The sequence below is a fragment of the Mercurialis annua genome, linkage group LG4 (assembly GCF_937616625.2).
Source record: "Mercurialis annua linkage group LG4, ddMerAnnu1.2, whole genome shotgun sequence".
NCBI classification, from domain to species: domain Eukaryota; kingdom Viridiplantae; phylum Streptophyta; class Magnoliopsida; order Malpighiales; family Euphorbiaceae; genus Mercurialis; species Mercurialis annua.
In genome coordinates, this window is record NC_065573.1 from 23,435,423 (window position 1) to 23,578,411 (window position 142,989).

The following is a 142,989-nucleotide window of genomic DNA, read 5'->3' on the forward strand; positions in this document are numbered from 1 at the left end:
GAGTTTAAGGTTTAGAGAACTTATAAGGTGAAAGATTTGTGATTTATAAAGATTAACTGTTTTAATGATTTTGAAAGTATAATTGTGCCTAGATTCGATATAGTATTATACTAGTGCCATGACATGAATAGAAGTGCATCACTACATATACATTAAATGAAAAGAATAGAAACTGAATTCATACATTAGTAGGACACGCATCATATGCATTATGTTCAGATGAAAGGTAAGTTATGGCAACTCTTTGGGGATGAGAGACATCATCGCCCTAGTGCACAATTATACTAATGCTTAAAGAATTTAAATATGAATTTTGTAAAAGAGTCAATTTCTTTGAATTTCAAAGATTTCGAAATGGTTGCAACCATAATTGTTTTGATGTGAGTAGACCTAGACTAAAACTCTGTAACGAAGGGGAAATGTTCGAGATCTACCTACAAGCAACTCTTGAAGGTACAAAGAACGTGTACACGAACAAGAAGTTATACTTTGGGAAGATACGAAGATAGTCGTAGGTCTAAGACCTATTAGAACATAGAAAGATAAGATACGCTTGAATGGTTACGTATGATCCATTGACCAGTGAACTAAGATGTCATTATCTTTGAACGAAATGATTAGAATTATATGATAGAAGTGTGATAAGTGATAATTAGCTTAAACCCTAAAGGTGTAAAGGTAATATCTACGAATGGGAAATATGAGTTTTATACTATAGTGGAAGATTATCAAGTTTAGTAAAACTGAGATATCTTGCGATTGAACCATTGGATTGGTTTAATATCGGAGTATTATATTCCTAAGAAGGTTGACTAGGAGTTGATCGTTGCGATCGTCGAACGGAAGACTAAGCGACAGCTTCATAAGATTATTTGTAGGGGATTTATACGGCTGGAAGTAACTAACCTAGCCAACATACTACGAGAGTATAAGAAGTAAAGACAAAAGATATGTAGCAAATGAGAATGGGGTGATAAATAGGATTAATAAAGTTAAGGGATGGATTGTACATGTGATTGTGTGAACTATGTTAAGAAGTTAGAGATCCGTGTAAAAAGCTGTGCGGTTGTACATTCTGACCAACAAATTAAAGGATAAAGACAGGTACACGGAGTATAAGGTCACGAGATGAGGATAAGAAAGATGAAGCGCGAAGAGCATAGTACGATAGCTATGCAATGTTGATAATGATGACTTTCAAAGGAAGACATGAACGCTGCATGTGAAAGAAGGGCACATGTTTCATGATGAAGATGGTACTAGGAATATACGAATTAAGAGCTCCATATTTTAGGACTGGCGAATAGATCGAAGTAAGTAACACTTAGGATATGTAATATGTTACGAACAGAGATGCCTAGACAAGGATGTTATGATAAACGAAGAAAGCAAGAAAGCGATGTATACAAGGGAGTTAAGCTATGATAGGAGTAAAAGAGAAAGAAAGCTATATAGTCAGTAAAGACAAATAGATCCTAAAGTTTGATACGAGCAATGATGACGAATGAGGAATGTTACGATGGATTAAGTACACGGTTACAGGAATACCTCCCATTGGATATAAACGAGCAAATGGATAGAATGATGTATATAATGAAAAAGTTAAAAGAAGAAGAACACGAACAGTTAAGATCAGAATGTCGAGAGTGAAGTTGTAATTCGAGGATATTGATTGAATTTCAAGGTATACTAGCTAATTACAAAAGAGGACATCGTATCTAAAGATGAAATGATGAGTTTGACATCATGTAGTTTCAAGATTAAGTGTTACATTAACTGTATCTAGATTAGAATGGCTAATAATGATATAGATCATTTTGGAGTATGATCAAAAGATTATTAACGATTTATAAGTATTTAGAACGAAAAGAAACAATACGTGGAACGTTAATGATTGGTATTTCGATTTTCAAGAGGTCGATAGAGTGAGATCAAATATGGTAGTGGCAATGATGTTTGTTTAAGCATCAAAATGTCTCAAGAGATATCTATGATATATTAAGGTAATTGGATGGGAGAATGACTAGTATAAGAAAAATATTTGAAAAATGTTACGAAGGTCGAGTATAAGATTCAACATGGATTTTACTCGAAGAATCAAGAAGTCTTAATGGAATGTGAAAATAGAAGGTTGAAACTAGTCTCACTGACATAACGAATGTCAGTGGTGGATGCATCCCATGAGTTTAAGTAAATAGTAATGTATTACATCTTAAAGTAATCTAGAGGAAGTAATGACTAAGATTTTCATTAATGGTTGGAAAGGTAACAACGAAAATGGAATGTGAGAACAACGACAAAGGAGTATGTAGAAGGAATTACGAAAGTTACATGAGAGATAGTACTAATGAATGAAATTAAAAGATATGAAAAGAAGTAACAGGTTGCAATAAGAACGAATCGTAAGTAAAAGTATTTATACAGAGTGCGAGTACAAGGAAAAGTACAAGAAGTAAACGAAGGGTTATTATAAAAGTTTATAAACGTCATTTTTATGATTCCAAGCATAAGCTATCTACTAATTCATAAATCAACGTGAGGTGAATGGTTTTAATAGAGGACGTGTAATGAAGGGGAGGCAAAACATCTATCGAAATGATAGAGAGTTGGATAGTAGGATTGACTAGTTAAGTCTAGTATCCTCTTAGAACCAAAGAACTAATGAAGGATCGAACCAGGAATGTTCAAGAATTTACAAGATCAGTAACGACATAAGAGTATAGCAATGTGAAGATTAGGATTGGATTAACGTTAAGTGTCATTAGATAAGGAATGTCTAATGAAAATAATAAGTTACTAAGATAAGAAGCTATTGAAAGAATATGAAAGAACAACGATACTTCAAGAGATAGATCAAAGTAACGTGGAGAATGCTTATAGCTATTGACAAGGATAGGCCACAAGACTAATCTACAAATTTGGAAATTTGAAATAGAATCTCAAATGAAGAGAAAGTAATACTAACCAGAAAAATGAATGGAATCGAAGGATCGAGAACTAAGATACGTCAGAGAAGGCAGATGCTAAATACATCAAGTAATGCCAAAAGTGCATTCAACTTCATGAGATTAGAAAATCATGAAGTGTGAAAAGGAAATATGGATTTAGACGATACAAGTTTCGAAAACGCATACGGACAACACGATAAAAACAAACATTCAAAAGAGATTTGACTTATGATACAGGATCATGAGGTCAATAAGTTAACCAAGCAGAGTGTCGATAAGGAACAAGGATAAAGAATCTTTTCACTCTACGATCAACTAGAGTGAAATTGTGTATCATAAGAAGATAGATGGCAATAAAATAACAAACATAAGATTGAAAGTAGTAGAACTACAAGTGAAACGATTACGGTGGATAAGTAATCTGAGTAATGCAAGCAAAGAATCTTGCTACAGAAAAGTAGGTAGTAAGCCGTAAGAAATAACAAAACACATAAGTTCAAAGAACATAAGAGATTATGAGGACGATAATTTGTAATATCCATAAGAGATTAAGTGCTGGAACCTACAAGTAAAGTAGTAAGAGGATAAAGAACAAGATTTTTAGTAATTCCAGTAAAAGAACGACCGCGGTACGCCAGAAAGATTAGTGATAGTCGTATTCAAACGACGTCAAATATATGGAAAAGGACGTAGGCGTGCAAGGCAACGGATGACAATAACGTTTGAGCACAACTCCACTATCAGAAGGTTTATCAAGTTATCCTGAGAAAAATGTATCTAATCCTTCTTAAGTGATTCAACCGCAAGCAGTGGAGATGATCAAAGAACTAGCGTACGAAGGAAAACCAGTAAAGATCGTCGGTATACAAGTATAAAAGCTGCAGATAAAAGAAGGTACATTTGGTAAGAGTTCTTGAGAGAAGTTAATCCGAAAGAAGAATAAACGTGAACAACAGAAGAAGACGTGAGGTGGAAATATTCGTATTAGTTTACCTTAGATACGTGGCAAAAGTTTTAAATTCGAGGACGAATTTATTTTAAGGGGGGGTGAATGTAATACCCCAAATATTTTAGAATAATTAAGTCGTGCCACGTGTCGTGAATTTTGATAAATTAAATTAAGATGAATTTAATTTAATGATATCGGGAATTTAAAATAATTTTTATTGAGCGAATTAGCGGGATTAAAGGAAAAAGGGTTAGAAAATTTATATAAAATAAATTATAAATCCCGAGATAAGAATTATTTCGCCAAGGTCCGCGAAATATTTTATAATATTTGTGATAAAAGTTTCGGGTCAATTGGAGACCTTTTAAAATTTGGACGCGGATGCGTTTAGGACTAAGTTGTAAATTTTGAAAAGTTTAAGGGCTAAAGTGTAAATTAGCCAATTGAGCCTCGAGAATAGAAATTAGAGGATTATTGACGGGAAATAATAATTTTAGAATCGTATTATTTATTTGGATATAAATAATACGTACGTAATTGAGTTAAAATAAATAAGTAATCGTTAAGTTAAAATGGAAAGTTTAATAGAGAATTGGTTTAAATTAAAGAGTTTAAGGATCAAAAGTGACATTTAGCCGGATTGTATATAAAACCTTCATGATGAAGGATTGTCCAGAACCTTCAAACCTTTTATCAGATGCATTTCATTTCCTTCGTCATTTCCTACGGTTCCGCCGCTCGATCTCCGTTTCTCGTCCGTTTCCGACGTTCTATAGCTCGAATTGATCGTATTTCGACGGAGAATCACGGTAAGCTTGACGTTTTACTGTTTGGATGGATGAATTTAAAGTTATATCGAGTTAAAGTTTTAGGCCACGGAACGATTTATTCGTTTTAAATGGTTTTAGGATTAAATTTGGATGTTTTGAATATAGATTAAGCGTTCTGGATGCGTTAGGATCGTTTTTATACCAAGCACGTCGGAAACGGAGCCGGGGTGAAAACCCGCGACTGTGCGCCGCACGGTCCAACTGTGCGAACGCACAGCACACTGTGCGATCGCACAGTGCTGTGCGAACGCACAGCAGGACTGTGCGAACGCACAGTCTTGAGAGACTGTGCGAACGCACAGTCATGGACTGTGCGAACGCACAGTCCACTGTGCGAACGCACAGTGAGACTTGCGCTCGCACAGTGTTTGGCCGATCGACACGTTTTGGGGAATTTGGACGTTTTCGCGTAAAATTATCGGAATGGATTAGTTTATCGACTAATTGTCGATTAGTTCGAATTATTTAACCTAGCGAGGTTAAAAGAGAATTTATAAAAAAAAAAATGATATTTGATTCGTAAACGAGTTAGAAACCGTTTATCAGAATGTACGTGGGAAGCATGGCGATTAATAAAATTAGTGTGTCGTGTCCCGAGTCTAGAGTCAATCTTAGAATAAGATTCTGACGTGAGTCAATTATTTTCAAATAGTTTTAGATCCGGCGAGGCAAAAAGCCGCTGGACCAGGAGCTCGAGGAGCTAGATGTTTCTGAGCACCGGAGTATTTTTGGGATAAGCGGTCACTGTGAGTTTATACGATTTGCTTTTAAAGTATTTAAGCAATTATTTTATATTGCTTTGTATTTGAATTTCATGTTTGGTATGCGAATTCTTTTTATGAATTGCATATGTTTGATTTGAAACCAGTATTGATCCGATGGAACGTGCTACCTATTGGGCGACAATAGGACTGTGTGATCACCAGTTTTGATATGACTCAGCTGGGAGCTGATGATGAATATGAGATTTACGATTGGGTTATGATTTAGATACGCAGAGTGAACTCGGCTACGGTGTAGCCTGGAAGTCCCCGTATCTAGTGGCTGGGCCACCAGCGAGTTGGACTCGCAATTGATATTTATAATTGGGTTGATCGATTGATTATTAGTATGTTTGAGGATTAAGGTTTCATTCGGATCCTGTACTTGGCTGCACGAGGTTTGAACGCTATTGCATTGTTTTACGCTTTATATTTTATATAGATACTTATTAGTAAATGTATAAACTCACTCAGTATATTCCCATATACTGACCCCTCACAGTCTTCCTTTCAGGTTAAAGCATTTTGAAGGACGGACTTCCTCCTTCTTGTTCTGGAAGTCCACAATAGTGAAAGGTCACGTTAAAGAACGTCTTCTTCGTAGAGCTGCAGTAGTCGGTAGATGTCTGTATGAGATGTAAGATTTATATTCAAACGGTTTATTTAAATGGGCAACTCTGATTTGAGATAAAAGTATATATACATTATAATTGTTTATAAAGAACGTATTTTAACCGTTGATTTTGTAACCAATTTCCATGAGTGGAATTGGTCAAGATGTTGATTGGAGATAGGGCAGAGCTGGACATGAGGTGTCGCTCGGTAAGACCCTAGTCTATAATAATGATTCGCGATGATTTTCAGAAAGTAGTAAAGATGTTTTGGTATATATAATAATAAAGTTTAAAAAGGGTTTTCTGAAAATATTTTACATAATATATTTAATTCGCGAAAAATTCATAGTGGTTTTAGGCTTGCTACGGGTTCCGGAGCTACCACTCCCGTTCCCTAGCGCCGGTCTCGGCTCAATAAATTGGGTCGTGACAATTTAGTACTATCCTGATCTTATTTCCAGATTAGGGGTTTGTTGTTCTCATAATAATCCCAACTATTATGAATTTATGAATGACCGAGTGCACATTTTACTTTGGACTTTAATAAGGTTTTCCATCTTTGAATTCGCGCTTTTCTTCTCATCCGCCGTGTGGATCTTTCATTATACTTTTTTATATTGAGATAGTGTTTTTATAAATATTTTATATTTTTCCGATATTTGTATAAAAATTTCTAAATTTAATTAGTGTCCACAAGTTTCCTAAGCCATGGTGTTAGCTAAACTAGTTAATTAAATAGCTCAAACTCTAATTTATTAATTAATTATTACTTCAAGCATTTCTTAAAATATTTTTTTATCGTATTTCAATGAACAAGAATTATGCAAGACATAAGGTATAAAAAAATCCATTGAATTTGTTCACTTGGTACAAATAATTTTTTTCGTACTAGAAAAAGTACACATAAACACTTATATTCAAATTTTTTTGGACGAATCGTCGGAGATGTGTAACCCCGTTAATTTATTGCCACATGAGCAGCGCCATGTCATTCCCTCATACCACGTGGATAATAAAATAAGTTTTTTTACTCTAAACTCTAAAAAATCAAAAACCTAAAACTAAAAACCTACCCATCCACTTCGCTTTGCCTCTCTCCACCAGTCACCTCCCTCCACGAGCTGCTGATGAAGACGAAGACAAAAGAGCTGTTGGAATTCGGAGGGAACGGCGAAGACTAACGTGGCCGATCACCGGCACTCTCTCCTCCTTAATAATCGAGAGTTTCATCTCTTTCTCACGATAAAGTTAATCTGTGCTCTATTTTTAATGTTTGGTAAATTTGAAATTTATTAATGGTAGCTAAGAAAAAATGTATTAATCATGAAACAAATTGTATAATTAATTAATACTACTTTTTTTTTGAACCAAATTAATACTACTTAGAAATACAACAATTCAATACTCATTTGATTGCTAGAACTTGAACTGATAATAATGAAGGAAATATTTTGTACGTTGTTTCTATGAGCAGTTAGAATAATTTTAGTTCATTTGACCAAGACTCAAATTGTTGCATGAAAGTTTGCTTAGGTTGTAGAACTGATGAGTTGTGGTGTAATTAGATGGCTATCCATGTGGCAATAATGTTTATTTTTTTATTTTATTATCCATGTGGCAATGATGCGGCGTTGCTCATATGGCAATAAATTAACAGAGTTGCACACTGCTAATTCATATCACGGGAGGAAACTTTGCACCGAGTTCCGTTAGCGGAGTGGTGGTTTGTACAAAAAAATCGAATATAGGTGTTTATTCGAACTTACGATGAGTTATTTATACCAAATGAAAAAATTTGATGGGCTTTTTTGAACCTTTTACCAATTATGCAATATCTAAGTTTGACTCGGTCTAATTCAATTTGAATTTTCGTACGGAATTTATTGGAAGTGTCGACGGGGTTTTGTATTGTCAATTTGTCAGTCATGAATCCAACAAAATTCCTGCTGGCTGCTGCCACTTCATACCAAGAAATTTCTCAATTTCTTTTTTAAATAAATTACAAAAATCAGAAATCAAAATTAAATTTCTTTCCGGCTTGACTCGAAAATCAAGCCAACAGCTTTCCTTCTGTGTCCAAATTTAGTTAATTTTTTCTTGTTTTCTACAAGGAAGAAGTATATGGAAAGCATAGGATTATGGCAAAGTTTTACAATTTGTGGAATTGTGTCATGGATTGTTTTTTCTTCTTATTTTAATGTCACCCAAAAGATTAGATCTTTTTTACAACCTTGGGTCACTAATCATGTCATCACTGGCACCCATCTCATTCTTCAGATCCAGGTTTTAATTCAAGAAACAAAACCCATTTTTCATTTTATTTAATTTGTTCTGAATTGTGTTTTTTGTTGAATTTTTGCAGAAGTACCAGCATGGAGTTTTGGATGGTTTCTTTTCTGGGTTGTCCTGTGTTGTTTCTGTGCCATTTTATACTGCTTTTCTTCCTTTGCTCTTCTGGGTATTTATTTATTGATTTATCAGTTTTGTTTTCTTGTAATTGGTAGTGTGAGTTATGAGTTTGATCATCTTTTTAATGGTTAAATTCGCAGAGTGGCCATGGCAAATTAGCTAGACAAATGACCCTTTTAATGGCTTTTTGTGATTATACAGGAAATTGCATAAAGGTAATACTTTTTAGAAGTCTGTCTAGCTATGCTTAGTTGATGTTTTCTTTCATGAATTTTGGTATTAATATGTGTTTCATAGGATGTGGTGTCAGCTCCAAGACCCAATTGTCCTCCGGTTCGGAGAGTGACTGCCACCAAAGATGAGGAAGACAATGCTCTTGAATATGGGTTGCCTTCATCCCACACTCTTAACACAGTTTGCTTATCTGGGTATTCATTTATGCTCCTTGTATTTCATATTTTGCTATCTACTATTTTATTGGTTGATTTACTGCATGCTCTCTCGTCGTGTTTGGAAGTGTTTGTAGCTCGTTTTTGAGGTAATAAATGAAAGTCAAGACTTGAGAAGTGTTGATATAACTAATCAAGTTATCTATATTTCGTGCTGCTCAAAACGTCTTGTTTTTTGTTGCTGAGTTGAATTGCATTTTTTTTAAAAGAAGATTCTAGCAGTGACCACTAGCATATTGTATATTGGCTAGTATATTGGCTTCTTTTTTATCACTTTAAATTTGCAACTTAGAGCTAAATGGCTTTCTAGAGTTTAAAGAATGTCTGTGGTAATAACTGTATCTTTGAATGACTCTCACCAGGTACCTAGTGCACTATGTCCTATCATACATCCAAAATGACGATGCCTATGTGCAGTTCTCCGGATTTGCTATTGTTTTCTTATTTGTAACCCTGATTGGTTTAGGTAAGTTCATTTCTGTTTAACTAGTTGTCATCACCTTTCCTTGGGGGTTTCTAAACTGAAATATGATTTTGGTTGGTAGGAAGGGTTTATCTTGGCATGCACAGTTTGATTGACATCGTAGGTGGTCTAGCCTTTGGGCTGGCCATCCTTGCACTTTGGCTTAACGTTCATGATCATATCGATGAATTCGTTGTCTCTGGGCAAAACGGTATGTAATAACTTATTATCCACTTTACAAATGCGTAAATTCTATTGCTATAGTTATCTCTGTTTTGTTTTGTTTTGTTTTTACCATTTTGGCGGGGAATTTTTACTCAAGCCAATGAGTTAGATATGTTTGCACATGAAAGCCTTCTGCCGATACAATTAAAAATTGTTTTTAGGAAAAATCAATGCAAAATGAAAAAAAGAGGAATTATATCATCGTAATTTGAGAGTTAAAAGGACAAATTTGAAGGAAATGTCAGGTGCTGAGACAAAGAAAATTACATGTCAGGTCAAATATGATCAAGAACTAATGCTAACTCGACAGTCTGAGAATGAATTTATTGATGTGTACTTCAGAACCAAATCCAGGAACCTTCAAAAGATTGCATTTAATTGTTCCCATGGATTGCAAGCAATTCCGTCTCTCAAGCAAGAATGTCAGGCATCTAAAGGACCATTTGACCCCAAATGAAAGACTACCAATTACTCAAAATGGGGTCGTAAACAAAAAATTTGGAAACTGTTAAGTTTCATATTCTTCTCCCGTGCTTGAAATTGGATATACAAAACCTTGTCTTTCTCCAATATATACCTATTGAATACGCCAGACTTCAATTTCAGGTGTTCTGTTTGAGTATATCCTATGTAACATAACCAGTTGTGTAATTTCGGATATATAAACATCAACAGTCCTATTTGATTGTTTAAGAATTCAAATTATGGTGGATTTGTTCTATTTCTTATGCATGCACTATTTCTCTTGCAGTTACAACCTTCTGGGCTGCCCTTAGCTTCCTGTTACTTTTTGCTTATCCAACTCCTGAATTTCCTACTCCAAGCTTTGAGTACCATACAGCCTTCAATGGTGTGGCATTGGGAATAGTAAGCAATGACTTGTTCATTTTACCCTATGAGCTTTACTTCTCTTTTTAGTTTTTAACTCTATAGCACGGAATCGGAAACTCTTAAACTGTAAATGCGGAGACGGAGAACATCAAACCACATTTTTTTACAGGAGTAGGTTATAAATATAGTATTTTGGAGTTTCAGAATCATTTTCGGAAATGTAAATGAAATGGCGATATGTGGGACTCGAGAAATTTATGTGCAACATAGGGTTTCACTTGATGTTAGCATATGTAATGCAACTGGAGTGTGGAGTCGGAAAGGCGTAAACTTAGCTGTTGTCATATCTCCTTAAGAATGTGGGAGTCGGATAGTAATAAAATAAGAAGTGTGCCCATAAGGAGTGTGGTGAGAGCATAGTAGCATGAGCATCATTGTGAATATCAGTAAAAGATAAGTAGAGATTGTCTACTCTCTACCGAGTTGTTTTAGATATGCTGAAAATTTTCCGAGAAAACCTTTTTCTTTTAGCACCACAATGTAGTTACAGTTAACTTAGAGGATATTTTGTATAAAACTAATTTCATACTTTTTATTAGAATGATTATCATGTATTTTTGAAAAAATGTTTGAAATTCTTTTATTGCAATTAACACAAACTATTTTGCAATTTTATTCAGGTGGCCGGAGTTCAGCAAACGTACCACCAGTTCCACCATGAAGATGTGCCGCGAATATTTACACAACTGACAGTCCCCGCTTTCATCGGAAGAATGCTGGTAGGAATACCGACAATACTTCTTGTGAAATTTTGTAGCAAGGCGCTGGCTAAATGGATTCTTCCTGTGATATCGAATACTTTGAGCATCCCCATAAAATCGACTAGCTACATCCCCATGTTGCAAGGTTCGGGGGATAGTAAAAAGTCCGATGAGATTAAGCAATCAAGTTATGTACGAAAGCTATTATTTTTCTCCAACCAGGACTGGTTTGATGTCGATACAGGTATTCGATTTGTTCAATACGCAGGCCTTGCTTGGTCGGTAGTAGATCTCGTTCCTTCAATTTTCTCACATATGAGATTGTAGTATATTAGGAGTTGTATTTGTATCATTTTTTTTATGACTAGGAGTTTAGGGAATTCCACTGAGAAATGTATTACATGCTATCCTGATTTTGTAAATCAAGTAATATTGTACATGGTCAAATCCTATCAATTCTTGCTTTACAATATTGAACAACATTTATATAGTAATAGTTCTGTATATTTTGTTTCTATTTTAAACTTTGCTTATGGAGTTTCAAGTATGGCCATCGGTTCGATCATTTAATTAAAAAATAAATACCTTTTTTTGGTAAGCTCCGGTTTTCAGGGCTTCGCCCTGACTGATCCGGATCTGACCTGCGTTGCGCACATGGCACGGTGGATGAGTCTGCTACATTCACAAAACTCGAACTCGAAACCTTATTTAACCGATATCAAACTGCTTACCACTTGGACCAACCTCCACTGGTAATATATTTGTATAACATGCATATATATATATATATATATATATATATATATATATATATATATATATATATATATATATATATATATATATATATATATATATATATATATATATGTTTAGAATAAATTTACATATAAAATTCAAATTAGATAGAAAATTTAAGAAATGAGTCATAATTGAACTTTATGGTTAAATCAGTGTCTTAAAAACCAAATCGATAGCGAACCGATATGGCCACCGATTTTCGTTTCAACCGCTAGTTGAGTGAAAGAGTAGAAATAAAAAGACCAGCTTTATAGGGGTTTCTTTTGAGAAATTTAGTACTCCCTCCGTTCTTTTCTAATTGTCCATTTAGCCAATTTTATTTGTCTACAAATAGTTGTCCATTTAGTAATCCCATGTGATATTAGCTACTTATCTTCCAAATTTACCCATCCCTAATAAATGACCCTATGTTTTAATTTAAAAGGCATTTATTAATTAATAGGTCTATATTAGTATTTTTTTTATATAAATTAAGACAAAAGAAGCACTATCTTGGTATGTGCAATATTGGCTAAATGGACAACTAAAAAAGAACGGAGGGAGTAATAATAAGGTAAAACCCATGCAGAGACCGCAGTATCATATTAGTTTTGTTTAGGAGGTCTCTACTCCAAAATGTTTATCACGTCCGGATCCCTATATTTATCATAATCCTTATTTTAAGACCTTTTAATAGATGGAATTTGGTAAGAGTAATTCACTCTCCGTTGACTAATAAAACTAGCGTTAACTAAAAGAATATAATGCCACATCACAATGTCACGTCAGAATTCTGTTTTAAAAGATAAACAAAATTGAATTCTAGACAACCAAGAAATCAACCCTCTATAAATTTTAATTAAGCAAGAACAGAGCACAATTAATCAATTTTATATTAAAATGATTTCATTGCAATTGCAGATTAGAATTTGACATTGCTGCAAATGCATGCCAATTAAATTGATTTCATTGCAATGCAAAATTCTATGCGAATTCACCAAAAACAATTAAGAACAAATTTTGTAAGCAAAATTGAATTTTTAATAAAAGCATATTTAAGAGAAGCAATGAAATAATAAAAAAGGGACCATTATTAGGGGGAGGAGGTGGAGGGATATAATAAACAGTTTCATTGTCACGTCTTCTTCTCGTTTTCCGGCAACAAATTAGTATTATTCCACCAGCAGCTATTCCCACTACCGCTCCAGTTGATATTCCCGATGAACCTCCTCACGGTGGACTCGTCGAGGTAGGAGTGGAAGGGGGAGGAGGATCTACCTATCGGAGTAGGCGTCGACGGTGTATTACCGGAACGTGAACGGTGTTATAGAAGACGGAGATGGAGGAATCGGCGTGGACGTTGGGGAAGTTGAAGGACTTGAAGGAAGTGGAGATGGCGGAGATGGCGTGGCTGGCGGCGGTTCTGATGGTGTTGCTGGAGTGGAAGCTGGAGGTGCAGCTGGTGTGAGAGGAGTGGAAGGTGGAGGCCAAGAATTGTTTATTTCTACTCACAGACAATAAATAATTGTTTTGAGAGTAATTTGATAAGAATAAGTTTAATTAATTTCTAAAAATTATAATAATAGAAAAGAAATGACAATTGACAAGGAAGAATATTATTTCAAAAAATTACCATAAATAAAAAGAAGATTAAAAAATCATCCCATTATAATTTACTCAGCATGTATATTTGTCCAGATTTTCATTTCTCACAAAATTAGAGAAAAAGCCAAATTAGAGAATAAAAATTAAGGTTAAAATAGGCCAAAAATAGAATAAAATTAAATAATATTATTGTATAAATATTAAATAAAGTAGGCCAAAAACAAAACAAAATAAAATAAAAAATTAATAAGAATAAACAATAAAGTAAATTTAAATACTAAAAAAATACCACTTTAATTAATTAGTTATTAAAATTATTCTATTATTTATTATCAAATACTAAATAAAATAAAATAAACATTACTCTATTTTAAATTTTAATTTAGCAAATGAAATTATATTAAAATTATTTTATGCAATTTCATATATAAATTAAATATGATTATAATTAATATGAAAACAAACATCATATTTGACTTAAATATTAAAAATTTACCATTTTGGGCAGTGGTTAGGTAGTTTCTCGATGACTATCGGTGTTGATTCTGTTTTTGGGGCAAAATTAAGGGGTGTGCTTCATGGTCTTCAACTTGGATGGAAGCTTGGATTCAGGAAAATCCTTTTGGAAGTCGACAATCTGACTGTGGTTGAGAAGATTAGGAGTAATACTGATGCAGGGCAATTTTCTAGCATTGTTGCTGCAATCCAGGCTATGTTGGCTAGAAGTTGGGTGGTTAAGATCTATCATATTTATCGAGAAGCTAACTTTACGGCGGACCATCTCGCTTCGGTTAGCAACGACTCTATTATTGGTTATGTTTCTCATGAAATCCCTCCTAGCAGTGTGCTTCCTTGGCTTGCCCATGATCTTCATGGTATCACTTATACCAGATGTATTCATAGAAATTAGCTTCTGTGTTTAAGGCTTTGCCTCTCTTTTTGTACCAAAAAAAAAAAATTACCACTTTTAACTCAATTAGCAATTAAAATCATTTATTATGATTTTACTACCAAATGCTAAATTAAATAAATAAATATCATATCCTTTTAAATTTTAATGAAAATAATAAAATTAAAATATGATTATATTTCCAAAATAACAATATTCCATATATGAATTAAATCTAGTTCTAATCAATATAGAATCAAATAATTTGACTTTTTCCAATTTTAATTCAATTAGTTTTGCCATCACAACAGCATAGCTCAGCATCTCAACTCTCAACATGCCACACCTATTTTTTAAAAGTGAATTTTCTGTTCAGTTGAAATTATAAATATTTCAATTTTTAAGTTTATTTTAATTCAATTTTCAAAATAAATTTTTTTGGATTGGGATCCCCTCAAGTTCAAATAAACTTGAAGGGGTCATGTTCTTAATCTACACCGTTCATTGTAAAATAAACGGTGTAAATTAATTTGATTAAAATTGTACCTTTTTAATATATGTAGATCATCAACTTGACCCCCTCAAGTTCATGAACTTGAGGAAATCCCAATCCAAAATTTTTAAATATATAAAATCAAACCAAACCAGCTAGAACAATTCGGCTCGATTTAAACAGTCAAAATTCTTATAAAATCAATTCTATTTGATTTTGAAAAAAAAAACAAATTTTTGATTTAATTTGATTTGATTCAAACCGAATGCATACCTTCACCACAACACTATATAATATATCTAGAGAGAGAGAAAAGACATTTTTTAACAGCTCTAGTTGAGAATTACAAAAATTAGTAAAGCATGACATATCCAATCCATTTATCATCCTACAGGCAAAAGCAAAATTAAGATGAAACAGGACTATCCACAACTTGGCCAGAGAAGAAGATACAATCTAAAGGATGTTCTTTATATATTAAGCTTCGCAGATACATTTCTCTTGCATCTACAAAATCCAACCCACCTCAGCATAATGTTAGGATCGGATGATACTGAAGGCTGATTTATAGGAAATAATCCGGTGTTCTACGGGTCACATCAGGCTCTCCTCTCCTCGGAGCTGGTTCAAACTGCAATGCACACAAATTCCACAATTACAACTTTTCACCACAAATATGAGCAAATTTAGGAGATTATGTCAAAATTATTATTTTATCTCTACATATTAATGTAACTTAAACTTCCCTTGTCAGGGGTTTCAGTATCTAATATCTAAATGTCAGTGTTAAACAGTAATTTTAAAAATGTGGGAATAAATGGTAATTAATAGTAATTATCCCAAAGAGAAAGAGACTGGCCTGAATGAAAGAGTGGTCCTTGCAGTCATCAACTTCCAATATAGAAGCCATGTTTCCACAGCGGTAACAGTAATTAGGTGCGCTGAATATGGTAACTACTTTTTGTTCCTGCACCAAGAAAATAATGTATAGTTTGTAAAGCCATAACTCACTTCACTGATAACTAAAAAATCTTAAGAACCACAATTACATGTGCCCAATTATATCCCTCCATAACAAGCTGGTGTGCTCTAGCGATCAACTTCAGGCTATTTGAATGATTGAATTGCTCAGATATATCCTACACCACAGCAACCAAAAATATCAAAATGATGAGGTAACCAGCAACGTAAGACAAAGCAAAAAGTACACCTTTTTTCAATAAAGAGAGGAGTTACCTGCCCAAAAGTATACCCAGCACCACGAGGTGATATACCCCAACCACAACGGTCATCTGGGTCAGACCACAAAAGATCACACATTGCTCCTTCATGAGGAACCTCCTGAACACGATCGAAATTTCTTATGTTGTCCAGGGTTTCTATCGAAGGGGACAGTCCACCATGCAGGCAAAATATTTCCGACTCAACCTACAAATGAAAAAAAATAAAAAAAACTTTCAGAGTAAATATTTAAACTTAACCATCATCCTTCCTTCCTAAATAGCATAAACTAGAAAATCCCATCTAAGAGATCCCGTAGCTATTATGAGAGGCATATGCAAATAACTTCATCAACTATTAAGATATTTCCACATAACCTCTAATAAGCATTACCAAAATGTCATCCCGTAAATTTATGCCAATATATTTTGTGTTAAGGAGAAAAAAGCTTCAGCTATAAGAAATTCTGGTTCTTATGAAAATGTGTAGTGCAAGTTCAATAGATTCTCCCCACATACAGTTAAATGTTTATGACTTGCTGAAATAGAGTCTTACTAACCAATGCAGTCAATGGAAAATAGTCAAAAAGGTCTGTGAACATCTTCCAAACATTAGCACTGCCATACCTGTAAAAGGATGACAGAAAGAGGAAAATATTCAAAACAAGCAAGCAGAAAACATACTTCTAAGTGAATTCATCTATACAATCCTACAAATTCATTAACTACATATGAATTCACTAAAATTTTGTGAAATTTATTAGTTAAGGAACACTAATTACGTTTCATTTTCTAAGGAATTCAATTGGTACTCTATTAGTAACTTTTAATAGAGTTGATCATGGCTAATATAAATGAATTCATTTGCAATTAAATCATATTCAATTTTGATTTACTTATTACCAGTATGAGATTTCCAAAAAAAATAAATTAAAAAGCGACCTTCATTAACAGGTGAAAAATAGACTTATAACCTTCAGCAAAACCTTGCTCAATTCCATCCATCGTATTCATTTGGTAAAACAAAACTTTGTTAAATTAGGAAACAAATGATAGAAAAGTCTTTCTACGGCTTACCATGTATGTACAAGGCAGCTCTAATTTTTGCATTCTGACCAGATAATCAAGCAATGAGGACACTTGGAATGGTACTTACTTACAAAGTAATCTCTTGGTAAAATATTACAAGTAAAATGTACTTTTTAAAATATGTCCAAACCAAAACGTAGAATATTATTAGTTAACACAGATTGAGATAACAAGAACATGCACATCCCAGAGACATGTATTCATCAGCATGTATAGAGAATGCATGCATGTAATCTGCTTACTCAGGTGTTTTCCCAATGCTACAGAAAAATCTCAAAAAAGCTGAGTTGAAATGCAGATAAAACAGGGTAGGGAGAACTCACTTTCGTAGGCATTCGTCATAAAACCCATAAACCTGAGTAATCTGCCAAGAGGAAAAATAAAGTGAGGCAACAATTAACTTGATATCAAGTTTGTCAAACTACATTCAAGATCAATAAACAATATTAAGTTACATTTGAACCGTATATTAAAAAGAAAAGTGGTACATTGTTTGTCACAATTTTAAAAAAAAAACAGAATAACTTGAGATAGTTGAAAACAATCTGTGTTACAAACTCTTATACAAAATTGCATGTTCTTTAGTGTGCAAAATTTATTGCAGTCGTTAATGAAAAGAGCAGCAGCTCAGTGATGAAGAAGATAAGTGAGATAGTACCTGGCGACTTTCATGATTTCCTCTAAGAATAGTTATTCTCTGTGGATAACGCACTTTCAAGGAAACCAAGAGCTGGATTAAGAAATTGAACAGTATTATTATCTGAAATGCAAAAAATTCTAGATTTTTCTTTTCAAATTGTGAAAAAGAAAGCATAAAGCATAATTATGATCAACTCAACAAATGAGGGCAAAGAGTACGAAGTAAGCTAAATGAAGCACTGAAGTGCACTTTGAAATCCAGAAGTTGCTGCTACGTTGCAATATTTTATGTACATGCTTCGCCTTCGATTATGGGTCACAAAAGACTATTAATTTATAAATTGTGATCAATTTTTGGAGTCAATAACTAGTGCAGTAATATAATATGACTTTTCTTGTGTGGATAGGAGAACCCCTTTTCTCATCTAATTAGCAGGTGGACGTAGGGAAATGACACAATAATATGTTTAATTGCCTCTCCATGATACTAAATTTAATTTCAGCCTAATTTTTGAAAATAAAATAAAATGTAACAATTGATTATGTAAAGAATACCAAAGAGCCACAATGACCCATGACCATATTACCCAAATTCATACACATCTGTATCAAGAGAATGTTGCCATTAAACTCTTTCGCCAGACCATGTCATAATCAAAAGTTTCTAAATTTGCAAAAAAAGAAACATAAATATGACTTTGTTAAGTTCAGAAATTTGGATACCATGTCCATGTCCAATTTAGTCACCCTAACCTGCTTCACATTGTGAGGAACCAACACTATCAAAAAAGCCCTTTTTGAATACAGTGATTCCCTAATTTAATAGAAAAACTAGCTCTAAATGCTAAATGTAGCATCTACTATATCATGAATGATCTGTTACAGAGGGTAATCTACACCACATCACAAGTCTCAAAGGGAAGGAGGATTACAGATAAAACATACCGTTACAGTTTCCACAGAGTAATATCCCCGATCGACATAATCTCCCATAAACAAGTAATTAGTGTCCGGACACTGTCAATAAAGTTTTGAAAAATGGTTACAAGACTTAGAGGTGGATATAATATGAAAAATACAACAGCTATTACCAAGTCTTGAGCAATAGAGGAAATAAACTACCAGGAGGAGCTAAAATAACAATTTGCTTAGCATATTCTATTGCAGATATAATAAAAATAAAAATAAAAAACAAACAACCTACACAAACACAGACAGAAAGCATTTCTTTATGAGGATGTTATTAGTGCAAACTGCCAAATGACATGAACAAAAATACCATACGGAGCTCACCTGAAACCATCAGACATTCTAGAGAACTATATTAATCATCCATGAAGAAAAAAACTAGCTGAAGCAGAATTATGCACAAAAGCCTTGATTCAGAAACTACTTTTCAGAACTTCTCTAAACACTAAAATAGCAATCAAAAGACGATGAATACAAACAACCAGTTTCCGGTCCAGGAGCAACATACTTGACTATACCTCAAGCGCACTTCAACCGTCAAAAGCATTGGCAGGTTTCATCTAATTATTTTAGACAATCCCTCAGCTGAAACGGAAGAGATAAAAATTACAAAGTGGTTCATAGTCAGAACTGATACCTTCCCTCCTATCCGAAAAAGTTCTGCAAGATCATGAAACTGCCCATGAATATCGCCACAGATTGTCACAGGGCTTTTCACAGGCTGTACAATAGAAAACAAACAGTGACTCATCTGGATAAGTAAATAAATTTTGATAACTAACAGAATGTTTACATCATCAGTTGAATTGAATTCTTGTCACCATTCAAAATGCTTTTTTTTTACTATTTCACAGATGCTTAAAATAGAAAGAACTGAATTCTACGAATCACAAACTTTCGAAGCCAGTGCTGCAATAACTCACCTGAACATTGCTTTCTTGCATGAGTATCTCCTTAGCCTTTTCACACAATCCTCTTACCTAAATTAAAAAACAATCGAAACAAAAATCGATTATATATAATAATAATAACAATAAATCAACACTTAATATTAAAAAAAACAAAAAACAAAACCTAGTAGATATCAAAAATACTAGTCAGTACAATTAGTATTATAAGCAAAAATGCTAATCAATCATCGAGCTCTTTTTTAAAGAAAATTGAACAACAGATCACGAACAAGTTAATTAAACCAAAGATTTAAGATAAAAAATAATAATAATAGCAGAACCTGTGGCTCCGAGAGAGGCTTGCACTGCATGAGTTGCGAGATCTGTTCATCGAGATCGGAGATTGAATCTGACGATGGAGAATTGGCTCCCATCTTTTCTGATTCTGATAACAGTAACTGGTAGTTAAATCCCGGATTAGGGATAACCCTAACCCTAACCCTAAATCGATGATAACGATGATAATTGCTGTGTTGAGATTTTCTTTTTCTTTTTTCTTTTTTCTTTTTTTTCGCAGCTCTCTATGCTTCTTTCCTAGTGAAAGAAAATAGGAAACTAGGGAGAGAAAGAGAGAGAGCGCGTGAAGACAGAGAGCGAGTGAGTGAGGTGGTTTTAAATGATAAATAGCATAGATTTTTATTTTCTGTTTTTTTTTTATAATCTGTTTGTGGATGCAATTGTTTCTTTTTCTATTTCATAATGATAATGGTGATATTATAATCTAAAACTTGTTATAGTTTGAGATAATTACAAAAACAATTCATGAGGTAAAGGTCCAAATTATTAGTTTTTTTTCACATTTAACAAGTAGAGTTATTGACAAAACAAATCCTAACGTTTTACCTTTATAGCGATTTAAGCCTAAAATTTAAATTACGAAAAAATCCTAATGTTTCCAATTTTTGAATTTGTAGTCTCATCTCAAATTTCAGCCATTTTGTCATGTTTTTACAAAGTGCCAAAATGTGAAAGGTTGGGAATTTATTTGCAAATTTTTTAAACGTTGAAATTTAATATGTCAATAATATGGAAATCACATATGCAAAAAATGGCAGAAAAATAATTTGAGTTACAAAATGCAAAAAAGTGAAAAGGTTAAACGTTAGTCTTAAATCGTAAAAAAAATGAAGCGTTAGATTTGTTTTGCCAATACCCCTAACAGTTTATATTTTTCGCACGGTTTTTTTTAAAGACATATATTCAGTGAGAAACATCAGTTACAAAGTAAAACAAACTTCAAACACCTCTAAGCCCTAAGAACATAACCTTGAAGCATAAAAAGTTTACAACCCTGGGAAAGTATGGACTAAAGTATTAAAAACTCTAAAAATATGTTAGAATATACAAGTCTAGAAAGCTTTTTGAAGATGCCATATATCGCTACAAATCCCCCAAGCAGCAGCCAATCGAAGATCATGAGAACAAACTGACCGGATGATTTGAAGAGCGTCACTTTCAATAACAATATTAGGCCAACGTTTAAAAACAGCCCAATTCAGAGCTTCACGAACTGCCAGAAACTTGATAAGAGTAAAACACTCCTATGTACTCAAGTCGTTTTCGTGTGCTTTAGTGTACTTTATCACGTATTTTGAGGTATTTGTGTGCTTTTATCATATGTGTGTGTGTGTTTTAAGGAACATTTGAGCATTATGGAGCGTATTTGGCGTAAAATTGGAAAGAATAGATAAAGAAACGATGTGGCAAAGTCCTAGAGACGCTGAAAAGCACATCTGCATACATGAGAATCTGACCCTCATACACTATTTGATAATTTTGGAGTGGTTAGAGACTTTTAACGAGTTTGTGTTCTTCATAAGAAATACAGTGGACATCCTGATCTTTCCAGGCGTTCAAGAACCAACTCATTTAAAGGTTTTTACATTAAATTATGAAATTTTGAAGTTAGTGGTTGTGCAGTAGAAAATTAACTCATGTCACGATCCCTAAAGCTGGGGAAAGTCAAGGATCTATACCAGACATGCAATTTGTACCGAGGCAGCCCAAGCAAAGGAGGTCACGATCTAGACCATGCAAAAGGCAATTTTCATATTTCAAATTCAGAGACTTAAAATTTAGGCCCACTTCTTAATTTGGTCAAACACTCATGTAATAGTTTGTATTTTATTCCCTTTCTATGAGTACTATGTAAACAACTTTATCTCTATTTTTGGGGTAAGTTTCATTAGTGTAGGAGACATCAATCAGTAGTTATAGTTTTAATTCCTTTTACTCTCAACTTTTATGAGAGAATATTAATAGTTTTGTGTTCTTCAAGGCAAATTTCCAGATTTGAGAGTTTGAATATTCAAGTGTTAAAGCAAGTTTTATTATTATTGGAATCTTTATTATCTTTAATCTTAAGCTATTGCTCACCATTTACTATTCAAGGTATTTATTTTTATCTCTTGCAATGTTTGATATTTGTTAGTTATGAATGTTGATTAGTCATGGTTTGTTAAACCCTTTGTTTGGGGGCTGTTAATGAATACATGTTAGTTAACTAGGGATTAGGATTGTGCTTTGACTTATGTTTTGTTGTGGTTATGTGCTCTTAATGCCTAGGTCAGTGTGATCTATTGACCTATGATTTTGGTCTAATTAATTAGGCGAGGGTCATTTAATTAGATGGATTTGACTAACCACGAACATAGGACCTAATGCACGCGAGGGCGGTTTAAAAATTATGTGGTCTTTTAAGTTTGCTTGCTTAATTGTTATCCATTGGCTTAGTTGTCATTTAATTACGCTAGGGCGTTGATTGGTTAATCTATTGCAATTTTCCTAGTTCTTGACTCGAGGGAGCGGAATTTAAGGCTTTAGAAAAGTTTAGCCCCAAATATGCGCCTTTTAACAATCCTGATTCCTTGGATTCTACCGGCCCTAGTTAGCAACCCATTAACATTTTAAATCTTGCTTTTAATCCAATTTTATTTAATCTTTGCTTGATTTGTTAATTGTTAAATTTTAGGCTATGTTTACATTAGTTGCTTTGATTAAATTGTGATCTAAAACTCATGCTACTTGCGTGCTAAACGAATTGAGTGACAACTAAACTCATGCTCACCATAACTCTTTTCATTCCTCGTGGGTTCGACAACCCAGACTTAAAGTCCATTATATTGCAAGTTGGAATCAATACGCTTGCGTATTTTTATCACAACACTCCAGGATGCCAGGATCCCAGATTGAACGGAAAGAAGCTGTAAATTGTCCAATTACCATGCCTCTACTGTTTCGAGCAATGACAGCTATAACACCAAAGTTCTGACTTTGAGCTGCAACAACATCCATATTAAGTTTAGTGAAATCATATGGAATAGAAAAGTTGAAAGCAGAGGTTAAAGGTGGAGAGTGTATAACATGAGAAAGGGAAACATCATGGTTCTGAAATAAACTCTTGGTTAAACACCTATGTATTACTTAATTTACATAAATACCATAATATAAAACACAAATAAGTAATGGATTAGATGAGTTAGGAAAATGATTTAAATTTGACAAGGATTGTCTCCATATCTAAGAAAAAGATGTAAGTTGAAAATTGGTTGATCTTAAATGTCAAACATGTGTTTTACATCAAATTTTAAATGCAAGCATCAGTGTTAACTGCAGTATATTAGTGAATTTGAGTAATATAAATATGGTCAAACAATGGCATGGGCACTTGATTATGAACAAATCACATGCAAAATTGTCTCATTGCTATTGCTCTCCAGTAGTAGATAGGCTTGATAATTATTCTGCTGAAAAAAATGGTAAGTATATATATATGTACTCCTCTATATTATGTGGGTAAAAAAGAATTGCAGTATATTTAAAATATACTATGTTTTAGATATACATTAAAAGTAATAAAAATACAAGTAGTAGAAGTAGTATCTTTAATTCTAAAAATTTGATATCTCGAGCAAGCTGCTCTGCATTTATTCCTTCATGTGCAAATAGACTGGCAAGAGGCTTCAGTTCTCAATGTTTCAGCCTTTAGTTACATTGATAATGGTGTTCTAAATTCTCCTGCTCAAAAATTATTTTAATACATTTAAAAAAAAATGCATACGGATTAGTTATTGTTAGAAACGTTAAACGTTAATTAACTAAGTAGAGCAATAAGTAAAATAAAATCAAAAGTAAAATAAGAAGAAAAAAGACATGAAGAGGAGGGAACTGAGTTGAAGGAGCAACTTCCTCGGGAAGCTTAGTTGAAGAGTGATGTAAAAGATGTGTCCACCCACTCATCTCTTCATCTATGACTTCCCCCCGCCATTTCCAATTTTCTTTTTGTTTTACTGCAATATTAGTGTTTTCTTATGGTTAATTAGAAATTTTAAAATTTGTTAAACTGATTGTATATGCATAATAGTTTAGGAGTCATGTCCTACCGCGCATGCATATCAAAACCAAAATTCATGATACAATAATTAATTTTATAGTAATCTTATTTTAACATATGAAACAGAGAGATGTTGCTAATTATTGTGTAATTATCATTTAACTGAAGTTATAGTTTCAGATGTCAAAACCTGCACAGTTTTAGACGGAATCACCAATAAAAGGTTGCATATGCACCCAAGCTAAGCAAGGATATGACTGTACTTGCAGCTTTTACCATAAATCTAGCAAAAATTGAAAAAATGTTCTTCAGAATGAATTCATCTGCATTTATTTCACTGATTGACTATATACATGAAGACATGTTTAACCATCTAGGATATGAAACAAAAAGGAAAGCAGATATAGGATAATAAAAATTTATGAATATTTCTAATTCTATTCTAAATTGATGGGTACATTAACCACAAAGAGAGACATATTAAAGAATATGTAAATACAAATAATTTAAAGATTTTACCTGTTTTTTTAAAAATTTAAGGTTGCGAACTTGGAATATGAACAATTAATGACTGTAAATAAAAAAAAACAGAAAAAACAAATAATGAGAAATTGATTACACTACAAATAAATTCAAACCAGAGGCACACATCAATATGAACATAAAACGTGATAATTATTCAGTGACATACATATACGGGTTTAATGGCTGCAAATTTGGAATATGAATGATAAATGATGGAATTTATATAGTGGAAGCTGGAGTGATGAAATTTAGAACGATGGAATTGACTTGTTTTAGTAGGAAGTTGATTTAGTTAGGAGTGATATTGTGTAAATTAAAAGTAATTATAAAAAATAATTTTAAAAATTTAATTAAAAGAAGTGTTTTTAAAAAGGTGGGAATTAATGAGAAAACTCTATTTGATAAGAATCAATGAGAGATCTCTATTTAATAAGAATTGATGGATTCCGGCATCTCGACGGCGTTAATCCTGCAAAACAGTGTAGATGGCTAATCGGATGGTTTGTCCGATTAGCTCTCCGATGCTTAAGTCAGTTTAGGCTTAAGGGAGAATAATTGTATTTGTTATAAGTTGTGTGTTTAGGCATACCTCAAGCTCCTTTTATAGTAGTCGAATGTATACCTTGTAGAGTTGTAGTAGGAAAGTGATTCCTATTTAGTAGGGTTTGATCCTGATTAGGAGTGTCCTTCCTTATTCAGACAGGAGTCCTATTTAGGAAGATATTCCTAAACAGTCCCGTCTTCCTAAGTTGGAGGCTATCTTCTTAAGTTGGAATTTGTATCCAAATAGGACAGATACTCCGAATATGCGTAGATATTAGAGATCTTATCCGAATCCCGGGGTCGACGTGCTTCGTCCGAGTCCTCAGGGATTCGGTCTTTATGATGTCGAATGATGTATTCCAGTCAAGGCGGATCCGGTGGATTCGGCCCTTTGGGCGGGAGTCTGGTGTCGTCTGAGAATAGATCTCCTGCGACTCGGCTCCATTATAAGTAGAATAGGATTCGGTATCCATCATTAGCCCCCCCGCAAGTGAGCTGAAGTCATGGTATTTTATGCCTTGGAGTATTTCAGCTCTATTTGAGGCGAGTCGTTTTGTATTTCGGCGTTCCTTTTTGCTTCTCGAGCAAGATTCCAGTTTTTCTCCTTTTTCGCCATGTGTCGTTCATCTATTCGTTATTTTTTGAAGGTAGGACATGTGTCCATTCGTTCTATCTTTCTTTGTTTTTAAACTGTTGTATTTGTTTCATTTTTCATCTTTTACTTTTGGTTGTTCGAAAGTAGCTTTGCCTTATCTTCAATCTTTAATTCTCGTGTTTGATTTCTTCTTTTGGCGAGACTCTTGGCGAATCTCGTTGATTTATTTTGATGCCTTATCTCCAGGTATTCCTTTGTTCATGTTTTGATTGTTTTTATGTTCTTTAAATTTCTTCAATTGTATTCTAATTTCCAATCAATTTTGTGATTCGATCTATCGGCCTTTTGAATTTTATTTGTTTATCCTTTTCCTCTTTGTTGAGATCCTTCTCGGCGATTCTTTATAGCGAAGCTCATTCTCTTGGCGAGACTTATTGTCTTCTTTTAAATATTTTTATAGGCAAAATTCATATGACGACTCCTCATCATTTGGCGAATCTTTTATACTATATGAATCTTCATTAGTGGGCGAAGCCCTTGTATTGAGCGAAGCCCTTGTACTGGGCGAACCATTATCTTTAGGTGTTCCCTCAGCTTGGGAGAACCTTATTTTGTGCGCGAAACCGTATTCTTTTTATTTCAAGGTTTTGAACCTTTTTTGTTTAGTACTCGTCCGATTCTTTTTCGTTTTTCCTATGTATTCTTCTTTACTGTTGCATTACTCCTTATTTTCCATTTGTTTTGCTATGTTTGATCTTCGTTGGTTGTGATTTTAAGTCGTTTATTCCTCTTTATTCTTGATGTTCATTCTTCTTTTCTTGGTTTTCGGATTTCAACATTTCTGTGTTCTTTGTGCTTCTCTTTATCTTCATTACTCGAAGTCTTTTATTCCAGCTGATGTTTACTCTTTTAATGAGTAATTGTTTCTTCGAGGTGACTCTTCTTGTTTGCGATTATTTTTCATTTTGTTCCTTTTGTTTTCTTCATTGGACAGATATGAGTCCTTCAAGCTCCTCCGCCAATACACTGATCTCATAGGGTATTTATGCCCGTTTTGAGATCAGGTCATTCAATCTATTTCGTCGATTGTCATTGATTTTAATTCTTTTCGGGTGGACTGCATTCCTTACTAAGATTTGTTCCTCTGATTTGTGCGAGTTGTTTGTGATTCGTTGATTTGGGCATGTAGCCTTATTTCTTTTAATTTGAGTGAGTCTCCTTATTTTGGCACTTGGCCTTGTTTTTACCCGAATCATTTTAGACTCGGTATTCTGTTTTGAGATCTTTCGCATTCCTTTTGATTGGCATTTTGACTTTCTTTTGCATTCCTCTTGATTGGCATTTTGCCTTTCTTTCGCATTATTTTGCTTTATTTAGTTGATTCGCCTTTCGCTTTATTTTGCTTCGAGTTGATTTTGATCTTTGATATTTCGCTTTTAGAGTTAATCTAAACTCTGTTTTTGGCGTTTTTCTTTTATTTTTAGAGTAAATCTATACTCTGGTTTTTGGGCGTTTCACCTTTATTTTAGAGTAAATCTATACTCTGTTTTTTCGGCGTTTCGCCTTTATTTATTGCGATTCATGTCTGCTTTACTGCGTTGTATGAATTAAAGATAGTTCGCACCATTGGGTATGACAAACGTCTATACTTGACAATGGGCGATTGGCACCGTCGGGTATGACAAAAGATCTATACTTGGCGACAGGCGATTGACACCATCGGGTATGACCAAAAGTCTATACTTGATGATGGGCTTTTTGACTTCTATCTTATTCATCCTTCTTTCCCTCTTGGGGTTTTCTTCAATGTTTAGACGAATTTATCTTCTTTGTCCCTCTTGGCGTTTTCCTTTGGATGAGTCTTCTTTGGATGATTCATCTTTGTCAAGCTTTATTTTCTTTTTTGTTGTTTTCTTGGTTTACTCTTTTTGACCGAACCTTATTAAGGCGAGTCTCTTCTTGTTTAAACTTTGGCTTATTCTTCTTTGGCGTAGCTTTCTTTGTTTATTCTTTTTGACCGAGCCTTATTAAGGCGAGTCTCTTCTTGTTTAAGCTTTGGCTTATTCTTCTTTGGCGGAGCCTTCTTGACTTTGCAATTTTTGCTATTTTTTCTCCTCGTTCACTCTGATCGGGACTCCCTCTTCATCAATATGTTCTATTTTCCTTCGTTTTTTTTTTCTCTTGGATCATCCCTCTATTTGCTTTTTGGGCTACTTCGCTTTTTGCTTTTTGAGAGTTGCTCGTCTGGTTTTCGCTATTTTTTCTTTTTATTTTTCTTAGCGTTCCTTTTAATTTCTTCTTTTTGACCGAACCTTATTAGGCTAAGTCTCTTCCCCTTCTTTTTTTTATATATATTTTATAACATATTTATTAAATTCCATAATATATTTGAAGTCTATAAAAGTGTGGATTAAACTAAAATAATAGTTTATTATGTATTTTTCTTTGATTTTAAAATCGAAAATAAATAAATAACCAAATTTTAATATATACCATGTGAAATTTCAGGATATATGAAAAAGTTCATCATGCATTATTCCAAGGAACATAAAAAGCATTAAACCTAATTTAATATAAGATAAAGTATATGAAAACTTATCGTGATTTTAGCTCCCGTTGATAATAAGATAATATCTCTGATTCGTCAATTCTGAATATAATTTTTGTGCGTATAGAACGAAACTGCGATGTCTCTAAATAAATAGGCTGAATAAATTCAGCTTTGTAAATTTTTTTATCAAAGTGTCTTGAACAAGGCACTGAATATTCGTGCGATTTTGACGTGATTCAGTAAAATCAAACGGCCATCTCCTTTTCTTAATAACCTGCTTCCTCTTAATAATTTGGCCAACAATTTTAATTTATCACGTGGATGCTTCCTGACCATGAATTCAAATTACCTGATGTGTAAATTTCTTTATTCTTGATTATCTCCTTTTTTTTGAATTTCGACCAATAATCACCTAATTGTTTCCCCTTCCATTAATCACCTACCTCCTCTTTTTTATCAATTAAATTTCTTTTCTTTAACTTTTTTTCTTATTCTTTTACTTTGGCCCAAATACTGCGACCTATTTATTTTTTCTTTTTCTTTTGGCTGAATATGGCCTGCTTCTCGCCGCTTCCTTTTTTCTTGAGCAATTAATTATAATCAATCAACGATAATTTTTGACGATAATTCTTGATGTGTCTGACTTGTTAGATCTGCATACTGTTATTTTTGGTTAAATCCGTCGGATGCCATCCTTCAATAAGAATTTATGTAAGTTCAGAAAAATCCCTTCGAATTAAAGTTTGTTAAGCTTTTCCCACAGACGGCGCCAATTGATGGATTCCGGCATCTCGACGGCGTTAATCCTGCAAAACAGTGTAGATGGCTAATCGGATGGTTTGTCCGATTAGCTCTCCGATGCTTAAGTCAGTTTAGGCTTAAGGGAGAATAATTGTATTTGTTATAAGTTGTGTGTTTAGGCATACCTCAAACTCCTTTTATAGTAGTCGAATGTATACCTTGTAGAGTTGTAGTAGGAAAGTGATTCCTATTTAGTAGGGTTTGATCCTGATTAGGAGTGTCCTTCCTTATTCAGACAGGAGTCCTATTTAGGAAGATATTCCTAAACAGTCCCGTCTTCCTAAGTTGGAGGCTATCTTCTTAAGTTGGAATTTGTATCCAAATAGGACAGATACTCCGAATATGCGTAGATATTAGAGATCTTATCCGAATCCCGGGGTCGACGTGCTTCGTCCGAGTCCTCAGGGATTCGGTCTTTATGATGTCGAATGATGTATTCCAGTCAAGGCGGATCCGGTGGATTCGGCCCTTTGGGCGGGAGTCTGGTGTCGTCTGAGAATAGATCTCCTGCGACTCGGCTCCATTATAAGTAGAATAGGATTCGGTATCCATCAAGAATCAATAAAAGAGCTCCGTTGGTCCTCTCAATTATATTAGTACTAATCGTAACCCCGCGCATTTGCGCGAAATTAAATAAGTATTTGCGTGAAATCTATAAATAATGGTAAAAACTAATAATTTATAATCTGTGAACAAAACAAAACAAAAAAAATAGTTTAGTAATTTCTTCAAAGTATTTAATATCTATGGTATTTTTTTTTGTGAATTTCTACTGTCATAATTTTATATTTACTTCAATGACTTTTTTTTATTTTCTCATCAATTTTACTATATTTACTTTTTATAATGAAATGTGGACCAGGTACTATAATTTTTGATACTTTATGATATTATAATCCGATTGTTTTGCAATTTCTTATAAATTAAAAATTCATTTTTATTATAAAATATGTGTTTGACAACCGTATAAGCAAAGATTGCATAAAAAATAAATATTAATTCGTTATGTAAAAAATTAATAACATCGAATTAAAATAAAATATATCAAAATAAATATGATCTATTCTAATTTAATTTAATTATAATAATCTGGTTTATAACAATATTTACGTTTATTTATTATAAATTTTAATAACACATGCCAGCTATATATAAAACTTGAAAAAAATAGAACATCATTTCATTCTTGTATTGTGAAGCACTATACTCATTTATTTGTATCTTTATACGATGATTTGTCGTTGTTTTGATATGTAATTATTCATTAAAAAAGGATATATAATTAACAATTTAAGATTTTTAATTATATATACCACCTTCAAATTATGGTTTTCATTCTTTTTCACAAACCATAATTGACATTTAGGAAGCTGCATTATATATATTGAAAAAATTGCTTTCTTGAAACAAATTTTTACCAGTTTGTGTCATTTTCAATTCTATGCGACTTTAGTTTGTCTTATTAAAAATCTTTAATCAAATCGACTTTAAACATAATTTGAATGAAAGTGCCAATAGTGATATTTATTCTTACAATACAAATACAAATAAAGCTTTTATTTAATTTTATAAATCAATGATTAATCTCATATAACAGAGAAAAATGTAAGTTAGACATAATATTTTTATCAAAAATATTACTTAAGATATGATATCTTGCTATAAAATATCTATATATATAAAAGGGTTAATTATATAAAAAAAATACGATCTTTACATGTATTTTTATTTTAAACACGACTTTTAAAAATTGGCATTTGAAGGCACGACCTTTCATCTTGTTTCAGATCTATCAAGAAAGTAAAATTCGGTGTATTTTTTCTGATTAAAAATTCTCAATGCTACATACACTAACTGAAAGATAATAAGATTTGATTTCGATTTATAATTTAGTTCTTTCATTAATGTTTGGTGAAGTACTTAGTCAAAAAATGCACCGAAATGATGATTTAAAAAAAAATGAAAGATCATACATTTGATTGTCAACTTTTAAAGGTCATGTTTAATTGTAATTTTTTTATGTAATTAACACCTAAAAAGGTACTTTAATTACTAATGAACTTTTTATTTTTCGTCCAAAAATATTATTTATGAATAGCTGGTACGTTGAAGTTCTTACCCACTTTAACTTTATTACATTGGATGGTAAAATTAAAAGTTAATTGTAAAAACAAAATTAATTTAGATTAAATAGGAATTCATAAAATTCTTTAAAAAAAATTACAAATTTAGATAAAGTGAAAAATTTATTGTGTTGGAATTTAATTTCTTTTGCTCTTCAATAATTTTTTGACGGTTACCTTGTAGAATTTGATCATTTTCTCTCCATGTTTTTTGATTTACGTTTCATAGAATTTTTAACTTATCTCATAAACTTTCACTATTTCATTTATTAATATACAAATTAATTCACATTATTTGTTTAGTTACAAATGTCGGATTAACACACATATCAAAAATAAGTTTAAAGAATTTGAAGAGAAAGCGCAAATAATTATAAATGATTAAAGTGACAATATTTTTCTCTCCGTATAAAATTTAGAGCTATTATGAAAACTGAAAAAACAAAAGTAATTTTTAAAGTAAAAAAATAAGTAGTTTATGATTATATAAATAGTAGTAGTTCAAATAGCTAAGAATTAGTAATTTAAATGAGTTGTAATTTCAACCAAAAAATTTAATTTAATTAAATAAGTGATTTAAAAAAGTGGGAATTGATGAGAATGCTCTATTTGATGAGAAGTAATGAAAAAAACTCTATTTGGTGAGAATTAATGAGAAAATTCTATTTGATGAAAATTAATGAGAAGTCTCTGTTGCTCCTCTCAATTATATAAGTATATAGATATAAATATAGATATAATTTCTCTCACATATAAATATTAATTATAATAAAATTAATAATATAACAACTATTGAACTAATCATGTAAAATATATTAAACTCATGACTTATGAGAGTGATAGTGCCTATCTATAAACATGACCAATTCTCTAATATACTTTTTTTTTTGAAAAAAATAGAATTCTTAATTCCGTTAAATAAATCAAATATAATTTCATATTTTTTATAAATAATTGTTTTAAAAATTATAGATTTAATTTGAACTAAACATACAATTAAGGGTTTTGAAATATAGATAAAATCTATTTTTAAATTGGTATCCTTGCAATTCCTTAACTTTCTTAGTAGATTTTTTTATCCAACAAAGATTAATAGGCACACAACATCACATCACTTAATATAAACAACAATCATTTAGCCAAAGAAAAGGGGGTAAAAAGTAAACACAAAGACTCAAAAAGACTTGAAAGTATTAAAGCCCAAAAAAGAAAAACGTTTCTTCAAATTTTCTCTCCTCCCTTCAAAGAAAAAAATACCCTAGTTTTCCTTCTCGAGGAGCCAAAAACCCTTAAATTTAACATCTAACCATCTAAAACCACAAAGTGAAAGAAATATAACATATAAGCCCTCCATACTAAAACAATCGGGGTCCATATTTAGAGCGTGGGGTCTACCTAAATTGAAATACAATTATAAATTGATATATCACAATAATAAAAATAGAAACTAGGTAAAATAGTAAACAAATCTTAAAACTATCCCTACAATCTAATTAAAAAAATCATTATATTGATTGGATAAAAATCCAAAGCAAATTTTTAGTGAATTGCATTTGCTATCATTAATAATTTAATGGTTGTCCATCTCTATCATCTTTTTCATAAAATTGGGAATATTGGTTAATTTTTTTAATTTTTTTTAGTAATAAAGTAATTTTAACTTTTATATTAGTAAATATTTTAAAAAACTAAAATGAAAATTTAGTTTGTGGTTTATTCGTAAAAGGGTTTAAGTGGCCTAATATTAGAATATAATGGAATTGTGGTGATGTTGGAAAAGTATAAGGCTTTGTATGGAGATTTGGTTGAAATATAGTAAAAGCGATATTTCAGGCTGGTGTCTGATCCCAAAGTAAAAAAGAAAAGAAAAGAAAAGAAGAAGAACTAGGGTTTCGCATATTCAGATTTTTACGCAACAGCTTAATCTGTAAATATCTCTCAATTCTAATTATCTCCGCATTTTTTTATTTCTTCTTCTCAAGAATGCCTTAGCTTTTTTTTTTAATTTCAATTTTGCTTGTTAGGTTTAGCATTTTTTTCTCCTTGAAGAATTAAGAAATTGTAAGCTCAGTTTTAACGAAATCGCTGCTTGCCTTTTGTTATTTGATTTTTTTAATCGTATTGTGTTGTTTTTACTTCGGTTTTCTGTATTTTTCAAGATCTTGCCCTTTTTTTTTGTTTTTATCGATGTTTATTTTGGTAACTGATTTTGAACTTTGTGTTTAGTTTGTGCATTTTTGAAATTTGAGTTTTTTTTAGAAATTAATTCAGCATGTCTTGTCCATTCGTTTGTTATTTGTGTTCTAGATTTTATTATTTGTTGGTGTAAAAATGTCAGCTACATTGCATGTATGTATTACATTTTTTTATTAGTTGTTTTCTAATAGTAATATTTTGTTGTGTTATGAACTCTATATATGCTTGTATTTGATTTTTGCTCGCGTTGTGATTGTGCAGGTTTTGTTTTTGTCAGAAATTTACATCAATTTAAGTAATAAGAGGTGATTTTGGCTTTGATAAGAGGGGACTTTGACTTAGAATAGTTCCGATTTTTTTTTATTTTTTTACTGTAACTCCTGGTGGATTGGAATAAATTACAAGCTTTCGTAATTGTGGAAGTACAAAAAACATTCTGATTTCACGAAATTATGAGATCTTCATGGGCAGATTCTGTGGCTGCATCTGAGAATTCAGCCTCTGCATCCTCTGGTAACAGTCGTCCTTCTCGTCCCGCATATGTTCCACCACACCTTCGTAATCAACCACCTTCATCGGATGTACCTCCTGCTGCTCTACCTGCTGTTGCATCACATGCCAATGATCGTGTAGGGTATGGTGCTCCCGCTGGTGTTCCCCGCTGGAGTGGTGGTCCTAGACAAGATTTTGGGCGTCCTGGTTATGGTTCTGGTGGTAGAACTGGTGGTGGTGGTGGTTGGAATAATAGAAGCGGGGGGTGGGACCGTGGAAGAGAGCATGAGGCGAATCCATTTGGTGATGATGATGGTGAGGTAGAGAGCACATTTGCTGAGCAAGAAAATTCTGGCATCAATTTTGATGCTTATGAGGATATCCCGGTGGAGACTAGTGGTGAAAATGTACCAGCACCTGTGAATACCTTCGCGGATGTAGACTTTGGTGAGGCATTGATGCATAATATTCGGAGGTGCAAATATTTGAAGCCCACTCCAGTTCAACGCAATGCAATCCCCATTATACTTGGGGGGCGGGACTTGATGGCATGTGCTCAGACAGGGTCGGGAAAGACAGCCGCTTTCTGCTTTCCAATTATTAGTGGAATTATGAAGGAGCAGTATGTGCAGAGACCACGCGGAACAAGGACTGTGTACCCGCTTGCTCTCATTCTCTCTCCTACGAGGGAGCTCTCATGTCAGGTATGGTTCAGATAAAAGTTATCCATGTACATATAGAGTTTGCTACCTCTTATTAAGAGTATACTCTGTTAATATCTGTTTCCTATTAACTTTTGACAGATTCATGATGAAGCTAAAAAATTTGCTTATCAAACTGGTGTTAAAGTGGTTGTTGCTTATGGTGGAGCACCAATTAATCAACAGGTTTAGATCATCTGACCCTTTTTTTTACCTTGCTAATCATGTCAGGTATGGTTTAAATAGTTTTTTAATGGGAAACTGGTTTTAAAGCTGACCAAGATATTAATGGTGAATCGTGAATGGAAGTTTATACATGCGAGTGATTATTGGATAAGCAAGACAACTCTATCGCTACTAGCTTGTTTTTCCTAGGACTATTGAGAAAAAGAATCCCTTGTTCAATGTTACTTTAAGCCGTATTTCCTGAGTGACCATCATCAGATTTGCAGGTTTCCTACTATTTATAATGTATCAAACAAATTATGTGTCTTCCTAATCAGATTTTCAGATTATGAATAACATCAGCCGTTATCTAATAATGAAATTGGAAGGAAATCTTGCTTCTAAACCAATTTAGAATTTGCATGCCTTTGGCCACTATCTAGTAATTAAATGAGGTTAGGATCGCTTCTACAATATATAAATATAAATATTCAAAGACGAAAGTACATCTGAACTGATCTTTATGCCACTGCTGGCTAATCTTATGGGTTCTATTCTGACGTTTAAACTATTTGGGCCAATTTTTACTAGTTGCCCATCCACTTCGCACTAGTTTCTTTCTATACTATTGCCACTACTTTAAGCATGCGCATGAATTTTGTGTTTGTGAGATGTATGTCATGTATGTGTTTGAATTTCTTAGAGTTATCCCTTTGATTTTTTAAGAAAGCCATAGGCCTCTATCGTTTTTCTTTTAAATCTTTTCCTTAAATCATGCTGAAACATTCCTCAAGAGGGATGTTGTGATCAGTTTTCACCGATGCTTGAGAATTTAGTCGAAAAGGCCATTAGAGTTCTTGTAGTTGGTCGCTATCCTGGCTATGGCATTGTGAAATGCTGGCTTAACCAACTAAATGATTGCTATTTTTCTTGTTAGACTTGTACAATTCATGAGTCAAATTGTACGAGTCGAGTCATAAGAAAAACGAGTCGAACCTATAATGTGAATCGATAATGTGCAAGAATTGGCCCCAAATCGCTTGAATCGGTCGATTTACGCGATTCTTTTAAAACTAAAAAAACAAAAAAGAGATGGAAATATGATCTGAATTGATTATCCAAGCTTCATTCTAATGAGAAATCCAACAAAAAGGAAGAACATAAAATCAACAGAAAGCGGTCCTGTAGGTTTTTTTAGCGCCCTTCCTGTGCCTTTTTCCTTCTGTCCTTTTGTTTGCGATTCCCCCCCCCCCCCCCCCCCCCCCCCCCCCTCCCTCCCTCTTTCCTAATGTGCCTGCTTGACATACTGTCATTTGTCTTCTGGCAGTCCACTAGCTATGTTTTCTTATATCATGCTAAGTGTCTTATTGACCATTTGTAGTGTATTTTAATTAATCACGTACTATTTATTACTTGGCCAGTTGCGAGAACTTGAAAGAGGGGTTGATATTCTTGTAGCAACTCCTGGGCGACTGGTGGATTTGCTTGAGAGAGCCAGAGTGTCATTGCAAATGATCAGATATTTGGCACTTGACGAGGCAGATAGAATGCTTGATATGGGGTTTGAGCCCCAGATCAGAAAGATAGTGGAACAAATGGACATGCCTCCACCTGGCAGGAGACAAACAATGCTGTTTAGTGCAACTTTTCCAAAAGAAATACAGGTTTTGTTTCTCCCCTTTTTATTTGTTTTCATTTTTTTTCTTTTCAACTTAGTCATGGGTATTTCATAGGTTCACGATTTCAGATGCTATACTACTGTTTATTAAATGTTCAAAGTATCGTATCAGAACTTATTAGGTGACAGTTTAAATTCTGATGAAAATGACTGATTAATATTTCTTGAAAGTATTATGGAATTTGGCGATTTGCTTTGGGAACCCGTTTTCTTTTGCTAGGAAAATGGTATGGTTGTTTAGGCAATGAGCGCTTTGAAATGCAAATATGGGTCTAATGCCTGTGGCAAGGTGAGAGGCATCTCTTTTGGAAGAAAGGCAGTTAAAGAAAAAAATTCATACAATTAAATTTATAAGCCATTAGATAAAATAGTAAAACATGCTTCAATTTATTCTAAATATTGAAGAAAAAAGTATGCACAAAAGATAAATTAAATATAGTTTAAAATTTTCTTAATTTAAAAAAAGCCTAAAAAATATTGTTGTCATATTTGTAAATCATTATTTTGAATGGGCCACACAATCATCACCTCCTTTTATCCTTTTCTTTTAAACAAACTCTTTATTATAACTTTTGAAATCTTTCTTCTCTCATCTTCAATCTCCATGTCTTTCTCATCTCTAAGAAACAGAATAATTGAAGAAAAGAAGAAATAAAAAGTTAAACAGGAAAAGGTAGAAAAAGATTAAAAATTTGAAAAGAAACAGAACTTATAGAAGAAAGGTTGAAACAAAAATAGAGAAATAGTGGGAGTACAGTAGGAAATGAGTAAAAAAAAATTTGAAAAAAAGAGAGGAAGATGAAGTAGAAGAAAAGAAAGGAATAAAAGAAATTATCTTGGACATATGATAATTTTACTTTACATATAATCTTTTAAAAACATTTAGGTAGAATTAAGTGTGGGTGGATGTATGATAATTGTATAATCCACAGTTTAAATATTTTATTAAAACTTTTTGTAAAAGTCAATAAAAAAAAAACTCTCAAACGCTCGTTTCAAGCGTGCCCACGCCTCATGGTTGAGGAGCACTGAGACAGGCACCCTTTTGTGGGCGAGGCGTCAGGTCTGGAGTGGCGCCTCTTCTGTGAGGTGTGCCTTGAACAATTATGGAAAATGAAAATATTTAGGATTGGTCTTCTAGCTGAGACATGATTTTTTTTTGGAATGCTTTTGAGGTTTAGGCTTTTCAACTCTGAGTAGACACCTTTTGAATATATTTTGTGCGAAAAGCCGATCAGGTAATCAAATGAATGTTGATTTTTAGAAGAAAAATTATAGCTTCAGTAGTAGATTAAATGTTGGTTTCATTATTGTATATATTATAGCTTATCATGTGATTGCATATTTCTATGAAGAAATTGATGTTATATGATGTATTAAATCTAATTTTATTTGCAACTGTCCCGTTTGCAGAGACTTGCAGCTGATTTTCTTGCAAGTTATATATTTTTGGCTGTTGGTAGGGTTGGTTCTAGTACAGATTTGATTGTTCAAAGGGTTGAATTTGTTCATGAGACTGATAAGAGAAGCCATCTCATGGACCTTCTTCACGCACAGAGAGAAACTGAAAATAATGGGAAGGTAATACAAACTATTTGCTGCCTCCAAAAATTTGATCTGAATTCCCAATGTAGTTAATTTAATTATTCTCTCTAGCTCCGGAAAAAGTACTATCATGGAAACCTTGAGAAAATAAGGACACAGATTATCAGGAAGTGGGAATCTGATAGGACATAAAAACTGGAAGGATATTTTATGCGCATTCTAATGTTAGCTGTTTGGTAATAGTTTCTTTTGAATTGGCAGCCATCTTTGACATTAGTTTTTGTGGAAACAAAGAAGGGAGCTGATGCCCTGGAACATTGGTTATGTATTAACGGGTTTCCTGCGACAACAATTCATGGCGACAGAACTCAGCAGGTGAGTTTTTAAGGTTCATGGTGTTTCAAATTTGCTCTTTCAGTAATTGGATATTGGATTGAAAGGTGTGGGTGTGCAATCTGTGTTTTTTGGTTTGGTTTAAAAGTGAATTTTTTAAAAACCAATTATTAATTGATTTTTAAAGAAAGTAGAAACTGAATCAATTAGAGAAATAAAGTTTAGTTTAGTTTATCAAAATACAAGAGGAATTCTTCTTTTTAGAAATTTTAAAGAAAAAATAAAATAATTATGAATATTATTAAAATTAGAAATTAAATCTAGACAAAATAGCAGTGTGTATATTCCTATATATATATATATATATGTTTTTATGTTTTTTGTTTTTAAATGAACCGATATGGTCTTTTCCATTTTGAAATGGTTCAGTTTTTGCTTTTTGGTCAGTTTAGTGCACACCCCTAATGAAAGGCTTCATTGCTTGGTTTGTTAGCAAGCAGTGTTATGAAAGTATATAGATGGTCCTGTTAAAGGTTTTTGGAACTTTCTGATTGTGTGTATTTCATTCCTTTACTCTTGTGTTATACGCCCATGCTAGTAGGCCATGTGATCCATTTGTTTTTGTGTGCAGGAAAGGGAAACGGCTCTAAGATCATTCAAAAGTGGGAGGACGCCTATTTTAGTAGCAACAGACGTTGCAGCACGCGGTCTTGACATACCTCACGTGGCACATGTTGTCAATTTTGATCTTCCAAATGACATTGATGATTATGTCCACAGAATTGGAAGGACCGGACGGGCTGGAAAATCCGGTTTAGCCACAGCTTTCTTTAACGAGAACAATTTGTCAATGGCACGACCTATGTCTGATCTAATGCAGGAAGCCAATCAGGAAGTACCTGCTTGGCTCATTCGGTATGCTTCGCGGGCTGCATTCAGTGGCGGTAAGAATCGGAGGTCAGGGGGTGGCCGTTTTGGCGGTCGTGACTTCAGAAAGGATGGATCTTGTAATAGAGGGCCTGATTATTATGGAGGGAACAACAGCGGCGGCGGGGGCGGTGGTGGATATGGGGTTCCTGGAGGTTATGGTGGAGGGTATGGTGGTGGAAATGTGGCCAGTGCATGGGATTAGTTTTGCACTCCAATACTGCAGTGAAAATTCAATTGTTCTCATGAGTATATAAATTTAATCTTTGGCCTTTAGTTTTGATGATCAAATTTTTTGGAACTCGGTTCTTTATTTTGTTTTTATTTCGGTTCCTATCTATGGAAGGTTTTAAAGTTATAAGGTGTTTCATGCTTTGCTCACTGGATATCTTTTTATTGAAACCAAACAAATTTGCTTTTTAGGAGACTAGTTTCGCATTACGTGTTATGCACGTGGCTCGTAACGTAACTCGTCAATGAATATATTAGTAAATTTATTATAATTATATCAATTTTTTATTTATAATTAATATTAAGTTAGTTAAAAATCTTTGTAAAAGTAAATATAATATTTTCGGTTATTAATTTTTTTTTCTACACTATTTTTTTTTTGGTTTTATAATAATCATAATTAAATAATTAATTTAATTTTATTAATTATATCTTTAAAAATAATAAGATAGAAATTTAAATAATAATATATTGACCAAATATAGTATTTTAATTTTGTAGTTCAATCAAACTAAAAGATAGATATTCCTACTAATTTGGAGATAATTTAGTTATTTTTTACATATTAAAAACTAAATTGGAGATAATTTAGCTACATTTTCTAATTAGGATTTTAATTACAATAGTGATTAATTAAATAACTAATTAGTTAATGACTATAAAACCTTTATTTATTAGTAAACTGAAAAGGATTATTCAGTAAATTTGTCTGTACCCCCTCTTCGTGCTTTTATATATAGTATAGATATAGATAGATATAGATGACTGAAAGGTCTTGAAATCGTATAAACATTGTCTAATATGAAAAAGTAATGGGTTGGAATAGAGTTAAAGTTATAATGTGTTAATCTGCTTATGACGTGCCTTTAATGTGGGGGTAATATTTAGTGTGGGGGTAATTTTTTTTGAGAGAAGTGTGAGGGTAATTGATCTTGCTATTATTGAATTTTCAAATTTTTTTATTATTGATTTTTTTTCTTTTTTCATTAGACCTAATTTATCTATCTATAATTATCTTATATTGGGGGATATGTAAAATTACGGTAGTAGGTTTCATTAAGGGTATAATTGATAGTAAAAGATATAAAGCTAATAGAGATTTAATTTAAATATAATATAAAAATATTATGAGTATACTACTAAATTGTAGTTAACGTCAACTATTTATATTGTGTATATTCACATGACGCAGCTAGGAAAGAAAGTTTAATTTCAATACAGTCTTTTGGTTATTTATAATAACAAATTAACAGATTTTTCAAACAATAAAAGCCAATAAATAGAGGGTTTTATTATGTATCAAGGTTTCCCTAGGATTCTTGAACTATAAACCATTGACTAGAGTTTACTACATGAATTAACAATTTTTTACAATAATTACTTATATTTAAATTAAATTAAATTAAATATAATATAATATATATGTGTTCTATATTTTATTAATAATTAATGAAAACATATTACTATGATTATTAAAATATATGTAGATATGAGAATACAAAATATAAAGCAATTTCTGTTAAACCAACTTTTCACGATGAAAATCAATTCAATAAGAAAATTAAAAGATTTAGAAGTGACAGAGGTACGGAATACAAATCAAGTTTGTTTATAAAATTTTATAACTCGCATGGTATCATATATGAAAGAATTGCACCATCTTCATCTGAAATGAACGGTAAAACCGAAAAAAATATAGAACACTTACAGAAGCTGTAGTATTTATTTAATTGAATTCTGGTGCCGCTTCTTATTGGTGCGATGAGATTCCTTTATCTGTTTGTTATGTGCTAAACCGAGTTTCAAAATCAAGCAGTAAGATTTCACCTTATGAGATAATAAAGAAAAGACAACCAAATTTGTCTTATTTGAGAACTTGGGTTTGGTCTATGTTCAAATTCCTAATTTGAAAAGAATAAAATTGGCAAGTAGAGTTTATGAATGTGTGTTCATTAGGTATGCAGTCAATAACAAAGCCTATTAATTTTATAACTTAACTGCACGAGTGATTATTGAATTTGTGGATGCTGATTTTTATAAACAGAAATTTCCTTTTAAATTAGGAAATAGTGGGGGCGAATCATTCAGTAATGCTCCTGTTGTCAGTAGTAGAGAGATTTCTGATGAGATAGAATCAGAAATCAGAAGAAGTAAAAGAGTAATAACTTTGAAAAATTATGGTTATGATTTCCATGTCTACTCATTAGAGGAGGATCCCTGCTAATCTTTAGGAAGCTCTTAGTTCTCTAGATTTCTGATCTTTGGCAAGAAGCCATAAATGACGAGATGGATTCACTGGAATCCAATAAAACGTGGCATTTGACTGACCTGCCTTCCGGTTGTAAAACCATTGGTTGTAAATGAATACTGAAAAAGAAATTGAAACGTGATGGCGCTATAGATAAGTATAAAGCTCGTCTTGTTGCCAAAGGTTATAGACAACGTGAAAACGCTGATTTCTTTGATCCCTATTCACCTGTTACTAGAATAACATCCATTAGATGCTGATTTCAATTGCAGCACTTCATGACCTGGTTGTACATCAGATGGATGTTAAGACTGCTTTTTTGAACGGTGAATTGGAAGAAGAAATATACATGGACCAACCAGAGGGTTTTGTGATACATGGTCAAGAACAGAAGGTGTGTAAGTTAGACAAATCTTTGCATGGTCTAAAACAAGCACCTAAGTAATGGCATGAAAAGTTTGATAATCTTGTCATCTCGAATGGTTTTAAAGTGAATGAAAGTGACAAATGCATTTACTACAAATGTGAAAAGGAGCTTTGTACTTTCATATGTCTTTACGTAGATGACCTGTTGATCTTTGGATCAAATACTCATGTTGTGAATGTTGTGAAATCAATGTTGAGTGCCAACTTTGATATGAAAGATCTAGGAAAAGCGAATGTTATTCTCGGCATAAAGATTTCTAGGTCTGAAAAGGGAATTTCTTTAGATCAATCTCACTACGTTGAGTAGATTCTTAAGAAATATAATTAATTTGACTGTAAACCTACCTGTACACCATATGATCCAAGTGTAAAATTATTCAAGAACGCTGGTGATAGTATGCGACAGTCTGATTATGCGAGCATCATTGACAGTCTACGATATGCCACTGATTGTAATAGACCCGATATTTCATATGTCGCTGGATTACCGTGCAAGGTTTACTAGTAGACCTAATATTGAGCATTGGAATGCTATTAAAAGGGTAATAGGATACCTTAAAAGAACAATGAACCTTGAGTTGTAGTATCAGAAGTATCTTGGTGTCCTTGAAGGATACAGTAATGCAGATTGGAATATACTAGATGATTACAAAGCTACGAGCGGCTATATTTTTAGTATAGTTGGAGGAGCTGTTTCTTAGAAATCAAAGAAACAGACGATTCTGGATCAATCTACGATGAAGTCAGAAATGATAGCACTAGCTGCTGCTAGTAAAGAAGCAGGATGGCTAAGAAGCTCGCTAGCTGAGATTCCTTTATGGAAAAGACTGATACCAGTTGTGTTGATCCATTGCGATAGTACCGCGGCTATTGCGAAAATTGAGAGCCGTTACTATAACGTTAAGAAACGACAAATGTGTCGTAAGCACAACACTGTTATAGAATACATCTCAACGGGAGCTATTAGAGTGGATCATGTACGCACTGATGATAATTTGCAGATCATTTGACGAAAGGATTGGCTAGAGAGAAAGTCCATAAAATATCTAAAGGAATGAGACTAGCCTATAGAATGAATTATTCATAATGGGCATCCGATCTAAATGATTGGAGATCCCAAAAAATAGGTTCAATAGGTAATAACAAGTTATGAATAATATGAGGCAGAACTTGCAAAGTTGATGCATGATTCCTGAAGCGAGTTGAGGATGAGTTATTAGAATCTCTTAATGAAGTCTATACTCTATATGGAGTGGAGTACTTAGTTACAAGAGTACTCTTGATAGCTTCACTTTGTGAATGTGAAAGTGGGGTCCGCTTTCTATGAAATTTGAGGCAAAATTTCTAGAACGTTCACTAAACTGGGATAGACGTGCATGACCATAATTGCACGGGCATAAGAAAAACACTTTGAAAAAGGTTGTGTGTGGTTTGATGTCCGAGATAGAGTTCAAGACTACTACTAGTCACTCTTGTTGAATCAGAATATAACGCACTGCGCAAAGGTTCAAATCAAAGATACCTTTGTTTATGCATAATCTTATTGGTATAGAAATTGTTCAAAATATTTTTTAAAATTCAAAATGGGGGATTGTTGGAATTTATTAAATTTGAAATGAGAAGTGATAAAGAAATGAGGAATATAGAAAGCAAGTTGTTTCCCACGTTGCTTAGATAAACTCATTCATTTGAGTTTATAATAGTGAAGTTTCTCATATGAGTTTGGGTCTGAAGGGGTATCCAGTTTTGTGAACGGGTTAAGAGTTAAATCCTTTCCGATTTACCACACACGCGCGTGTCGCCTGTCTAGTCGGCCGGCTCGGCTCGGCGGTCTGGGTTGGGTGGATGGTTCGGTTCGAGCACTTTATTTATTTTGCTTGCATAAACTGTTTCGATTTTAATTCTGTAACGAGTTTTATCTTTTGAAATTATTCACATCCCTTAAACTTCCAAAACGTTTTGGACCTGATTTATTATTGTAAAATATTTTTGAATTGAAGCCTTGCACGTTTTTGTATTTAATTAATGCATAACAGCTATTTTATTTTTCCTATAAATAGTGCAAGTATTTTCATTTGCAAAATACAGAAAAACGAGCAATACATAGAAAGTGTTTTATTAGAGCTATTGTGCACAGTGCAGTGCCTCTAGTAATTCGGCTGTTTTATCCTAGGGACGGCGCGGTTGCTTGTCAGCTTTACACCACCGACCTGTGTCGCGAAACGTCTAAAAGAGAGCGACCTAGTCCGCGACTCAGCCTCGTCCTTTTTTCAGCTACTGTTTCAACAAAAATTGAATGGGTGCATTAAGCAAGTTGAGAATTAGAATCTAAACGGTACACCAAGTGAAGATATTATATGTATTGGCGTTTATTTATAATTTATTTTGAATTATTGTATTCAACTTGACATTTTTTGTAATAATATTATAGTTATGGCGAGAAAAAACTCTATTAATACAATATCTCTTTATAAAAAAAAAGATTTAAGTTTGATCACGTGTGAGACATCATAAATATTTTCGAAAAGTTTAAGGATAACAACAACAGTCCAAAACAATCTCATCCATTTCAACTTTTTAATTATATTTCATCCGGATCCGAATGTACTCCCTCCGATTCTCAAATACCAGAATCTTCTAAAAAGTCGCCATTTTATGATAATTTAGAAGATCACAATATTGATGATTTTTTTACGGCCCATTAGAGTTCAAAAAAGCTAAATTAAAGAGAAAAATGATTGAACAATTTTTTACCGTAGTTAATATTAAAGAGCAAAATGACAAGATTATATAGTTGCTTGAAAAATTCAGTTTTGATAGACAATAGCAAATGAGGATCCAAAGCGAACAAAAAAAAATATTATTAAGAGATATGAATACTATTTCTAATTCAAGAATTCGTGTTATTGCTCAAACTGAATAAGAAAAAAAATCGAACAAGAGAGCAAAAACGACAAGTACCACCATAAAAGGATAAGTTTAGTCAATATTTTCATGATATCGGTGGATCTAGGAGTGGTTTGCACGATTATTAAACTATTTTAAACTTAATGTTTAATGTTTAAATATCTAATATTAGTTAAATATTCTGTTTTAGAGTTAGTTTGGTTGTGATGTTTGTTTAATATTTATTTTAATGTCCAATGTAATATAATTTTAATATTTAAATAAAATATTATATTATTTTAAACTTTAATGTTTAATTTATTAAAATATACTATAATTATTTATTAAACAAATAGTTTGGACTATATCATTAAAGATATAATTATTATTATTTAATGAAATAATGGATTAAATTGAATGTTTTGAAAGTTAATAATATACATTATAATTTAAAAAATAAAATTGTTTAAAATTTATATCATCTTAGATTTTTTAAAGTGTTCTTACATTAACCTATTATTCTATTTTTCACACTAAAAAAATATCTCAATATGATTTTTTTTTTCAGTTTAATTATTATTACATATAAACATTTACCACTTTATTTTTATATTTATCTTTTGACCACATACATCCTTATCTATTATTATATTTTTATGTTAATTATATAATCTTATATTAATAAATTAATACTTCTTAATTATATTAAAAATAAAAAATACAACGATTAGACATTAAACATTAATTAATATTGCATTCGAATATTAGTAACAAAAGGGTACATAATTATCTTCTTTATGCGTCCGAATTAGTATATTTGCCTCAGAAATAATCAATTAATGTATATAAAGCGCAATGCATTCATCTTTATCCTTAATTTTTCTATGTAGAGTCAGAAATTCTTCAAAACGATTATTATCATTTATTATCATTTTGGCTTGCGGTATTTCTCCTTCCATTAAGTTTGTAATTGCTGCATTTAAATCACCCTCATCCTCGATTATAATATTATTCTTTATTATGCATGTCATTGTATTATACAATACATTTTTTTTTTTCAAAAACGGAATGGTCCTATATTAATTGCAAATCGTGCTTATAGAACTCTAAATGCTCTTACTTTATGGCAAAATATTCTTTTTTTTCCACGATGTGTTCGTGAATCGTTTGCACAATAATAGACCATTTTCGGCCAATCAGCTAGATAATAATTCATATTATATTCTTGGCTAAACTCATTATAAAGTCCATATACTATTAGCTTTTTTTTACTTGGCCCTTCACAATTTTTTTACATTTAAGTAGTACTTTAACTATTTAATTTGTACACTTATGATCCTTTTATGAATGAAACTACATGAAACATTATTTTAATTGCATGAAACAACAACATTTTATACCTAAAATGACCACATGTGTTAAAAATAGACTTAATCATTAAAAAATGTCAAATCTATGCGTTTTGTGTCAGATATAGTTAAACCTTTAAATATTATTATATTTAGCCAAAATTTATATGTTCTGTTCCATTTTTGAATCGAGCCGAAATTACTGCCCCTGATGTCATTTTTAACTCAGCCAAATCAGTTGATTATAAATAGACCTGTTCTTGGGCCGACTTGGGTGGGCTCGGACCGGACTTGACTTTTTAAAGACAAGCCCAAGCCCGGTTCGAGCTATTAATATACTACCCAAACCCGGCTCTAATTCACTATTTTTACGAAGTCGGACCGAATTTGGGCGGGCTTACGTTGTTTTTTATAATATTAGAAGTCCGAGCCCGCCCATAAAAAACGGACTTTTTCGTGTTCGGGCTCGGGCCAGACTTGGAACTAAAAATTGGTATTCCAGCCCGGCATTAAAAAGACGGACCTGGACGGACGGACCGAGTACTCAAATTCATGAAGATGTCTAATTATAACTGACACAAAGACTATAAGTTTGAACTTTTTTTTGGTTGGTTAACCCTAAAAAAAAAATAAGTTTGTCTGAAATAAATGATTAAGAAAATCTAAAATCATCTAAAATTTCATTAAATATTGGCATGTGTATTTTGTAATTTAAATTTAGTAGGAGTAGCTAACGTTCCCAAACACTCATACAACCACTGTATTTTCCGTAAACTTCAACACAATCTCGAATGCGAAAAATAGCATTCTTTTTCTTACAATTTTCAATGCCACAATTTTCGGCACCCGAAAGCCTCGGAAAGTATAAAGCTTTTTTTATGGATATTTTTTCGAAATTTAGCAAAACCGATATTTCAGGTTGGTGTCTGATCCCATACTAAACAAAAATATCTACTAGAAGAGCAACTAGGGTTTCGCATTATCAGATCTTTACGCCAAACAATTCAACAGGTTCATCTATTAATTTCAATTTTTCTCTGCCTTTTTTTAATTTTAATTTTGTTTGTTAGGTTTAGCCTTTTTTTTTTGCTTATTTGAAGAATTGAAGAACTTTGAGAATCTGTAAGCTTATTTTTAACGAACTTGCTGTTTGATTTTTATTATTTGAGTTTTGTTGTCCTTTTTTTTGGATTCATTCTTTTTTTGTTGGAGTGAAATCTCAGCTAAATTGCATGTCTATATTCTTTTTATATTTACATTATTTTTTTGAGTGATTTTTTAATTTATTTTTCTGTGATTGTGCAGGTTTTATTTTGTCAGAAATTTAAACAAATTTAAGTAATAGGAGGTGATTTTGGCTTTGATAAGCGGGGACTTTGACTTAGAATAGTTCCGAGATTTTTTATTTTTAAAATTTGTATTGCAACTCCTGGTGGATTGGAATATATAACAAGCTTTTGTAATTGTGGAAAACAATAAATTGGGATTTCGCAAAATTATGAGATCTTCATGGGCAGATTCTGTGGCTGAGAGTTCAGCCCCTGCTTCCGCTGGTAACGGTCGTCCTTCTCGTGCTGCATATGTTCCACCACACCTTCGTAATCAAGCACCTTCATCTGATGTACCTCCTGCTGCTCTACCTGCTTCTGCATCAACTGCTAATGATCGCGTAGGGTATGGTGCTCCTGCAGGTGGTTCCCGCTGGAGTGGTGGTCCTAGACAAGATTTTGGGCGTCCTGGTTACGGTTCTGGTGGTAGAACTAGTGGCGGCGGTGGTGGTTGGAATAATAGAAGTGGGGGGTGGGACCGCGGAAGAGAGCATGAGGTGAATCCTTTTGGTGATGATGATGGTGATGTAGAGAGCACATTTGCTGAGCAAGAAAATTCTGGCATCAATTTTGATGCTTATGAGGATATCCCGGTGGAGACTAGTGGTGAAAATGTGCCGTCGCCTGTGAATACCTTCGCCGAGGTAGACTTAGGTGAGGCATTGATGCATAATATTCGGAGGTGCAAATATTTGAAGCCAACTCCAATTCAGCGCAATGCAATCCCGATTATACTTGGAGGGCGGGACTTGATGGCATGTGCTCAGACAGGGTCGGGAAAGACAGCTGCTTTCTGCTTTCCAATTATTAGCGGTATTATGAAGGAGCAGTATGTGCAGAGACCACGTGGAACAAGGACTGTGTATCCGCTTGCTCTTATTCTCTCTCCTACAAGGGAGCTCTCATGTCAGGTATGGTTCAGATAGAAGTTATTCATGTGCATGTGGAATTTGCGACCACTCAATAAAGCTAGCCTTTATTAATTATTTTTCCTTTTAAATCTGGCAGATTCATGATGAAGCTAAAAAATTTGCTTATCAAACTGGTGTTAAAGTGGTAGTTGTGTATGGTGGAGCACCGATTCATCATCAGGTTTAGATCATCTGACCTTTTTTTTTTACCTTGCTAATCTGTGGTAAAATGCTTGGATGAACTTGATTAGGAAATTTACCTGTTAATTTTGCTTTCTCTCTGTTATTTGCTGATTTTTATTTCTATTTTGAAAAGAAGAAAGGGTGATAACTGAGGAGGTTTAATGAAGGAGACTAAGGTCAAAAGAAAAATGACTGGCACGTGTTGCTCGCTTTATAATAGTTATTTTCAAGTTTTTTGAATTCATTTTCAATAAAAAAAATTCTAGTCTAGTTAAGTTGTTTTGTAATGGGAAACTGGTTTTAAAGCTGACCAAGATACCAATGGTTCAAATAAGTCTATACATGTGAGTGTTGGATAAGCAATAATTCTCTATCGCTACTAGCTCATTCTTTCCAGGACTATTGAGAAAATAAATTCCTTGTTCAGTGATAATTTTAAGTCGCACTTCGACTAAATATCATCAGATTTGCAGGTTTTCAACTATTTATAACATATCAAACAATTTATGCTTCTTCCTAATCAGATTTTTAGAATTTGCATAATTTCAACTCTCATCTAATAATGAAATGGGAAGGAAATCTTGCTTCTAAAATGATTTTGATTCCGCATGCCTATGGCCATTATCTAGTAAGTATATGAGGATAGGATTGCGCTTCTACCATGATATAAAAAGTCAAAGATTAGAGTATATCTGCACTGATCTTTGTACCACTGTTGATTAATCTTATGGTTTATATTCTTATGTTTTAAACTATTTGGGCCAATTTTTAGTAGTTGCTCATCAACTTCTGCAGTTTCTTTGTATACTACTGCCACTACTTTAAGCATGGGCATGAATTTTGTGTTTGTGTGATGTCAGTGCTGGAATTTCTTAAGTTTCCCTTTTGTTTTTATTTAGAAAAGTCAGGCCTCTTTCGTGTTTCTTTTAATTCTTTTCCTCAAATCATGCTGCAACATTCCTCGAGAGGGATGTTATGATTAGTTTTCACTGATGCTGGTGACTTGTGAGAATTTAGCAAAAAAGTCCATTAGAGTTCTTGTAGTTAGTCGGTATCGTGGTTATGGCATTTGAAATGATGACTTAACCAACTAAATAATTGTTATTTTTCTTGCTAGACTTTTACGATTCATGAGGCAAATTCGACCCCAAATCAATAGAATCGGTCAATTCATGCGATCCTTTTAAAACTGAAAAAAAAAGATGGAAATCTGATCTAAATTGATTATCAAAGCTTCGTTCTAATGAGAAATCCAACAAAAAGGAAGAACATAAAATCAATAGAAATCAGTCCTGTAGGTTTTCTTTGAGCAAATTACTCTAAAGTCCCCCACATATGTCATAATTTATACTTTAGTCCCTCCTGTTTGCAAATCAAACGATATAGTCCCTCACTTTTGTTTCCATCACAGTTTAGTCCCTCCGTCCATTTTTGGTGTTACTCAACTAAGTCAAAGGACTTTGGGGTAAATTAATTTCAAATATGAGAGACGAAATCTTTGATGGAAATAAAAGTGGGGGCACATTTTTTTTTTGATTTTTTTTAATTTAATCCTCTGTTGACTAACACGAAACGGACAGAATGACTAAATCGTTTGCGAAAACAAAAATGAGGGACTATATTGTTTGATTTTCAAATAGGAGGGACGAAAGTGTGGATTATGACATATGTGAGGGCCTCATAGTAATTTGCTCTTTTTTTGCGCCCTTCCTTTTTCCTTCTGTCCTGTTTGTGATTCTCCCCCCCTTCCTATTGTGCATTCTGGTAGATTTCTGGGCCGGACTAGCAGTTTTAAGAACAACCATGGGCATGGGATAATTTGATTTATTATTTTTAAAGACATACTGTGCCTGCTTGACATGCTGTCTTTTCTCTACTGCTATTCCATTAGCTATGTTTTCTTATCTCATGCTAGGTATCTTATTGACCATTTGTAGCGTATTATAATCATGTACTATTTATTATTTGGCCAGTTGCGAGAACTTGAACGAGGGGTTGATATTCTTGTAGCAACTCCTGGGCGACTGGTTGATTTGCTTGAGAGGGCCAAAGTGTCATTGCAAATGATCAGATATTTGGCACTTGATGAGGCAGATAGGATGCTTGATATGGGGTTTGAGCCCCAGATCAGAAAGATAGTGGAACAAATGGACATGCCTCCACCTGGCAGGAGACAAACGATGCTGTTTAGTGCCACTTTTCCAAAAGAAATACAGGTTTGTTTCCCCTTTTTATTTGTTTCACTCATTTCACCCAAGTCATGAATATTTTCATGCTTTCAGATGTTATATTACTGTTACTTAAATGTTGAAAGTGTCCTATCGGAGCTTATTGAGGTGACAGTTTGAAATTCTGATAAAAATAATTGATAAATAGTTCTTGAAAGTTGTATGGAATTTAGAGATTTGCTTTAGGAAATCGATTTCTTTTGCTAAGAAATGGTATAGTTGTTTAGGCTAGCGGCGTTTCGAAACCCAAATATGGGTCTAATGCCTGAGGCGCGAGGTGAGAGGAGAAAAAATTCATACAGTAAATTTACAAGTCATATAATAAATAGACATGCTTCAATGTATTCTAAATATTATATATAAAAAAATGCAGAGAAAATAAACTTAAATAGCTTAAGATTTTGTTAATTTAAATAAAAACTAAAAGTATTGTTGTCATATCATTATTGTAAACTCAACTACTTGATGGGCAACAAAATCATCAGCATCCTTTTCTCCTTTTCTTTTAAACAAACTCTCCATGATCACTTTTAACATCTTTCTTTCTCATCTCTAAGAAAGAGAATAATAGAAGAAAAGAAGGAAAAGATAGAAAAAGATAGAAAAAGAGTAAAAATCTGAAAAGAAAATAATTTATGGAAGAAAGGTTGAAATTAAATTAGAGAAATAGTGAGTACAGTAGAAAATGCGTAAAAATAAAAATAAAAGAAAATAGAAGAAAATGAAGAGGAAGAAGTAGAAGAAAAGAAAGGAAAAGAAGAATTAACTTGGACATATGATAATTTACTAGACTTCTTTTAAAGAAATTTTGGATAGAATTTAGTTGGGGTGGATGTATGATATTTTATAATTGACAGATAAGTATTTTATTCACTTTTTTTTAAAGTCAAAATATCAAAACAAATACTCTAGAATGCTCGCCTCATGGGTGAGGGGCGCTGAGAGGGGCACCTTCTTGCGGGTGAGGCATCAGGTCCGGCACCTGTGTTGCGCCTTTAATAATTATGGAAATGAAAAATTCTGGGGTTCGTGTTCCAGGTGAAATTATTTTTGTCATTTTGGAATGCTTTTGAGGTTTGAGGCTTTTCAACTTTGAGTAGACACCTTTTGATTATTTTTCGTGCCAATAGTCGATCAGAAAATCAAATGAACATGGATTTTGAGAAGAAGAATCGTAGCTTCAGTAGTGGATTAAATTTTGGTTTCATTATGTGATACTTTATAACTTATCATGTGATTACGTATGCCTATGAAGAAATTGATGTTATGCGATGTAGATTAAATCTGATTTTATTTGCAACTGTCTGATTTGCAGAGACTCGCAGCTGATTTTCTTGCAAGTTATATATTTTTGGCTGTTGGTAGGGTTGGTTCTAGTACAGATTTGATTGTTCAAAGAGTTGAATTTGTTCATGAGACTGACAAGAGAAGCCATCTTATGGACCTTCTTCATGCCCAAAGAGAGACTGAAAATAATGGGAAGGTAATACAAATTGTTTGCTACAATTTAATCTGATTTTTTTGTTCGTTTTTATTGCAGTTACCATTGATTTATTGGGTTGATGTTAAATAAAATAGGGACTTTGTATAACCATTGTGGTCTTCCCAGTGTAGTTGAATTCCCAATTTTGTTAATTTAATCATTTTTTCTAGCTCTGGAAAAAGTAGACACAAAACAAACCATGAGAAAATAAGGATACAGCATAGCTCTTTGGTAATAGTTTCTTGTTGAATTTGCAGCCATCTTTGACATTAGTATTTGTGGAAACAAAGAAGGGAGCTGATGCCCTGGAACATTGGTTATGTATTAACGGGTTTCCTGCGACAACAATTCATGGTGACAGAACTCAGCAGGTGAGTTTTTAAGGTTCATGGCGTTTCGAATTTGCCCTTTCAGTAATTAGATCATTGGATTGAAAGGTGGGGTGTGCAACCCATGGTTTTGGTTCACTTATAAAAGTGAATATGTAAAAAAACATAACCAATCGGTTTTAAAGAAAGTAAAAACCGAATCGAATTAGAGAAATGAAGTTCAGTTTGGTATTATCGATATACAAGAGCAATTTTTCTTTTTAAAAAAAGTTTTAAAGGAAAAATATAAGAGATTAAAATTTGAAATCAAATTTAGATCAAATAAATAATATATCAGACATTTTAACTACTTTAATATATAGGAATTTAATACTCCCTTCGTCCCAATAGAGTAGTCCACTTTCACTATTTCACACAGTTTAAGAAAACATAATGAATATCATAGATATTTTAGATAAACTTTTCTTACTATCCCCTTATTTAAAGAACAATAACAATAAAAAATACCAACAACAAATAGTTGATGAGTGGAATATAAATAGGGATAATATAGGAAGATCTATTTTAAAAATTGTTATTTATTTCAAATGGATAAGAGTTTTGGGACAAAAAAATTGTGAAAGTGGACAACTCTATTGGGACGGGGGGAGTATTATTTTTTAGAAAATCAAACTATGTGTAAATTATTCGGTTTTGTTTTGTTTTTAAAACTAAAAACTGAACCAAATAATTTGTAATAAGTAAACTAAACTGATCCTTAGTTCGGAATGGTTTGGTCTTTTGATTGGTGGCTGGGCACAGCTGTAACGAAAGGTGGTTACTAACTAGAATCCTTCATTGCTTGGTTTGTTAGCAAGCAGTGTTATGAAAGTATATTTCACCTGTATGGCCTTGCAAGTAGTAGGCAGTGTGATTCGCTTGTATGTTTTTTGCAGGAAAGGGAAACAGCTTTAAAATCATTCAAAAGTGGGAGGACACCTATTTTAGTAGCAACAGACGTGGCAGCACGCGGTCTTGACATACCTCACGTGGCACATGTTGTCAATTTTGATCTTCCAAATGACATTGATGATTACGTCCACAGGATAGGAAGGACAGGACGAGCTGGAAAATCTGGTTTAGCCACAGCTTTCTTTAACGAGAACAATTTGTCAATGGCACGACCTATGTCAGATTTAATGCAGGAAGCCAATCAGGAAGTACCTGCTTGGCTCACTCGGTATGCTTCTCGAGTTTCCTTTGGTGGCGGTAAGAATCGGAGGACAGGTGGTGGCCGTTTTGGCGGTCGTGACTTCAGAAAGGATTATGGAGGGAACAGTGGTGGTGGTGGTGGTGGATATGGTAGTGCTGGATATAATGGCGGAGGATACGGTGGTGGAAATGTGGCCAGTGCATGGGATTAGTGTCGCACTTCAATACTGCAGTGAAAATTCAATTGTTCTCATGAGTATATAAATATATTTTTGGCCTTTAGTTTCGAAGATCATTTTTTTTTGAAACACAGGTTCTTTGTTTTGTTTTTAATTTGGTTCCTAGCTATCAAAAGTTTTAAAATTTTAAGGTGTTGCATGCTTTGCTTACTGAAAAACTCATTGAAACAAATCAAATTTGCTTTTAGGCGATGGCTTAAACTCTGATGGATGCTGAAAAAGAAAAAAGCTTTTGCATCTATGTAATGTAATGGAGCAATTATTGTTTCCTGTAGCATCTTAACCACAAGCCCTTGTAAATAAAAAATGACTTGCGAGGATCAAGATTTTTCTTACAAACATTTATGCATACTTGTGTATTCAACTGCCCACCTCAGGTGGGACATTTTAGAAGTCAGAAAATTTGGAGTATCTTATTTCAATAGAATTGTAGATTGATTACTTGTTTGTTTTTTGCTAACAAGAACTAAATTAATAGTACTTATTTGTAAAGTGCTATTAGTTTAATATAAAAGTATTTAATTCAGAATTTGAATTGAAATTGTGTTTGAGCTAGTCGAGTCACCTTTTGGCTATTAATTCAAATTTGACTCAATATTAATTGAATTGAGAATGAATTTGAGCTAGTTCAGCTTATCCAAACACGGTTCACAATGAACTACTCTTGCATGAGCAAATCGCTTCCTAGAAAGATCGCATACAAAATCACTTCCTACTTCAAGAATAATAGAGTTTTTGTAAGAGGAATTATGAACACTAACTAGAAAGATCGCATACAAAATCGCTTCCTACTTCTTTTCAAATGATTGCATAATATTACCAATGCTGCTGAAGAACACAATTCCGGGAAAAGCAGGAAATGCCATCTACAGCAGTGAATAATCTAGCAATAAACTATTTTTTTGCTCAGTCAGTATTATCTATTTTTCCTTACCTTAATATTAGAGGATCATTTGCGTCTCTCCTGGAGAGAGATTGTTGACTGTGTTGAACAAAAACTATTCGCTATCGGACTCATCCTCGATGTCAGAGGTTATCTCGTAGCAGTCATCACCTATTTCATCCTCTTCCCCATCAGAGCCATCCGATCCAGTCTCATCCTCGACATCATTCAGCAAAATGTCTTGAGGTATCGCATTTTCACCTTTGTTCCGATAAAGAAGTCCAGTTCTCATTACATGATAAAACTTGTCTCTTAAACGAGCAAGAGGATGGGGATTAACCAGTTTTCCCCGTTGATAACCTTCTCGAAGGGCGACTGTCGTTGTCTTACACTTCAATGAGAGGTAGAAAATTCCTGGATACCTTGTAAACCAACGAGTAAATTTATGCGGAAGAATCAATTCCTCTCTTATGCTCCTCAAGTAGTTTCTCTTAGTCTTCTTATGAATGGTCAGGCTCAAAAGCTCATGCAAAACCCCAACTACCCGCTTTTCCATGAGTTCGCTATCTGGGTCGATCTGTCTTGAGTCCTCATATGGAGAAATATAAGGTAACTTCTGAAATTCCTCCATCCATGCTCTCACCTTCTTTTGTGCTCCATACCCCCGTGGAAAACTCATTGGGAACGCCAAAGTCGTCTGTCCCCTCTTGAATTTCTGGTACTCGTTGCCTATTTCTTTGTTCTCATTATTCTGCTGCAATGTAGAAACGGCAAAATCTTCTTGCCATTTCACAAGCCGTAAGCAGCTCACACCATTTGATGCCTTCACAAATTGAAAATTATCGGTATGCTTGGGGATTAATATTCTCTCAAAATTATCTGGCAACCCGAGGTCCCACTTCAATGGATGCAGAGATTTCAAGGGAACTGTCCTAGTTTTCATCATCATAAGCAGTCTAGAAAGCCTTTCCACAGTATCAGTCTCATAATTATGGTGTATGCTTTGTTCTTGTGAATCTAGCAGGAGTGCGGTATCCGTTAATCGAAAACAAGGCAAATTAGCATAACGGGCGTGCGGAAATTCATTAAAGAGAGTCGGGTACCTAATATTGATAAATTAAAAACTATAATTAATTTAAACATCCAACAAATCCTAGTTACAGCATCACGTACCCACACAAAATACATAATCAATCAAATTACATAATAAGTGTTAAAAAATCCATGAAAAGGAATCCATTTTGAATATATAAATTAATAAAAGATCTCGAATTTCACAGGTGCTCTATAAAATTCACTCAACAAAAATATAGCATCCATAAACTAACAAAAGAAAGAAAGAACTAAATATCAATGAACTTAATATATAGTGCCAACACAACCACGCCAACTTACCGTCTTGATTAAATGTGACAAAATTGATAAAAAACAGCGCAAACAATTAGTTGAACAAAGACTCAAGCTTTCATAACCCAAATTCAGTTTTAAAAAAAATACCTGCGCAGGAAGCGAAGAACAGGAACAGTAAGGCCAAGGAGCTTTTGCCAATCAGCAACAGACTTGGCAGTGAGAAATCCAGTTGGAGAACGCTTAATTGCGTCCTTTAGTAAACAAGCTGCTTTAAGATCAGTTTCTCTATCAATTATATGGTCTAAGCCACGATTTTTTACCCACTTAAGCCGAACCTTCACTATTGATCTATATTGAAGAAAACAATAATGAAGATTATTGCTTCTTGTGCTGTTGACTTCGAATGAAATATTGGATAGTAATAACTTCCGTATTGTAATTAAGGATTTCATCTTTTCATTAACTTTACTTTTCACAGTTCTTTATAATTGTTTCTGAAACCCCAAAAGTTAAAGCTAAAGTTAAAAATTTATGGGCAACTGATGTTGTGTTCTTGAGGTTTCGCGTCAAATTCTTTATTTTCCAGAAAGAATGGGAAGTGCTTATGCTCCAACGTCATAATGATGAATTAGACGATGCTCTGTTCAAGAAATTAAAATTGCTCAGTCTGTTGCACCAATAACAAACACTAAGCAAAGCACAGTAAGACAGATAAAAAAAAGATGACTTACGAAGATAGTGATTATGTGACCAAACCATAAGATAGGAACCACTCAGCAAAACTGAAATACATTCTAGGTGACGAAGAATTGCACGAACGCAAGCAGGAACTCTTCCTGAACAAAAGGGAAGCCACATTTAAGCTTGCTTTTCACTAACAAATATAAAAATGCAAGTGGATCAATTGAATAAGATGAGCCGCTTAATGAAACTATAAGATCAGAAAACAAGGCCATGAATCAGTAAAATCTCTACACTAATCAAAACTCCAAAATACTGTGTTGTTCTTCATCATTCTCAGTCATTACCATCATCTTCATCAACAGCAAGCACCACCGTAATATAATTATCAGCAGAACTGAGCATCTAGAAAGCACGGACACAGACATGGAGAAACGAGACACGGATATGGAGAAACGCTATTATTCAAAGTTTCTTATGCTAAACATGAAGTTTCGTGTCTGAAACGCCAAGTTTCCGACTCGTTTCCAAAACAGAAAATGTTGATTGAATGAAATGCCCGTGCTACCTAGGTGAGCACCACTATCGCTCTCACTACTATAACCACCACAAATACTATCATCAGGACAAACACCTTCATGAATAACACAAATAAGCACCATTATCACAATCAATACCAAAATCATCACCAAACAGTACAGCCACAGTCATCCCAGCGCCATTTCAAAACCCAGAAACTAAGCACAAAAGAACCCCACTCACTAAATTTTTTACCCACCTCTGCTAATTACATCCCCATTGCCAATAATCAAACCAATCAAAATAGTAACTAATCTTCAAAAAAAAAAAATAGTAACTATAGAAAATCCAAATCAATTATAATAAAGAACCCATCAACCTTCCATACAAACACACAGAAACTATAAAAACTATCACCTGTTGTTGACGGTAACGGCGCCGCCTTCTACTGCTTTTGTTGACAGCGGCTTCTCCGTCGCTATAGATGAGGCCGGCGGCGTCTGTTGTTTGAGTGTTATTGCAACTAATCAAGTTTTGTATAAAACCTCAGTTCTATTCTCTGCTCATTTTATACACTAAACGACTTATCGTCTGAGCACAACCCAAAAGGAATAGAAACAACAGAAGAACACGCCCAAAAACACTCGAATCGAATCTTTCTCTCAGAAAACATGGAATCAGAAGAAGCAACATGGAGCAGAGAAACAGTTCCAAAAGTAATGGAGATTGTCAGCACAAAACTTCCTCAAAAAGACTTAATTTCTCTTCTACTCGTCAGCCCCTGGCTCTACCGCTCTCTCACCTCCTACCAATCTCTCTGGCTCGTAATAATATTTTTTTTGTATCAATTTTCAATTGGTATCAGTGTTTTAATGCATTTAATGATGTGGGCTCTCGTTGTTTTTATGTAAAGGTTCTTGATTTTCGTGAGATGAACAGGGCTGGAGATAGATTAATAGCTGCTCTTTCACTGGTATTTTAAAAGTTTTGTCTTTATCAGAATTGGTTTTGTTTTTTTTATGTATTTTAAGGGTGTTTTCGTTTGGTTTTTTTACAGTCGAGATACAGTCATGTGAAGGAGATTAATCTTGAATTTGCTCAAAATATTGAAGATACACATCTTCAAGTTCTTCAAACCGAGGTATTTGGATTCTGGCATTTGATTGATTATGCTGGCTAATTACATTTCACATTTTACTATGCAAAAGATGGCTTTCGATTCGTGTGATTTCATCACGATCCTTTATTTTATGAGCTAGAAAGACGCAATAATTATGAGAGTAATTTAGCTTTTGTGTGTATTACTGTCGATAATTGATATCTTACATAGAAGCTTTTGTTGAGAATTTCAGCTTCAGTAGTATTTGGCAATTTTTTTCGTTTATTACTTTGAGTATCGTCATTTTCACTAGTGTGCGGCAGATGTAGAAGCATCCCGCAGATAAGAGAAACATGTAAACAGCTGAAAAATGATGTCTTATTAGCTAATTATGGAAGGCATTTTGCAATATCCGTAAGGCCAGTTTTTTAGTGGGACTGTGTTCACATCCTCGTAGAAGGTTAGGCTGAATGTTACAAGTTAACAAAAAGAGAACAAGACCGACTGCCCTTAAATGTCTACATGTCTGAACCGCGCATACAACAGCAATGGTCTCATGCTTACTTCTGAAAATGGGTTTAGCATGAGAATTTACCTTTCTTTTAGTAGTTGTATATAAAATTTAAATTTATTGCGTGGCGTGAAAAAAATTATTTAGATGCTTCTCCTTTCCCAAAGGATGACCAAGATAAAATTTAAGCATTTCAGGCTACCAGTTCTCTGCAAAACCTGGAGTCGTTAAACCTTAATGTTTGCCAGAAGATCTCTGACAAAGGAATTGAAGCTATAACCAGTGCTTGTCCAAAGCTCAAGGTTTTTTCTATCTATTGGAATGTAAGGTACTAAAATATCTACTAGATTTGCTTATGTGCTTTAGTAGTTCAAATAACTACTAAAAACAAAACATTTTTTTACTAATAACGAAAATTGACATGTACGGTGAACTACAGGGTAACAGATGTTGGCATAACTCATTTGGTGGAGAATTGCAAACATATTGTTGATTTGAACTTAAGTGGCTGTAAGGTAGTTGATCTTTCTCTTAATGTAGATTATTTAATGTCCCATTATGTCATTTACAGTATACCTTGTAGGAGTACGAACAAAATGTATGAATGTAATTTTCTCAAGAGAACTATGTATTGATAAACATAATATTTAAATATCGGATGATCAGGTAGAGCAGACAAAAGAGATAACATAGACTAACTTATGCAAGTTTACTTTGCTTGAATTTCTCAAACTACTAAATTCCTTCGCTTTCTTATTCTTTTTGTTTCTTTTTGTTTAATTGCAGAATATATCAGACAAAAGTTTACAACTAGTTGCTGACAACTATCAAAACATAGAGTCATTGAACTTGACTAGGTACATAACTTTTGACAGTAGATTCTATCAGATCAAAAATTGAGATAGAAAAAGGTTCACAACTTTTTCTGCTTTGGAGATCGTGAATATACTTCTGCTTGTTCTGTTTTGAACCCATTGTATTCATTACCGTGACAAAGTAAATTTTGCTAAAGATACTTTTGACACAGAATGGTAGAATTATTAATATTACATCAGATTATTCTATCTGATTACTGTTGTTTTATACTAATAGTACACTTTCCAGTTCAATTAATGTACTGATTAGGTACTGAAATTAGTAACTGCTGATGAAGTTCATGCATCTTATAACTTGGTGTTTCTAGGTGCATCAAGCTAACAGATGATGGCTTGAAACAAGTTTTATCCAAGTGCTCCTCTCTCCAAAATTTAAATCTCTATGCCCTTTCCAGGTTAGTTATGATGTCTATTGATGTAAAATGTGATTTTGGTGCCGTTTTCAAACTACTAAACTCATGCTTTGCTTACTTCCTTTCAGTTTCACTGATAAAGCTTATAGAAGTATATCAAATCTGGCCCATCTAAGATTTCTAGATTTATGTGGCGCTCAGGTGAAACTTTGTTTTTCTAAACAATAGTTAGCGTTCCATTTTGTATCCTAACACTTGTGCTATCTGAAATTTAACTTTCAGAATCTATCTGACGAAGGACTTTCTTGTATTGCCAAATGCAATAATCTTGTCTCGCTCAATTTAACATGGTGAGTAGAGAAACAATTCTGGAGAATTGTCTTAAGTAGTAATAATTATGTAAAAGAACCTTTGTTTCCTTGTACAGGTGCGTTCGGCTTACTGATGTGGGGGTTATAGCTATTGCTGAAGGTTGCACTTATCTCGAGTTTCTCAGGTAAACCCTTCTCTTGCCACCCAATGAATTTTCTGCATATACTTCTCTTTAGCTCACGCACGACTTGAATATTAAGTGAAGCTTGAATTTAGCTACTGAAAATTCTTAATACCTGGCCATTCTGTTAGCAACCCATAGTTGATCATCCCAAAATTGTCAAAATTCGTTAAATCTGACAAATTAGATCATTGAATCTCTTGCAAAATTATTTAGTAGATAACTTGAACATATTAACATGTTCTATTCTAAAGTAGTTTTGTCACTGCTGGGTTAATTCAGTAAGGTAAATATGCATGCTCACTTGCCCAGCATCCCCATAATATGTACTTTACTAATGAGCATGCCTGTTATTCGATGCTCTTAAACAAATATGAAGTCTTATGTTAGTATTCTCTTTGATACCACGGATTGAATGGTGCAGCTTGTTTGGAATAGTTGGTGTGACTGACAAATGCCTGGAGGCCCTCTCAAGGTCTTGCTCAAACACAATTACAACCCTTGATGTAAATGGATGCATTGGCATAAAGGTACCTAACTATTTCTTGTCGCAACAGGGTTTGCACCAGTTTTTTTTTCATTTGCATGTTAAAAGCTAGTTTTGTTCAATTTGCTTTTAGATCAAAACTGTATTACCCGTGTGACCTTTTCTTGGCTCCAAAAGACAGCAAAAGATTAAATATATTTATTGTTTCACTACGATTGTGTTGATATTTATTATCAAAGTACGACTGATCACAAAGTGGTCAATAGGAAAAATTCTAATTGCTTATTTTTTTAAATGTCGAAATTTTGTATTATTGCAACTCCCAATAATTACGATAATAATGCTTGCGACAAAAAGTTCTCCCAAGTTTCATTGTGCAGTTGTATTTTTGCCATATTGTATGCTATATTCTTTTTCTATGCCACCTTTATGCTTCTATAATTGTGCGGTAGTTTAAACTTTTTTTGGTTATTTATAATATAACATTATAACTTATTTTTTATGTGTGTTTCCCAAAACATCCTTTTATCTTTCTTTTGTGTGATAATTTGCTACATAATGTTGAGACTGCTATTACATGCTCTTGAAATTTAGATAATTTACCGAACAAAAGATTTGCTTTTCACAACTAAGGAAGTTGGAAAACAATAGAAAATGTCTTCCATGTAATTTTCGACGGGGTTACTTAATATTGTATTTATGTGATTCCACTTATATGCAATGCATTTACAATATATAGGCAACAATCTCAAAGTTCAGTGTCAATGGAACACTAAATGTTGGACTTTCGTATTTTACATTTTCTAAGAGTTTGTTCAAGTTCTCTTGAATTTCTTTTGTGCCCAGGCCCCATTGTATTTTCTGTCGGTTAATTGTTTACTCTGATTTTTCTTGCAGAGAAGGAGCCATGATGAATTGCTTCAGCTGTTTCCTCATATTACGTGTTTCAAAGTACATAGCTGAGGTGCTCTTGTCTGCAAATATGCATAGTGTTAACCTCGCATAAAGGCGTCAGCATGTAAGTTGTCATGTTTTCTGTATGTAATTTGCAAACACCTGAGTTCCATTCTATATATAATGAAAACATCATGTCGATCTTTATTCATTTGGGTTGAACATGAAATTTATAGCTTTTACCCAATTTGAAAATCCAGTGCACTCGCTAATCTCATGTTCAGTGGAAATCTTGTTCTACTTCATGCTTTAGAACTTGTCATGATTCCGTTCGTTTATATCTCTGTTAATGTTCTTCGATTGTTTATAACGGATTTCTTTTAATTTCTTAGGCAAATGATTTTTGCCCGTGTTTCTATTTAATTTGTTTTTTGTAGTATTTCGGATTATGATTAAATACTTCCATGTCTTAACTTTTTCAGGTGCAAGCAACTCTTGAATCATGGCGACATCCTGTTGAAGAACGGGAGACAGAGCAAATTGGAATATATTCACAATGCATGGGATATAAAATGATCATATATTCTTTAAAACAAAGTAAGAGCTTAAATTAAGTTAAATGCAAATCTGTCATTTTGATCGAAAACTCTAAATGAAAAATAGTTTTTTTTTGAGGTAAACTATTTTATTGATCAATTACCACTTGAGCGTTGGTTTGAATATAACACTGCAAAATGTTACTCGAAATGTCTTGCTAGTTTATTGTATTGATGTATGAGACTAAGGGTGTGGAAAAACCGAAACAAACTGAATAACCTTATGAAACTAAAAAATTCGGTATGAAATTACAAAAAAAATGTTTTTTTTGTTCAGTTTAGTTTTGCAAGTTCGAAATGACAGTTCATTTCTGGTATAGATTGAAGTGCAAATATCAAACTGTTCGCAGGAAAAATTTCCATACTCAAATCTTTGAATTTATAGATGGGTTCTGTACGGATCAATGCTTTAACCGGTTCGGTCCGAAAAGCTGAACAGGGTTTAATTAAACTAAACTAAAACATTGATCTGGAGGTTAAGCAACCTAGGCGAGATTAATGTATAAACTACTTCTACTCCTAAGTTAACCAACCGCGGAGGTTAAGGATAGAAAAGCGCAGGGCTTTGAAGTTGTATTTGTTAATTGATTTGAGTTGTAGCTAATGCAAAACTAAAGCTAGCTATTTATAGGGGACAAATCCTAAAATAGAAAACCTAGTCTAGTGAAATACAATCTCTTATTTAGATAAATACTAAACTAAATAATTAAGATAATGACTAAAAATAAGATAATGACTAAAAAAGATAACTACTAAGCTAAGATAGGAATAAAAGGATAGTCGATGGCTTTTGGGTTCAAAAACCCGAATTAGCCCATATGAGCTCTTTTTGGGCCAGTGTAAACAATGCCCCCACGTCTTTTTAGCTGGATGTCAAGAAAGGTGAAGAGACGTATTTATATATCGTATGCCATAAATTATTCAGTGATCGGTCGCTTAGACCGAAAAAATCAAATTTATCGCTCAGCATTTGTTTTGCCCGATCGGATTTCGGTAACCAGCACATAAAATTGATTGGCCTCATTATTATAAACTCAAGAATTATAAATCTTTGGCCGATCTTAGGTGCAAGCCGTGTCATTGTCTAGTTACTGCTCCTCCATTCATTTTTTCCTTTCTTGCTCCTGTTTGCTCATAAAAAATGAAAGTTGGCTCACTCTTTTCTTTTCAATTCTTACATGGACAAATGAACATTACTGCATGCTTCTACTCAGTTGAACAACTTGGCGGGCCACATGTCTTTTGTTGTATGATGGAATTTTCAATCTGATTTATCCCGAGCATGTCTAGATTTCTTGATTTGAACAAGAAATTTGGCCGATCATTTTTCTTAAAACACTGATAATCATTCATGAGAGGCTCCAATTTTGATCGCCTATTCGCACTTGATATTTTGCTTGGCCGATATCTTTCGAACTCCGAGATTATTCGGTGTTTAGAGAAATTCGGCCCTTTTATTGGCAGTCTCGGCGATATATTATCCTGACAAGATTTTCACCAATAATTTCACAACACTCGTTAAACTATCGAAATCCGCTTTTTCTCCCTTTAAATATTTTAATGGCTCCCTCCATCTGATTCATCGCCTCATCACATACCCGCCGATTTTTTCTGGACTAACTCATTACGCATGGTTATGAAATTGGCACGTGATAGTGAGGGACGAGAGAGAGGTAGGTTGCAGACATAATCATTTGTCTCCTCTTCGTGTACTTGATTCAGATGCTTGACTCTGAGATCGACGGTCGTCGCCCCAGCGGGGGGGTGCGTCGGTCCCCTTTTGCAGCTGAAACTCGACGGTCATTGTCACAGCGGGAGGTGCGTCGGTCCTCTTTTGCGGCTGTAACCCTGACTTGTCGCCATTTGTCACGATCTTCTTCAAGTCTGAATTTGGATCGCATGAACATGTGCAATCTACTTCGGGTTGGACTCGGCTACTTGAACGAGTGCACCTATAAATTTTCTTCATAGTTCCGGTTTTTGTGCTCACCATAAATGCGTCCCCAGTGGAGTCGCCAAAAGATGTTCGCAGGAAAAATTTCCATACTCAAATCTTTGAATTTATAGATGGGTTTTGTACGGATCGATGCTTTAACCGGTTCGGTCCGAAAAGCTGAACAGGGTTTAATTAAACTAAACTAAAACATTGATCTGGAGGTTAAGCAACCTAGGCGAGATTAATGTATAAACTACTCCTACTCCTAAGTTAACCAACTGCGGAGGTTGAGGATAGAAAAGCGCAGGGCTTTGAAGTTGTATTTGTTGATTGATTTGAGTTGTAGCTAATACAAACCTAAAGCTAGCTATTTATAGGGGACAAACCCTAAAATAGAAAACCTAATTTAGTGAAATACAATCTCTTATTTAGATAAATACTAAACTAAATAATTAAGATAATGACTAAAAAAGATAACTACTAAGCTATGATAAGAATAAAAGGATAGTCGATGGCTTTTGGGTTCAAAAACCCGAATTAGCCCATATGAGCTTTTTTTGGGTCAGTGTAAACACAAACCAGATCAGAAAACTAGACCAGCTAATTCGGTTTTGTTTGAAATGCTGAAGTTTTTATAAATCAATCCCCTTTTTACTAGATATTGGGAAATTCTTATCGTGCTCGATCCGTTACAGTAGAATTTAATGTATAATTTCTGTTAAATTTTTATTAGCTAAGTGTAATATATTCAAAGAGGGTTATTGTTTGATTCATGGAATATGTCCGGAATATAATAGTTATTAATATATATAGAATAATCATTTCTTACTTTAGTTCGTGGGACATTTGAAATTGCTATTCCCGATCTTATGAAAGAACGGCTATTTCATTTTTTAAGGATAATTATTCCATTCGTAGCCATTTCTTCTTTCTTTTTTGAACTAAGCCATAGATTAAAAAGCATCAAAATGTAAATCATTACAAATAAAAGCGGGAGCATAGCCATCAGAAATAACATGATCAGGATAAGAAATGCAAGCCCCTTGCTAATAAATGAGCTACTGAATTCGTTGATTTCATAATGGAAACCTGATTTCTTGCGCTTAGCCATCGCGACAGAAACGTTGATGCTTCGTTTACAATATCCGAAGAATGTGTATCGAAGTTTCACTCTTCAATCCGCAAATTGGATGATGAACCTCCAGTTCAACCTTGCTTTTCAGAGGCTGATCTCTAGTACAAATAACATCCCTGCAAGATCTCCAACTCACATCCTTAACTTTCGGAGAAATGTTACACTTCCAAATTATGATCGGCACATCCATAATAGCTCGATATGCACTTTTCCCGGTGCAGACCCCTGCCTTGTCAAGCTTCCAATACTCATTTGTTAAAATATTATTGCTCAAATTTATCCTCTTAAGTCTTAACCAAAGCAATATCCCTCTCTTGAAACAAATCTCCAACAAAATTATCTCATTCTTTAAACGTCGCACTTCAGAAGATAAATTTGCGGATTCAAGCCCTTGTGTTGGCGAAGAGACTACATTTTTAGCTTTCGGAAGACTAGGCCATCTTGCGATTTATAAGCATACAAGCGATCACAAGCCTATACAACCTTCCGATTTATGTTCACACAACCGATGCAATAACGAAGAGAATCCTTGAGCTGACATGATATGTGAATTTACTGTCATATCATCACTACATAAAAAAAATTAAAATTAAATAAAGTTATCTCTGTTTAATATCACCCAGTGAAAAATTATATGTTAAGAATGTTAATTCAATTTTTTGTAATGTTTTATTACATACGCATTTGGCAGATTTTATTTCTTTATTTGAATCATATATTTTGAAGAAAAAAATTAGATAAAACAATGCTACATCAGTCAATATTGGTATAACTATTTACTGTTTAAATTGAAATTTAGTTGGAGTAGCTAACATTCCCATACGCACATACAACGAGTGTATATTTCAAAAACATCAACACATTCTGGAGTTCCTTGATGCAAAAATTTGCATATATTCTTACAATTTTCAATGTCACAATTTTCGCTTCCCGGAAGTCTCGGAAGTATATCCCGACATATTTCCGCTTCCGCTCGCTCAACCATCAACTCAACTGAAATAAATAATCAAATAGTAAAAATCCAAGAGTCAAAATAAAATTAACTTAGACTAAACCTATTCATATTGGTCTAAACCTTGTATTTGAACTATTTTAAGTAATTGAAAATTTAATTTGATATATTTGACACTTATGTAATTGAAAAACAGATAAAAAGGAATTAATTTATTATTTTGAAAATATAAAAGAAAGAAATTATGTTAACAAACCTGAGAAAACAAGGAGAAGAACCATGATATGCTTGCAAGAAAGTGTAGCCATATAATAACTAATAAAATATAGAAGAAAAATATAATTGATTTATTTTGGTTGCTTAAATAATGAAAATAAATAGTGATGAACAATTTGGATGACCACTTGAATTTCCAGTGGCAGTTAACTGTCTTCTTCCTGTGGTATTCAAAAAAGGTTCGAAATTTGTCATCATCAAAGAATAAAGGTAAAACCCATCTCAAAGTCCCTGTACTATATTTTTTTGTTTATTTGATCCTTAAATATTAATTGGAATTTATTAGGTCTCTGTATTCTTTTTTTTTTTTTCAATTATCAAGTCATTTTCTTAATGTAAGAAAAATTAGAATCACACGTCGTAAGTTAACAGACACATAATTCACACAGCAGCAGGAAAAAAAATTGCACATTAAGCATGATTTTTTAAGGATTAATTGTGAGAAAAAAAACCAAAACTTTATGACTTGTTGCAATTTAAACCAACCTTTTAATTTTTGTAATAATAACTAGATTGTATTTTTTTATTACAATAATAACCAAATTGGTCGCCGAACTTGCAACAAAAAAATTCAAGTTTGGCTATTATCACATCAGCGACACGTGACCGCCACATCAGTAAAATCGCGTAGTTGGACATTATTAAAATATAAACATGCGTTTCAGGACGATGTAGACAAAATTGAAATTCAAACCTTTATGAAAAGTTTATTTTTTTAGTCATTTAGCCTTTTTTTATAGAAAGATGAATCTTATTAAAGATATGAAACGAAAGTTTACACGTCTTTGCTAGAACATTACATCAAAACTGACCACTTTTTTAAAAGTTTAAACAGTGTTGAGGTTCGAATAATCGAATGTAACTTATGTCTAAGCTATTTATGAAATGAAAGTTATGAAGTGATTGCTTTGAAGAACACTACCCCTGCCCGCTAGACATGGCTTGCCAAGTGAACCGCTGGCGGCTGATCGGACTAATCGATACATTTCTTTGAGAAAAGGACGGAGAGAAGGAAACCGGACATTAACTAGTCTTAGAATATTCATCTTCTCCCATATTTTTTAATGGTTCAGAGCAGTTACGGAGCTAGAAATTCCACTTCAGAGAGTCGAATCGCAATATACATCATATATGAGGAATTTCAACCCAGCTAGCTGTTCAGTCTGATTTGACTTCAAAATTGGAATTTCAAAACCGCCAACCAAACCGGTGATTGACTTGATTGAATCAGCAATTGAGCCACAAGTTCAACAAATTAGACCTTTATTCATGTCTTAACTTTATATTTTAAGTGTAATTTTCTCACTCGTTAAACCGGTGGTTGAGTCGATCGAATTGGATGAACTAAAATCAGTGTCCTCGCCAGTTTGATTTTTAAAACACAACTTTAAAAGCTATTTGATTTTCATTATGGGAACTGCATATGTCACCTCAAATTAGTTGTAGCATAATTGATTTTCATTTAAAGGATACTTGCTGCATAGTACCCTTGCATGATTTACTTATTTAGTTGGATTAGAGCACTTTTTTAGTAGTTAACTTTTAAGACACAGAAGTTCAAAACAAATGAGATTTCTCCAGTTAATAAACAACAACTCTGAGTAACTGGATTGATTTTCCATTTTTGCGGTAACATTGATGCATGGGAATAATCCTTTAGTATTTCTAGTATCAGTTGGTTCGATCGTCAAATTAAACCGAACTGAATTAACGCTAATCGAATTTTTTTCAATTGTTATAAGTGTAATTGAATTATATATAACCGGATTATAACAATTGAAACAATTATATTAATATAAATTGTAACGGTTTTGTTGTTCTAAAATAATCTCTCTTATTCTTTTATAATGAAATAAGCTTATTACGGTTTAGTCCAATATTTTCTTGTTTACTTCTTGAATGAATCATGAGATAATAATTCCATATTAATTCGACTCAACTCGTACACTCATTAATTAAATATTGATCAAATAGTTTAATATAAGAGGACTTGGTATACAGAGAAGACTTCAACTAAATCTTCTTAATGTAAACTTGCTTCATTAAACATCAAGTGAAAACTAACTGACTTTTAAAGTCATATGGATAGTAATTTTTTGATTTTTTCAGACTTAAAGTGAGGGGATTAATATGAATTATCTTAATATAATTATATGTTTGTGCTTTCCATTTTGTTTACGTTTTACAAATGAGATAGAATCTCAAATTTCTCTTGAAATTCGTGTTTAGATCATACATTTTTCCAAGAAATCAACAAATCGAAAGAAACAAACCTGGGAGAAGATTAAGGAGAAATCTTTGCAAGAAATCACAACCATCTCTAAAGAAGAGAAATTCTTAAAGAAAGACCTAATAATAATAGATGTATTATTATTTTAATTGTTAATAGCCTTACTATATTTTAAAATTTTCTATGATTATTTTATAGAGTAAATATTATTTTATTTATTTATCATCGTCAAATAAATAATTATCATTTTCTTTAATAATTCCATAAAAAATATTGAACCAAAGTATTGTAAATTTTCCATATATTCTAATGATTATGTATAGGCAAAAGGTACAAAAAGCCCATCAAGTTTTTTTAGTTTGTACAAATAATTTACCGTATTAAAAAAGTACGTATAGACACATGGACTCGATTTTTTTAGTGCAAATAACTCATGGCACTAACGGAAAGTTAACTCCATTATAGTTTAAAGTACAAGGTAAAAAAAACTATAGTACTTTTTAAAAATAGCAATATAATCCTATAAAATATTAAAATATTAAATTTTGTATTTATTTTTTGGACAATTATATTCTCACCTTAATAAAGGTATATATATAGTATTTGGAATACAAAAAAATCAATCAATAATGTCTTACATAAATTTTTACAAATTTTTAAAATATCTATGTATATAGTAAAATATTATAAATGTATAATTATATTAAATTCTAAAATTTATATAATAATAATTATTATTATCATGTATATATTACTTTATTATATATATTAGTATTTTAAAAAATGTCTAAAATTAATATTTATATATAATATGATTGATTGAAAAATATTACTATATTTTTGTGTGTGTTTAAAAATATAAAAATATTTTGCAGTCTAACGGAGTTAACTTTCCGTTAGCACCATGGGTTATTTGTACCAAAAAATCGAGTTCAGGTATGTACTTTTTAGTATAATGGGTTATTTGTACCAACTGAAAAAACTTGATGGACTTTTTATACCTTTTGCCAAAAATATTATATCAAGATTAAAAACAAGAGTATTATTCAGCGATTCCAAAAAAAATCAAAATATAATTTTATATATTTATATTAATTTATTAATTTGTGCAAATAAAATTACTAAATTATATTATTTTTATTTAAAAGTATGTTATATATTTTTTTATTTTAATTCCCTCTAAAAAAGTGTGTGTCCGTTATTGTGACATTTTCCATTGAATATACGAATTTAATGTTTGCTAAATGTTGTCACATTGATAAGAAATTATTAGATAGATCCAGTATATCATGTTATCCGTAAATTAAGCCAATAATATTATAACACCTCACTAAAATGAGGGTATTTTTATATTTTTGTTATTTAAAAAGTGTACTCATATCCTTTATGGATATTCATTTATAGTTCAATCTAAGGTCTGGATTTTCTTAGATATGATTATAATGAAATGATAATCATTTTTGGCCCATCGCTTTAGCTTTTGAATTTTTTTTTATAAAATTTTCGGAATTTACATTTCAAATTGAGTTTTTGGGTAAAGTTGGGTATTCCATTAGTAATTATTTTTGATAAGCCTAAAAAATGTATCAAGAAAAACTCACAAAAATATCTATAATTTTGGCTCAAAAAATGTAAAATAATAAACTTGTCATATATTAAAACTGAAAGTAAATTACAACATAATTGATATAATTAACATAAATTACTATAACCAACCAGCTACAATTCAAAAGATACAAACATACTGAGAAACATTTTGTTAAGGTTGTGAATTCGACCAACTCCCACAAACGTTCTCCCCGTCTAATTATATATATAAAAAAATATAAACTGCTACAAAATTATTTAACCAAACTGATAAAATATCTTATTCGGACTATTTATCTCAAATCTGTTATAACTTTGGATATCCTAATTTATTCTTCTTATAAAAATCATAAAACTGTAACAAAGATTATAAACATTGCTTTGCATTGTTTTGTTTTATTTTTTTGGCTTTTATAGAATTAGATGATGATTATTATAAGGGTTTGTTGATCATGTAAGAGCTCAATCACTTGCACGTCCAACTGCACATGCATTGCTTGTAACGTTTAAAAACATCAATACATTCTCCGGTTCCTTCATGCAAAAACTTGCACATCTTTCCACACATTCCGATCTCGCAATCTGGATTTCCCGGCAGCCTCGGAAGTATATTCCGGCATATGGTTGCTTCTGCTTCATAACCCATTAGTACTACTGCAACTGCATCCATGCAATTGATGGTTATTAATTAACATTACATGTAATCTTTTTTCTTTGTAAATGAGTGACTGTCTAATTTATTACGGAAATTTAACGTAAACTACCATCACAAAATTTTTACGACAACACTTTCTATTATAAACCCTTCACAATTCTGTCGTAAATTTATAACGGAACAAATTGACAGTTTTTTTTTATTATTCAATAATAAGTTAAAGAAAGGCATATATATAATTTCTAAATAACTTTTTTTGATGAATAATTTCTAAACACTTAAACTATTAGATGAGATTACAACAGCAACAATTTCATAATATCTAGCATAAAAGTTGATGATATAAAGCAAGCAACCATAATAATCGAACCTGAGAATACAAGGAAAATGAGAGAAGCATGTCGGAGAGAAAGCAAGGCCATGTAATAATAATAATGGTGAATAATAATTTAATATTTTTGGAGTTTTAGTTGATGAAAATTAAGAATGATATATATTCTAGAGCATTTCCGATGCATTGGTAGAAATAGCTTGCTAATGCTATATTTAGCAATGATAGATTTGGTATGACTATATTTAAATGTCAAATTTGACAACAGAAATAGAATAATAGCAAATTTTACTATTAATGACTCAATTATATTTGTATTTTTTTAAAAATTGTTTTCTTTCCTTTTTAACTTTTTTTTAATGAAAATCCAATATCATCTACATATACTTGCTACATATAAAAATAGGACGAGGGAAGGGGAATGGGAACGGAAAGGAGGGAAATGAACACATATATACTGATGCCCTTACTACTAATAATTATTCTATTAATCATTATCATAATTAAATTAATAGATTTAGAATACTAACTAAATTTAAATACTCAACTATTATATAGAATTGTGTACAAAATCTATTTCTAGTATAATTGATAATGATGACAAAATATGATTAATAATTTAATAGTATAAAATAACAATTAATATACTCACATAAGTTATTTTATAATACATGTTTTCTATATTGAGGATCTCCTTTTGTTTAAAGGGAAAAGGGTCATGCTAAGGTTTGAGGTCCGGATTAAGTAAGCTTTTAACGTTGGAAAAGATTTACTCATACCCCACCATTTGTAAAAATAGACAATCAGACCCTTCAATTTAACGTCGTTGCATTGCTCCTAAGACTACGTTAATGTGATCTACGTGGCAAAGATAAAAAGATCATTTATGCCTCTAAAGTTTGGGTCCGGAATTAAATGAGCCCTCAACGTTTAAAAAAAGGTTCATTTATGCCCTTGACGTTTGAAAAGGTTCACGTATACCCCCAACGTTTGAAAAATGAACAGTTAGGCTCCCAGTTTAACACCGTCTTATTGTTTCTTATACTTCGTTAGTGTGATCTTACGTGGCTAATTTTTACCGTCAAATTTTTCTCTACGATGACGGTCTTTCTCTCAGCAACAATAGTCCATCATTGCAAAGTCATTTTATTACAAGACCGAGCTAATCCGATAGATTATCTTTCTCCAATAATCGAATAAGGAATTCTCTTCATTAATCGGTATCTTGTTTGATGAAATTTACAATGGCAGAGACGGAGAAAAAGAAGTGTTTGGTAAGGTAGAAGGAGGCAGTGCATGAGATGGAACCTTTCCGGACGTTGAGAGTTTACTTGATCCAGACTCTAAACCTTAGGGGCATGAATGACCTTTTTCCCTTGTTTAAAAAGTGTGAATATGATTTCATAGGTGTTCTTCCGAAGTTACACCAGCGATATGATTAAACATGAATCAATGCGTAAAATTATAGCTTTCGTTGATTTTATATTTCATTCACGAGTTATGGATTTTATATTTTATTCACGAGTTACGGAATCATGTTTGGTCTCGTGTGTCTTTCGATGTGTTGTTTTGACATGTTTTGGTGTGCCTTGGGCCTAAGGGATCGACCTGAGGCCTCAGAATCAAGTTGGAATGCATCAGGGCAAAATTCAGGATGCTATGGGGAGGTTGCCTGGTGGCACATCGCGCCGGTAGCTGGCGCAATGCGTCGCCGCCAGCTTAAGGAAGGGGTCTATAAATAGACCTCCTATCTCGGGGGAGCGCCACCATTCATACACAAACCCTAAAAACGGCCTAGTGCGCTGAAAATATTTTATTTCTTCATTCTAACAAGTTCGGGTGTGATTCTATATGATTAAAACGTGATTTTACATTCCTCTCGCAAGATCGACGTGTCTTTCTCTTTGTGTTCATCGTTGGAGTGTTAGTAACATATCATATTTTGGTCCAGACCTTAATTATTCATCGGGTCTAATCTCTATTATATCTTGTTGTTCACCATTCTTAGGTAATGATTCACTTCCTTATGATTCATGGATTTATTGTTGTGTGTTTTGCCTAGAAATGAATAATATAGAGTGTTGGTGGATTGAATATATGAAAATGAGATACTTTTCTTATGCTACCGATTGGTATGATATGTGTGATGGATTTCATGTTTATAATATGATATATTTTGATTTGACAACACATTTACATGTAATCGTTTGTTCTATACGATATTGCGTATAAATAGTGTGTTCATGATTTATGAGAGTTGCAATCGCACAAATGTATTGAAATGATATACCTAATATTCTAAGATTACATATTGATGTTTTAAATGTTTACAATCAGTGTTACATGTTTGGAACCTTGGATGCATGATTTGACTTGTTTAGCATGTTTAGGCAATTTCTAATAAAAATTGCGTTATCCACTTTATTAGCAACCTTGACATGAGTTTGGATATCGAGTCGAATCGAGTTCAACTTTAAATTATTAATTGAGTTCGAGTTTCGATCTTCTAAAATAAAATTATGCAGAGATTGAAACTTTGAATTTTAGAATTGTATCGACCTCGAGCTTGATTGAGTTTCACATTGACTCTACTCAATTACATTGCTAATTACAAAGTGACATCAATGTCCATTGATACAATACTAAATTTTTAGAACTTCAATAAATGGTAACCCCTCCGATGCTTAAACCAGTATAGTTTTTTTGATAAAGTAAATAAGTGTTGAGGTTTTTGAACCTTTTCATATATGAAAAGCATATTTGGATCACAGCTCGAATATTAAAGGCATATAAAACCATCTCACGTTCAAGGCGCTACACTAGACGGTGTTAAAAAGAGAGCTTATTTGAGCTATTTTCAAAAATATTAAATGCCTTTTAACACCTTTCCAAAAATTGAAGGGTCAATTTAATTTTTGGGCCAAATATAGAGGGTATATTTAACCCCTTTTCCTTAAAAATAATAATATAGTACTACATAATATTATGTAATCACTAATCACATATCTCTTCTCTCTCTCAAAACATTTCTCCCGTATACAAAGGGCACAGCACAAAACATATTCATTTTATTATTGTTTCTTTAATAATAATACTAATTCATATTCACTTTCACTTTCCTCTGTAAAACCCTAATTTCCGATTCCTCCTTTCTCTCTCAAGAATTCGAATTTTCGATCCATCCACTTTTTAATCTCACAAATTTTCAAAGGGATCTAACTTCGATTCTCGCTATTCAATCAAGAATTTTTTTGATTTCGATTTCGATTTTTGTAGGGTTTGATAAGGAAATCAATTCTGTTTTCATTCTTTAAACGGGGAAGGCTGGCGGGTATTCGGGTCTAGTAAATGGCGGATCCGCCAAGTATCCGCCTACTGATTATCGCTGGTTTATCTGAAGAAGAAGAGAGTGGTGAGGTAAGAGAAGAGTGAGAATTAAGCAGAAGAAGAAAAAGCATGCTGAGCGTGCTACGTGTGCATTTGCCGTCGGATATTCCAATTGTTGGCTGCGAGTTAACGCCGTATGTTCTTTTACGGCGGCCGGACAAGTCCATCACTAATGACGATATCCCTGAGTCTGCCCCGGTCGATGGCCATTTCTTGAGATATAAGTGGTATGTTTTCTTATTTCTTGATATTAGGGTTTTTATTTTGCCAACTTTAGTCTTTTTTAGGGATTATATGTTGACTTTACACTGTATGTGCCCTAAATTTCTACTAAATTAAATTAGAGTTGCTTCATTGGGAGTAGTATTTGTAATCATTGCACACCTTTGCTGGTGTTCAAGAATTGGTATAAAATTTAGCAATTGGGGTGTGGTGTTTCGTAATTAATCGTGTTATTGAATATTTGATGGCATTATGGTAACAAGATTTGTAGTTTGCATTCGGATTGTGTTTCCTCCTTTCAATATAGTTCAGTACCAATTATTTCATCATTAGTGTTGGTTAACACTTAGTTATTAGATCTTATCAGTTTTGGGGAAGACTGGATTTTTTTTAATCTGTAACTGAAATGAATTGGCTGAGGTGAGGCGCTCTTACTACTTGAGCAAAACCATCTTGTCTTGCAATTGTTTTTATGTGTTATGCTATTGAAATTTTGTGAGAGTGTATGCCTCGATGAAGTGGCATTATCGAGTGTAGTAATATCGATTTTAGAAATCACATTTTTCCATAAAAACTGATGCCATATGTTCTCTATATTCTCATTGTGCTGTTAATAAGTTTATATGTCCAACTAGTAGAATGTCACGTGATCAAGGACTAGGCTAGAATCTAGCAAATAGATTTAGAAAAAAGAATTTAGTCACGAGGAATTAAGATTTTTCCATTTTCTTGCTCCTCTAAGGGATGAGGTTTGGAGAGGAGTTACTGGTTCAAAGAAAGAGATATTCTACTGCTGGTATTCTAGATATTATTTAGTTCTCGGGAGCTTGTCTCTTGGAACTTGTAATGCGAGGCATGATATTAAGGAGGATGTTATGTCAGATTCTGCTATCAGACATGCCTGGACATGATGATTATTATCAATTTGTAAAGAATTTAGTCACGAGGAATTAAGATTTTTCCATTTTCTTGCTCCTCTAAGGGATGAGGTTTGGAGAGGAGTTACTGGTTCAAAGAAAGAGATATTCTACTGCTAATATTCTAGATATTATTTAGTTCTCGGGAGCTTGTCTCTTGGAGTTGGAACTTGTAATGCGAGGCATGATATTAAGGAGGATGTTATGTCAGGTTCTGCTATCAGATATGCCTGGACATGATGATTATTATCAATTTGCAAGCTATATGAATCCTTTGATTCAAATTGCTTTAAAGATCTGTATGTAATGATTATGCTGTTTCTGCAAGGGTTGTCTTTGTCGTCGCAAACATGGAAGGTTGATTTTATGCAATCTCAGTGACTTGAAGATTGAGCTGCAATAGTGAAGTTGAACACAAAACTGTATAGAAAAATGAAATCATAGAATTCAAATTTTATGAGGATAAAATAGGAACAGTGTTAGACTTATATTAATTTGTTTTATAGAGGATTTTAATTGTGTTAGAAGTTGCCTCTTTACAAAATATTGTAATTATTAGCATTTGATGTGAACTGCTGAAAATTTTCTTGCCCTCCTACTTTATTTGGGACAACGGATTTTTTTTCCTTTCATGGTGAACTGATCACATGCTTTGGACATTTTTTTTAAAATTACCGATAAATCATTTTCATTTTGGTCAGATGATTGTAGGATTTCAGCCTTTTGAAGTAAGACACTTTTTTTTATGAAATGGTTAGGTGGCATTATAACTTTTTGATTAACATTCCACTTTTTCTGTTTCACCTTTTTTGTTCTTTGATATGCATCATGCTGCGTCTAGTTATTCAATGCCTTAAACCTTGGATCCCAGTCCATGCTACATAAACTATTTGTTATCCTTATCGATGTTCTTGTTACGCAGGTATCGGATACAAAGTGATAAAAAAGTTGCTGTATGTAGTGTACATCCATCTGAGCAAGCTACATTGCAGTGCCTAGGTTGTGTTAAGGCCAAAATACCTGTTGCGAAAAGTTATCACTGCTCTACCAAGTGTTTCTTTGATGCATGGCAGCATCATCGTGTCCTACATGACCGCGCTGCAAGTGCAGTAAATGAAAATGGAAATGAGGAGGAAGAATTATTCGGGCGTTTCAACAGCACTGGTTCTGGAGTTCTTAATGCTACTTTATCTGGTTCTGCATCAGCAGCTAACTTGACAAATGGTTCAGCACCTCTATATCCTGCAGCAGTCACACAAAGGAATGGCGGTGAAACTTGGTTTGAAGTTGGACGTTCTAAGACATATACTCCATCAGCTGATGATATTGGCCATGTTCTCAAGTGTGAATGTGTTGTTGTAGATGCAGAAACTAATTTACCTGTAGGGCATCCCAACACCATTCTCACTTCCCGTGTGATTCCTGCTCCCTCCCCTACTCCACGTCGCTTGATCCCTATAAGTGGAGCTGATTTAATGGGACATGCGGATTCAGAAGGCCGTATTTCATCCTCAGGAACATTTACAGTGCTTTCTTACAACATCTTATCTGATGTCTATGCCACAAGCGAGGCATACAGTTATTGCCCATCATGGGCTCTTTCATGGCCCTATCGCAGGCAAAATCTGCTACGGGAAATTGTGGGATACCGTGCGGACATCGTCTGTCTTCAGGAGGTAAAACATCATATTACTATTTATTTAGAATGATTAAGATGCATTTATTTTATGTTATAATCTACTGGTGCTGAATTTGAGTTCTAGAGCTTTTAGCTGAAACACAATGGATAGCTTAATATAGGATAATGAAGTTTTGAATTTTTCTTCTTCTTTAGCTTAATTGATGTTGCTACTACATGAGTGGTTTTGTTATTTGAAAATCAATGAAGTGAAAAACGGAAATTTTTCTGGCAGCTTAATATGAGCATTTCCTAGAAGCATTTTTTAAGTTAGTTTTGAGCTCATTAAGTGCTTCTGGTAAAGTTTTGATCCTAAATATTTATGTTAGATTCAGTTGTCTTTTTTCTTTGGTCTAGCTTATTGCTGATCTAGGGTTACCAGGATACAAGAACAGCCTGGTAAATTGTATTGTTGTTTGATACAAAACACGATTTAGTTACATAGATACATATTGGAGTCTTAAAATTAGTAGTTGCTAAAGTTTCCTTTCTCTGGTTAATAAATAACAAAATCATCTTTAGTATGTTTAATTTTGGTATGAAAAATGAAAGGACTCGGGTTATGGGTAGGACGATTTAGTTACATAGATACATATTGGAGTCTTAAAATTAGTAGTTGCTAAAGTTTCCTTTCTCTGGTTAATAAATAACAAAATCATCTTTAGTATGTTTAATTTTGGTATGAAAAATGAAAGGACTCGGGTTATGGGTAGGACCATTTTTTAGGAGGAAATGAATGAAATAATTCTTGATAGCATGTTTCTTTCTGACTAAGTGATAGAAGAGAGCTTACCCCCTGCTGTACCATATATATAAGATGAGTATTTCACTCCTGCAGTGAAGATTGTTCTTTTTTATGTGTTTCTTGGTGACAGATGTTTCATTTATAATCGTGTCTGTCAGCAATTTATTTTCGGGATTCTAGGTGTTAGCATCATATACTTCTGCACTGTAAACAAATATGAAAATGATTGTATTCCAATATTTATTTATTGTTTATGAAGGAGCTATCATGATAATTTAGATGGACTAATTAATTGGTAATAGATTCTTGGATTGTAGATTTTTATCTATTACAACTATGTCAAAACTTCTTTCTTTTCTTCTTTCAGGTTCAAAGCGATCACTTTGATGAATTTTTTGCCCCTGAGTTGGACAAACATGGTTATCAGGCTCTCTATAAGAGAAAAACCAATGAGGTTGTTTTTGAAATGCTTGTTTGTTATTAATACCCAGAATTTATAATGGGTTTCTGTGTTTCTAATTCATGTTATTAATATCAGGTTTACAGTGCAAATACTCCCTCTATTGATGGTTGTGCAACATTTTTCCGTAGAGATAGGTTTTCACATGTCAAAAAGTATGAGGTATGGGCATTTCTGAAGTAAAAGCTAAGGTTTTAAATTGTTCTTTTCAAAATATTATAGGAACTTTCATTTGTCTGCAGGTTGAATTCAATAAAGCTGCACAGTCTTTGACTGAAGCTGTGGTTCCAAGTGCTCAGAGAAAAACTGCATTAAATCGTTTGGTCAAGGTTAGATTCTTTTGGGTCAAGGACGTCCGTTTTGCAATGTCTATTTGTTAAGTTTTCTTATGTGAGATTTATTTTGTTTATAGGATAATGTTGCATTAATAGTGGTGTTGGAAGCAAAATTTAGTAATCAAGGAGCTGATAATCCTGGGAAGCGACAACTTCTTTGTGTTGTAAGTTATCTTCTCCTTAATACTCTGCTAGATTCCTGAATCTGTCTCGTCTCATGTTAAAAGTTCTCAATGACCCCACTTGGCTTCGCCCATGAATCAAGGACGTTTCCTCTTTAGAACATTAATTTTCATTGTCCTTGACTATGGAGTCAATTATTTTTCTGGTTAGATAGGTTTAATAAACCTTGTTCTGATGCTTTTTATTCATGCGTAGAGAAGGCATTGCACCATCTTTTGTGCAGTTATGTTCTAAATTTGTTTCCACTACTTGACGAGCTGTATTTTCTTAAGGGTGCATCTTCTGTCATAATTTTTCAGTAGGCTTGTTCCTATTTCAGGATACTGCGCTGCTGATTTTGATGTCATTCGAGGCTTCTCAGTTTATTTCATAAAATTTAACAATTTTATATTGTGTGTTTTTTTCCTTTCTATATTTTGTTCATGTATTAACTTTTGAACTGAGTGAGTTCTATGAGTGTTACTTGGATGTTGTGCATTATTCACCAACCATGTTTTGTTGTCAAACACAGGCAAATACACATGTGAATGTTCATCAAGATTTAAAAGATGTGAAGCTTTGGCAGGTTCTGATCTTCTCTTAGTCTTCAGGTGTAAATAAATTTCATTCTGATTGAAAATGTATTAATCGAATTTGTGTTTTATTTTTTACTTTTCTTTTGAAATTAGGTCCTTACTCTCTTGAAAGGTTTGGAGAAGATAGCCGCCAGTGCAGACATTCCAATGTTAGTTTGTGGAGATTTCAATTCTGTTCCTGGAAGGTCAGCCTGCTGTTATTACATTGTTTGGTGTACTTATAGATCAGTTGCCATGTACCAGTGTAGTTCTGTTGCTTAATTAAAATTAATTTTGCTGCAGTGCTCCTCATTCGCTTCTTGCTATGGGAAAAGTAGATCCATTGCATCCAGATTTAGTGATTGATCCTCTTGGAATATTGCGACCTCACAGCAAGCTTACACATCAGCTGCCACTGGTAAAGTATTTTTGACAATACCTGCTGATGAGATTGTGTACGACTAGTTCCTCTATTTTGGAGATTTTCTTTTCTAGAGAGGAGGATAATGAGGATGTAGGTTTTCTTTTGATTGCACTAAATTCCCGTGGATTCTACTCATGATGTGTTTACTGCTACAGGTAAGTGCTTACTCATCCTTTGCAAGGCATGGTGTTGGTCTTGGTTTGGAACAGCAGAGGAGGAGAATGGACCCTACAACAAATGAGCCCTTGTTTACAGACTGCACTAGAGATTTCATTGGCACCCTAGATTACATATTTTATACAGGTTACCTTTCTGAAATATTTTTATACGCTGTCATGTTTGTTCCAGTTGAGACATGTCATTCGATCTCTGAGTTGAAAGTCACTGGTCAGCTATAAGTTGTTGATTAATTTTTCATTTGAACAAATTGCTGAGTAATTGAACCTCTATGTTTTATGCTTTCAGCGGACTCATTGACAGTGGAATCTTTGTTGGAACTCTTGGATGAGGAAAGTTTAAGAAAGGACACAGCCCTTCCTTCTCCAGAGTGGTCATCTGATCATATAGCACTTTTAGCTGAATTTCGTTGCAAGCCTAGACCACAACGACGTTGACAATATTGGTTAGGCAATAATCTTCTTACTTTTTAGTAACCAAGACGATTCTTTGAATTTTCAGTTTTGTCAGTTAAGGAAGAAACGGATAATGGAAACTCGTTGGTCTTGTAGATTAAACCTGAGATTCTCTCCGTTTCAATGAGCCCCTGTAACGAAGACTGTATAGGCCTTCTAAAATGCATTAAAATTTAGATTCTTGAAACGTTAACTAATTCTGATCCTAGGGTTTGCTTGGTTGGGGGTAGTAAACGGTTTTTTGCTGGGTTCATTTTGGGCATCTTATACTTGTTGTATGAGATGGCGATGAATATTCAAGTTTCTCTTATTCCGTGGCACGTCTCTTTCACACTTTTCATGCATGAGGGTGTTGTAATGAAGTGAAAAAACTAATGTTATGTTGAATTTGGACAGGTCTAGAGATGAAAAAGACGGGAAGAAAGTAAGGGAAATAGGTTAAAGTGTAAGATGTGTTAGTGGGAATGCTTGCTATGATGTTCTTTGTATCATAGAAAAAGTCATGTTATGCCTTATAATATTCAATCTTTTTTCATTTGTTTTTACTGATAGAAATGGCCATCTGCCGACTGTATGTGCACTCTAAGCTTCCTGCATAGCAAGTGGTTAGTGGCCCCCCCACTAGTTTTGGGTTTCCTCATTTTCTGGCCATCAAAAGAAATAAAAATTTCTACTTCTTACTTTCCTTCTTTGTATTTGCATTTATATTACAGATCTCTGAATAAACTTTGCTCCAAAAGTACCATGAAGAAATCTTTATAAGAAACCATTGTAATCAGAGGTGTGCAAAATTATTTTTCTTTATTGAATTGTTAATTAATAATATAGTCTATGAATATATTTTCATAAATTTTATCACCGAAAAAAATTGAACTTTCAAAATCAAACAGAACTAATTTCTTCTTTCATAATACCAAATTACAATATCAAACAAAATTAACATAAAATTTAGTAATTTGATTCTATTATTCGGTTTAAATTTTGCACCCCTCTGATTACAATGGTTTCTTAATTAACATTTCAATAAAGAAAAATAATTTTAAATAAATAAATATCATAGCTTGTTCATGTATTATTCTATTTATTTTTTATATTTAGTTTCAACTAAATTAGGCAATGGAAGTTTAATTTAACTATACTAATTAAGAATATTATATATATTAGTATAAAAAATGAACAGTCTTTGCTAAAAAAAGTAGCTCATACAACATAGTACATTTTATAATATAATTATTTTTGTAGGATCCTTTTATAAAGAATGAACTTCTTTTTATTTCAGTTTGTAAATGTATATTATTGGTAATGAGTAATGACCAAGGCACAATTGGGAAAAAATTTATCCTTAAAGCACCTTTGTGAATAGGCCTAATCACTCAAAAACCCCTCACCTTTAAACTTTTTTTCAATTCCACCCCGACGTTGAAAATTTGTCAATTTTACCCACTTTTGAATTTTCCGTTTTCAATTGTACCCCAATATTTTAATTTTTGTTAATTGTTTTACTTAAATGATGAAATCATTCAATTAATTAAGTCTAAACATGAAATTAAATTCTTTTTTATTCAAAAAAATACAAATAAGTCCTTTATTTTTAAAAACTAACTAAAAACCATAATCAAATTAACACTAATTTAAATTCTTAATTAATTTAACTAAATTGAAATAAATTTTAAAAATATACAATCGATATATGCGAGACATGGAGAATGTTTTAAACAAATTTCCAAACGCAAAAGACGTTAATTTAATTTTTCAGGGTACAATTGAAACACAAAAATGCAAAATAGGGTAAAATTGACAAATTTTCAACGTCAGGGTATAATTGAAAAGGGGCTAAAAGGTCGGGGTTTTTTTAAGACATTAGGCCTTGTGAATAAGTTAGTTATTTTGTTTTATTTGATGATAAATTTTGCAGTACTAATTGATAGCTGATTTTTTTCAAGCTTTCAGTTAAGGCTGTAAATTGTAATGATCAAAATAACTTATTTACTGATTAGAATATTAAGTTTTTTTTTTCTCAAAGAGAATATTAAGTATTAAGATAACTGGAAAAAGCAGTTTCTTCATGAATTTAGCATGAAATCTGTTCTGTTCAAAACTAAACAATTTAATGTAGTAATATGATATTTATGATTTCTTCCCCTCCATCGGCACATTTCCACTTTAGAAATACTACTAATTTAATACCATGCTGCAAAGCAAATTTCCTTTCTACCACTAGGAATATGATGTATAAGAATTATTTAAATTATTTATACAGAGCAGAAAACATTAGCAATATTAGAAAAATATTATTTACACACATTTTTATGGATCCCTATCACATTCTATGTATAAAATTGACTTTCTTAATAAATTTAATCTACATTGATATTTATTTTTCATTTTATAAAATTTTGAATGATATATATATATATATATATATATATATATATATATATATATATATATATATATATATATATATATATATATATATATATATATATATATTTCATAGATGAGGAACATTTTATAATAAAGAGCAAAAATTAAAACTAAAATTCAATAGATTTTTGACTTTCAACTCTTTATTTTTATTTTTTTCATAAGTTTTAATTTTTTTTTCTGGTGACAAGGGAACTCCCGGCGGAGCCCGACTACTCTTTAAGGGCGGAGTTCGACCGACCGGATAAACCCTTGAAAAGGCTAACTTAAATTTATACGTCATGCTAGTAAAAGACAATAATATCCGTGTACGTAATGGTATATTATATATAGAATCAAATTGCGAGGATGAAATATTTCTACAATATTCATGAATTAGATCATTAATAATTAATGGCCAAATGTTATAAAAAGGCCAAACCTTTCATAAAAGTTTCACAAAAGTCCTGAGCTTTCAATTTTGTCGATTTTGGCCAAAAACAAATTATTTGGTTTCAATTGTGGCCAACTCTCAATTTGATTTCAATTTGCCTATGTGACGCCTATGTGGCATGACAAATATTAAAAGGTCAGGACTTTTGTGAAACCAAATAATTCATTTTTGGCCAAAATCGACAAAATTGAAAGGTCATGACTTTTGTAAAACCAAATAATCAGTTTTTGGCCAAAATCGATAAAATTAAAAGGTCGGGACTTTTGTGAAATTTTTGTGAAAGGTTTGGCCTTTTTACAACATTTGGCCATAATTAATTTACAAAATAGATTGAATATAATAGTAAAATATTGCAAAATTAACTCGCAAATACCCCTAGTTTAAACTTGTAAATAATGAGAGCTCCTGCAATTCTTCTACCTGTAATTAATTATGAATTAATCCAGTGGTTACTACGTAGTTATCCTACCCTCATGTTCAGTTGTTCACTAATCACTATAAATCCACATTATTCTCTTCACACTTTGCATACCACACCAATAAGAAAATAAAAATAGAAAAATGAAACAACAGATGAGTATTACTCTCTTCATTCTCGCGGTGGCGGCCATGGCGGATGTCTCCAATTCCGCCGCTCGGCCCGAACAAATGCTAGGAGCGTGGGAGCCGATCCAAGATTTGAATAGCCCTTACGTGGTTGAGGATGCGAAATTTGCAGTGGCGGAGTATAATAGGATAAATAAGGATAGTTTGAAGCTTGCAGGCATTGTGGAAGGTGAGAGTGCAGAGCTGAGCTATAAGCTTGTTCTGGCGGTCAGCGGCGGAGTTACCAACAATTACGAAGCTGTTGTCTATGACGTGCCATGGGAGAAGATTAAAGAGCTCGTCTCTTTTAAGCCCGTTTTTTAAAAAGGTTTTTAAAAACTTTTTGTCGCTCTATATTTGCGAAATGATGATACTAAATATGGAATGTATAAATAAATTGCCGGAAAGATATAATCTTCATTGAAAATCGCCTATGAAAGTCTCGAATCTAGCCAAACCATATCGGCTAGGGAACTATTTTCTGTTCATGCATGCAAAAGGACGAATTTTACTACCTCAAATAAATATTTGGAGTTCAGCAAAGAGATGAACACTTTAATTTTATGCTTATTACGCCATTCTACTTTTGATGAAAGAATAATTATGTTACTAAACTCGAATTTGGTTCAGTCCGGTTTTTAAACTTATAAATCGGAGAAATTAACCTTTTTCCTATGATAAAATAAACGGGGTTAGTCTTTAGGGATGATTCGCACTGATTTCATAAATTTAAAGGTCGAAGTGCACTGATTTAAAATTAGATATTTAAATATTTTTATGAAACTTTAAGGCGTAAATGCATTTTTTGTTTATGGACATATTTTTTCTTTTACAATATACTTTGAAATAAAATTATTTCAATTATAATAAGTAATTAATTTTGTTGTTGAAATGCAATGACTAATTAAGTATTTTAATTATAATGAATAATTAAGTATTTTATATTTAAATTTTGTTTGCCAATAAAATTTGTAGAATCAAATCAAACTGACTAGTTGGATTGAATTAATTAAAAATCAATTGTTTACAATGCCCTATTAGATATTGTATATTAAAATAAAATAAACTAAAAACGGCCTAAAATGATTATATTGCTGTAATCAAGAAATCTGACAATATTAATTTTCAATTTTTTGATTTTAATTTTTAAAAAATTATAAATGTCTCAATTATTTAAATTATAAGTGAACAAGTTATACTCTAAATTATATTTAAATTTTTTGAGTAGAGCAAGTTAACTCAATTGCTCGGTCCAATTCGATTTAAAAAACATGGTTAGCAACTAAAAATTATTTTTTAAAATAAATAATTATTCATTATCTTTAAAATAGTTTACTATTCGAGAATAAAACAAATTGCACAATTTATTTAAAATAGTTGTAATTTATAAAATTGTAAGAGATGCAGATACACCATTAATAAAAGGTGCAAATACCTTTAAATTTTCATGAAAAAATAATGTTTTAAAATTTTAATTCGGTGCAATTCGGTTCTTAAATTATTAAATCTATACAAATCATCCTGTCAGTCTAATTTCGTATATTTGTTTCATTAGGAAAAGAATTTATTTCACCAATTTTATAAATTTAAGGATTGGGTTAACTGAATTAGAATTTAGGGGGTATAATTAATTTTATCAAAATTTGAATGGCCTATTGGTACCTTCTTCTTTAGTTCTAAAAAAATATTTATTTTTCGTGAAATATGAGTTATAATTTTTTTGAATTTTCTCTCTCTCATATTTTAGTTGCATAACATTCTCCATAATTTCTCATTTAAAGTCCCATATCCTAGATGAATGTGGGTTATGTTAAATTTTAATTATTCTGAAAATATACATATAAAGAGTTAGCTGCTAAAATAAATTAGGGATAGTGGGAAAACAAGTTCTAACATTTCAAATTTTAGCGATTTATCCTAACGTTTAAAATATTACGAAATAAATTTCAACCTTTCTAAATTTTATATTTTATAGCCTCATTCCGAATTTTGGTCATTTTATCATACTCCCTCTATTCCGTTTAAGAAGGGACATATCCCATTTTTATTTGTCCCATCTAAAAAGACCATATCGTGTTTTCTGTGCCAAATTATATTGAATTTACACTTTTATCCCTTTAGTTATTTCAATATGCATTAAATGCACACTACAACAAAAACGGTCTATTGTGACATTGAACAAATGTTACTAGATGTTTAAAAAATGTCACATAAAATTTATACCAACATTTTTTACAAATGTTACTAGAGTGTTACATTAGCCGGTGTCGTTATGTGTTTAAGTGACATTTCATACAAATGTTGGTAGCCTTTTATAGTAACATTTTAAATTATTTCTAACGACATTTATTATGTATTATTAAAACACTGTTGTAGTATCATTTTTAAAGTGTCACAATATCATTTAATCTACTATTACATGAACTATTTTTGACAACATTTATAAAATATCGCTGTAACGCATTGGTACAACATTTAGTAAATGTTACTTCATAGATTGTAACAAGTGTCATTATAAAATTTATTGCAACATTTAATACATATTACTTAAACTATTAAAAAAAGTCATTTTAATATATACAGTGATATTCTTAAAATGTCGTATCAAAGTGATATAATATCATTTTAAAATTGTTATTTAAAATTTTATGTTGCTTTCCGCAGCTGAGTTATTACGACATTAGCCGAACGTTACAAAAAAGGAAAAAACCATGGTATATTAAAAGTGGATGCTAGTGATACATTTAATTTACGAAATTGTAAATATAATGAAATTAATTAAAAAAGTACTAAAAATGAAAGAAAGAACAAATTTAATTATCACACAATTGTTAATTCAAACACATGTTTAACCAGACATAATCTCCAAATAAATAATGAAAACACCAAATGCACCATATAAATATAATTCAAAACATCAAAATAAATTTGTTGTCTAAATATTAAAAAAATTACAATTACAATCTCATTCCTTGCACGAATTTTGTCATATGTAATTGCATCCTGAAAATACAATAAAAAAACAATGTTAGAAAACACGTCATGTGAATATTTTGTATGATTCTTAAATCAACGCGAATAATTAAAGATAATAATTTTACCTTAAATATCATATCAAAGGAACCTATTTGACACCTGTATAAAAAATACAATGATAAATTAATTTTACTAATCTATATATTATATTTATAACTTTATAATTAGTATAATTGACATGGGCATAGAGTTCATACTATAAATAATTTGCATAATACATACCGACTATGATGAGCTTTAATTTACTCAACTATTAACGTGAAATAAATTTGAAACTACCAAACATTGTATCAGCACATCAAGTATAAACTTATATAAAGGCCAGCTTTTGTCTATAATCCCAGATATGAAATTTCACTCAATAACTTTAATGAGGTAAGACAAAGTGATTTACCAGAAAAAGGATAAATTATTAAAACTTCAGATCTTACTTAGTGCAGGCTAACTTTTCTATTGCATAACTTCAAATCAAGCTAACAATGAGTATAATTCAAAATAGAATGTCTAGATAATTAACTTTGCTTTAAAAATTAGTTCAACATGTAATTTTCTACTAAGCAAACTACAAGACATATTTATAATAAATATTTAGGCATTATTTAAGATTTACCTCCAAATTTTGCCCAACACGACCACCATCAATGTAGGTGTTCATGGTTTGCTTCAATTCACCAAGTTGCTCCAATAATTCAGCATAATTCGATTTCATTTCATCGTATTTCTCGTTCATTGATACATTTTTTTCAATATTCTGACTTTGTTGCAATTTAGCAATATTTTCTTGTCTAAACATTGTTGGTGTTACTCCAAATCCCATTCCACGTACACGTCCGTGTTTTTCCGGTCCAAACACTTGAGATAAAGTGTCTCCTTTCTCGATCACAAAATTTTCGATAGATTCAATGCTTGCTTCAGTTCCTATTTGAATCTCTTCAATTTTTTGCTGTATAAGATAGATTAGCTTAAGTTTTGAAACTATTGCATTTTTTTAATAAATAAAATACTAGCAAAACATTCACTAACATAAAAATAATAGAAGTATTTACAATAACGACGGACGCTTCGTTTGATACCGACGTTCCATCTTTGTGCTTATGGTACTTGATAAATAGATGAGCTCTAGATGGTAATTTTCCGGTATTTTGACGCTACAAAAAAAACGACAAGGTTTAACATAGCATAATGAAAAAACATATACCATAAATATTTACTAATTGTATAAAATGAGATATCATGTGCGATATAGCTTAGACAAATATTATCTACCTCCATCTCGGCTCGCCGAGCTAATGATATAGTGCCTGAAGTATGAGGCATTTTCATTTCTTGTCGACTTCTTTTTCCATTTTCAGATTTTTTCTATAACACATAAAATTAAAATTAACATATAAATGAGTAATTAGTTTTTTTAAAAAAAGATAATTTCAAATTGAAAAAATAAAATTACCTGCCACTTTTCTGAATACCACCTAGCTGTAAGTTCTTCCCAATCTTCTTTTTTTGTTCTTGGAGGTGGATTAGCTCTTAATTCAGCCAATGATTCGTATTTTCTAAAATATTTGGAATACAATGAATTTCTGAAATTTTGTAAGCATCTACCAACCTCATGGAGCACCCATTTTTTTCTACATTCTGCTAAGTTAAACCTTGTCTAAAAAAAAACAGATTAAATTCATATTTATGACAAAATGAAAACAACTTAAGCTTAAACTTCCCACCCATACATTGCAACGCAAAAGACAAATTTAGCTTAAAATAGGGTATATACTATAACCAGATAATGTATATGTAGTATTTTCATATTATATTATATACATGTTTGTAAATCCAGAAATATAACTCAATTTATCTCTTGTACATTTTGTTCCTTATTTTAGCTTTTCTTTTTGAAACTGGATTAGTGGAAAGAATCGAAAATTCTTCAAAAACAAAACAGGCTTCAAGTAGTTACAAACTTACAACTCTAGCATAATATCTCATATGACATTATGAAAAAATAACACAATTGGAAAAAATTAAAATAGTGTACCTTCGTAATTTTCCATATATTTTCTTTGATATCTTGGGGAACTTGCCTCCAATCTTCATATTTAAGTGGTGTTAAATTTGGATTTCTTGCTATAGTACCACAAAATAGCTCAAGCTCACCATTGTCAATGCATTGATTTTTTTCATTGAAATGTTCTGGTAGTTCTTGTCCTTTAGATAAGTTCCATATATCTGGAACCAAAGTAGGACCGCGGGTTTTACGAGATTGATCAACATGACCTGAAAATGTATTTGATAAATTATAAATATTTTATATCGATATAAAAAAAGATAATACAATATTAAACTTACTTTCAGAATCCCTTTTCTATTGGGTGTAATTCCTTTCTTAAACCCATCTTTTTCAAATCTAGACGAGTCTTAAGATTATCTTTCGTTTTTCCTTCCAAATTCAATAGTGTGCCAACGATATTATCATGCACATTTTTCTCAATGTGCATCACATCAAGATTATGACGAACCAAGTTAAATTCCCAGTAAGGCAAATTGAAAAAAATGCTTCGCTTTTTCCATGCTGATTCCTTTTGAACAATTTCACCATTTGCATTGTTTATAATCACATTACCACTTAGTTGCGCTAATAGAGCCGGTGATTGGTGTTGGTCTTGATCTCCATTCTTCTTGTCCATTGAAATTTTGCATATCACGTCTTAATTTATGGTTTGAAGGTAAAAATACTCGATGATCCATAAAGCAATACTTTCCACCATTTTCTAGCCACATTGAATGAGTTCCAAAACCACACGATGGACATGCAAATTTACTTTTAGTGTTCCATCCAGACAACATTCCATATGCTGGAAAATCATTAATCGTCCACATCAATGCAGCTCGCATCGTAAATTTATCTTTGGCATGAGCATCAAACGTTTCTAAACCATTAACCCACAAATCATTAAGTTCATCAATTAAAGGCTGTAAAAAAATATCAATTTTGTCTCCAGGCGACTCAGGACCAGGAACCAGCAACGATAATATAAAAGAAGGTTGCTTCATACATAACCAAGGTGGCAAGTTATATATGGTTAATAATACTGGCCAAGTGCTGTGTACAATGCTCATTGTATGAAAAGGATTAAACCCATCACTTGCTAAACCGAGTCTAACATTGCGAGGATCACGTGCAAAATCCTTATACCTGTTGTCGAATTCTTTCCATGCAGGGGAATCAGCAGGGTGCCTCAAATACCCATCATCTTTACGATCATCACAATGCCACCGAAATAAAGATGCTGTTTTAGAACACATAAACATTCTTTGAAGTCTTGGTTTTAAAGGAAACCACCTTAACACCTTCTTTGGTCTTCTTTTTTTCTTTCTCTTTTTATGTGAAATTTCATCTTCATCGTCATGCCATCTACAAGTATTACAGATTGCGCATCGTTCCTTATCTGCATCTTCCTTCCAGAACAACATACAATTGTTAGGACAAACGTCTATCTTTTTATACCCAAGACCTAACTTACTAATGAGTTTTTTCACTTCATAAGCTGACTTCGGTAAATTTTCACCCTCAGGAAATGTACTTCTTAGCTCATCAAGAAGCCCTTGAAAAGAAGCATTACTCCACCCTCCCATGCATTTTCTGTGGTAAAGATCTAAAATAAATGATAATTTGCTATGTTTTCGACATCCTTCAAAAAGTTTTTCATCATTTTCCTGCAAAAATCCATAAAATTTCTTAGCTTCTTCACTCAATACTTCACACTGAGGCTGATTATTTTGGTCTCCGCCAAAATCAAAATTTGCTTCAAATTCTCTATTGCAAGTAGTTTCTCCGATGTTTCCATACCCTAAAACCATATCTTCAATATATTGGTTTACATTTCCTTTTGCATTTAAGCTTGATTCCTCGGGATGTGACTCAATATTTGTTGTTGATGGTAACAATTCCCCATGAAAATACCAATGAATATAACCTCGAGAAAATCCTTTACTAAGAAGATGATCTGTGACAACAGTTCGATCAAATCGGAATACATTAACACATCCATTACATGGACATGCAAGTAGCCCATCCTTTGAAGACTTTAGGGCAAAGTCAAAAAAATACTCAATTCCTTGTAAGTATTTTGTGCTTAATCTATCACTTTCGAATATCCAAGTCTTGTCCATTATAAAATTCCTAAAACATAACATTACAATAAATTAATTCTATTAATCAAAAGATAATGCACACATAAGTGTATATGAAAAGAAAAAATATAATGGGCATCAAGAAGGAACGTGTATATACTTTGATTGCAATACTAACATTATTAAAAGCCGGCACACTACACATTGGATTAGAGCACGTGGGTTTCTGTACTCCTCTTCTCCTCCAATTTATATAAACACAAACACTTTGTTTCCCTCTGTTTTGATTTCTTGAATTTCTATTTATCATTTCAAAATTATCTTATCATTTCAAAATTATCCCATATTATAATTTTGTCGTATATATACTGGTAATTGTTTTAGATATATATTATTTGCTTGAACCGAATTTATTATTGAAAAGTTCATAGAAATTGTTGGTATTTTAATCCGGTTCGTTAACCGGTTCATTTGTTTGAACCAACCTTAGACCCGGATTTAAAGAATAATATACTGTAAAAGACCGGTTCATAATCCGGTTCATAATGTTTGAAACGGCCGTTGAGCCGGATATCGTTCCATTTGAAACTGGAACAGACCTTATTCTTCAATTAAATTAAAAGTAACTAACTAAAATAAATCACAACCATTTCAAATTAAAACAAATAAATATATATTAAATTGATCCAAGTTCATCAATTTTACATACCTTCAGTGGAATTCCTTCAATGGAATTGCTAACCCAAGAAATTTAAATTACAGAGACTTCAATTACGGAGATAGCCAATGATGAATAAATTGATATGGGCTGTAAAAAGGGATTGAGAAACTCTGAATTGTAAAAAGAGATGAAAGAACTTCACATAAGAAAAAGATAAAGATAGTCGGAAAAGATGATATACGCGAGAAAGAGGAAATAAGAAAGGAACGTATAGAACGTATCTATTGAATTGTTTAACTTTTAATAACATTTGTAGTAAATGTTACTTTTTTAAAAAGTAACATTTATAAAATATGTTACAGAAAATATTAAAATTGTTATAATAGATAATTATTTTCAGTGTCATATATACAAATGTCATTTAAAGATATTTCTACCATATTAAGTAACGTTTTCAAAAAATGTCACTAAAACAATGTCACAATAGACCGTTTTTGTTGTAGTGGCAACTCAATTTACAATACATTTTCTCTATTATTAGGAGAAACTATACTAATTAATAGGGTAAATATGATAAAATAAAATATTGTCTTATTTTATTAATCTTTGTGCAAAACTCATTTGTCACTTCTTAAACGGGACGGAGGGAGTATTTTTTAAGCTATAGAGTGTGAAAATATAAAGGTGAGATTCTATTTGCACAATTTTTAACTTTGTCATTTAATATGTCAATAATATGGCTGTCAAATATGCAAATAATGGCCGGGAAATGATTTAGGCTACAAAATACAAAAATTGAAAAGATTATGATTTGTTCCGTAACCTTTTAAGTGTTAGGTTTAAAAAAAGTGAAATGTTAGGATTTGTTTTAGCCAATACCCCAATAACTTATAGACTTTGGTGTATTTTATAATTATAGTACGAACTTTTTTGGCAAAATCAGTCATCAGTTTTTAGTTTTGTCAAATTAAAAGATTGACTTATTTTCCCTTGCAAAAGTGTTGATTTATCGGAACAATTTATATTATGGTGTCTACATAAACATTTTTTCAACATGAATGTTCCAATTGGCCAAAATATGAAAGTTGATAATCAATATTATCAAATTTTAAGGTTCATGTTTTGTTTTTCACGCTAAAGTTCGTTATTAAATTTTCATTTAACTCATAAATCCATGAATTTGTATTCTATATGAACTATGAAATTTATAAGTTTGCAGATTTAATATTTTATTAATTTAAAATTCATTAGTAAAATTTATAAATTTAGTAAAATATATAAATTTTAAAAACATTTTATTCAAACGGTGGCTGAAAGTTTTATAGCAGAAAATTCCAGTTATTTAATATCTAAAAGAATTAATATTTAGAAAGAAAAAAAAATAATTAATTTAATTCTTTGTATAAATTGAGTCAAATTGAAATTTGTTAAAATGATTAAAAAGAATGATTTGAATATATATGATGTCGGAGTCTGAATTTTGTTTGCGCTCTATCATCAGTTTACCAAATAACCAAAACAATTTAATTTTGAAACAATATATATAAAAAAATAATCAGAAGCTGAGGTGGATGAGAATTGATGAACACGTTAGGAAAAGTTGGGTGAATTTTCCTAAAAAGTAAAAATTTGGTTGACCAGATAGAGAAGTAAATACACCTTCTTTTCTTATATAAATCACTTTTATCATATCAATCTATTATCTACTACTCACATTCTTTCTTCTCCTAAACAACTTACTACCTCTCGCTTTCTACAAACCCTAGCCGCGACAGTAAACCCTTTGAGAGAGCAATGTCACGGTGCTATCCTTACCTGAGGAACGGTGAGGCCGTCAGCGAAACCATTAACACGGACTTGAATAAACCATCAACTGATAAACTGAAAAAGAAGGACAAAAAACACAAGAAATCCACTTCTTTGAGCAAACTGGAGAAGCGGAACGATGATGACGAGCCTGAAAGAAGTAGCTTGACTGAAGAACATGGGCGACCAGTCTGTCATCACAGTCTTTCATCACACAGTACTACTCGGAGCCGCAATAAGAGAAAAAGTGACCACCTCGTTTCCGGATCGGAGAAGAAGCTATTAAAAGCAGAAGGTGTATACAAAAGGTTGTTTGGGGATTGGTCTGCACCGCCTGTTGTTTATGATCAGAATAACTTTGATGATCAGAGTTGGCTTTCTGGCACGAGAACGCAAGATATTCGCTGTGACAAGAGAATCAAAATTTATCAGCATGACGAACCAGGACTTGAAGCGTCTTCCTTTTCGCTCTGTGCCCGGAATCTACCAGAGGCTGATATCTATGCGTTACCCTATACTATTTCATTCTAATGCTGCTTTATCGTAGGCAGTCTGGCCTTAGCTTCTTGTTCAAACTAATTTGATGTTATTAATTACCACTACATTAATCATGTTTAATAGATTGGTACTTAAATGGTTTGTTGTTTCTAGTATAATTATGTGGTGCAATACTTAACTCACTAATATAGTTATTTGAATTACCAACAAGATTTTCATGACATGATCAGCTGTTATACATTGATTAATTCAAAGTTATGCAATCAAAATTTGTCAGCAGCGTGCTCTGTTCATCTTCACACTCATACGTATGAAATTTCGAAACCACAATGAATCGGTTCGATAAATCATGCATCAAGAAGCAGACTCCGAAATTTTCATGTTGTACAATGCGCAGCAAAAACATACAGTACATGATCATCTTGCACCATGGCACATACTAGCAGCTTTTTAAACATGTTCTGTTACACTTTCTTACGGATAGTTATTATCTCTCATATAATCTAACAAAAAGAATTCCCTAAATCTGATTACCTACGCATTTGATTAGCCGGTGATGGATGGATGAATGAGCATCTCGGATTTAAATTGGCTTATGTTTTAGTCAAAACAATTTCAAAAAGACAATCAATCTGAAAACCTATTTAGTCCAAGAATGCCCAGGAATTCAGCAAGACAAAGACAACAATTTTTCTTATTAATTCAACAACCACTTTAGTCAAACTCTAGGACTTGCGATATATAAACGAAACATATGGAAATTACGAATCAAAAAAATATTCAATTCTACCTGACGCTGAAAACTGGTCAATTTTACCCTATTTCGTATTTTTGTGTTTCAATTGTACCCTCAAATATTAAATTGACATTTTCTTCGTTTGGAAAAAATTAAAAAACGCTCTCCATGTCTAGCATATATTAATTGTATATGTTGAAAATTTATTTAAATTTAGTTAAATTAATTAATAATTTAAATTATTTTTATTTGATTATGGTTTTTTGTTAGTTTTTAAAAATAAAAGACTTATTTGTACTTTTTTGGATGAAAATAAATTTAATTTTATCTTTAAACTTAGTTAATTAAATGATTTCCTCAAATTGTGAAAAATTAGAAAATTAGGGTACAATTGAAACGAGAAAATACAAATTAGGATAAAATTGACCAGTTTTTAACGTCAGGATAGAGTTAAGAAGGGGCAAGGTCGGAATTTTTGGAAGTATTAGGCCTAAAATTAACATGTAATCAAAAATAAAATAATGTTGCTAGTGGAACCTAAAATGGATAGTAAGATTGTCGTCGATGCCATCCGGAAGGATGTGGATACCATCAATGCTAATACGAGTCTTTATAGTGCTCTTAGAGCGCTCCTCAATAGATTTGGATTGTGAATGTTTGCCACACTTATAGAGAGGGTAATCGATGTGCAGATTGGATGGCAAATTATGGTTTTTCCTTTTTTCTAGGGCCGACTCTCTATGAAGACATGTTCTCAGATATAGCAACATTCATGTTGGAAAACATCGCCGGAGTTCCCATTCCCAGAATGTGTAGATCGTTTTAGTTGTTTTTTCTTTAGCCTTGGCCATTCCTTTTGAGCAAGAAAATATTATCTAGATTAGCAAAATAACGAATTTGAACGCCTTAATGATCTTTGATAAAAAAAAAAACAATGCCTAAATGTTGGAATTGAGCCGAAAAATAAAGATCGTGTGTTTTGATTGTTTGCCTATTTTCTTTTGAATTAGACACTTGAAATACAAACAAATCAATCCGGCTAAAATTATATTAACCAAACTAAACTATAAAGCCAAAAATTTACAAATTTCCAAACAATCAAAAACCAACAATACATAATAATCAAACAGGTTGGCCAAATTTGATATGAGCAAAGCATACGAGTGGATTAATTGAAATTTTGTAAAAAGGCTATGATGAGTTTCCACCATACCTGGATCCGGTGGATTATGAGCTGTATTATTTCAATTACGTATTCTTTGAATTTTAACAGCGCTTCTCACGGGTTCATTACTCCGTTTAGGGGTCTAAGATAAGGAAATCCTCTCCCACCCTATTTTTTTTTTCTACTTTAGTCCGAGTGTTTTTCCTCTCTTTGACTTCAAACAAAGGTTAATAACAGCATTCCAGGGGTCCGACTTTCACGCAGAAGTCCAAGAGTGTCGCACTTACTCTTTGCGGACGATTCCCTGCTGTTTTTTCAAGCATCATGTAAACAAGACACTATTATCCAGTTTATACTTAACCTCTACTGCGAGGCTTCAGGACAAACGATGAACAGAGCCAATTCGTCGGTTTTTTTTTGATCACGATACCCCTTCAGAGCTTAGGAACTTTTCTGGCTAATCGGCTGAGAGTTCAAAATATGAAGGGCCAAGACAAATACTTATTATTGCTTGTAAATTGAAAAGGCTTAATTACTTAAAAAAAACCCTACCTTCAACTTTTTTTCGTTTATACCCTTACCTTGTAAAAAAGTCATTTGTACCCAGTTTTGGGTTTTTAGGTTTCATCTCTACCCAAAAGTACTAAAACTGCCTCTTTTTATTTGAAAAAAAGTTTAAAATAATCCTTTAATTTATATTTATATACTAATTAGACGTATGATATGACCTTGTATTTAATTGTTTTTAAATTTATAATCCTTTAATTAATTAAATTATCAATTATATTTTTATATTGAGTAGAAATGAAACCTAAAAACTCAAAATAGAGTATAAATGACTTTTTTATAAGGTCAGGGTATAAACGGAAAAAAGTTCAAAGTGAATTTTTTTTTAAATAATTAGGCCAATTGAAAAATGCTACTTTCAGGAAAAACATTTCTAAGGTTAGACAAAAAGTTGCCGATTGAAAGGAAAACTTTCTTTCTTTTGGAGGTCGTGAAGTGTTAATCAAGAGTTTGGCCACTACGGTGCCAATTTTTCTATGTCGTGTTTTTTTCTTCCAAAGAGACTATGTAAGGAGATAAACGCCATCACCTTAAACTTCTGGTGCGGTCAAAAGAATGGAGAAAGGCAAATGCCATTGATTGTTTTGAAAACGGAAAGACACAAAATATATGTGACATATTTTTTTCCAAAACTGAGGAGTTTGAAATCTGGCACAATCACTACTATCTCTCGGGTCAGACATTGTCATATCGGAGTCACCTGAGAGAGATCAACTCCAATATTGGGTTATATACTTGTTGCATGTCGATACCTTATAATTAATGTGACAAAAGCAACTGACCTACTTAGCCAAATTTTGGTTAAAGAGAGGGAAAAATACAGACACCTGATTTTATGGACATCGAAGAAAGCGATAAGACATTGAAACATGTAATGATTATGTTCAAAGAAATACATTAGGGTGATAATCTATTGATTTATTTGAAATCGACGCATAACAATATTTTTGAGGGATTGAATCATAATTGTCGCAAGTAACTCATAAAAACTCAAAGGAATAGTGCATATAAGTATGAAAAATTGAACTAATCCAAAGTCCTTAAATGTTTATGGATCAATTTGTCAAATTACAAGGATTGAATAACACATTGTATAAAGAGTAGATATCATAGCTCATTTAGCTCTTTTTTACACTTTTAAGGATAAAATAGCACTTTTATCAAAACAAAGTTCTAAATTACACATAGTGAAGTAGTATTAAATGTCTATTTTATTTTAGTTTGGGTCACCAGCTTCTCATAAGTTTGAGAAAAACAGGCGCAGTCGCCGTTATTGGATTAACAATTTTTTTACATCGAAATGATAAAAAGTCTCTATGCTTTTAAATTTTTATTTATTCAGTCTCTTCTTTGAACTTTTTTATTCTATAAGTTAAAATATTTATAAATTTTTATTTATTTGGTTCTATCTCAGGTTTGATTTGGCTCACACATGTTTTACGGCAAGTGTATGCACGCTTTTTTTCCGTCCAAAAAGAGGACCTAAACATTCAAAACATAATAAATAAATGAACTAGAAACAAAATTAGAAACAAAATTAGAAAAAAATCAGATAAATAAATTTTTATAGAATCTAAAAATAGAATTGGCCTTTCAAGAATTTTATTTGTATTTAATTTATGATTTATGTAATCCATTAGTTCTACCATTGACTTGTATACGTTATTAGTAATTGATATTTTTAAGAGTTAATTTCATAAAAAATCACGAGCTTTATATAAAATTTCATTTTAATCACGACTTTTAAAAGTTGTCATATAAAATCATAACCTTTTATTATTATTTTTCAAATTTTCATTTTAGTGTATTTTATTTTGACTAAGTTCTTCATTAAACCATTAATTAAAGACCCACATTATAAATCGACATTAAATATTATTATCTTTCAATTAGAGTATGTAAGATTAGTAACTTTTAGTCGGAAAAAATACACCGAATTTTACTTTGCTGATAGATTTGAAACAAATTGAAAGGTCATGCCTTTAAATGACAACTTTTAAAGGTCGCGATTAAAATGAAACTTCGTGTAAAAGTCGTGATTTTTTATGGAATTAAACCTATTTTTAATAAGATTTGTTAAATATTGTTTAATTAATGAAATTAAAATTAGAAATATTTTCTAAGACGAAATATTATAAATTTAATAAATATATTTGTTTGGGAAAAGGTGCAAAAATGACCCTCATGTATAGCCCGTGTCTCTTGTTAGCACCTCAAGTATTTCGGATCTCAAATATGACCCTAACGTCCTAGAAAAGTATCAAAAAAACACACCAAATTAACAGAAGTTTATTTTACCGTTAAGTGTATGATGTGACAATATTTTTATCCATGTAAGCATTAAAATGAATTGACACATCATCACCAAAATGTAACTAATCATAATTAATCTAAAACAACCCTAAGTAACCCAAAAGCCCCCGATGTAACAAACAAACCCACTTCCACTTTCCTTCATTTCAGAATGGTTGCCTCTGTCTCACCATTGCTTCTATCTTTTTCTTATACTAACAACACTCATCTCAAAATTAAAAGTCTTGATTCATTTCCGTTAATTACCCAAAAGAAACAATATTTATCAAGCCAAACCCAATTTTTGAAATTTCAGACTTTTGATTACAATCACCTCTCGGCTGCTCCTTTCGCTGCAGTAAGAGCTCAGTCTTTAATTGGGTTTGTTGATTCAACTGAAGCTGACTAGATATTGTTGTTTGGTTTGCAGTATGGGTTTCATATGACACAAGATAATTTGAGAAATAATTTTGTTTAATTTCTGAGAAAAAAATTACAATTGTCGGTGAAGAAAACGGGTATCTAATTTTACACTACTCACAGCGGAACAAAAGACAACCTATTTGGAAAAATTGAAGAAAGAAATCGACCTTTTTTTTTGGTATTACAAAGAAATTATAAAGTGGAAGAATCAGTTTGGTTTGGGTTTAGAATTAAGTGTAAAAGATGGAAACTTTAGTGTTAGTAATTCGTTGCACAGAATGTTGGGTTGTTGACGAAGGACAGTGAATTGGGGTTGTCAAAACTGGTGGAGGAGATACATGAAAAACTGTCAAATCATAATAAGGACTACGGTGGTGTCACGACGGCGATGGTGAAAAGTGCAGTGTTGTTTGGCAGAGACTGATTCGTGGTGCCACTCCGGTTGGTTACTTGATGCACCTTAAGCCTATCACTTTAACCGAGCAGCAGCAACGGAGAGCAGCTGCAGCCGAAGGCCGTCATTCGTGAAGGAAGATTGAAGTGGAAGTGGGTTTGTTTGTTACATCAAGGGGTTTTGAGTTAATTAGAGTTATTTTAATTAATTATGATTAATTATATATTGATGATGATGTGTTAAATTAATTTAATGCCTATGTGGATAAATATATTTCCACATCATACATTTAACTGTAAAATAAACTTCTGTCAATTTGCTGTGTTTTTTTGATACTTTTTCAAGACGTTAGGGTCATATTTGAGATCTGAAATACATGAGGTGTCAACAAGAGACATGGGCTATACATGAGGGTCATTTTTGCACCTTTTCCCTATTTGTTTTAACTTTATAAATTATTTATGTAATTATATTGGTAATTTAAATTTGAAGTAAAACTATATATTTTTGGATAAACTGAATGTGCAGTTTTGTACTAGTACTTGACAAGACATTAAACATTTTATTGTAATAAAGATTGGAGCAAGTCCTAATTATGTTTTTTAAAGGCTTAATTACATAAAAAACCCTCACCTTTAACTTTATTTTCGTTTATACCCTGACCTAGAAAAATTGTCACAAATACTCATGACCTTGTCTTTATGTTTCACCTCTACCCCAAATTTCAAAAAAAAAAATGATTTATTGAAAATAACTAAATATAAGGGTTATTTTATACCTTTTTCTAATAAAAAAATTACAAACAAATACTTCATCTATAAAAACGCTCAAATAAGTCCTAAAATTAATTAATTTTTTAATTTAAATAAAATAAAATAAATAAAATATTTTTTATTAATTACAACCTACAATTATACTCCAATTTAAAAAACCGCTAATATTATTATTTTCAAAAAAAATTCGATTTTTGTATAATTAATAACATTGACGTATAATTAGAATATATGCTAAAGATGAAGGACTATTTTAATTTTTTTTTCAAATGAAAAGAGGTAAATTTAATACCTCGAGGGTAGAGGTGAAACATAAAGACAAGGTCATTTCCTAGGTCAGGGTATAAACGAAAAAAAAGTTAAAGGTGAGGGTTTTTTTAAGTAATTAAGCCTTTTTTAAATTATAATTTATCTAGTCAACAAATTCAACCTTGTATTTGAACAAATTTTATCAATTTTTTAAAATAATTTTTTTGGTTCTAGGTTGTACTGAACCGTTACACTAACTCTTGATATTGAACCGTATGAAAAAATAATTAGATCTTCAAAGCAAACGGAACAAAATCAATTTTTAATACACTTCTAGAGGTCTTATTTTAGAAATTATTAATTTATAATACGGTTTCAAAAAATTTCCAACCAACGGATTCCATGGACTGTGTATATACCTACTCGTGCTAATATGATGAGAATAATTTTGGTATGTTACATTATATGGAAATATAATTTGATTAAAGAAATATCTGTTATGATCCTAACTCTCACTTATTAACCCGAATCACTAGACGCTGAACCGACTCTCAAATCCGATTTGAGCCGTGACTTTAACATTATTTCTGATCCCAAATCCTAATCATGTCACTGAATTACGGACCCTAATTGACCCTAACTTGAGTCTCCACACATACTGAAGCCGATCTTGAATGACCGGAACCGCCTCAGGTCATGACTCCGACCCCGAATTCCCAATCCAATCTAAGTGATGACCCCGAAATTGAGTCTTGATTAAGTTTATATACTGACCCCAAGTTCAACCGCAACCTCGACTCTAAGTCCCGACCTTAATCTCAAACCCTAAACCCGACATTGACCCCCAATTTCTACTACGGCCCTAACTGTGTATTTCGATCTCTTAATCATTTCTCGTTTAATTTGATATTATTATAATTTAAAATTTCTCTAATTAGCTTTAATTTTTGAAAAAATTAAGAGATAATAAAAAAATAGAAATTTAAAATAAAAATATGTTGGACATTGGAGTTCTAACTATTTCTTGAAATATATTTTGCAATTAAATCCTTAACTTTTCTAATTTAGATATCAACCCAAAAAATAGAAATGAAACTATAATTTTCTCATTCGATTGTTATGCAACTAAACATACCATAAGCGTACTATGTGAAAGAAAATCTTGAAATAAGGTATGTTATACATGTTTGTGATTTACATTTTACATATACAATGCTTCTATTTCACTTTATTGTATGTAAATCACAAACATTTAAAACATACCTTATTTCTAGATCCTCCTTCACATTATGGCTAAAACCTTACCTATTAAGCAATTCATTCTATTTCCTTTTTTTTCAAGGAAATCCCTCCCAAGATTTCCTATTTAAAAATAGTATATTAAGGATTTTTGTTGCTAAATAAGAAAAATTACCACTTTTAACTCTAATTTAAAATAGTAATTTTATAAAATTTCAATTTTTATATGTTATACATAAATAAAATATATTAGTGTTTTAAAAATTAAAAAATATTTGTGTGGTACTTATGTAATTATTTAGCTTGTTTTGGATTAAAATGTAATAAAAAAATTATGTGGGTCCATTTTCCACTATTTATCGCCGCGTATGGTATGGTTCTACCTGTAATTAATCACAAACCCCGAGGTCAAATATTAAATTTTCTTATCCTCATCCGACTATAAATAATCGCGAAGTCAGATCATCTCCTCACACCTTCCATACCAAAAGAAAAAACAAAAAAGAATTTAAAAAAACTGTCGGTAATTTCGAGCGGTTACTAAAACAAAAGAAAATGAAACGACACAGTATCATTCTCTGCATTGTCCTCTCCCTCATGGTGGCCGTTTCGGTCTCCGCCTTGGGTCGCGGTCCTATGGTAGGAGGATGGAGCAAGATCAAGGATTTGAAAGACGCTCACGTGGTGGAGATCGGGAAATATGCGGTTGCGGAATATAACCGGAGGAGTCAGACTTCTCTAGATTTTAAAAGCATCCTGAAAGGTGAAGAGCAGGTGGTTGCCGGAGTGAATTACAAGCTTGTTTTGGCGGTGGACGGCGGAGAAAGCAAGAAATATGAAGCTATTGTTTGGGAGAAGTCATGGGAGAAGTTTCAGAATCTGACCTCTTTCAAGCCTGTCAATTAATTTAAAAGAAGGTTTTAAATTGTGTTTAATTACGGTTTATGAGTTCAATTTTGTAATGGCTGAATGAATAATTAACGGTGATCTTGATGATGTTTTGTGTGGCTATTGTGCGTTAAGAATACATTTGAATTTGATAATAATAATAATAATATAATATAAAATTGAGATAAATAATGCAATTTGACTTGCAGTCAGTGACGAAGCCAGCTCTAAATTTGAGGTAGGGCACAAATTAGTTAATAAAAATAAAAAGATCGTATCACAAAAAAGTATAATTATTAAATTTTCTAATGTAAATCTACTAAAAATAAATAAAATTTGTTAGATTTTATCTTAAAACCAATTGGTATCAAGTGGAGGTGCCCAACTAATATTTAAACACATGTCCATTCATACACACAACCAATGTGGGATTTCCCACTTCAACACTCCCCCTCACACGTAGCGTGTCCGGACCAAGTAACTAATCCCCCCTCACGTGCAACTCACGTGGGCCGGACCAAATTCAAATTGTGTGAATAGACAAGACTCTGATACCATGTTAGATTCCATCTTAAAACCAATTGGTATCAAGTGGAGGTGCCCAACTAATATTTAAACACATGTCCATTTAAAAAAAACTTATTTTTGCCAATTAAACTTGTTTGAAGAGATAACACCACTAGTAATATGAATTATTATTTTTGATGCATTGTATTTCCTCCTATTAAATTTGTATTTTTTTCAAACTGTTTTTTAAGATTATCAGGTCTCTTGCTCCCATTTAAATTTGGCATTTTTCATCTATTAGTTTTAATAATACTCTAATGAGTTATAGTTTAAACGGTATAAGCGCCGACAACAAACTGCTAGGTCGTGGGTTCAATTTCTTTCACAAACGCTCTCCTTCCAAATTATTAAAAAAAGCTATATTAACTCATTTTTAAACGCAAATATAAAAATTATTTGGCTCTGATACTACTAAATTTTATATTTAAAAAGAACCCATTTACGTTTCATGTCAAATTTAAATCTTAAAGATAGGGGAAACAAATCAAATTTGTCATATGTAAATTTCAAATAGGTGATTTTATTTTGTTTTAAAATTTAATTGTTTTAAAAAATTAGGATACAATAAATTAAAATGACTATTAAATATTAATATTATTATTAAAGTAATGAAAAGATGAAGATTACTAACTTTTTTTAGTAGGAATTCAGTGGATGTGCATTATGTGTGAAATTGAATGTTAAGAAGAATTGGAATACAATTACCATGTGAGTAAACATGCACGGCTAATAAAAAAAAATCAAAACAATTGAGGTAGGGCTCAGGCCCTAACTGGCCCTACCTCAGATCCGTCCCTGCTTGCAGTATGTGTTTCTATTTTTGTTGTTGATTAGATGTTTACCCTTCGTACTGATGATTTATAAATAGAAAAAGTGGTCGTGTTTAATGTTACTCCCTACTTGACAATAAAATTATGAAAATATCTTAGATTGAATTGGAGTTTAATATATTTAGTTTGTCAAAAAAACTTTCTCCCTCAACAAAATTTATTCTCCCTTCTCTCAAAACAAAATTCATCCTCTTTATCTTGTTCTTGGTGAGGGTGGGAGAAGATGATTTCTCCGCCCATAGTTTTATTTAGTATAAATATACTCTTTATTGTTTGAATAAGATTTTTTTACGATATTTTTTTATGGTTTGAAATTTTAGCTTATGAAATAAATTGTTATGATTTGTTTTCTTACCTTTTTGATCCGATGTTGTAGATTGTTCAAGACTATTTAGTGTTCGTTCGAGCTTTAAATTCAAATTTTTGTAAATCTAAACATTGGGGAGGTTTCTAAATCTATCTCTTTACAGTATCGTTGAAGATGAACCGAAAATGCTAAGTTTCGTCGGATAGAGCAGATTTCTAGTCAAATCGGGAAAAGGATGATCTAAGTATCTTGTCCAACAGGATCATAGTTCTTTGTTGTGTTAAATTTATCGGGATCCATGTCATGGATTTATCTTTATTTTTGATTTTTTTTGCTTATTTTAGATTGTTATTTAGTAGTTGATTATTCAAATTTGAAAGATCATATTGAGATCTTTGTGATATGACTTTCATTTTGTTTTACATCTTCAACAATATATTCTAACTTGAAGAAAAAAAATGAAGTTTAATTTTGGGTTCATTCCGGCAAATAAAATTTAGCTTCAAAGTGGTCATCTGAAAATAAAATTTTAGCTAATCTTGATAGATTTTATGAAAATTATGAGCGTCCTTGTTTTTTATGATATATAGTTTATAAAGTTTTCTAAACGTGTCTCACCTCTAAAACGATACTTTTAAACCATCCACATCTGATTTTCAATTTAGGTGATAGCATTGGAATACTTAGCCTAGTTAGTAAAGGTTTATATGTATGATGTTGGGAGTTCGATGCCAACTCTCTCCAGCCTGTTGCTTGACTGATTTAAATGAATTAAAATTAACATTAACCAATAGTTGTTAATTCTTGCTAACACCTAGAGTAGCTTTATTTAAAAAAAAATAAGTGATGAAAAAGTAGAAATCTATTCTTTTAAAAATAATTAGTTTCACATTACGTGCTACGCACGTGGCTCGTAATGTAACTCGTCAATTTATTATATTAATTAAATTCATCATAATTATACCAATATATTTTATTTAAAATTAATTATAATTTTTAGATTTAATAAATTTAATATTTTAATTTAATTATTGTTTAAATTAATTAAAGTCAATAACATTTTTTTACAATTTATTATTTTTATGAAATTTAGTATAATTTTTAAATGTATTTCTACATAATTGATATTAAATTAATGTGGGTTTTTATTCGATTATGAAACACGTACTATAAAATATATAAAAATACACTAATAGTATATAATAATTAATAGAGTTACTTTTAATACGTATATAAGTTAAATAATTATTTTGTTAGAGCTATGTGCATGCAAGTTTGGCAAAGAATATTCTTAGTTTTTATTTATGGATAGATCATAGATTAACTAATAATTATAATAATTCATAAAAGAAAAAAATCATTAATTCTTACAGCCAATATTACGAACATGAATAGCCATTTTCTTTTTTCGTTGAAATTATTATCGAAAAAATAGTTAAGCACCTTCATATTATTAGGTTAGCAAACTTTTAGTTTGATCACATAACATAGTCGAATTTTAATTTATCTAAATTAGATAATGATGTGATAGTAGTTTACTTTAATTCTATTAGTAGTAATTTTTTTTTTTTAAAAAAAAATCTGTTAGTAGTAGTCTAATTCTGTTAGGAGTAGTTTAATTCAATTAGTATTAGTATTCTATGTCAACTATAGTTAATTAAATAACAAACGAATAGTATCAAGAACATTAGCATAAAAGTGTCTCTCCCCTTCCCCTTCCATCCGTGCTTTTATATATAGTATAGATATAGATATAGATATAGATTTAGATATAGATAATGATTTATTGCAAAATAAATTCTAACGTGTCATTTTTTAGCGATTTAAATTAAGAGTAGTTTTTTTCATCTTTGGAGATGAAATTGTTTTTTGCGGTGCAAACGACTTAAATCTCTGAAACAATTATAGGCAGCATCTTACGACGGATTTCATCAAGAACAGGTATGTTTGCGTCAATATCGATGTTGTTGTTAATCTTCAAGAGAACAGATGTATCACAGATGTGATCAGTGTGCATTCGAAGTTAGACCTCCTTAGATCGTTCAATAAATGTAGATTTTATTATTAGATCTAGTTTTAGTCTACAAATTTGGGTGACCCTTGGTGGTTAGTTTAGCCCTAGTCGATGACTGTATTTTTACAGCTCTCATCATCTTTTCTAGAATAGTTGACTCAGTATGTTGAGAAACCGTTCATGTAATTTTCGTTATTATTAATGGAAATTTAAGCTTTTGGTAAAAAAAAAAATCCTAACCTTTTTAATTTTTTTGGTAGCCTCATTTCAAATTTCAGTCATTCCATCATCTTTTTAGGCTATAAAGTGCCAAAATGTGAGAGGTTGAAATATCATTTATGAAATTTTTAAACGTTGTGATTTAATATGCCAATAATATGCCTGCCACATATGCAAAAAAATGGCGAAAAATGATTTGAGCTACAGAATGCAAAAAAAAATACAAATATTAGAATTTATTTCGTTATTTTTTAAACGTTAGGTTTAAATCGTAAAAAAAGTGAAAAATTAGAATTTGTTTTGCCAAAATCTAATAATAATTGATTGTTTTAACTGTTATTGTTCTAAAGGAACACTTGTAAAATAGATTTTTGTTCAAATTACAGAATTTTTAATTCATTAATTTAGCGATATCTATAAATTAGAAAAATCATTATTTCAAAGGTGCTTTTATGGATTTAAAAACCATAAATTTATTAAAACTCGAAATTTCTTTTAATTTAAATTATGCCTTAATCTATTGGAGAATCAATGAAAATATAAAAAAGGAGTAAGGGTGTAAATGAACCAAGCTGAACCGACTTTTGAGATATTTATGTTCGGCTTACTATATGAATGGAAGATATTTTCAGTTTATATTCATTCAAATTTTGAATAAAGTGTTCATGTTCGGTTTATTTAAAATATATAGTGTTCATGTTCACTTCGTCTTCGTTTGTTTAGTTGTTAAATGAACAATTTCATGAACGAGTGAACCAGCTCGTGAAGGCACTAAACAACCTCGTTCACGAGCTCATTCACTTAACATCTAAACGACCGAGCACGAGCACGAACTCAAATCATGTAATTTCATTTTTTTAAACTATTATTTTGTGTAATATAATATAATTTTAACATATTAACAAAATAAAAATAAATTTAATTCAAATATAAGTAGCTAGTTTTAGAACTTATTTATCGAGTTCTTATACGAACCAGTTCGTTAACTCTTTATCGAGATCCTGTACGAGTTTGTTCACGAACTCTCAATCGAGCTCGTTCACGAACATTTAAATGAGTTGTTCATGAATGTAAACGAGCCGAACACATATGTTTATGTTCATCTCGTTTAAATAAATGAATGTAAAATCAAATTCGAGCTCAATTCATTTATAATGCGAATAAACACGAACTAAGCTATTAATGAGCCGAACGCCGCGAACAGCCCGATTCATTTACATCCCTACTAATGGGAGAGTCCAAAGGAAATAGTTATATAACGTTGTGTAACATCATTCGGATAATAAATAAATGAAATATTTCTAATGTTAAGATATTTAATAGCAAAAATAAATAAAAAATAAATGTTATAATATTGCAAATATTTATTGACCCGTTATAAAAATGATGTGGTATAACCGTTTGCATGTAATAAATACTCATAAAAAATAGAAGAGTTGTGTCTTAAGTAAGATTCTAATGCGGAAGGCGGTGGATTTGGAGATCAAAATTAATGGATTGTTTTGCTCTCATTAATTGCTCGTATCTGTTGTTGCAATTAATTTAGAATAATTTTATTTTATTGGTGCGAGGAGAGTTCCTTTCCTTGTCTTTACTAGTAATTAGTTATTGAAAATCAGTTGGGTATGGATATGATATTTTTAGATGTATTTAGACTCGCGGAATTATTGGTATAAAATAAAATTATAAAATAAATCATATTATATAATAATGTAGTTATTTTTGTTTATGAGGCAAATGCAATTTTTTGAATTTAGAACCCCAAATATGTAGTATCAAATTAATTTCCCAAACAATTAGAAAGTGAAAGAAACACATATAGAAAATGTATGGCTCGTCGTCCTCATCAATAAGAATCGATAAAGTTAAACATAATAAACAAGTTTTTCACTGTAATTATAAAAATAGACTACAATATTTTTTTTTGTCAATCACCAAAAGAAGCAATTATATAGACTAAAATATTGTTTTTGATGTATAATTTTTATAATTTTATTATTATCTCCCAAACATAATGAACATTCTTTTCACTACAGTTATAAAGAGCGTTCAATATAATGAAAATTGTTTCATCACGTCTTTTTTCTATTGATTTTTTTATTTTGTATTTTTTGTGGTGTTTTTATAGTGTTTTTATAATGTTTTTTGTGTGTTTTTATGGTGTATCTTTTTTATGGATTTTAGTGTAAATACACCAGCAGTTGGCATATTTATGATACGTTTTTAAAAAAAAATCATAAATCAAATCGTTGTATACAATAGCATAGGTAATAATTAAAAATTTCCTATTGCAAATGTCCATTGACTTGTTGTAAATAACGTGGCACAATTGTTGCATGGGATAAACGCTCGTATATTGAACATGCCATTGTAGTATGTGATACGAATGGTCGACAGCAGGAACACTCCACTTCTAAGTCTAATAATAAGAAATGAGTTGGCCAATTGCAACTTCATGAATCAAAAGACAGTTATTAAAAAAATGATATAAAAATATATTAAAAAATGATATATGATTTTTATATTAAACTCTATTTAATTTATTATTAGATGTGATTTCACTAATTAATAAAAGATCTGATGGTGAAGAAAAACATTTATGAGGCTCTTTAAAAAATCTAATTGAGATTTCACACAATTTAATTTAGGATTAATTGCAAATGCATACACACACTTTATCTTAATTTGTAATTACAATATAAACTTTAAAATTTGACAATGTTAGTAACGAACATTCATTATTAGCAAATTGGTACACCGACCAATCACGCAACGACACATGGCGGTATATTACAATGTCCACGTTAGTGTTTTTCGTGTTTGGTGTATCGATTTGCCAAAAGTGTAAAGTTGGTTACTAACATTGCCAAGTTTCAAAGTTTATATTGTGATTGCAAATTAGGGTAAAGTTCGTGTATAAATTTACAATTAACCCTTTAATTTATTATTAGGTGAAATTTCACTTGAGCCGCTCTAAAAATAAAGAAGAAATTAGACAGTACACCATATAACAAGAAAATAATTTCACTTATATTGTCTGATTAGTTCGTGTTAAAGAATATTTAATCAATTTCCAGATGTAATTTGTCGATTGCAAAAGTATGATTTGAATCTACTATTCTGCCTTCTTTTCCGTTATCTTGTTCATTGTTTTTGTACTACAACCCTATTCTCAGTTTTTTATTCCGATTCCACGGTAAATTACATAAAGGTTTTAAGTTTCAATAATTCGATTTCGCCGTTGACGCTGCTAGTGCATCATCTTTCCTTAAAATACAAGTTGAAGTAATCAAACTTGAAGATGAGTTTATCGAACCAATTTCAAAAAAGAGGGAAAAATTAGGGATAGTGTACAAAATAATGGTTGTGGCGGCTGATTGTTTCCCGGAATCTGTGGATTTGCTGGAGTTGTTGGGTTTGCGGGGGTTTGCCGGCAGTGATTGATCCGAGGAAATCAGTGCTGGATTGCTCTGCAATTTGTTCATAAATTGCTCGTTTTTTTGAGAGGATGATATATTAATAAGAGAAGAGAAATGGGCAATTGATGGATTTAGGAGTCAGTGAGCAGGGTAGGAGGGTATGTTAACAAGGTTTGATAGGGAAGCCAGTAATGAAAAAACAGACTCATAAGACAAAGGCGACAATTTGGCTCTCTTAAATTCACTGTTAAATTAATGGCATGGTTTATTATGAATATTGTGTGGATTTAAAATTTTATAAAACCGTTAGTGAACTGTTAATAAACTAAAATTAAACCGTTAGTAAACTGTTATTGAACCGTTAGTAAACTAATAGTAAAAATTATTAGTAAACAGATAGTAAACTAATCAATAATTTATTTTCATTTTATAATTCAAAAGTTAAATTAAAGGTAAATTTATAAAACTTTTAATATACTATTACTAACCGCCAGTAAAATGATAGTAAACTTTTTATTAGTGAACTGTTAGTAAACCTACTGTATTTTTGAAAATAAAAACTGTAATTTTATAATTAAAAATGTATTTTGAAAGTTAAACGTATTTTTGAACACAAATTGGTCAAACAGTATTTTTGAAAATATTTATCTAATATATAGATATTTTAAAAAAAACTCTAAAAAATAAATGATGGTACCGTAAAAAACAGTCATTTAGAAAGATTTATTTGACCATAAATGAATCACCCAATTATGATAACAAAATACGTAAGATTAAGGGTTAATGTCGTAAAAATTCACCAACTTTACACGTTTTCTCATTTTAATCACGTAGTTTAAATTTTTTCATTTTCATGCACAAACTATCACTTTTTCTCAAATTCATGCACGGTGCTGAGGTGTCACGACTCCATTGGTGTAATTTGATGAGGTGGATGTCATTTTACACCAATGAATGAGTGCCACCTCAGCACCGTGCATGAATTTGAAAAAAAATGGTAGTTCGTGCATGAAAATGAGAAAATTTAAACTGCGTGATTAAAATGAGTAAACGTATAAAGTTCGTGATTTTTTTAACATTAATCCTAAGAATAATTGCCACTCAAACAATCGTATCATTACTGGAAGAAAAAAAATCTTACATAGTAAAATAATGATAGTCTTGTGAGTAACAACTATTCTATCAACGCCTAACGTTAATAATATATCAACCACAATTCAAAACAGCCACATTTTGGCGAAGTTAAAATTTATGTTATTAAAAAAAAGCTTAATCACAAAAAAAAACTCCACCTTTTAGCCCCTTTTCAAATGCACCCTGACGTTTCAAATTTTGTCAGCTGCACCATAATTCGTACCTTTGGTTTCCAATTCCACCCTCAAGTACTAAATTGATCTCTTTTCCATTTGGGAAAAGTTAAAATAAGTCATCCATTTTTAACTTTGTGTGAAAAAGAGTTCCAACGAGTACTTTATAAGGGTTTTTATAAATTTTTCCCGAATGACAAAGAGTCAAATTTGATTTTGAGGATGAAATTGAAATTAAAAAGTACAAATTAAGGTGCATCTGACAAAATTATAACGTCAGGGTGCAACTGAAAAGGGATTAAAAGGTGGATGGTTTTTGGTGATTAAGCATTAAAAAAACATAACAAATACTCTTAGTGCTCAGCACCACTACCCTGCAATGTAATAACACTACATATACTTGTACGCTTATAATTTGCAAGACATCTTATTGTTAATACATATCAATCACGTTTCACCACCTATTATCTCCATAATTTACATTCAAAAACTCTTCATAACTCATTTTCACTATTGCACAATAATCACTATCACTATTAACAAAACATCTACAAATGGTCCACTATCTATATTAAAAAATACATCAACAAACACGTTAACACTATCAAATAAAAGTTATCAAACTGGCCATTTTTAATTAAAGTTTAAAATAATTATCATTATCTGAAAATGTTTAAACGGTATGAAAAATTATATAAATAAGTACCAAATTTAAAATCTTCATAAGAAAAGGCAAATTTTATGATATAAGACCACGCCAAGATCACGCCAAAATTTGTGATATAAGATCGCGCCAAAATATGTGATATAAGATCACGCCAAAATTTAATGTACGCTATTGATAATTTATTCAAATCACAATAAAGATAATCAATGAAGAGAAAAGTATCGACATCAATTTTTTGTTAATTTTTTAGGGTTTAGAAATAAATGTCACAATCATAATATAAAAACAGCAAAAAAACAGATAGATAGAAAAAAGAAGAAAAAACTTGGGTAATCAAAAAAATTATGGACATTTGATTGTAAAGCCGATTTCGATTAAAAAAATCTTTTTGACAATAATAAAAATTTGAAATGAGTTAACATGAATCTAATTTATACGTTATTACAATGAAAATATCTGGACCTAATTACCAGTGTAGAGGCCATCTTTGTCTGTCCCTGCAATAGAAAAAGAATTACCTCACCCAATTCTTCTCTCTTCTCCTTATTGCCGCCTACTACCAAATAACCCTTTCTGTTCTTCTTCTTTTCTAAGGCCATCGCTGATCAATATTTTGATCGATCGTGACCTCTTTTTTTCTTTCGGTTTTTTCTAGTTTTCATATCTGCATTTTATTAGGTTTTTATGTTTTTTAATTGTTATTTCTACATCTCTTTTTATGGAATTTATATTTTTTCTTGTGGAAGTTTGTTGTCTTTAATGAGATTTGATGTTCTCTCCGGACATTCTTATGCGGTGCAGATCTGAATCACTCATGATGAAGATTGAACAAATCATATTGAAATTGTCATAACTAGAGACTGTCTTCTGGATCAAGTGTTATTTTGAATTTAAACTCAATTGACAATTGATTGCTAGCAAATTGTGATAAATGGTCAACAATTTGCAACTTTTGATTGGATAGTGCAATCATCAAAATATTCATTCGTACAAAGAGGATTACTGCTTTTGATTGTTTCTTAATTTGCTAATGTATTTACATACAAGCTATTTGCATGAGTTTCTAATGCTTTTTTAGCGCTATAATAAAATTTTGGGTTAATGTTATAAAAATTCACCAACTTTACACGTTTTTTCATTTTAATCACGTAGTTTAAATTTTTTCATTTTCATGCACGAACTACCATTTTTCTCATATTCATGCACAGTGCTGAAGTGTCACGGTTCCATTAATGTAGGTCGTTGAGGTGGAGGTCAATTTACACCAATGAATGAGTATCACCTCAGCATCGTGCATGAATTTGAGAAAAAGTGATAGTTCGTGTATGAAAGTAAATTGGGTGATTAAAATGAGAAAACGTGTAAAGTTTGTGACTTTTTTTTTTATATTAATCCTAAAAAGAAGTAAAGTTTAGGATATTTCTTAATCTATAACAAATATAAAAGTGTATTCTCGGGGGGAACACTTCCATTCACGGACAAAAATACCCTCTACATATTTTATCCAAGTTTATATTCCTAATTGTGACATATAAGAATATTTGTGCTTAACAAATAGAAAGATGTAATCCATAAAGGAAACATATAATCATCGCAGTAGCTATCATTATATATAAAATTTCTAATCCTAAAAGAAATTGTGCAACAACTATCATTATGTGTTAAATTCCTGATCCTAAAAGAAATTGCACATATATAACACTGTATATAAAAAAATATGACGAGTTTTATTAATATGAAATAATTATAATATTTGTGTTAAAACTTTGATATTTTTTATATTTATTAGTTATTTACTATGAAAAATAATATAAATTTGCTTCAACCATATTATCATTTTTTAATAACAACAATATCAAAAATTAAATCTTTTGCTTAATTCTAACTTTTTAATATTTCCATAAAAGAATCGTTAACGTGCGTAGCACGTGGCCAAAAAAACTAGTATATTTTAAATGTGGAAACTACAACACTAAAATGAATAAATGTGATATATATCTTTTTTTTTGAGAGGAAAGATTGAACTTTATTAATCAAACAAACGAATTAACAAGTTCATTGACCGGGAAAGGAACTTCACCGTCAGACATACAATCTTTTCCTATAAAAATCCCCCATTTAGCTAAAGCATGTGCAACTTGGTTGCATTGTCTTCGAGCGTACTGAAACTTAACCGTTCGAGCTTCCAAGACGCCAAGACAATCATCAATGAAGAACTGGATGGGATCGATGGCACTAGACGGATTCAGAAATCTGCTTATCACATTGGCTGCATCTGATTCGAAAAGCAGTACATCACTAGGAAGAGACGCAGCAAGTTCAGCCCCGAAAAGGACAGCCCGAGTCTCAGCTGTTTCGACATCAGTAATACCCTGCAAAACCTTAACTCCCCACCTGATAACAGTTCCATTGTGATCTCTGCATACAGCGCTAGTAACTGACAGATTACGGCTAACTGAAATCGCAGCGTCCGAATTAATCTTCAACGTGCCTGCTGTAGGAGGTACCCATTTCACCACATTTGCAGGCGTGAGGGCATTGGACACCCTATTAGAATCTGCCCCATTCTCTTTAGTTGTGGCAACATAATTAAAGAGGGTATTAGGAGGTCTTCTGTCATTACCAAACACCATGTTATTTCTATCAGACCATATTGTCCAAAGACACATTATGAAAACCTGCATGTCCTCTTCTTTCAACGTGGAAAACATTTGTTTCAGCCAGTCTGCTAAAGTCCCGCACGTATAACTATCAACACGGAGGTTCAGCGGCGACAAGAGCCAAAGACCTCGAACACTCTCGCATTCTTTCAGAGCATGCAACTGGGATTCGTCTTCCTTGCCACATCTTGGGCATAGCTTCGAAATTTCAGGAATTCTAACTGAGAGCTTCAAGTTACACGGCAGAGATTCATGGAGTATTCGCCACAGAAAGTGACGAACCTTCGGCTGAACAGCGCACCGCCAAATTTTCGACCACAACCCACTACTCATGGCGCTAGAGGAAGAGGAGGTTCTCGACCTGTCAGCGATTTTGCAGGCTTGATAATACCCAGATTTAACCGAGTAAAATCCATTCCTATTGAACGTCCAGAATAGCTTATCCGGCGGAAGCTTTCTACTGACCGGCAGCCGAATTATATTCGTCACATCTTCTGGAAGAAAACACTCATTGAGTTTCCCCATGTCCCATGAACCATGAATGTTGATGAAGTAGCTAACTTTACATCCAGGGGGAACATTTATACTTCCAATCGGTTTCATGCAGGTAGATGTTGTAATCCAGTTATCAACAAGCACATCTATATCTTCACCATTCCCAATCCGCCAAGCAAGCCCGGAGTCCAAAATCCTTTTACCCTCCACAATGCTCTGCCAGACAAAACTTGAACCACGACGAGAACCTGCCTGCTCAAAGTTGCAACTTGGGTAATATTTTGCCTTTAGGACTTTAGCACACAACGAAAGAGGGTTTTGGATAAGTCTCCACCCTTGTTTCGCAAGCATAGCAAGATTGAAGGCTCGGAGGTTGCGAAATCCTAAGCCTCCTTCTTTTTTCGACTTACAGATGGAGTTCCAACTAACCCATGGGATTTTATTTTTATCGTCCGAACCGCTCCACCAAAATCTAGAGATGATGCTTCGCATTTCTTTGCAAAAGGAAATCGGGAGAGCAAAACAACTCATGATGTATGTCGGAATGGATTGGGCGATAGACTTGATTAGAACTTCCCTACCCGCTTTAGATAAAAATCTCTCTTTCCACCCAAGAACCCTTATATGTAACCGGTCGCGTAGAAACGCAAATATAGGCTTCTTGGAGCGTCCTATCAAAGTAGGCATCCCTAGGTACTTAGCGAAACGATCAACCACCCGAATGCCCAACAACTCCCGGATCGCATCTTTATTACTTTGGATGACTCCTGCACTGAAAAAAAGCTCGGACTTATCAACATTAACAATCTGCCCCGACGCCTGTTCGTAGGAACTAATAATGCCTTTCAAAGCTTGACCCTCCCTCAAACTTGCTTTAATGAAAAGAACACTGTCATCTGCGAATAGGAGGTGATTAATGCGGGGTCCCCCTCTGCAGACTCTACCACCCGATATCGTCTTCTCACGAACACTGCGTCTGATAAGCGCTGAAAAACCCTCGGAGCACAGGAGAAACAAGAATGGAGAAAGCGGATCGCCTTGTCTAAGGCCACGCTGTGGATAGAGAAACCCGAACGACGTCCCATTGATTAAAAAAGTAAACGATACTGAAGATATACAAACCATGATAAGTTTGATGAAATGAGGAGGAAACCGCATCTTTTTCATAACCAATTCAAGAAAACTCCATTCGACCCTATCGTATGCTTTGCTCATATCTAACTTGATAGCTACCGAACCTGCTTTACCCTGAGAGCGCTTAGACATAGAATGAAACATCTCAAAGGCAATCATCGCATTATCGGTAATTAATCTTCCTGGCACAAAAGCGCTTTGAGCTTCGTCTATAACGTCAGAGAGAATCCCTTTCAGTCTGTTGGCAATTACTTTTGCTATGATCTTGTAAATAACGTTGCAGAGACTAATGGGACGGAGATCTTTCATCGTCTCTGGATTAGCAACTTTCGGAATCAGGGTAAGGAAAGTATGATTTGCTCGACTGGGCATCACCCCCGTAGATAAAAAATTAAGCACACATTTAATCACATCACGCCCCACGACGTGCCAATAGGAGTTGTAAAAAAGAACAGGCATACCGTCAGGACCCGGCGCCTTCAATGGTCCCATTTGTTTCAACGCACATTTAATCTCTTCCTCCCTAAATGGTCGTTGAAGATCAGTGATTTGCTCATCATTAAGAGCTGAATCGATGCACTCGACAACTCGATCCTGACTTATGGGAGCTGAATTGGAAAAGAGCTTTTCATAATAAGCTGCACTAACTGAGTGAACATCCGCACCAAACCTCCACGCACCCTCATCATCGCGAATTCTCTGAATGAGATAGTTTTTCTTTCGATTTGACGCTTTAAAGTGAAAAAAATTCGTGTTGCGATCCCCTTCTTTCAACCAGTCAGCACGGGAGCGTTGTTTCCACATTAGTTCTTCTTTTGACAGGAGGTCGTCAAACTCAGCTGAGATCGCCCCCAAGCGCACGTCATTCCCACCCATATCGTTGCTATTCTGTAATAACTTCATCTCTGCGAGCTTTTCTTTCATCTGCTTGCTGAGATTACCGAAGTTAGAGTAGGCCCACGATTTCAGATTAGCACCACACTCTTCCATTCTAGTCATAAACTCTGAAGAGCTGCTGCAATTTCCATTCCACGCTGCATGAACAACTTCATCAAAATCAGAATGTGTCATCCACATCTGCTCAAATCGGTAAACCCGAGCTGCTTTACTACCATCATGACGACTCTCAATCCTTTGAGTACTAAGAACAATGGGGCAATGATCAGATCTATATCGTGTTAAATGTGCCACTCTCCAATTCGAAAAAACCTCCTGCCACTTTTGGTTGGCCAAGAACCTGTCGAGTCTAACTTGTATAAGATTTTCATTACTCCTCCTATTTGACCATGTAAACAGCCCACCTGAATACCCCAGATCCTCGACACCACAGAAATCTAACGCCTCTCTGAAGCTGTCCATCTCCTTCTGATCGCTGTTTCTTCCTCCCTCTTTTTCATCATGAAATAAGTGGAGATTGAAATCCCCAAACAGAAGCTGAGCATCATTTGCGTTACCTCGAAAGGTTTTAAGAAGCTCACAAGTCTGGTTCTTGTGCTGGGTCTCTGGCCAACCGTAGACTCCCACCCCTCTCCACGTGACGTTGAAATCGATATCTTTAACCATGAAATGTGATATATATCTTAATGTACTTAAATTTATTGTTTAATTATATGCATTTAAATTATTATTTTTGTAATTAAATTAAAATAAATTTGACTTGATGAGATTCAGATTAGTGGTTTAGTTTGATTTTTACTCTAGTCTACTTCCAAATATATTTTTTATCCTGATCACCAAGCATCTTTATTTTTTAAATTCAAAATTTTACATCTTTCATCATTCGTGACCAAATTTTCATAATAATTCCATTTAGAATTTAGACGATATTTTTAAAATTTAATCGTAATTAATAAAGGGAGAATGGATTTAAAAATAAAACTTAAAATTTTTTCACACAATTGAAAAGAAAACATTTAAAATTGGACATAATTATTAAAATTGATTGTAAACAATAATGAAACGTAAAAGTTTGAAATTAAAAAATAATTAGGATTAAAAAAAAGCTTAACCCATTATTAGATCTTTAAAATATATGTATTTTGATTATCTGGTCCTAATTTTGTCTCTTTTTGGTCCCTGAACTCGGGAAAAGCGTGTTTTCAAGTTTTTCGATGGATCTCATTAGAAATTCCATTAGTTATGTGGCATTTTTTTAACAAGTAACTCGCCACTTTTTGAGCGTGAATCGCATGTTCTTAACGGATTTAAAAACATATTTTTTATAAGTTCAGGGACCAAAAAGAGATATTTAATTTATGTATCAGTTGATTAAAAGATGCATAATTTAAGGACTTGATATTAGAATTATCCTAAAAATAATTCTTTGCCAAAATATGATGATGCTCAAACACAAATTACTACATTTTATGCCCTCATCAAACTTATGATTCAAAAGGGATTGGTTGGACATGTTATGTTTCTCCTCATCTTCAATAAATTAAAAGCTATATTGCACATAAATGGAAACATTAAAACCAGAAATAAAAAAACAGAAAATAACGAAAACAATATATTACAAGTTTTACAAACATTTTTAAAATAGGAACGAAATGCCAAAATATAGATTTTAATAAGTTTTCGTGCAACAAATATCAAATGTTGTAAGACCATATTAAACCCAAAAAAAAGAAAGGAGGAGAGTGCTAAATTGGAGGCTGTTTACAATAATAAGCGCAATAACAAATTCTAGTATTTTTGCATTCTCCAACACCAAAGGATTGTTTAGCACATTTTTGATTGCATCTTTTTAAGTTGCAAATTTTCATCCTTACAAATTTATGGCATGTGTGTTCTGGTATCCTCACTGCATTTGCTCTCTCCACTCCTAATGCTTGCCCACTACATTCAACTGTCATACCAAATTTCAAGCTGGTTAAAATAAAATATATCTTATTTCACCACATTTCGATAGCCGAATAAGCTGAAAAAATTATATAAAAACGTTATATGTTCTCTTTAATATGTATTGATATTGAAAAAATAAAAAATTATCAATCAAACCGATTAACTATGCTAACTACCCATATGATAATGATAACCGAGTTAAGAACACAAAGGCAACAACATATGTATCACGAAAAGTTATCAACTTTTGCGTTTCTGTATTAAATGTTTATACAACTCCGAAATTTTACATTTATAACATGCTATTATGAAAATATTGCTTCAACGTTTTTCTTCGTTACAGTATTTCTATGCAACATAGGTAAAAACATGAATATTAATCATGAGAGCTCATTTGCTTGACAATGTGTGCTATATGTAACAAAAAAAAATTAATTATGGAAAATGGTATTAAGAAAATAACCTGAAATAAGTAGAAGGAGCAAGAGGGCAAAGGGGATAATCCTCATCTTGAAAATGTTGAACATGATAATTGAAAATCAAAAATTGATTTTGATTAGAAGAAAGAGAAGTTATTAAGTAGTGTGATGCTTATAAAACACAAAAAATGAAGCAACTTCTTTTGATGAATAAAGGGTATTAAGTATAAGTGAATATTTTGAACAACTAGATACCCAAGTTACTTCTCTAGTACTATAGTCTTAATTAACCTCTTTTTTTTTTCTTGAGCAATTGAGCATATATTCTTTTCTTTTTTCTCACTTTTACTAGATTTCATTTACAGCTTCATTTAGAGGAAAAAGTGCTGCTGATGCTGAGATATATGAAGATTTGGAGCCAGAAAACCAAACTATATAAGTAGCAGGATTTCATTTATTTAGTTTTTTCTCGACAAAATATTGACGAAACCGATGAAGATGAATGCTTGATTTTCGGCAACAATGTGTTTAGTCGAGAAAATTGAGTTTTTGATTGAAATCTAGAGTTCTTGGAGATTCAGTTGGGGGAGAATGTGAGAAACGAGAAATGATGATAGATCTTTAATTGTGTGACATGAATTATTGTGATATAATTTCAATTTTCGGAACATTAAAATCGTTTGCAAAAAAATTTCGCCTCACTGGAAACATTTGAATAATTTTTCTAATTTTTCTCAATAATAAATTACACATAACGTGAAAGACAAAATAAACAGCTGAACTTATGCTTATGAGAGTTGGGAGCTTAAAATATGATCTGAATAATTTCTTCTTTCTTCCAGCAATTCAGTTTTTTCTTTCTTCCAGCAACTTGTGTATTTTATACTTGATGTACAAACAAAATATCTTATAAACAGTCTGATAATTTAAAAAAAAATAGAGAAGGATTCTAAGTGAATTCTTTTTGATAACGTTTAGATCCAAATCACAAACCGAAACTACATAAGGGTCAATGTTATACATTATTCAAACAGTTCACGGAGAAATGAACATACAAAACAAATTATCAAATGACCATTTCTCCAGGAACTAATTTCTAAGAGTAACAAAACTATCAAAATTCATGAACATGCAGATCCTGACCGACTGCTTGAATCATTTTAAGTATTGGAACCAATTAATTTCTGTTTACGAATCAATAATTTGCAAAATGTTATACCTCAATTCATGAATTATTGAATTAACATCCACAACAAAATTTTCAAAAAACAACAAAGTTATCTGCAAGTCTGCAACAACTCATGAACAGGGAAATAAAGACCGAACATCAACACACAATACAATTGCATATAAAAAAAGCATCCATTTTTTGTCAAACGAGAATTTAAGTAAACAAAATATTCCTGCAAATACAGATATCTCAAAATGACTCTTCAAAACTGAAAGTACTTGAAAAAGAGAGTCGGATATAAATAATCTAATAAACCAGTTTAATAAAAAGTTTTCGGCACAGTAAGAAAACAGGCATAAACAAAAAGCCTAGAAATTGTAGACCTAATAACCTCCCTTGAGGTCGTTAACAACATCATAGGGAATGGGGGTGACGGTCTCAATTGTAGCACCTCCAACCATGAAACCTGGTTTAGGACCCTCAGGGCGTCTCTTAGTACTGATGACCTCACCTCTTAGCTTAGCCTCTGCCTTCAACTCATCGTTCTTAATCTTCCTCAGCCGCAACTCTTCGGTGCACCTTGATTGCTGGAGGTGCTCGACTCTAACATGGATCCTCTTCTTAATGATCCTGTTACCAACCTGGTTTACAAAAACAGCACCAACTAGCTTAATTCAAACCTGCCCATATAAACTACAAGCATCCTATAACAGAACAATAGAATGAAATGATGCCATATAATCCGGTTATTATAACTCAAATCACGATTCCGATTAGAGTATCAATAAAATGATAACAAGACTAAGCAAATAACATTAAGTTCCAGATTTAACTGCAACATATCAATCTATAATACCCAAAATATAGTTATAACAGTAACAATGTAGATCTCAACTTAATTTTACAAAAATCATTGACAATTAAACTGAAATGGGTAACTAAATAAACAGTACAGGTCTCCAATACACTCAATAACACCAAATACGGGCAAACCTTAATGAAATTAACAAAACTAACCAAATTAATTTCTAAAAATCTCAATTTAATTTCTAAAAATCTCACAATTCAAATCCAAAACCGAAAGAAAAAGAAAAAGACTAAACAAAATCCAAAAGAGCTATACCTGCTTGTTAACCTCCACGCCGACGGCACGCTTGGTGACGTTCCAGACACGGCCAGTGCGGCCATGGTAAAATTTATGGGGCATGCCCTTGTGGATGGCGCCGTTAACCTTCACGTCCACATAGTCGCCGATTTTGAAGGTCCTAAGGTAGGTAGTTAAGGGGATGTAACCCTTCTTCCTGAAGGGCCTGGCGAAGAGATCCCTGGTTCTTGATCGGAGACCGTGACCTGCCGGCATTTTCTCTCTACTGACTGGTGGCTCTGTGGAAGGATGTGAAACAGAGTGTTCAAAACCCTAGCTGATTTTTTATTTATAGCTGCTTCGAAAAATAGTTGTAGCTTTAGGGTTTGTAATATTTTGATGTGGATTGGGCTTTTGGGCTTATGTAATTCCAGGCTTTTGATGAATTTATGACGGGCTTTTCGTTATTTGAAGAAATTTTGAGGCTTATTGTCTCTTTTTTGATTTTTTTCTTTAATACTATTGTAGCCTAATTACTTAAAAACCACGCACGTTGAAACATTTTTTTATGGGAAAAGGGTCATCCAGGCCCTTAACGTTTGGGGGGTGGATCAGTTGGGCCCTTAACGTCACGAAAGGTGCATCCAGGCCCTCAATCTCATGCAAAACGGACAACCGTGCCCCTTAACTTAACACCGTTCCTCTCTGACTCTAACGGCACGTCCAAATCCTACGTGGCACTTCTTTTTACCGTTGTGAATTAATTACGTGGCATTTATTTTGCCACCTACCCATCTCAGATGGGTCAAATCACTTCAGACCCATATCCCCATTAGAAAAGTTAGGGTTTTTAATATGAAAAAAACGATTAACCCCTTTCTTCTCCCCAACCCTTTGATTTTCCATCCATTAACCACATGATCTTCCAGCAATCTTCGATTTCCTTTCCAGTAACTACAAATCTTTGATTTTCTGGCGATTTTGTACTCCTCGCTTTCCTCTGCAACGTTCAGGTATGCTTCAAGTTTTTGCTGTAAGTTTTTCCTCGTTTTCTTGATGGGTATCTGGATTTTGGGATTTAACAGTTGGATAAGCTCTATCTACTGATGTTAATGATGGGGTTTTGTATGATGTTAATGTCGTTTGGTGGTCAGTTGAATATGGTGGTCAGTTGAATATGATGTTGATGTTCCTTAATGGGTCTCTGTTTTTGATAATGTCCATATGTACTGATGTATCCTATATTTACATATGATCTGCATTTTGGCAGTTTGTGTATCAATGTTTGTGTTTGTCTTGTTGAGTTGTATGTTATTATTAGGTTAGTGGTCCATGCTAAATGTGATGTATGTGTTTGTCTTGCTGTGTTGTATGTAATTCTGGCAGTTTGTTGAGTTAGTGAATTTTGTTTTTGCAGCATGGGTGAAGTAATTGATGTGCATTTCAATTTTGGTGGAACATGGACAGTTGACCCTACATTAGATTATGTGAATGGTGATATAGAGACCAAATTTAACTTTGACTCAGATTACCTAAATATTAGGAAAATTAAGGATAAGTACATACATGATTTAGGTTATGCTACTGTGCACAACATTTACTTTTTACAGCCTGGGAGGGATTTTAGTAATGGATTGATGTTAGTGGCCAATGATGACTCAATTAGGACAATACTGAACTACATTAGGTCTGTTTCTTGGAAGAATGAGATTTCCATTTATGCTACTCAAAATTCAAGTGAGCCTGTTTTTGAGAATACACCAATCCCCATAGCAGTGGACAGACCAAACATAGACCCAGGGCTGGAAAGAGAGGCAGATCAAGCCAATGTGGAAGAGGTTGATGAAGAGGGGGTCCAAGGAGAGGGAAGTGTAGAAAATGATAATATAGAAGAGGATTGTGTTGATCTCAGTGGGGAAGAGGTTAATGAAGATGTTAGTGAAGATAGTACTGATTCTAGTGAGAGTACAGATTCAGGGGAAAGTGAGTCAGAATGTCATAGGGACAGTGATAGTGACCTTGAATCAGAGGGTGTTTCTTACAATGAACCAGAAGGTGCTCCAATTCTTCAGCTAGGCATGACTTTTGCAGATGCAAAAGAGGCAAGGGAAGCCTTAGCTAAGTATACAGTGGCTGTGGGCAGAAGGTTAAAACTAAACCCTAATGAACCAGGCCGTATCAGAGCTAAGTGTGTCACAGGTCAGAATTGTGACTTCCTGGTGTTCATGTCAAAGGAGGGAAAAAACCCAGGTTTGCTAGTTAAAACCCTGCAACTAGAGCATAAATGCTACAGAACCTTTAAGAATCCAATAGTGACAGCTATCTTTCTAGCAAACCACTTTAGACCCTTAATCTGCAAAAATCCTGAGACTACTGTTAAGGAGCTTATGAACCTTGTTGAGCTGCAACTGAAAGTGAAGGTTTCATACATAATGTGCAAGAGAGCTAAGAGATTGATTAAACAGGAATTAGATGGAAGCTATGTGAAAGAGTTTCATTGCTCGGAAGCTTATGCAGCAGCCCTAAAAAGGTCAAATCCTGGGACCACAGCAGATATACAGCTTTGCAGGAAGAGCTTGAAAGATGGAAAAAGAGTCTTCAGGCGTATGTTCATATGCTTTGCAGCATGTAAGCAAGGCTGGAAGGCTGGATGCAGACCTTTCATTGGGCTTGATGGATGCTTCTTGAAGAGTCCATGCAAGGGACAACTGCTGGCAGCAATTGGGAAGGATGCTGATGATCAGATGTACCCAATAGCCTGGGGTGTCATAGATACTGAAAACACAACAAACTGGAGATGGTTTTTACAACATTTGGTTCAAGAGCTTGACCTTGGCGATGGAGCAGAAATTACCTTAATATCTGACATGCAAAAGGTTAGTAGTTGTTAACAAGTAAATTAGAAGTTCATTGCATGTCTAATAAATTAATGTCTGACAGTTAGTGTATTTGTTGCAGGGACTTATTAAAGCTGTCAAAGAACTTCTTCCAACTGCTGAACATAGATGGTGTGCAAGGCACATTTGGGCAAACTGGGCAAAAAAATGGGGAGGAGGCCAGTTTCAAAAACAATTCTGGATTTGTGCATGGAGTAGCTATGAGGAAGAGTTTGTTGATCAGCTGAATAAAATGGGACAAATCAGCAAAAAGGCTGCAGAGGACTTAGTATGGTATCCCCCAAACAACTGGTGTCGAGCATATTTCAGTAATAGGTGCAAGTCAATGACTGTAGATAATAACATTACTGAGTGCTTTAACTCTTGGATTAAGGATGCCAGATATAAACCAATTATCAGCATGCTTGAGGACATTAGACATCAAGTGATGAACAGAATAGCTGATAAGAAGAATCAGGCAAGAACTTGGTTCAATGAATGGAGTCCATCAAGTATGAAGTTCTTCCATGACAACAAAGACATCGCAATGGGCTGTAAAGCAGTGTTTAATGGAGACCATGGTTTTGAAATTGGGGAAGGGGATGATAAACATACAGTCTTTCTAGACAAGAAAGTTTGTACCTGCAGGGTTTGGGATCTCACTGGGATCCCATGCTCACATGCCATCTGTGCAATTCAGCATTTGAATGGGGAGCCTATCAATGAAGTCTCAGAATATTACCATAGGTCTAAGTATGAAGCTTGTTATAGCTTCACTATGCAACCAGTACCTGGGAAGAGGTTTATGAGAGTGGATGAGTACCTGCCCATAGAACCTCCAGAAGTGAAAAAACTCCCTGGAAGACCAAGAAAAAAGCGCATCAGAAATGCTAATGAACCAAACCCTTCATCTGGAAGTGGAAAATTGGGGAGAAGAGGCCAGAAGCAGAGATGCAGGCATTGTCATGAAGAAGGGCACAATAAAAAGTCATGCAAGAAAAGGGTAACTTTTGTGACTTTCTGTCCATTTTGTGTATTTTTACAGTTTATGCAGTTTGTTGTTCATTTTGTGCTGTTTGTGTTTATTTTGTACAGTGTGTTCAGTTTGTGTTCAATTTGTGTAGTTTTTGTTCATTTTGTGCAATTTGTGCAGTTTGTGCAATTTGTGCAGTTTGTGCAGTGTGTTCAGTTTGTGCAATTTGTGTAGTTTTTGTTCATTTTGTGCAATTTGTGTAGTTTTTCTGCAGTTTGTGTAGTGTGTGCAGTTTGTGTAGTGTGTGCAGTGTGTGTAGTTTGTGTGCAGTTTGTGTGCAGTTTGTGTGCAGTGTGTGCAGTTTGTGCAGTTTTTGTGCAGTTTGTGCAATTTGTGACTTTGAGTATTGCAGGGCCAAACAAGCACATCAGAGGATGGATTCCAGCAGTCTCAGTCAGCAAGTAGCATGCGTGAACCCAGTGAAGCTTCTCAAATAACTCAGCCTTCTCAAACCACCCAAGTTTCTCAAACAACTCAGCCTTCTCAAACCACCCAAGCTTCTCGAACAACCCATGCTTCTCAAACCACCCAATCTTTTAGGAGACCAATAGTTGGAGGTGGATGCTTTTATGATCCTGTAACTGGACAAACTGTTTTGCATGTAAGCTTTTAAAGTTTTTTATTTTCACTAGATAGTATTAGTTTGCCTTCTTGGTGTAAAACAACTAATGCCTTATACTTGCTTGTTTATGTGGAGCAGCCTGGTATGTTGGGGGAACAACACATAGCCTCTGAAACTCCAATGGTTTCAGGAAGTTGCATGACCACTGAAGATCCTAATGTGAGGTTCTCAATCCCAAATGAGACCATCATTAGAAGATCATCCGCAAAACAGTCAACTGGTATTACTCCAAGAAGCATCAGTTTTAGAGGATCTGGATCTCATGTTAGGTATGTTGTTGACTTACCATTTAAGCCAAGAGGAGGTCTTAAACGGAAAGGTGCACCTGCTGTCACTGGCTCACAACTGACCAAAGAAGCTCATGCAAAAAAGAAAGGAAAAGGCAACAATGATGCTGCAACTACAAGCTGAAGTTATATGTGATTTTTTGGTATTATTTTTGTAAGTTCATTAGGAACTTGTTAAGGCTTTAAACTCTGCCTCTTATGTAAATTTTTTGTAAGTTCCATGGGAACTTGTGAAGGCTTTAAACTCTGCCTCTTAGGTTAATTTTTTGTAAGTTCTTTAGGAGCTTGTTATGGCTAAAAACTCTGCCAATTAGGTATATTTTTGTAAGTTCCTTAGGAACTTCTTATGTTGGCTTTGAACTCTGCCAATTGGAAGTTATTCAGGAACTTGTTGATGGCAAGAATGCCTTGTTAATGAATGGTATTATTGGTTAGTGAATGAAAATGTTGTGCATCAATTTGTGCTCTCTATTATTTACTGAATGCAAGTGTGGCTTAAAACAAAACAGGGCAGGGATTGCATAACAGGGCATTGCATATAATCATTCAATGTCATTGATTGTTCAATTTTGCATTACAGAGCATTACAAATTCATAGATACTTCAAGTTTGCATTACAATTCATATGACATTCACCTTCCAAATTAATACAACCTATTCAACCTAAAAAATACACAATTAAAACAATCCATGACATTGCAGCTATAGTACATACAATTTTCATTTTCTTTCTAGCATCAAGTAGTTCTTCATTTCTTTTCAACTCTGCTTTCTGCACAAGCTTGAATTCCTGCCATAAATTGTCAACATCTTCACCATAATTGTATCTTCTACTACACCTTCTATCCATGCTCATTTCTTTTTCAGCTAAGAGATTGTTAATCACATACTTTGCTCTCTCGGTCATTTCATCATCGTGCCATTTGAAGAAATTGCAGCCCCCAGTCTAACCAACAAACAATCATAAAACCTCAGTTATAGCCAAAAATGAGAAAAGGGTAACTAGGCATAACCATACTAACACTAAGACTTACCTTATAATTTATGCAACCATGAAATCTCCGTCCAGGGTTTTTCTCGGTCCAGGCTGTGTACAAAGGAGCAACACGAGATCCTGGGCATCTACAAAATCGAGATTCACTTTCACAGATGCACTCCATGTCGCCGTGTCTTTGCCGAATCCTTGCTGAAGAAGACGAAGATGTTGGCATGATGATTTTAGGGGTTCAATTTCAGGGATTCGATTTTAGGGCTTCAATTTTAGGTTTTTGGTTTTAGGAATTAGAATTTGTTGTTATAGGAAGGAAGAAGATGGGTAGGTGGCAAAATAAATGCCACGTAATTAATTCACAACGGTAAAAAGAAGTGCCACGTAGGATTTGGACGTGCCGTTAGAGTCAGAGAGGAACGGTGTTAAGTTAAGGGGCACGGTTGTCCGTTTTGCATGAGATTGAGGGCCTGAATGCACCTTTCGTGACGTTAAGGGCCCAACTGATCCACCCCCCAAACGTTAAGGGCCTGGATGACCCTTTTCCCTTTTTTTATTTATATCCTGACGTAGGAAAAAAAACCGTTTGTATTTTTTTTTTTTGAATTTTTATGTTTCACCTCTATCTAAAGAGTTAAATTGGCCTCTTTTCATTTGAAAAAAAAAATAAAATAATCTTTTATTTTTGGAATATATTCTAATTAAATGTTAATATTATTAATTATACAAAAACATATTCTTCTTTAAAAAGTTTAACAAATAATAAATTTTTTGCTTAAATTATATTAATTATTAATAATTTTAAAATTAATAAACATAAAGCAAATGCTCTTTATACAAAAAAAGATTGATTTACAAAAAAAATAAAAAATAATTCCGTAAAAATTGTTTTTTCCCAAAAATGTTCGTTCAGACCCATCGAAGTCTGTTCTTCGTTGAAGAACAAATCCACGGATCTGTTCTTCAAAAAAGAACAGATATGAGGATCTGCTCTTCAAGTATTTTTTTTTTAAATTTAAGTTAATTTTTTTTTATAAAAGTTAAATTATTAGGATTCATTTGAATGTTTTTAAAGTTAAAGAATGTGTTTGTATTTTTTTAAATATAAAAATATATGAGATAATCCTTCTTTTTAGTTGTTTTTAATATTTTCATCTTTAAATTAGTTAAATCGTCAAAAATTTAAAATTAATTCACCATTAAATATTTTTTTTGTCAAAGGCTAAAATAAACATTCTTTAACAAGGGTGAATAAGTAAAAATAGGATAATTAAATATGTTTATAAAGCGTGTAAAAAGGAGTAGCATTTTGTTCGGAATTTCAAAATAGTCGCTGACTTGAGTTTAAATGTTGTAACCCAAACAATCAAAATTGGCCACGTGTCTACACAATTTCTTATAAATACCCACTAAACTTACACTACAACGACTCTTCCATATTTTTTCCTTGCAGTTTCTCTATTATTTTCTCTGTTTAGGGTTCTTATCAACTTTTCAAATTTCAATTTCACTTCACTCGTTAAAAGGTTTTTATTTTTCTTCTCTATTGGTTTACTAATTTATGTTCTTAATTTTCGATTTCAATTATTTTTTTCAAAACACATTGTCGATTTAAATAAAAGATTTGAAATCTTTAACTGGGTATAATTTCTTGACTTGTTTTTTTTAATTAATAGAATCATAAATTTGAAAAATTGCTTTGATTCATCCAATTATATTTTGCTTTTTAATTTTAAAAGCTTCTATTTTTGAATTAATTGAATCGTTAATTTATTTCTTGGAGAAGAAGGTACTTTGATTACTATGATTGTTAGTTTGTTGCACCGTAACTATTATGTTTCTTTAATTGTTTACTTTTTTTGATAGATAATGGAAAAATTTCCGTCTGCGAAGCTGGAAAAATCGGACAATGAAGATCACTTTCCACAAAATCTATATTACCATTCAAGATCAGAAGCCTTGGAAAATGTAAGTTCTTGACTTTTCTTTTATTTTTAATCAAATTCTTTGGTGGTTTGATCATTGTTTGTGTGTATCGGTTATATGTTAAAGAAAATGTGATTTTGCATATGTAATCATTAGAAGAAATTGATATTTATGAATTCTGATCTTCCTTTTAGTTTGCTTATTTAATTGTCAGAAGAGATTGTTATTTGTTGATTTTGGACTATTCGTTTTCGTTTCCTGAAATATTTTTGATATCGATTCATTTTAACTGTTTCGTGTTTCGACATTTTCTGTTTCAGCGTTGCGTTTCTGTGATATTTGTAATTTTGTCCTTGAATTGTAGTTACTGTCTGATTATCTAAATTATAATATGTCATTTTCTTTTGATAGATAATGGAAGAACCTATGAGTGGCAAGCGGGCAAAAAAGGGTAAAGATTTTATAATTAGTGACGATAAACAAGATAACTGTCCACCAAGGCTACGTTTCGTTTCAAAATCTGAGGACATGAAAATACCTGACACTGTGAGTTGAACTGTTCTTACCAAGTACTTCATAACATCTATTTATGAAATTAAAATGTTGGAAGAAATTGAAATTCATGAATTCTGATCTTCTTTAACAACAGTTTGCATAAGTAATTTTTAGAGAAATTGATATTTGTCGATTATGGACTATGTTGTACAGAATCTTCTCGAGTCTTATGTTTTGACATTTTGTTTTCGTTTCTGGAAGTATTAATGATATCGTTTGGACTGTTTCCTGTTTAGATATTTTCTATTTCAGCATTGCTGTTTCTGTGCTATATTTAATTTTAATGTGCAAAAGTCTGTAATTGCTTCTTTGTCCTTGAATTGCAGTTTCCGTCTGCTACATTTGCACCTTGGCATGTTGAACAAAGTAAAAAAGGATGTGTTAAAATTCCCGAGGAAGTACATCGGAAGATGGACATTGACAATACTGAATACTGGACTAAAATTCTAGAGAACATAAATTGGAAGAAGGACAGTGTCAAAATTGAAGAAATTACTAAAACTCCTGAGAATGTAAAATGGGAGGATGACATTGGCAATATTGGAGAAACTGTGAAGGAACATGCTCTTCATTTCCTTCCAGCAAAGTCACTCTACAAATTCAGAAGTGTTTCAAAACAATGGAATAAGTGGATAGAAAGTCCGTTTTTCGCCCATCAGCAATCTGCATACTTCAAATATGTTTCTGGTCTACTATGTCAGGTTCCTGGGGAATCCCCTTCTTTCATTTCGTTGGATCGAGCTTCTTCGGGCATTCCTAGTGACTCCCTCAGTTTCTTGCCGGAACCTGTCGAAATCCGAACCAGCTGCAATGGCCTGCTCTGCTGCCAGGGCCGAATCAAGGACCAAGCCTATTACATCTGCAACCCTGTGACTAAGGAATGGAAGATGCTTCCAATGCCACAACTCTATCATGGACCAGGATCAGCTTTAGTGCTGGCTTTTGATCCTTCTTTGCTCAATTTCACTGCACGTTATGAGCTTGTCTGTGCTGTTATTCTGCCTGATGTTCCGATTTTAATGTTCGAGATTTACTCTTCAACAACGAACTCTTGGAGAACCAGTGAGACACTTTACTGCGACATTAATTCTGCAGGATTGGTCGGTGATGGATTATATGTGAATGGGTTTGCCTACTGGGTAACATATTCCGGTGTGGTGTTGGGATTTCATGTCAGCTATGAACATTTCGGAACTTTCAATCTCCCACCCTGCAGTGGACTAACAAGTGGCGTTTTAACAGAGATGCACGGGGGTTTGTTCTACCTTCTGTCGCGTAAACAAGGAGAAGAACACAATGTTGAAGTTTATGGAGACATGAGTATGGATCTGAAGGAAGTGATTAGCCTGAACCTGAAGCAAATTGGAAATGTTCTGCTTCAGATTCGTATTCTGAGTTTCGTGAATGATGAAACGCTGATTCTTGATGTTGGAGGTAGAATTGTGGCTTATAATGTAAGGTCACATGAGTTTGAGTGTCTGGCGGAGGTAGATAATGCCGGATTTTGCAAGTATCTGCCGTATGTGAACAGCATTGTTCCTGTGACTTGTTCTGCTGCTGCTGAATGGTATAATTAGCCATCTCTCTCTCTGTTTCAGTATGGCTGCAGATGTTTTATTTGATTAACATTTTAGTAAATAAACAGTGGACATAGTTATTTGTTTTTCTACTTGTAATTGTTGGTTTAGGTACTGCTAGTTTTATCAGTATTCTACTTGTGGAATTACCGGTTCCTTTATGATTTAAATTTACCTTTTGTAATTCTGGTTTTGATCATTTTTTGCAAGTTGTTTTTTTTTATTCCTATTAACTTATTGTCTCTACTCTCTAATTTTGTATTCTTTCTAATAAAAAACAATGTCAGAAAATAAATTTGAAGTTAGCTTCGTAAAATATATTTAAAAAAATATTATTTGAACTTGATTATACTCAAATTATAAAAATTCAAAAATTTGATTGAGATCAAAATATTAATTATCAAAATTTGATTTGAAATCATATTTTATACTCAAGCTCCAATTTGAGTTTTTCAAAAGTAAATTTGACTTGTCTGGGGTTATATTACTAATGTAGTATTTTGAGTAATTAGTTAGGCCTAATTATTCAGAACCATCGACTTTTAAACTTTTTTTCAATTGCACTCTTACGTTTGATAATTTATGTGATTATATGGATTATATCTATTTACATAAATACTTCGACGATTCCTAACATGCTTTGTTGAATATTCTTTACTGCCTTCCTTCCTTTATCAGACAGCTATTCGAGTTCCACTTTTTCTAATGGGCAGAGCTGCAAAAGTGCCTTCGCCATCTTTGCCGTAAAACATCCAATTAATACCCTATTTTGTATTTTCGACTTCCAATTGTACCCTAAATCATTAAATTGGCATCTTCTCACTTAAAAATAATTTTAAATAAATTATTCGCATTTAGCATGTATTTTAAATAGGCGTTAATGTTATAAACAGTATAAACAATTCTTCTTTCTCACAAAATTCAACAAATAATAATAATTCTTTTATTTAATATAAATTAATTATCAAGTGTTATATTTAAATCGAAAACCTTTTGATACGCTAAATATTTTTAAACACCTTCGATTTCGGTTGCCGCCTTCTTCCGATCCGTCGCCCTCGAACCCACCAAACCAAATCTGGTTCGTCTTTCATGGAGGAAGACTAACCAGATCTGGCTCGTCTTCCACCAGAGAAGACGAGCATGTCTTCCATGGTGGAATACGAGCAGACATGTTGCTCGTCTTCTAGTGAAAGATGGGCTTCGGCTCGTCTTCCATGGAGGAAGACAGCTCTGTCTTCCTTGTTGGAAGACGAAACAGACTCGGTTTATCGACTCCGAAGAAGACGGCGGCGGGGTCAAAGAATGGTGGCACTGAAGTCAGATGTTGATAAAATTAATTATATATCTAATAATCAAATACTCCCTCCATTTGAAAATAGTTGTCACATTAGCCATTTCACACAAATTAAGAAAGCAATAAATTTGTCTAAATTTATAAGCATTTTTACTAAATTAGCCCTTCTTGAAATTTGTTGACATTTATTATTATGAGTCTTTGTTTATATTTTTGTATGCTTTAAATGAATGGTAAAAGTTATAAATGGAAAATAGCAATAAATACTTTATTGATATTCTAAAGTGACAACTATTTTGAAATAAAAAAATTTCTCTGAAGCGACAACTATACCAAAACGGAGGGAGTAGGACTTACTTAAATTCTTTTAAAGTTAAAGGATTTGTTTGAATTTTTTAAGTGGAAAAGAGTACTATGTTACTCCCTCCGTCCCGTTTAAGAAGGGACAAATAACACGATATGGCCTTTTTAAGTGGGACAAATAAAAATGAGATATGTCCCTTCTTAAATGGGACGGAGGGAGTATTTTTATATTTAGTTGTTTTGAATGAATTCACCCTTATAAAAATAAAATCATTTAAAATTATATTTTAGCATACAACTAAAAATTAAAAAATACGAAATACCAATGAGCTATAGCTCAAATGGTATAAGTGTTAGGCAGCAAACTGCTAGGTCGTGGGTTCGATTCCTCCCACAAGCGCTCCCCCTCCCCAATTATAAAAAAAAAATACGAAATAAATATAATTGACTATTTTCAAACACCGTGGTGCAACCGAAAAAAATTTAAAAGTCACGAGGATTATTAAATTTAAAAGTCACGTGGTTTATGAATAATTGGGCCATCTAGTTATCATCTTTCCACAATTTGAAGGCAATGAATTTGTTTGCGTCCAAAAGTTCTAAGTTCTAACATGTAGCATAATGATGAAGTCTATAAGAGCATGTTTTCAAGTGTGTCTGATTTCTATGGGATAAACTATAGTATAATAAACTTTGGTAAAAAAAACCTATAATATAATAAACAGTTTAATATTTTTTATTTTAAAATTTTATTTAATAGTCTTTCATTTTTAATTTTTTTTAGTTATTAGGCTCTTTCATTAATTTCCACATTTATTTTTTTTTCTTTTTTTATTTGTCCACTAGTTGTTTTTTACGTAAAAAAAAATCGAATTGAATTTATACATATAAAATAAAATTTAAAAATATATAGAAAACAGAAAAGAAAATTATGAGAAACTTTCTTTAATTATTTTAGGTTTTTGCTTTACTCCAAGTAAAGATTTGGTCTTTAATTTTTAATTTTGTTAACAATTTGATATTTTACTTTCAAACGATTTGGTACTTCGCTTTTAATTTCGTTAACTATATGTATCTAACTTATAGTTGCCATGTCTAAGCTCAAATCTAATGCCGGTATTATTCTTTTTTTTTTGGTACAAGGTCCATGAGGTTTCCTGAACAGGTCTAAACTATGAGACGGCACGTTTAAGCCTTCTATATTCGACTAATCCCCATTCGAGCCGTGTAGGTCCCTTGCGGGAGGCAAACTCTAGCCCCAAGTTTTAAACGATTGCATACATGAGTACAGTTCGAACCCACAAGCGCCTTATCAACTCATCTATGCTTTGGGGTTAATGCCGGTTGTATTGATTCAATCAAGTTGTCTACATAATTATAGTATCTTGGATGATAGCAACTCCTCTTATGTCAAATGGGAAAAATTCTTAAGTATAGCACGTCATCCGTAAATTAAAACCAATCATATTATAACACTTTATTAAAGTAATAGAAAAACTGTACTATAATCATTAAAATCTGAACATATATATTATACATTTATTATACTTTTGTCATTATTTTAATTAAGCATTATAATATAATTGGCTACTCTACGAATGACATGATAAATTCGATCTACCAATTCTCGTCAAATTCATAAGTAATTTACTTGAACTTGAACTTGATTTTGGTGATTTTGATTCTGCCTTGTTATTGCTTTTTTGGGTATAGATAGACTTTAATTTTAAATTTTAACTAATTTTGAGAAACTTGAGGTAAATTTATGAAAATATATATTTTTATTAATAAAATTTGATTTCAAAACTTTACTTAAAAATATTACATGCTCATTTCATGTCGAGATACTACATAAAAATTACAATATTCATTTCAGTTTATCGTGATTACTTAGTTGATATAATGATAAATATATTCTTAAATTACCTTTTTTTATTTTTAAATAAACTTACTCATCAACATAAACTTAAGAAACAAAAACATTTATTTATTTGTTGTTTTAAAATGAATTTATTCATCAACGTAGACAGTAGACTCTAAAAAGATTGAAAAAAAAATAAGATCATAACTTTGAAATCTTTTATTTGCAAAGTTTTAAAATTTAAAAGTCATTTTGAATATAACCATAAAGTCAAGAAAAAAGAGTAAAAAGTTTGCATCAGCATAGGCAATAACATTACAGAAAAAAATATATTAAAAGTTAATTATATAAAAAATAGTTAAAAATATTAAAACTAAGAGTCAATTTTCTATTTTTGACTTAAGATGATTATTATTTAATAGTTTTATATAGAAAAAATATTTTAAAAAATAATTTTTTATTTAGAGGTTTCTACTTTTATTTTCCAAAGGGTTTTTAGACCCTATAGTTCGAATCCATTAATCAAGATTAAATTACATAAAAAAAGTCATATTACAAGAATAAAATATGATCTTTTAATTTGTAAATCTAGAAAACTAACAAAACTATCATAAAAGCTAAGTAAATTGAAAGAGCGGCAAATCTACTCATAGATTCCGCATAAGTTTTTGACGCAACGAGAAGCAAGACTTCCGTTGGAGCGGGACTTAGATATGCCCTTTACTCCGATAGACCGGTCATACACGACCCGCTTAATCCTTTGAAAGTTTGTATTTCTGATCATCTTTGTCCATGGAATTTTAAGAAGATAGATCAATAGATTTTCAAATCATAAATCTACAAGAGATTAACTCGAAAGCCCGAACAATCGCTAAAAATTCTTGAACGATCTAAGAAATCAAGGCACAAAATCCTACAAAACATAAAGAAATTCTTTAAAAAAAGGATAAGATCTTTACGGAAACGATAACCTTCAAATCGAAGATGTCTTATTGAAAAAAAGAGTAAAGTATGTAGTATTTATTAATCATGGGTGGAGAGGAGGTGATTTCCGATACCCTAGAGGTTTCTACTTTGAATTTATAATTTATTTCTAAATCGAGATATAAATTTAATGTAATGAATAGAATGGTATGAGTTCGTAATATAGAGTATTTCTATGTTAAAATAATGAAATGATATAGCAATAAAGGGTAGGCGTGAGTGAGAATTATTCAATACGGAAGTGTCATCTTCAGGTTTTGATTGCCTTTTTCAATTTGAAGCAAACAGGCACTCGAATACAAGCACACTATGAACCATAATTACCGACTATGAATAATATATTTAAAAAATATAAAGTGGCCAGTGCAAAAAATAGAATATAAGGACTAAAGAGGAGTAAAGAAAAAGATAAAGTATGATACCGCTAATTAAGACTAAATCTTTGACAAAGTTTACTAATTTTGACTCTAATTCATTATGACTGTAAAGACAAGCAATGTCTTCCCTCTAAATATATTGTTAATTTATACTCTTGAATTCAATATACCAATTTTATTTCTTACTACAATTTTTTAAATACCATTTTCTGTTTTTTTGTACTCAAACTGGAAAAACAAAATTTATAAATTTATTTAATTTTTTTTTTATTTTTCAAATTGGTCGGAGCTGCAGCAGACCGATATCATTTCTCTTAAAATTGTGAACCGACAATTTCGAATTAAAACCACATATTCTTAATTGAACCTCTCTATATATTAGTTAACAGAATAAATTAATTTATTTTTGGTATAAATATATGTCGGATTGTGCAAAAATCGAAGTAAATCTAATAATCCAACCGAACCGAACCGCTATAACGGGTTCATTTCGGTCCGATAAAATAAAAAAGAATATATTTCAGCATTAAAATAATTCATTTCAGTCTTGTTACAGATCGAAATTAGGCTCCATTTGAAAGCAATATATTCTTATAATTGAGTACACTTTGATTTAAAAAAAAATGTTCAATTTAGTCCAATGTAGTATCTATAAAGCCGTAGCTTAGCTAATTCAGTAATTCCCATTTTAAAACACAAAATCTCCAGAATCAGTTATTTCTCCATGGCTACAAAATTCTCAAAACTCTTCTTCGTCATTCTCTTCTTCTCCACCACTCATTCTACAGAAGAAAACCCTAATCACACTTTCTCAAGAATCCTATCTCCGGCCAAACAAGGCCTTAAAAAAGAAAAACTAAGCCACCTTCACTTCTTCTTCCACGACATAGTTTCCGGCAAAAACGCCACCGCCGTGGGAGTAGCTCAGGCAGCCATGACAAAAACCTCCGCATCCCTTTTCGGACTTGTAACCATGGTGGATGACCCGTTAACGGCGGAGCCGAGTCTCAGCTCCAAGATTGTTGGAAGAGCTCAAGGAATTTACGCGTCGGCTTCGCAGAGTGACATCAGCTTATTGATGGTGTTGAACTTTGCCTTTGTTGAAGGTAAGTATAATGGTAGTAGCCTTAGTGTTTTGGGCCGGAATAGTGTTCTTTCCGGTGTCAGAGAGATGCCGATTGTCGGCGGAAGTGGGCTTTTCCGGTTTGCTCGTGGCTATGCTCAGGCTAAAACTCGTGAATTCGACATGAAGACGGGGAATGCTATTGTGGAGTATAATGTTTATGTGTTCCATTATTGATGGAGTTTTTGTTGTTTGTTTGTATTATGCCTTTTTAGCTTTTTGTTTTATTTAGTGGGATTTGTAGTTTTCTACCAAGAAGTTGACAAGGTTTAATTTGCATTAAATTTTAGAGTTTTTTAAGAAAAAGTTATAAAATATTACGCTCTCTTCACTGATTTGATTTACATGTGAATTAAGAGATTTATTTTTTTTTATTTTTTTTTTGGTGACGAGGACTCACTTTACTGAGCCGAAACTCAATATCATTGTCAAACCCCGGAATGTGAACCGCCCGCAAGCCCACATACCTGGTAAATCCGGGCTATAATGGCCAGCAACCCAGCCTCAACCACTCCATATTAAGAAAGGGCGTAGCCGGGGTTCGAACCCACGACCTTTGACGCCCAGATGGCTGAGACTTAGACCACTAGACCAAACCCGTGCGGGCAGAGATTTATTTATTTTAATTGAACTTATATTAACTACTTTTAATATTCTTAAATTTAAATTTAAAATCATAGATCAATAGCCCGATTCACATGCTCAATACAAAAAATGAAGAGTTCCAATAGAAAATATTACATAAAAAACATTACTATAATGAAAAATTCTTAGTTAGACCGAGTCGATCACGTCATTCGTAAACTAAGTCACTCATAATGCAACACCTCATTAAATGATGGTAATATCGTAATAATTGTGCAGTAATTGCAATCAAAATTTAATGGTGATATTACGATATTGCCATCATTTTAATGAATGATAACAACACAAATAGACAACCTCTAAAAACACATAAACCGGGTAAAATATACCATAAGAACAACCAACCAACCAACCGAACAAAACACAGACAAACACCAACTCGGTCACACCGAACAGAACATAAGGAAACATCATAATCCCAGAAACAATTTCGGTCACACCGAACAGAACATAAAGGAAACATCATAATCCCAGAAACAACCTCGGTCACACCGAACAGAACATAAAGGAAACATCATAATCCCAGAAACAATCTCGGTCGCATCGAATAGAGCATGAATGAAATACTACAACCTCCGAAACCATCTCGGCCGCACCGAGCAGCACATAGAAACACCATCTCGGTTTACCCGAGTTGGCCTTTCATCGTACAGCGACAAGATTGTCAGAACGCACCCTGACATTCCAGACAATATCTGCACAGACAAAGAGAATGAAATCAGGTCTGTCGGCCCAGACAAAGAGGAACAACATACATAATATAAAAAGATAAGAAAAAGTAGGTAAGAAGATTACTTCTCTTTTTCTCTCAACTCTTCACTACCTTCCACTTCTTATTTCTTTCTCTCACTAAAACAGTTACTAATTAGACCGTCGGAGTGGTTTGCCGGAATCCCCTTCCGGCATCCTTCTTACGGTTGTGTTGTGCCTTTCAGGTATAACATTGGAGCAGTCATCGGATCAGAACGTCGCCGCCGTTTCACAAGTTATCATGAAGTGTTATATTATAAGTGGCTTAATCTACGGATGACGTGGTAAACTCGGTTTATCTAAAAATTGCTTTACTATAATTATAATTAATTTAATTTAGTTGTCTACTAGTAATTCAATACAGATACTTAAATATCTCACCAAATAACCTCTATAAACATCGGCCTATATATACGGATAACTGTAATAAAACTTGGACTTTTAACATTATAGTGATTTAAGAATGAACAATGGATCAATTCACCCCTTCATCTTGGCACAAAATATCAAATGAGTCATTTTTACCGTTTTTAGATCAAACAGATCCGCAACTTTACAAAATCGTACAAATCGTACCCTCCCTAAGAGAGTGTAATGCACTCTCTGTTTTTTAAAGGGAAATAGTCCAAAATAATACCCAATAATTTTCTTATTTTCTGGTTTAATACTTAATGTATTTTGAATTTCGATTTTACCCTTTATATTTTAAATAATCATTTTTTTTAAAAACTAAAATTGAGGGGCTTTTCCCCCCCTTTTGCACCCATTTCTCGCCGGAAACTGAGGAGCAGAAGCTCCTCATTTTTCCGGCGAGGGGCTGAAATACGAGGAGCAAAGCCCCTCGTTTTTGGAGGAGCTTTCTGATCCTCGTTTTTCCGGCAAGGAGCACCAGCTCCTCCCGGAAAAACGAGGAGCACAACTCCTCGTTATAAGAGGAGCTTCTGCTCTTCGTTTTTAGAGGAGCTTCTGCTCCTCGTTTTTCAGGCGAGGAGAAGAAAAACGAGGAGCTGCTGCTCCTCGCCGAAAAAACGAGGAGCTCTGCTCCTCCTCATATCTGATCCTAAGGAGCAGATCTGAGTCTCTTCAAATCTGCTCCTCAGGAGCAGATCTGAGTCACTTCAGAGGAGCAGATCCGACGGTTGTCGGAGGGCGGCGGCAGCGGTGGCGGTGGTGGAAGGGAAGAAAAAGAAAAGATTTATAAGGCTAATTTTTTCTTAATTAAAATTAATTAGGATTAATTTTTTAAATTAGATAATCCATTCTCTTTTTTTGTCAGAAGGGTGAATTTGAGCTGGTTTTACTAAGTTGCGGGTTGAAGTGATCCGGTTTTACTAAATTGCGGGTTAAATTGTACCAAAATCGTCCAAAATGACTTATTTGATATTTCGTGCCAAGTTGAGGGGATCAATTGATCCTTTGTTCATTTAAGAATATTATTCAAAATGTAGCATCTTACATATCAGGCTAATAATCACTCATAACTCTTGATTTTTAGGGGTCCGATCAGTAAAGTCCAGATGTTTAAAATGATCACTAAAACCCCCTAATCTTTATGACGACGCTCGCTAAATCCTCTGAGGACGAAAAAAACTTCGATGCCGTCGTTTTTGATCAACTGACATTCTAAAATAAATGGTTGCGTGACATCATCAAAATATCCTAAAAAAAAGCCCTTGGGTCTGTTCTTCGTTGAAAAATAGATCTGAAAGACGGACGGAAAAAAGTTCGGCCGTGACGACAGCAGCGGGTGGCGGTGGTCGGAGAATGGTGGGATGGTGGATGGCGGTTAGGAGTGAAGTGGCTTGGTTAGGGGTAATTGGTCTGGGGTAGATTGGGTTAGGTTGGGTATTTAGGGGTATTTTGAGTGTTTTAATTTTTTAAGGTAGTTTAGTGACGTGGCAGCTCATATGGTGCCGCCAATTTTTTTTATTAAGAATATCAGTTGACTAAAAATAACGACGCTGAGGGAATTTTCGTTCTCGGAGGGTTTAGCGAGCGCCACCATAAATATCAGGGGGTTTAGTGATCGTTTTTAAACATCAGGAGGTTTAGTTAATGAAGATCTTAAAAATTAAGAGCCATGGGTGGTTATTAGCCCATAAATTATTTTTTTAGATTTGACTTTATGTGGTATATGGTCGTTTTTCGCCTGGTCGAAGCCGATGTGGCAAAAACAAAGCAAAAATTATTTATCTTTATTTTATCACACCTATGTGAGTTTATTTGCATATTTAATTTTGATTTTTTTATGTTTATAGTGATTCAAGCATATCTTCTTAAATTTGACAGTTTATAACTCAATCTTATTTGCCACATACACTTCCAAGAGTAAAAAACAACAACAATGAACTATACAATGCTAGTTTTTTTTTAAAAGACAATATGGAATACCACGTTTTAAATAATGTGACTATATATACAAACGTTAAATGTGATAATTTTATTCACACGTACCCTTATAATCCATACATCTAATAAAAAATTACATTTTAAATATATTTATAATGCCCTTTTATTTTCTTAAAATGTCGTATGATAAAATTATAAGGTTGTTTTG

General features: G+C 32.7%; 14 protein-coding genes and 1 long non-coding RNA gene across 19 annotated transcripts; 9 read left to right on the top strand and 6 right to left on the bottom strand.

Moving 5' to 3' along the window:
- Window positions 1-8,016: 8,016 nt before the first annotated feature.
- Window positions 8,017-11,744, top strand: LOC126678985 (lipid phosphate phosphatase delta). The gene is made up of 8 exons (XM_050373920.2): window positions 8,017-8,385; window positions 8,465-8,560; window positions 8,652-8,726; window positions 8,809-8,939; window positions 9,323-9,426; window positions 9,506-9,634; window positions 10,400-10,515; window positions 11,160-11,744. The coding sequence occupies exons 1-8, from the start codon at window positions 8,224-8,226 to the stop codon at window positions 11,565-11,567; spliced, it is 1,221 nt and encodes a 406-aa protein (XP_050229877.1). The 5' UTR covers window positions 8,017-8,223; the 3' UTR covers window positions 11,568-11,744.
- A 3,537-nt stretch (window positions 11,745-15,281) lies between these two features.
- LOC126677309 (serine/threonine-protein phosphatase PP2A-4 catalytic subunit) lies at window positions 15,282-20,464 on the bottom strand. The gene is made up of 11 exons (XM_050371865.2): window positions 20,156-20,464; window positions 19,848-19,904; window positions 19,562-19,645; window positions 18,901-18,972; window positions 17,975-18,046; window positions 17,640-17,680; window positions 16,788-16,854; window positions 16,244-16,435; window positions 16,057-16,146; window positions 15,867-15,974; window positions 15,282-15,638 (listed from the first exon to the last, which is right to left on the bottom strand). Exons 1-11 carry the CDS (start codon window positions 20,246-20,248, stop codon window positions 15,573-15,575), a joined length of 942 nt encoding a protein of 313 aa, XP_050227822.1. The 5' UTR covers window positions 20,249-20,464; the 3' UTR covers window positions 15,282-15,572.
- A 12,691-nt stretch (window positions 20,465-33,155) lies between these two features.
- LOC126678843 (DEAD-box ATP-dependent RNA helicase 37-like) lies at window positions 33,156-39,763 on the top strand. Of its 2 annotated transcripts, none has more exons than XM_050373753.2 (7): window positions 33,156-33,272; window positions 33,803-34,737; window positions 34,837-34,920; window positions 36,321-36,563; window positions 37,991-38,158; window positions 38,384-38,497; window positions 39,087-39,763. In XM_050373753.2, exons 2-7 carry the CDS (start codon window positions 33,994-33,996, stop codon window positions 39,585-39,587), a joined length of 1,854 nt encoding a protein of 617 aa, XP_050229710.1. In that variant the 5' UTR covers window positions 33,156-33,272; window positions 33,803-33,993; the 3' UTR covers window positions 39,588-39,763. The 2 variants fall into 2 exon arrangements, with proteins under 2 accessions (XP_050229710.1, XP_055961421.1); XM_056105446.1 differs by lacking the exon at window positions 33,156-33,272 and adding an exon at window positions 33,389-33,406.
- Window positions 39,764-47,229: 7,466 nt separating this feature from the next.
- Window positions 47,230-54,544, top strand: LOC126678844 (DEAD-box ATP-dependent RNA helicase 37-like). The gene is made up of 7 exons (XM_050373754.2): window positions 47,230-47,533; window positions 47,828-48,761; window positions 48,859-48,942; window positions 50,918-51,160; window positions 52,488-52,655; window positions 52,913-53,026; window positions 53,920-54,544. The coding sequence occupies exons 2-7, from the start codon at window positions 48,021-48,023 to the stop codon at window positions 54,385-54,387; spliced, it is 1,818 nt and encodes a 605-aa protein (XP_050229711.1). The 5' UTR covers window positions 47,230-47,533; window positions 47,828-48,020; the 3' UTR covers window positions 54,388-54,544.
- Window positions 54,545-55,188: 644 nt separating this feature from the next.
- On the bottom strand, window positions 55,189-58,366 carry LOC126677512 (protein WHAT'S THIS FACTOR 9, mitochondrial). Its single transcript, XM_050372171.2, has 4 exons — window positions 58,265-58,366; window positions 57,379-57,483; window positions 56,795-57,287; window positions 55,189-56,400 (listed from the first exon to the last, which is right to left on the bottom strand). The coding sequence occupies exons 3-4, from the start codon at window positions 57,097-57,099 to the stop codon at window positions 55,413-55,415; spliced, it is 1,293 nt and encodes a 430-aa protein (XP_050228128.1). The 5' UTR covers window positions 57,100-57,287; window positions 57,379-57,483; window positions 58,265-58,366; the 3' UTR covers window positions 55,189-55,412.
- A 17-nt stretch (window positions 58,367-58,383) lies between these two features.
- LOC126677513 (F-box protein At3g58530) lies at window positions 58,384-63,431 on the top strand. 2 transcript variants are annotated; one of them, XM_050372172.2, is made up of 13 exons: window positions 58,384-58,671; window positions 58,761-58,820; window positions 58,905-58,988; window positions 59,655-59,785; window positions 59,897-59,972; window positions 60,244-60,314; window positions 60,641-60,727; window positions 60,814-60,886; window positions 60,968-61,035; window positions 61,113-61,181; window positions 61,603-61,708; window positions 62,563-62,683; window positions 63,042-63,431. In XM_050372172.2, exons 1-12 carry the CDS (start codon window positions 58,519-58,521, stop codon window positions 62,626-62,628), a joined length of 1,044 nt encoding a protein of 347 aa, XP_050228129.1. In that variant the 5' UTR covers window positions 58,384-58,518; the 3' UTR covers window positions 62,629-62,683; window positions 63,042-63,431. The 2 variants fall into 2 exon arrangements, with proteins under 2 accessions (XP_050228129.1, XP_050228130.1); XM_050372173.2 differs by lacking the exon at window positions 58,761-58,820.
- A 2,586-nt stretch (window positions 63,432-66,017) lies between these two features.
- LOC126678835 (defensin-like protein 159) lies at window positions 66,018-67,607 on the bottom strand. 2 transcript variants are annotated; one of them, XR_007640743.2, is made up of 3 exons: window positions 67,435-67,607; window positions 67,130-67,219; window positions 66,018-66,795 (listed from the first exon to the last, which is right to left on the bottom strand). XR_007640743.2 is itself a non-coding variant. In XM_050373743.2 (2 exons), the coding sequence occupies exons 1-2, from the start codon at window positions 67,484-67,486 to the stop codon at window positions 67,035-67,037; spliced, it is 237 nt and encodes a 78-aa protein (XP_050229700.1). In that variant the 5' UTR covers window positions 67,487-67,605; the 3' UTR covers window positions 66,810-67,034. The 2 variants fall into 2 exon arrangements, 1 of the variants encoding a protein (XP_050229700.1); XM_050373743.2 differs by lacking the exon at window positions 66,018-66,795 and having other exon boundaries at window positions 66,810-67,219; window positions 67,435-67,605.
- Window positions 67,608-71,314: 3,707 nt separating this feature from the next.
- Window positions 71,315-72,414, bottom strand: LOC126679256 (putative defensin-like protein 118). The gene is made up of 2 exons (XM_050374245.2): window positions 72,297-72,414; window positions 71,315-71,931 (listed from the first exon to the last, which is right to left on the bottom strand). The coding sequence occupies exons 1-2, from the start codon at window positions 72,346-72,348 to the stop codon at window positions 71,738-71,740; spliced, it is 246 nt and encodes an 81-aa protein (XP_050230202.1). The 5' UTR covers window positions 72,349-72,414; the 3' UTR covers window positions 71,315-71,737.
- A 2,909-nt stretch (window positions 72,415-75,323) lies between these two features.
- LOC126677220 (carbon catabolite repressor protein 4 homolog 1-like) lies at window positions 75,324-82,474 on the top strand. Of its 2 annotated transcripts, none has more exons than XM_056105422.1 (12): window positions 75,324-75,871; window positions 77,706-78,459; window positions 79,574-79,660; window positions 79,745-79,828; window positions 79,909-79,995; window positions 80,079-80,165; window positions 80,696-80,749; window positions 80,853-80,944; window positions 81,042-81,156; window positions 81,318-81,465; window positions 81,628-81,789; window positions 82,191-82,474. In XM_056105422.1, the coding sequence occupies exons 1-11, from the start codon at window positions 75,714-75,716 to the stop codon at window positions 81,774-81,776; spliced, it is 1,815 nt and encodes a 604-aa protein (XP_055961397.1). In that variant the 5' UTR covers window positions 75,324-75,713; the 3' UTR covers window positions 81,777-81,789; window positions 82,191-82,474. The 2 variants fall into 2 exon arrangements, with proteins under 2 accessions (XP_055961397.1, XP_050227699.1); XM_050371742.2 differs by having other exon boundaries at window positions 75,325-75,871; window positions 81,628-81,784.
- Window positions 82,475-85,171: 2,697 nt separating this feature from the next.
- On the top strand, window positions 85,172-85,666 carry LOC126678174 (cysteine proteinase inhibitor 5-like). Its single transcript, XM_050373065.2, has one exon. It carries the CDS (start codon window positions 85,216-85,218, stop codon window positions 85,561-85,563), a length of 348 nt encoding a protein of 115 aa, XP_050229022.1. The 5' UTR covers window positions 85,172-85,215; the 3' UTR covers window positions 85,564-85,666.
- An 18,000-nt stretch (window positions 85,667-103,666) lies between these two features.
- On the top strand, window positions 103,667-104,199 carry LOC126677785 (cysteine proteinase inhibitor 5). The gene has a single exon (XM_050372564.1). The coding sequence runs from the start codon at window positions 103,759-103,761 to the stop codon at window positions 104,107-104,109; it is 351 nt and encodes a 116-aa protein (XP_050228521.1). The 5' UTR covers window positions 103,667-103,758; the 3' UTR covers window positions 104,110-104,199.
- Window positions 104,200-120,195: 15,996 nt separating this feature from the next.
- Window positions 120,196-121,148, bottom strand: LOC130015451 (uncharacterized). Its single transcript, XR_008790637.1, has 2 exons — window positions 121,018-121,148; window positions 120,196-120,558 (listed from the first exon to the last, which is right to left on the bottom strand). It is a non-coding gene; the product is annotated as an uncharacterized LOC130015451 (long non-coding RNA).
- Window positions 121,149-122,323: 1,175 nt separating this feature from the next.
- Window positions 122,324-123,565, bottom strand: LOC126679237 (60S ribosomal protein L21-1). Its single transcript, XM_050374226.2, has 2 exons — window positions 123,268-123,565; window positions 122,324-122,785 (listed from the first exon to the last, which is right to left on the bottom strand). The coding sequence occupies exons 1-2, from the start codon at window positions 123,502-123,504 to the stop codon at window positions 122,528-122,530; spliced, it is 495 nt and encodes a 164-aa protein (XP_050230183.1). The 5' UTR covers window positions 123,505-123,565; the 3' UTR covers window positions 122,324-122,527.
- A 7,338-nt stretch (window positions 123,566-130,903) lies between these two features.
- On the top strand, window positions 130,904-133,218 carry LOC126678836 (F-box protein At5g07610-like). The gene is made up of 3 exons (XM_050373745.2): window positions 130,904-131,002; window positions 131,372-131,506; window positions 131,842-133,218. The coding sequence occupies exons 1-3, from the start codon at window positions 130,904-130,906 to the stop codon at window positions 133,090-133,092; spliced, it is 1,485 nt and encodes a 494-aa protein (XP_050229702.1). The 3' UTR covers window positions 133,093-133,218.
- Window positions 133,219-138,535: 5,317 nt separating this feature from the next.
- Window positions 138,536-139,372, top strand: LOC126676451 (dirigent protein 22-like). Its single transcript, XM_050370660.2, has one exon. The coding sequence runs from the start codon at window positions 138,639-138,641 to the stop codon at window positions 139,212-139,214; it is 576 nt and encodes a 191-aa protein (XP_050226617.1). The 5' UTR covers window positions 138,536-138,638; the 3' UTR covers window positions 139,215-139,372.
- The last annotated feature ends 3,617 nt before the right edge of the window (window positions 139,373-142,989 follow it).

Excerpts from the sequence above, each read along its gene's own strand:
- LOC126678985 (XM_050373920.2), top strand. The coding sequence starts at position 8,224 with ATGGAAAGCATAGGATTATGGCAAAGTTTTACAATTTGTGGAATTGTG. Across the intron at positions 8,386-8,464 it reads ATCTCATTCTTCAGATCCAG|AAGTACCAGCATGGAGTTTT; the intron begins GTTTTAATTCAA and ends GAATTTTTGCAG. Across the intron at positions 8,940-9,322 it reads AACACAGTTTGCTTATCTGG|GTACCTAGTGCACTATGTCC; the intron begins GTATTCATTTAT and ends GACTCTCACCAG.
- LOC126677309 (XM_050371865.2), bottom strand. The coding sequence starts at position 20,248 with ATGGGAGCCAATTCTCCATCGTCAGATTCAATCTCCGATCTCGATGAA. Across the intron at positions 18,973-19,561 it reads TTTTTCGGATAGGAGGGAAG|TGTCCGGACACTAATTACTT; the intron begins GTATCAGTTCTG and ends CTTTATTGACAG. Across the intron at positions 16,855-17,639 it reads TATGACGAATGCCTACGAAA|GTATGGCAGTGCTAATGTTT; the intron begins GTGAGTTCTCCC and ends ATCCTTTTACAG.
- LOC126678843 (XM_050373753.2), top strand. The coding sequence starts at position 33,994 with ATGAGATCTTCATGGGCAGATTCTGTGGCTGCATCTGAGAATTCAGCC. Across the intron at positions 34,738-34,836 it reads CGAGGGAGCTCTCATGTCAG|ATTCATGATGAAGCTAAAAA; the intron begins GTATGGTTCAGA and ends AACTTTTGACAG. Across the intron at positions 38,498-39,086 it reads ATGGCGACAGAACTCAGCAG|GAAAGGGAAACGGCTCTAAG; the intron begins GTGAGTTTTTAA and ends TTTTGTGTGCAG.
- LOC126678844 (XM_050373754.2), top strand. The coding sequence starts at position 48,021 with ATGAGATCTTCATGGGCAGATTCTGTGGCTGAGAGTTCAGCCCCTGCT. Across the intron at positions 48,943-50,917 it reads GAGCACCGATTCATCATCAG|TTGCGAGAACTTGAACGAGG; the intron begins GTTTAGATCATC and ends TTATTTGGCCAG. Across the intron at positions 52,656-52,912 it reads AGACTGAAAATAATGGGAAG|CCATCTTTGACATTAGTATT; the intron begins GTAATACAAATT and ends TTGAATTTGCAG.
- LOC126677512 (XM_050372171.2), bottom strand. The coding sequence starts at position 57,099 with ATGAAATCCTTAATTACAATACGGAAGTTATTACTATCCAATATTTCA. Across the intron at positions 56,401-56,794 it reads GTTCTTCGCTTCCTGCGCAG|GTACCCGACTCTCTTTAATG; the intron begins GTATTTTTTTTA and ends TATCAATATTAG.
- LOC126677513 (XM_050372172.2), top strand. The coding sequence starts at position 58,519 with ATGGAATCAGAAGAAGCAACATGGAGCAGAGAAACAGTTCCAAAAGTA. Across the intron at positions 59,786-59,896 it reads TCTATCTATTGGAATGTAAG|GGTAACAGATGTTGGCATAA; the intron begins GTACTAAAATAT and ends GGTGAACTACAG. Across the intron at positions 59,973-60,243 it reads TGAACTTAAGTGGCTGTAAG|AATATATCAGACAAAAGTTT; the intron begins GTAGTTGATCTT and ends GTTTAATTGCAG.
- LOC126678835 (XM_050373743.2), bottom strand. The coding sequence starts at position 67,486 with ATGGCTACACTTTCTTGCAAGCATATCATGGTTCTTCTCCTTGTTTTC. Across the intron at positions 67,220-67,434 it reads TCTTCTCCTTGTTTTCTCAG|TTGAGTTGATGGTTGAGCGA; the intron begins GTTTGTTAACAT and ends TATTTATTTCAG.
- LOC126679256 (XM_050374245.2), bottom strand. The coding sequence starts at position 72,348 with ATGGCCTTGCTTTCTCTCCGACATGCTTCTCTCATTTTCCTTGTATTC. Across the intron at positions 71,932-72,296 it reads CATTTTCCTTGTATTCTCAG|TTGCAGTAGTACTAATGGGT; the intron begins GTTCGATTATTA and ends GCATGGATGCAG.
- LOC126677220 (XM_056105422.1), top strand. The coding sequence starts at position 75,714 with ATGCTGAGCGTGCTACGTGTGCATTTGCCGTCGGATATTCCAATTGTT. Across the intron at positions 80,945-81,041 it reads TTCAATTCTGTTCCTGGAAG|TGCTCCTCATTCGCTTCTTG; the intron begins GTCAGCCTGCTG and ends ATTTTGCTGCAG. Across the intron at positions 81,157-81,317 it reads TTACACATCAGCTGCCACTG|GTAAGTGCTTACTCATCCTT; the intron begins GTAAAGTATTTT and ends TTACTGCTACAG.
- LOC126678174 (XM_050373065.2), top strand. The coding sequence starts at position 85,216 with ATGAAACAACAGATGAGTATTACTCTCTTCATTCTCGCGGTGGCGGCC.
- LOC126677785 (XM_050372564.1), top strand. The coding sequence starts at position 103,759 with ATGAAACGACACAGTATCATTCTCTGCATTGTCCTCTCCCTCATGGTG.
- LOC126679237 (XM_050374226.2), bottom strand. The coding sequence starts at position 123,504 with ATGCCGGCAGGTCACGGTCTCCGATCAAGAACCAGGGATCTCTTCGCC. Across the intron at positions 122,786-123,267 it reads GCGTGGAGGTTAACAAGCAG|GTTGGTAACAGGATCATTAA; the intron begins GTATAGCTCTTT and ends TTTGTAAACCAG.
- LOC126678836 (XM_050373745.2), top strand. The coding sequence starts at position 130,904 with ATGGAAAAATTTCCGTCTGCGAAGCTGGAAAAATCGGACAATGAAGAT. Across the intron at positions 131,003-131,371 it reads GATCAGAAGCCTTGGAAAAT|ATAATGGAAGAACCTATGAG; the intron begins GTAAGTTCTTGA and ends TTCTTTTGATAG. Across the intron at positions 131,507-131,841 it reads ACATGAAAATACCTGACACT|TTTCCGTCTGCTACATTTGC; the intron begins GTGAGTTGAACT and ends CTTGAATTGCAG.
- LOC126676451 (XM_050370660.2), top strand. The coding sequence starts at position 138,639 with ATGGCTACAAAATTCTCAAAACTCTTCTTCGTCATTCTCTTCTTCTCC.